General features: G+C 42.0%; 5 protein-coding genes across 9 annotated transcripts; 3 read left to right on the forward strand and 2 right to left on the reverse strand.

Moving 5' to 3' along the window:
• Positions 1 to 22,143: 22,143 nt before the first annotated feature.
• On the reverse strand, positions 22,144 to 32,162 carry CUNH1orf131 (chromosome unknown C1orf131 homolog). Its single transcript, XM_044420864.1, has 7 exons — positions 31,889 to 32,162; positions 29,831 to 30,183; positions 27,183 to 27,239; positions 24,915 to 25,010; positions 23,823 to 23,909; positions 23,494 to 23,546; positions 22,144 to 22,326 (listed from the first exon to the last, which is right to left on the reverse strand). The coding sequence occupies exons 1-7, from the start codon at positions 32,082 to 32,084 to the stop codon at positions 22,200 to 22,202; spliced, it is 969 nt and encodes a 322-aa protein (XP_044276799.1). The 5' UTR covers positions 32,085 to 32,162; the 3' UTR covers positions 22,144 to 22,199.
• Positions 32,163 to 32,205: 43 nt separating this feature from the next.
• On the forward strand, positions 32,206 to 70,428 carry GNPAT (glyceronephosphate O-acyltransferase). 2 transcript variants are annotated; one of them, XM_044420840.1, is made up of 16 exons: positions 32,206 to 32,399; positions 43,721 to 43,912; positions 44,953 to 45,129; positions 50,609 to 50,738; positions 52,285 to 52,412; positions 52,714 to 52,789; positions 52,947 to 53,098; positions 53,797 to 53,927; positions 55,217 to 55,440; positions 58,388 to 58,633; positions 59,686 to 59,765; positions 63,252 to 63,392; positions 65,247 to 65,346; positions 65,437 to 65,530; positions 67,831 to 67,892; positions 69,860 to 70,428. In XM_044420840.1, the coding sequence occupies exons 1-16, from the start codon at positions 32,349 to 32,351 to the stop codon at positions 69,901 to 69,903; spliced, it is 2,028 nt and encodes a 675-aa protein (XP_044276775.1). In that variant the 5' UTR covers positions 32,206 to 32,348; the 3' UTR covers positions 69,904 to 70,428. The 2 variants fall into 2 exon arrangements, with proteins under 2 accessions (XP_044276775.1, XP_044276785.1); XM_044420850.1 differs by having other exon boundaries at positions 43,724 to 43,912.
• Positions 70,429 to 72,445: 2,017 nt separating this feature from the next.
• On the forward strand, positions 72,446 to 79,439 carry PDCD2 (programmed cell death 2). The gene is made up of 6 exons (XM_044420874.1): positions 72,446 to 72,778; positions 73,107 to 73,349; positions 75,271 to 75,423; positions 76,417 to 76,532; positions 77,804 to 77,920; positions 79,068 to 79,439. The coding sequence occupies exons 1-6, from the start codon at positions 72,484 to 72,486 to the stop codon at positions 79,224 to 79,226; spliced, it is 1,083 nt and encodes a 360-aa protein (XP_044276809.1). The 5' UTR covers positions 72,446 to 72,483; the 3' UTR covers positions 79,227 to 79,439.
• A 574-nt stretch (positions 79,440 to 80,013) lies between these two features.
• On the reverse strand, positions 80,014 to 94,818 carry LOC123018613 (TATA-box binding protein). 4 transcript variants are annotated; one of them, XM_044420894.1, is made up of 9 exons: positions 94,745 to 94,803; positions 93,922 to 94,158; positions 86,383 to 86,626; positions 84,979 to 85,307; positions 84,042 to 84,129; positions 82,693 to 82,784; positions 82,367 to 82,534; positions 81,134 to 81,228; positions 80,014 to 80,769 (listed from the first exon to the last, which is right to left on the reverse strand). In XM_044420894.1, exons 3-9 carry the CDS (start codon positions 86,434 to 86,436, stop codon positions 80,690 to 80,692), a joined length of 906 nt encoding a protein of 301 aa, XP_044276829.1. In that variant the 5' UTR covers positions 86,437 to 86,626; positions 93,922 to 94,158; positions 94,745 to 94,803; the 3' UTR covers positions 80,014 to 80,689. The 4 variants fall into 4 exon arrangements, with proteins under 4 accessions (XP_044276829.1, XP_044276835.1, XP_044276844.1 ...); XM_044420900.1 differs by lacking the exon at positions 93,922 to 94,158 and having other exon boundaries at positions 94,745 to 94,818; XM_044420909.1 differs by lacking the exon at positions 94,745 to 94,803 and having other exon boundaries at positions 94,086 to 94,732.
• Positions 94,819 to 95,811: 993 nt separating this feature from the next.
• On the forward strand, positions 95,812 to 101,900 carry PSMB1 (proteasome 20S subunit beta 1). The gene is made up of 6 exons (XM_044420922.1): positions 95,812 to 95,973; positions 97,164 to 97,271; positions 97,841 to 97,922; positions 99,203 to 99,332; positions 100,010 to 100,116; positions 101,620 to 101,900. Exons 1-6 carry the CDS (start codon positions 95,867 to 95,869, stop codon positions 101,803 to 101,805), a joined length of 720 nt encoding a protein of 239 aa, XP_044276857.1. The 5' UTR covers positions 95,812 to 95,866; the 3' UTR covers positions 101,806 to 101,900.
• Positions 101,901 to 143,845: the final 41,945 nt, after the last annotated feature.

A 143,845-nucleotide genomic window follows, 5' to 3' on the forward strand; every position in this document is an offset into this window, starting at 1 on the left:
CTTGGCGATTGCTTTGGGTATCTTGGTGCCTGGAGATGCTCCTTTGAAGATATGTTATATTTACTTTATGCCACTGTATCCATTACAATATTATTCTGCCAGAGGAGGAGGTTTTTTAGGTTTATTTTCTTTACAGAATACAGACTGAATGTTTTATCATTATATATGAGATTTCCACTGCTGCTGATGTTAGTGGTTTATAACATCTCTCAAAACCATCCTTTCTTTTTGGTTGTTCATATCTACAAGAGTATTGCACCATCTAATTAGAAATTGTTAGTCCACATTGTACAGAGCCGGGAGAGTTTTGTTTTCCTCCTCTTGCAGACTGATGCTAAGATTATGCCTTGCCTGTCAGGTTGCAAATCTGTGGCAAAATTCCAGTGACATTAACAAAGTGTAAGTGCCTATGGTCAATGCACATATTGGGTTGCTTTCTGGCTCAGTGCTTTTACATACCATACTGTTGGGCTAGCCCAACTCCCCTGAGGGAAATGTGCATTAATGTCAAATTAGTCTTGCATGTAGCAGTCCGCTGAATCCATAATAATCATTGGATCCTGTCATTTAAACAGCTGTTCCTGTCACTTTAACCTATAAAAGGTGATTAATAGCAGTAATATGCTATAAGCCACTCTCACAACTATTTCATCTAAATACCTGTTCTATATGGCAGCCAGGTCACTTGAAACCACACACACCCTTCCTGCCAGAACAACACAAATAAACCAAGTTACCGTTTTGTTGCATAGAGTTAGAGCTCCCTAAAAGAGCAGCACCATTTATTTACTTACTTACTTACTTACTTACTTACATGTACTTATAAGACGCCTATAATTGCCAAGGTCTTCCTAGGCGGCTTTTCTGCGGCCTTGCCCCTGCCTGCCATTCTAAAAGGTGGAAATTCTTTCCCTAAGGCTTAGTTACTGGCAAAAAAAAAAAAAGTTAACTAAAACAGGCTGACATTTTGGATATTTTGGCCCCACCCCTTCTGCATTTGCCTCCACTGCTGCAGCTCCCAAAGTAGAATTCAGCCCTTGGCTCGAAAGAGGTTCAACACCCCAGTGGTAGACATACCCACTTAGCACTGACCTGAAAATGCTGCCGTGGGTACATTTGTGGCCTGAGCAAATAGAGCAACATTTCCGGAGCTGGTGTGGTGGGTGGTCAGAGGGTTAGACTGGGTATCTGGGAGATGAGGATCTGGTCCCTGCTTGACCATGAAGCTCACCTGGGGCCAGGCACAGACTCTCTGCCCAACTCAGTGCACAGGGGCGGTATTGTGAGGATAAATGGAGACGTAGGAGCCAGCTTGAGTTCTTCACTGGAGGAAAAAGGTGGGATATAAATGCAATGTCACCATAATATTAGATATGAACGTCTTCTGGTGCATGGAAGAAATTCTGGAAATTATCAGGGAGGAAAGCTTACCAGGGCAGGCAGTGGTGGCTTCTCTCCCTTGTCCCTTTAATCCTAACCAGTGGTGTTGTGGAAAATTTAGAAGTGGGGGTCCCTTCATGATAGTCAGAGCCACACCCCAAAGCAAGCTATGATTACACAATAAACATGAACTTGGTCACTGTGTTTGGATTTCTGTTGCATCATGAATGGAAGATGAGGGGATCTCTTTTGGAGGTGAAACAATGACAGCTTCTAGATGTTATTGCCTATCTTATTTATTATGAATGAATGGGTTTTTAAATTACATTCATATCCTGTTCTCCAGCCAAGAAGCTCCCAGAGTGGTTTATGTGGAATTTAATAAGGCAGTTCCTGCCCACAGGGTTATGAAAAATGGCTAAAAACGTGACATTCCCAGCCTGATCATGAGGGAAAGTGTCACAGAAAACACATGTGCATGCCTGGCAGGCCGATCCAGATAAGGAGTTCCCAGAAACTGTTAGGAACTGTGGGAAAAGCATCCCTGTTCTCAACCCGCTAAATTCAGGACTCCAACACAGTGGCAGCTGCCAGCCATGAACCAGCAAAATGAAGTCTTTTGAGAACTGGCAGGGGAGAGAGAGTGACTCCGTCTTCAGGGATCCAGTGACCCCCCTGAGAGCACCCTCCAAAATAAGGGGGAGTGCTCTGACCCCCCCCCAAAGACCCCCTCCACTACACCCCAATCTTAACTGCCTCACAGCTGTGAGCGGTGACAGAACGGTATACCTGCTAAAATCACCACAATACAGAAAGATAAATGCTTTGTTTCTTGCCACAGAAACCTTCTTGTTAAATAATTCCCAGAATGTCTTAGGCAGCATGAAGGGGTCTCTCCCTGCACCAGAGGTGGCCTCATTCTCACCAGCCACTTGGCTTATCTTGGGTTTGCTGGACTTGCCTGACCACATCTTTTCTTTCAGTCCAAAATTATTCTGAAATAACTACCTTGGAATACTGCTTTTCGGCAGAAGCAGACCGAATCTCTTCACAGCTTCTCAACCTGAGACTCTCCAGATGTGTTGGACCAAAGCTGGACTAGACTGTTCACTGACTGGAATGTTCACTGGGGATAATAGGAGCTGTGGTCCACATGTGGGGACCCATTAGGCAAGGATGGTATATGTTTATAAAATTTCAGCAGATTATTTATGCCTTTTTACTTTTAAGGAACTCAAGGCAGCTTACATAATTCTCTCAATCCTTTCACAACAACCCTGTGAGGTAGGTTGGGCTGAGAGTCAGTGACTGGCCCAAAGTCACCCAGTTGGTTCCATGGCTGAACAGGGGCTAGAACATGGATCTTCCAAGTCCCAGCCCAGCACTCTTAAACATTACACTGCACTGGCTCTCAGTATTTTTTAAAATACTTGGTAATATTCAGAATGGTTGAAGAAAATAATCAAATTAGGAGAATGTGAATGGAGGAAATTAAAGCTGAATTAGGAAATTAAATTGAACGAGGAAAATGGGGTTGAAATGTTTCCTCCCATCTGCAAATTAATTTCAGCTTCACACTTTATGGAAAAAAGGCATTTCAGCAGAAATGATGAGGCATATTCAGACAATGTAACATACGCTGCAGCCATGGCTAATGGGGCCTCAACGGCTTGCTCTGCTCTGCTCTGCTCTGCAAAGCACTCATGCGAGGAGGCACTTTGAGGTGAATAAAGAGCAACCAGAAAGAAACTTCTGCCATTGTTTTCCTTTGAAATGACTTCTGCAAGCTGCTTTTACCCCTTCAGGGTGTCAGGACACTGTTTATGATGTGATAAACAGAAATGCTTGTGAGGACTGGAACATGGAAGCAGTTGAGGGGAATTTCTGGTGAAAACAGGTCGCTGGGAGAAGAATTAACCCTTTTCTTCCTTTCTGCTCCTTTTCAGCTTCCAAGAGCCCCCTTTTATGGGCAGTTTAGAAAAGGAAAGGGGGCCACTGTGGTGGCTGCAAGTCATTTGTCTTACATACATTGTTATGATGAAGTGGTTTGTTTCTGGGATGTTTTAATTGCTTTTCAACTGATGATTTCGAAACAGGGTCAAGAGATGATAGAAAATACTTTGGCATGGAATATAATTGACTTATCTCTTTGATGCAATTCTTGTTGAACATGGAGACATCAAATATAGACCATGTTCCCATGACACAATAACCAATCATGGGTTGATGCCTAGAATGGGTTGTCATGTCAGGTGAACCTGTACCAATCCACACAAGGGGTTGTTGTACCAATGGGTTGCCTCTGGACAACTGACCCCATTGTGAGAACTGGGGATTGCTTACAGAGCCACTAAGGATGCCTTCATCTTTGCACATATTCCTGAGATTCTTTAGGAACATGTGAAAGTGCAGCCACCCTATTTATGCAAGTAGTTTCCCTTGACAGCTGTCAAAGATAATGCTCTATCTTTTTAAATAGGATTTAGAAAATATTTTTTTAAATTGCCAAGAAATTATATACCTGTACATTGTCCTTCAAAAAATAAAATAAAATAAAATAAAAATCAGTGGTTTTAAATTTAGAATATCTGCTAAATTTGTAGTGTGGATGAATATTTGTTTCAGGTTCAGTTCTACCAAATGGTAAATATTATAATATTTGCTTGTGGTTTCATAAGAAAACAACCAAATATCACTACTTAACAAAGACATTATTGCCTCTTTGCTTCTTAGGACAGAAGGGGGTGTTTCTAAAGGTGCAACTGTAGGTGTTCTTCTGGACCTCAATAAGCACACCCTGACCTTTTACATAAATGGGCAACAGCAGGGACCTCCCGCATTTGAAAATGTGGAGGGCGTCTTCATGCCTGCACTGAGCCTCAACCGAAATGTGCAGGTAAGATTATTTTCTCATGGAGCTCATGGCCCCTGCATGTATACCAAAGAGATTGCATATGTGGGATTCCATCTGTCTACCGAAACTGAATTGCCATTGCAGAATACTAGAGATTTGTTGTACAGATTCCATAATTCACATAACCTAGGGCATCTCCACAACATTAGGACAGTGAGATAAGCTAGAAGGGTATTTCTATTATTATTGATAAAAGGAAAAACAAAACAAAAAGTAACATGAAAAAGAAAGAAAAAGATACTAAGGAAGCTTACACATTTGCATATAGCACTGTGTGGGAAATTATACAAAAAGTCAATAATTATTCTATGAATTTTATAACTAAAATTTTGACTTAATACTTTGTTATTACAAAAAATTTTTTTAACATGGGTATCAAATAAATAAGAATTCACCTTATAATATATCACAAACCCACCAGCAATTAATAATTATTTTTTCTTTTTTTCCAGGTAAAACAATATCATAATTTAAAAAATTCATAAAGCAATTATATTAATTTGATCATTGTATACATAATACTGAATAGTAACATTCTCAATTGCTAAATAAAGGATATTTAAAAAGCTCTCCATTTAGCGTAAAATTCTTTAATCAGTCTACATAAAGCTGAATGGTAAATGTATCAGCTAGGTCAACCTTACATAAATATGGTGCCTTCCTGTTTAAATTTCCCCTGTTAGTCTCAAAACCATTGAAAATAGAGAAGCCATGCTTTCTTTTCTTTGCCTTTTAGTTTTATCCCAAGCTTAATTCCTCCTTGTTGATCAATCATATCTCCATATGTTATAAAATCATTACTTTTCCTTACATGCTTATCACAGTATACCTCTATTGGAGACATCAGAATAGAAACTGGAGGACTAATTCTTCTTACAGAACGCCAGAATCTTATTAAGCTGTCTCTGATTACATGGTTTTTGTCATGTCTTAAATCTTTTTAATAACTAGAATGGTATTTCTGTTGGTAGATTGCAAAAATAGAGCCACATGACATTGTTGATTTCTTAAAATAGATAAAATTTAAATAAAGAAAGACGTTTTGAATAGAGGAGATAACTAATGCTGGTAATAGGAACAACTCTGCCTGCTTCCAGGCACTAGGGCGTGAGAAAGAATGTCTAGCTCATCCCCTCCCTGTCCTATAAGTTTGGGGAAGTTATAGAACTTCCTTTTGCCCTCCCTCTTTCTGCAACCCAGAAGCAGACAAAATGAGTTTACTTTAGGATGGAAGCAAGCCTCATATTTCATGCTTTTCTTTTGTGTACTTGTACTCACACACTCAGCTTTAGAGGGTACCTGTCGTTAAAGCATGTTAACCTTCTCAAACAATGTGTATGAAAGGGCTAATAAAAGGAAGTTGATTTGAATATCTTTTAAACCAAACTGTCTCTAGCCTGTATTCATAAATGATGTCTGGGTTCGCAACATAAGATATGCCATGGTGGTTTATAAAGTAGGGGTAGCTTATCATGTGTTCTGAACCAAACAGCATAGTTAGTTAAACACTCTGGCTGGACTGAGACAACACAACAAGCCGTCCTGGTTTAACATTTTGTGTGAACAAACTTAGTCACTGTGTTACTAAGTTTCTCTGTTCGAGGCAACTCTTCTGTTAGTTACAGCGGACTGTCCAACAGCTAGAACTGCCGGCCATGCATTATATATCCTGTTTAAGTCTAATCTTTAACTCATGTGATTGCAGGTGGGGGTGGGCAGTGCAGGTGGGGATGGACAGAAGGAAGACGAACACAGACAGGGTACATGAAGGGAGAGTGTCTCACATCTGGAGCATTGGGGACTAGCATGCAGACTGCAATTTCAGACCTACCTGAGGCTGTAGACCTGCTCTGATCAAACCTGCCCAGGAATGATGGGAATGCAGTCCAATGCATCTGGAGGACACCGGGTTGGGAAAGTCTGTTATATGTCTTTTGGACATGTCCCTATAGGAATGTCAAGGTTAGAAAATATCAACTTTTTGCACAGTTTCAAAATATTAACTTTTTGCAAATATTTAGTTTAGCTTTACCCCAAACTAATCTGGTCTCAATTGTGCTCACTGTTGATAGGAATGTTTCCTTTGCAAAGAATGTAATTTCCTTTTCTTCTACCCTATACTGGTGAAAAACACGTCTACTTAAACAAGTTCCTAATACTTCAGAGCTGTTTTCCTGTGTTATGTTTTATTTTTAGTGCTTAATTCTTTTTTCCATTTTTTAGGTGACTCTGCACACAGGAATTGAGGTACCTCAGACTGTAAGACCACCAAAGCTGCCGAGCAATTGAGCTCCTGCTACTTAAAATCTGAGCTGGATTTTATAATCTTTCTAAATAGCTTTTGGCATTTTTAAAAACATCTTTAGTTTAGATTAAAAGTCAGTTTTTAAAGCATTCTTAGTTTAGATTAAAATCAAAATTGGTTATTAGGTACAGGTAACCCAATGGTTTTGTTTTTTAAAGTCTACATGCCTTTTAAATTTTTACATTGTTTCGAGAGTGCTTATATCAGTCACCGAACATCCTGTGAATTTTTGCTGCCATTGTGTGAAACTTGATTGGTCTGCCCATCTAAAAACAATCACATAAGTGAACATCTTTTAAAGAGTGCCTCATTTTTCCTTTTCACAGTTCATTTTCCAACAGCCACCTTTGCACACATGCTAGAGGTTAGCTGTACTTCAGTTCCATTAATTATACAGTGCAAGTTAATCCCCCTTAACCTTCCCTGGGTAATTACTTTGTGGATACAATTTGTTCCATTCTGGTCTCTAGTTGTTATATACTGATATGAATGATAGCAATTCACATTCTGTATGGCAAGGGTAGGCAACTCGGTGCCCTCAACATGTTTTCGACTACAACTCTCGTGAGCCCCAGGGAGCAGATTATCAGTCTGGGATTATGGGAGCTTTAGTCCAAACCATTTAAGGACTCTGCCTGGAGAGTCTCGGTCTCTTGGAAGATCCTGTCTCAGTGCAGGTGTTGGGACTAAGTGACCTCTGGATCATTTTCATTCCACAAATGTGGTTATGATGGAAAGGACTAGAATGAATTATGATCCCATTGAGGTCAATAACATAATCCCCACTGATTCCACTGTGTTCACAGGTTTAATCTTTAAAGCAATAAATGTTGCAGTCCTTAGGCCACTTATTCCAGAGTCGCTCTCATGGGCTGCAGCTTTCGTCCTAGATATCTGCACTGGCATATCTGCTTACAGCACTTGACTAAGCTCATACAACACTGCTGTAACACTTTCTAGTTCCTGACTTTGTGCTAAAATAGTGGTTGATACACCTCATTTTAACCAAAGAACTTGGAGGCAGAATAGGTCTTTCGAAGACACCAGAGATCTAATCACTAAAACATCGGGTGGGAAAATGGAGTGGGTGCCATGTCTACTCAATGATAATAGATCCTTAGCATATTTATGTGAGCTGCCTCCTCTTCTTTTCCCCAGGTTTTGTCCCCTACTCTTTCTGTTTCTATAGTATTGACATCAACTTCTTCCAGTTTGACAAAATGAACTTTGAGAGACTTTTATACTCTTACTATGGGATAGTTTGTCCATGGAATACTTGTAGAGTAGACCTCAGATCAGTTCAGATGTTGAACTTGGCCAGATTTTTTACATACCAGGAATCATCCTGGCATCAACATAAATACTGCAGTGTGTGCAAGTCTATGGAGATCAACAGCAAAAGCATTTGCAACCTCCAGCATACAGTTCTGAGCGTCAGAAATAATGACGGTGGCCACAGTTGAGATCTGTTTGCTCCTGGCTTTGGCACTGCAGACATTCAGATGCTGTTAAGGTAAATAGTGGACAAGCATAACATCTGAACTGAGCCCCTTAGAGTCATGGATACTAGGCATGCCATCAGATGCAAACATTTACTGCCCAGTAAAGTCAAAACCACATGGTAGATGTCCTCCACTCAAATAATCCATATGGTGTTCTTCTCGGCAGTATTCCATGCCTGAACATAGGCACCGGCGCATATTGTGCTGCATAGACATCTGTGGTAAAGCACAGTTGTGTACATTCATTTTGAGAAGGAATCTGAATAAGATGCGCCAGTGAATTTATGATTGCCTTGTTTATACTACCACCGGATTTTGATGTTCAGGTGTCACACAGCTACCATAACTCCCTGAAAACATTTCATGTGGATTGGTCCAAATGTAACCATGTCCTAGAGCATGCCAGTTGCTGAGGAACTCAATGGAGATATGGAGAAAGTGCCATAATAATGAAGAACTATTGAGGAAAGATTTAAAAGGGCAGTGGGCTTGGGAGATTGGGGCAAACCATTTTGAAGAAACAGAAGGGAAAAAACCCCACCCAGTTCACCCCTCCATGCAATTCCTATGATTGCCTTTTCTTCCAACCCCTGTCCCTATCAATCATACTAGAAGCACAGAGAATGGGCTTCTTTTTGTATTGAGATTGGGAAAGAAAGTGGGTTGTATTCAAAGGTTCCCTTTCTCTGACAGAAGAAGCTTCCTCTGACTGAAAGATTCTTTCCAAAGATGGAAGAACTTCCTCCATTAGAGCAGGATTGGACTGCAACTGCCAGCAGTCTAGCCATCATAGCCAATGGTGAGGGATGATGTGAGTTGCAATCCAACAAGTTGCCCATACCTGCATTAGAGAAAGCAACTTCTGCTGGAGGAAGGAAACCGCTTGATGTGACCCAGTGAAAAATACTAATTTTTCCTGTTAAGCTTGCAAGCAAAGGTGCTTTCTTTTAAGATGTAGCAATTTTTCTTATGGTATTTTTATTTTACAATATTTATAGAACTGTGATCCATTCAAAGTGGCAAAGGATGCTATTCTATTCCTTAAGTTTCTTGTTTGAGAATTTGTCATATTTTTGTCCAAACTTTAAACTTTTGCTTAGCAGGGCCTGCTTCACTCCTACCTCACCTAGCCACTGCTTATGAGGAACTGACCTTGTATGAACTTGGTGGTTGTAGTGATAAGATTGATGTTACTTCCCAAATGGCTGAAGAGTCACTTTGCTGTCCCAAAACATTATGGGTATGGGTCACAGACAGTTGGGAAGGTGAGCGTTAGGGTTAGTGAAATGCAAGAAACTAAAGGCACAATCCCATGCATGTTTAGACAGAGAAAAGGCCTCCAAGTCTCAGCATGCCCCAGCCAGCTGTACCAGAGAGATGTAGACCTTTTCACTGTCAAAGATGCATAGAATTGTGCTCTAGGCATGTTCTACTTCTGATTACCGGCTAAAGCCAAAAGGTAGACCCAAGATACATAGTAACCCAATTAGTTTTTGTCTCAGTAAGATGTATGAGAATCATTGATACACGAGAGTGCTGCATTTAGGTTAAATATGAATTGTTACACAAACCCAAAAAGCATTTTACTTTTCTTATTAGGGCTAAGTAGTACTGTTCTAATGCATTAGGAATTAACTAATCTCTAGCAGTTTAGATTCTAGCAGTTCAGTTTTAAAAGGATTTGAAACAAATTTTATATGCCTGTTGGAGAATACTTTGTTTAGGACTTCTTTGTGAATATTCTCTCTCTCTCTCTCTCTCTCTCTCTCTCTCTCTCTCTCTCTCTCTCTCTCTCTCTGTGTGTGTGTGTGTGTGTGTGTGTGTGTGTGTGTGTGAGTTCTTTGATTAGTATGCTTGCATGACGCACCTGCTTTCAAACACCGGTCATATACAGATTTTACATTTTTAGGTGGACACTTTAACCATCTCCATCTTGCACCTAAAATACACAACATGGGAAGAACCCCTAAGAAGAGCTGCTAGAGACCTGTGTTAACACAATTCTCTTCAACTGACTTTCCTTACAGGGCCGTTGTAAGGATTCCAACTAGGTAATGCATGTAAAGCACTTGCTACACAAATCCTAAGCATTACCATAATTATCTTCATATCTCTGCCTCCCCTTTACAATTAAATACTTTAAAAGTTATGAAATCAGAGCTAATCCACGCAGTGAAAGGTGCAGTTCTATCCCAAATTGGATGGGAAAAAGACCTACAGCAGCCAGTGCAGCTAACTGGGAGCCCTGGGTTGCAGGTCTTTTTTCTAGCTGAGCTTGCACAGGATGGTGCTTCAGGGTGCACACAGGCCTCCCCCTCCCCACCACGGCTGTTCCTCACACTGTGCCTTTTATTTGGATGGGTTTTCTCAGCCATCCAGTGCAGGGGAGGGTGAGGGAGGGAGGCTGGGCTGCCCAATTGGCATAGGTTGCCAGCTCCTGCCTCCGCCCCTCCTCACCCCACAGCATACCCCTTTTCCACCTGTCCAGGCCCAGCTGTATCCTTGGAAAGGAAGGCAGGGAGGTTCTTGCTGCACCAGCTATGAGGAGACAGGGCAGGGACTCATCTTGGTGTCCCAGTTCAGTGATCACAGACGTCAGAGCCAGGACTCTGAGTAACTCCGTGCCACCCCCAGCTTCCCCCTCCCCCCGCCCAGCCCAGAGAACATCAAGAGGCTACAGGATTGTGCTTAAGACCCTGAATAGTTTTGCCCCCTAAAGGGAATGGGTGAGCTTCTGAACGGGGCATGGTGAGCGTCACTCCTTCACCCACTGTCACTGCCCACAAGCGAGTGCTCAGCGCTCTTAATGAGTGCTATGTGTGCATGGCTTACCACAGGCACATTCGGTCTGTGTGGAAGAAACAGCAGGCTGCATGGAGGAAAAGCCGACATTGAAAGAGTTGCGTGAAGCAGGGTTTGCTTGATGCGAACGGCAAAAAAGAGCCCAATGCACAGACCTCAGTGGAGATCTTGTTGCCAGACATGCGACCCTGAGTTTTCTCTCTTTGCCTCTTCTATCCTGTGTGCTCCTGTCCTGCTCTGTGTGGAAGCAGGAGCAACAGAGGCCTGTCCCACCCTGATGATCAAATCCAGACAAGCTGCATCAGAAGGACCCCAAGTCAGACATGCACAGCGGCCCAGTTTGTTTCACTGGTGAGGCTTTAGAGGGCTCCAGATAAAATGTGGAGGTTTTACTACTGCTAACAGTATTGCGAACAGTATTAACAGTAGGGATGTTTTCAGTAGAGAATTTTTTAAGGAGCACAATTTACAAAGGTCAGCCATGTTTCCCGTTGAGCCATTTGTCTAATGGTGATAAAGCTTTGTTGGATACACGGGACACATCATGGTACCCACCTTGGCCACAGTGGGTTGCAACCCCCCCCCCTCTGTTTTCCTTTGGAGATCTGAGGGAACACCATGGGATAGATTCCCTTTTCCCTCTCCCTACCACAATCCTGAACCATTTTCAGTAGCAACTCACCACCCCTGCATTTGTGTTTTATTTGTTTTTTGAAGACTGCAAGATGTCTGAACCCTTAAAAACTGTACAAAAAAGCACTTTTTAAAATGGTTAGTTCTTTAGCTGGATGTGCACAACTGCCTTTTGTTCAGGCATGTATAGAAGTACCTACTTTTTCTAGAGAAAGGAGTTTTGAGAAATCCTGTCAAAAAGGGGTTCAGACTGGGCAATAGAGGTTTTTGACTGGGACATATAGAGCCATAAGGGAACCCAGAGTTTTGACAGCTGTCAAAAATGCTTTTTCCTAGGAAAAAGGATGCACTTCACAAAGACCTAGAGGCTCAGGAAAAATGCAAACCATGCACCAGCTTGTGGCCTAGTGTGTGTACATGAAGGAAAGGATCTTGCTACCAAGGGGTTGTTAAATCCCCAAACCCGATTTTAACATGCAAAGATCCTTTGCACCTTTGGTTTCTCCTGACAGCTCATCTTTTGACAGCTGTTAAGAGAAGCCAGTGGAGAATATTTGGAGTCTCTTCTGGGCAATGTCAAGGGTTGGCATGTGCTGCACCTTGGCAACAGCCACCCCCTGGGTATTGTCTCTGCTGATGCTTCAAATCCTTGAACTCGCACAACTTTGGCTTAAAAAATAAAAATGCTTCTTTGTGCAAGTGACTCCATAGCCTGTTCCTCCATACCCATAATGTGATTGGTTACCTAGTTTCAGAAACCACAACAGTCTTGCATGGGGACAACAACCAGAAGAAATCAGTTTGGAGTTGCTACCCACAACACGTTTTCATGGGAATCCAGTCACTTTTTCTGCATTTCTTTGGACCTCCATCTTAGGCATGCCTTTAAACTATTTATTAGATTTATATCCTGCTTTCCCCCAATGAACTAAAAGCAGCTTGAATAATTTTCCTCCTCCAGCTCCCCATCTTATCCTTACAATAACAACCCTGTAAGGGTTGGGCTGAGGGTCTGTGACCGGCCCAAAGCCACCTAGTTGGCTCCATGGCCAAGTGAGGACTAGAACCCAGAGAGCCTGAGTCTCAGTCAGCTGCAGGTAAATTATGTAAGACTTTCAGAGCAAAGAGATGACGTCCCATCAACTGGCTAGGGGATTATGGGTGTTGTAATCTAGCATATTTGGAGGGTGCTAAATTGGGGAAGGCTAGCTTAGATTCTGATTTTCTCCATGCACATGGACAGCATAGAAGTGTTTCAGTACCTATCCCAATGATCTGATGCTTCAGTGTGCCTGCATGGGCCATGCAAATCTGGCAGCCACCCAGCTGTTTGATTTTTATGGACAATGTTCTGACATCTGCCTCAAAGTAAATTATCCCCCCCATACACACATACAGAGTCAGTTGGCAACCCTGCTTTGTGTTGAGAGAGACTCTTATCTGGCTACTTCCTTCTTCACCCCTTTTGAAACAGGTAATCTATTTAATGAATATATCAACATTTAATTTTTGAAGCAGTGGTCCTTAAATTTAAGATGAGGCCCGTCCCCTTTGAAGGCTTCTCCCCATTGTAGAACCCCAGGGCATTTATGACCAGGAGATAATTGCCTCTGAGCAGCATGAGCTTCAGCACTGGCAAACATTTTCCTTAGATCCTTCAAGCCAGCATGCCTGGTGCCTGGCTTTGTTCAACTGATTCTCTGGACAAACCATCACACTGCGTGCTACAGAGCAGGATTAACAGGTGGTTGCCCCTTCCTCCTTCAGGTCAATGGCAGAGAAAAGCTGCCCCTGCACTTTTCTTCTTGAGTGGACCATAATAGGACCTTGCCACACACTTTAGCACTGCACGAAGATTTCAAAAGATTCAGTGCTAAATAGATGAAGAGGCTTTGAAGACCCAGAGTAAATACCTTTTCAATGCTTTCAGAAATGCCTTAGAATCCACATCCTCAGATTATTGGTATTATTAGAATTCTTTAATTTAAGGCATGCTACTGTGCAGTGTAGAGAATTATCCTTATTTTTTTCTTAATTCTCTTCCTGGACAAAGTTGCCCCAGTTTATACTTAACACAACTATTTAAGAAAAATGATACTGTAGAATCCATCTGAGTGGGATGGTGTAATGTGCTGTCCTGCAACAGCAGGGGGTTGGACTCGATGGCCTTCATGGCCCCCTCCAACTCAACTATTCTATGATTCTATGAATATGCCAATGAACTATGCAGCAACATGGAGTCACTCAATGGTTTCTTTTCTGCTAAGTTTCTTAAAAAGCTAGAGTTTTCTTGGCACCATTCTGTCTGGCAACCTGTCATTCATTCTGATTTGCAGGATGGGGCAATTTTCTCTATACGGGGGAATGCTTGACGAAGATTAGGACAGTGGGTTCAGGCAGCTTATCCAACTCATCCAGGTCTGGGTGCAAACTGGATGGTTCAGTCTGAGACAAGACAGGCCAAGGAATGTGTCAGGCTCCACTGTAAAATGAAAGAAGTATACAGAGAAAGGCCACAGTGTAACAGTTAGGCGTACTTTAGGCCATAGATTTCAGTAGGTTTAATTGTGGCTAGCCTTGTTTGGGATTGTGCCCAAAATATATTGGATTGAGCAAAAAATAAAATAAAAATAGAACAACTATATCAGAGTTTAAGAGGAGAAGTATTAATATGTAATGTAATATGTATACATACCAACCCATCTTAGTGTAAATAATGCATTGTAATGTATTGGCGTAGTCTGTTATTGGTCAGTGGTCCAGTTCCATTGTAGTGTTTTAGAGTTTTCAGAATGTGTTCAGAAAAACAAACAAACAAAAAACACCAAACCCACTTGGTTTCTAATTTTCCTAGCTGTTTTAGCACAAGAGGAAATCTGCTGTTATGATTCTTTCTTCCAAAGAAGTGGCACCATTGGAGATTGAAAAGCAGCTTGCTGTTGTCCTAAAGGTAGTTAGTTGCTCCAGCTTCCCTGCAGGCTGCAGCTACTCTTTATGTAGGAAAAACCACAGCATTGACTCCATTCACACAATTAACCTCATGATAAGTTTGGCCCCTTTGACTAGAAGGTACAGTGCAGAAACTTAGCAGGAGTGCCAAGAGGCGATTCTCTTGCCCTTGCATGGCCTGCCGATGCGACGAATGCATGCCGGGAGGGCTGAGCTATGGTGTGGCTTCGTGAAAGCTTATCCTGGGTGTTTACCGCTATTACGACATTCCTGAGCAGAAAATTGCAGTTTTAATGTAGGAAATGTAGTAGATTGTACTAGTAATAAGGTCTCCTCCTAACCTTGACAAGTCTTCTCACGGTTCAAATTTCTTAATCAAGTCAATAAAACAGTATAGGGAAGGTAGCTCCTTATTTTTAATGTTTAATCTCTTTGTCTTTCTCATTTTAATATGCAGTTACCTATTTTTATTGACAATATTTATTTGAGATTCACACAGAACAGCAAAACCAAGCACAAATTTGTATAAAGCAAAATATCCACACTTTTTACTCTTGCACCAGTCCATCCGCACCCTCGTACCACACTGGGAACGACTTTATGCCTTTTTCAACGGAGTTGCGACCTGGGGCTGGGCCGATTTACATAGTTATTTTTTCTAAGACAGCGCTGCCCATGTTCCACACACGCACAGGTGATCAGCACCCTGCCACAAGGGAGGGTGCTAGTCGGGTGAGGAAAGACATACACGGCCATCTCTCCATCCACGTGAAAAGTCCACTTGTGTGCAAAGTGTTTGTTGCAATGCCACATGCCCCCCGTGTGAGTCTTCACACAGAAACAGGCCCCTTCCTCTTGTAAATGGATTTCAAAAATGACACTTTTGTATAGGACATTGCCCTACCGAAGCCACAGTGTGTGTGTGTGTGTGTGTGTGCGCGCGCGCATATGTGCAAGTATAACATTTGAATTGTCTGTTGGCATAGTAAAGAATAGAACCTGGGGCAGACTGTGTCATAATAATTAAAGAATAATTGGAACGGAGCTACCATTGGCTCCATATACTGGACTCCTATAGCTCAGAATAGGATGGCTATTTCCACAACACACAGTAGAAGAATTATGCTCCCACCTGTGGGAAATGTTAAAATGCCTGAAAATCCACCCTCCATTGAAAAAAAAAATGTTGTTTTTTATATATAGAGAGAGGCCAGGTTTTAGATATGACACTCCATATGCTTTATGCCTCTGTAATGTCCTATCTGAACGTTGCCATTTGGATGATGACTTCTATGTCCCTTTTCTAGCACAGGTAAAGGAGAGCCAGAGAAAGGTGGGAGTACAAATAAGTTTCTCCCTGTAGCACCCATGTCTTGCAATCCAGTTTTGGTAGCATTGCATCTTCCTCTGGAAGAGATTCTATGGATAACCACTGCTACAGACAAAGCAGAGCACCATTTTTCAGTGTCACATTTGAAGCTCACAGTCACCTCCATGTAGACATTGTTGGCACAGGGAGTAAGTACCCTCCATGTGTCCGTAGCATTTTAACTTGGAGGGCCTTCCTCTTGCATCATTGCAAGTCATCCAGTGTGATGCCAACCATTCCACTACCAAGTACACACTAAGATGCAAAATGAAATGGCAGATTTTCAAGAACCTTCTTTTTAAAATGGTAGAAGAATATGCATGGTCATCATCCTCCCTTTTCTTTGAGAGTCCTCATTGTCTTAAGTCTAAGGCACCGCCAGCTTGGGCCGGTTCACTTGTTGCTTTCCAGAGTGTAATGGCAAGTGGTACAAGTCAGGCGTCTCTGCTCTTTTCCCTACAGCCCCATCCCCAGTCATCCAGTCTGTTCAGGACAGCATGAGAGGAAGTGACCAGCTGGTCCTCCTGGTTCATTCCTGTTTCAGGAACGACCTGGTTCATTCTGGGCTTTATGTTCCCAGTGAGGGGCAGGGGGAAAGGAGGTGTGCATACACCTCATACAAGGTTGATACATGTCCTTGGAAAATGATAAGTGACCATTCATTACTGTTCCTTTAGCTTTGCCAAGAATTGGTCTTCAAAGGTGATCTTTCACTTGAATAGCTGCATGGCAGATAGTCAGTTGGCATGGATTCTTTATCACTGTAATACTTTGATCAGGGAAGTTGAGTTAGCAGAATTTGTTTTTGCTGTGCAATACTGTTAAGAGATCCAGGATCTCTTTGGGGTTTAACAGGAGTTCATTGTCCTGCATTATATAAATGCTGTCAATAAAAATACCAAGCTGTTAAAAAATAGGGAATGGAAGCACAGCCCAGAGACACGGTTTGATGAAAATGTTATAGAATTAATGCATGAGGTAGAACTGCTGTTTTTTCTCAAGTTGTTATAAAAGCATGAAAAACATTAAATGTTGGCAAAAAATTGGAAAGAAAGTCATATTTTATGTTCATGTCTGGTTAAGTAAAAAAATAACATTGTTTAGCTTGATTTCCTTCCATACTACAACCTTTTTGCTTTTTTCATGTACCATAGTTTATATCCTTAGATCTGGTGGAACATCCATCTCTTAAGTCACCAGGCCAAGAAGGAAACAAACAAAACAGAAACCAACTTTTTCTAAATTTCTACCTGTAGCAAAGTTTGTATTTTTTGAATTGGAAGCAAAATGTCTTTTGTCTTATTGTCTCAATCTCTTGTGTATTATCCTTTTGGAAAACAAAATATGAGTTTTACAGATTTTAAATAAATTCTTATTACACTGCCAACAAATCCAATGACACTGTCTCACTTATTTTCTGCTAAAACATGTGTGCATATAGGTTTAGCCCCTGACAAAGCAGTTATGAATGATTTATTTTAAGGATTATGAGCACAATCTCCTTGCAACTTCTGTGTGGGCCATACCAAAATGAATGGGAATTACTTAATCCTTCTGGGCATTCATAATTCATGTCACTTAGCATATGTCAAGTCGTCTTCAGATACAGAAACTCCCTTTTACACACCTAACAAAAGTAAAACCATTATATTTAAGCTTGGCAACTCAGTCAGCTAGGGGTAGCACCAGTGTGCCAGTAGATACTTCTTTTTGTTGCCCCAAAGACTTTCTGCCTTTTTTTTTTAATTAAAAAAAGATTTTTATTTTTAAGGATTTATAAATAATGACTTTCTTAACAGGGAGCCTGGCATATTTCAAAGCAAAATGCTTCATTCCAGCACCATCTTTATTGGGGTTCAAAAGCCGGTTTGGGTTTGGGAATTCAGAGCATGCTTCTGGCTTAGACTTCGGTTCCTGGGCAAATTACTTGTTACTTAGTCTCACCATTTGTCTCCTGGAGAATGAAAGCTTCATAACTGGCCATATCCTCATTGTGGTAGCCATTTCACTCATAACACTCATCACCATTTTCTGATAGCACCCACAGCATTCCCTCAAAATTTCAAATGTGCATATTGACCCAAAAGGCTTGGATCTGTTCCAGTTTTTCTTAAGTGGGATCTCAGAACACATGCAGAGCCAGTGTGGTATAGTGAGGGTCTGGGACAGAGGCGATCTGGGTTCTAGTCCCCATCCAGCCACGTAGCCAACTGGGTGACTTTAGGCCAGCCACAGACTCACAGCCCAACACCATGGTTGTCATGGGGATAAGACTGAGAGCAGCAGGACAAGAAGGATATAAGCTGCTTTGCATTCTTTAAAAAAGAAAAAGGTGAGATATAGAGCTGATAAATAAAATATGTGGACATGCAGATAGGAGAATCTCATTTAATTTTTAAGAAGAAACATGTTTAGCCCCTAGAGCTGGAAAGATAGGCACGAAAGCATATGGAACCATGCTTGCTGAACTTGCAGTCACCTGGCTGGCTCTTGGCTCCTCCAAATGATGAGCAAAACCAGAGCACAGGAAGGAAAACAGGCTTTTAAAAAAATGAGAAAATGCGTATTTGCAACATGCATACAAGCAGCAGAACTCAACTAGCAAGCAGTTGCTTCTGCCAGGGAAGCATTTAATGCCTGATCCTTCTAATTGACGGTGGGTCTCTGCGTCAGGTAGGATTCTTCCCATTGTTACATGATGGGAATCACGATGGTGTGTTACAAGGGGAGGTGTGCAAAGAAGTGGACAAATCCATCTTTCAGGGCAGTTGGCTTGCCTGTGAAACTCCAAGAAATCACATAATTCCTAGAGATGCTCCTTGAAAACCACTGGTGTTGTGTCTCATTTCCATATCTGTTCTTGTCAGGCTCTCCAATCCACCGGCTTTCTGCTTTTGCTCTTGAATAAAATCAGACCCCTGCAACTGCACTGCTCTGCCCCCAAACCCATTTCTTTCCTGTTCAGCAGATGAGGGACACCTGAGGAGGAGCAAGTCTAAAATGGCACAAAGGGGGAAGGAGTAGGGAGAAAATTAGGTCCTTCTCTGCTTTGACTTGGCAAGGATTCACTGAAAACCAGGCTGCTGTGCAAGCAAACCAGGAAAGTCTGTGTTTTCTTTGAGTGCAGCCGGGGGTCAGACTAGATGGCCCAGGAGATCCCTTCTGACTCACTCAGTTTCTATGTTTCTATTCTTGGGCTGGAGCTGGCCTAAGAATTTCTGCCAGAAGCCCTGGATTAGGCAGGCAAAAATTACAAATACTGTTAGATATTTTGAAGCAGTAGAGTTGACTAAATGGGGAACAGCCTCTTCTGACAGCAAACATGTCTGGAATCATCAGTTCCTTGAAGAATTAAATACAGGCGGTTATTCAACTTCTGAAGTTTTGCTCTGAAGCCCAGCATGGAGCAGGAACCACATTCCTGGCTGTGCCTCAGCTACTGAAGGAACAAACAGTTATATTGCTCATCACCCCACATGCAGTCATTAAGAACAAGCAAACTGACCTGGATTCACACAGCTAGAATAACCTTTAATACAGCAAAGCCTTCAAGCAAACAGCTGTTCGAACTGGGCACATGTGCCTGCCCTGTCAAAATGATGCCATGGTATCACACATCACAGTCACAGCACAGTGCACTTTATAGCCCTGAAGGGAGCAGTCTGTTTGCTTCTCTCGCTTGAGAGAGGCCTGTCCCACAGCAAGGGGCAGGCATAAAACTCCTGTCCCTCAGTCTAGTAATCTTGCTTAGCTTCAGTTGTATGCACTGCTGTTAGACAAGGCTGCCCACAATGGCCAGAAATGTTACTGCAGGCTTCAGCCACACAGCAATGGTTACACTAGCTCTGCAGAGCAACCATATGGCCTGATTCTCAGCCAAAGGCTGAAAAATCTCCAGCCTTGGAGCGGGGAGTTGTGCTCAAATCCTCCTCTCCGCCATGGACAGCATGGAAAGAACCACATTGACTGTGTCTCCAGGGCTGCAGGTGAAGCAGGCTATTCTAGGGTATTGTGTTCTAGTTCCCACTTGACCATGAAGCTTTGCTTGGTGACCTTGGGCCAGTCAGACTCTCATCCTAGGCTGTTGTGAGGATAACATGGAGAGATGGAAGACTCTGTAAGCTGGCCTGGGTGCATCACAAGAGGAAAAAAGGAGCATGTAAACGTAAAAAATACAATACACACACTCTTTTACTATTACGTGAAAACAGGGGGAACCTTTCCTGCAGGGCACCAATACCCTGTACTTTTCAGGCAGACAGCTCTGGTACACCAGCTGTGGTATGCTAATGCCAGTAAGTGGTACTGGATAGAAAGCAGAGCTTGTTAGTAACCTCCATTTCTACCACTTTATAAACAGTGTGGGAAAGATTGTACAACCTGGTTTTATTTTCTGCACAATCAACTTTTAGTGTAGTGAGGGACTATTAAAGCCATTATTAAAGCATTCAGTGAAGGAAGCATTTCTTCTTGCTGTCAATAAGCAACTACTTAAGATGCACATTTCAATAAATGGTACTCAGTTATACAATTTATTTTGTTCGTATTGCAATTTTTAAAGAAGCCCATTGAATCACCATTATAATTTAAAAAAAATAACTTTTGACATAATGTAACAAGTCTCTGCTTGCTATAAGATTAGAAGAAGGCATCGACTTTTTTCTTCTCTGTTCAGTTGGACTCAATGTATAGTCTATTCGTATTCTAGAATAAGAGCATAGTAATTTTCCTGTGACTACCAGCAGGGCCTTCTCAATGGTGGCAGCCTAGCTGTGAGCTCTCCAAAAGGAAGACCTTGTTGTTGTTGTTAGTCGTGAAGTCGTGTCCGACCCATTGCGATCCCATGGACAACATTCCTCCAGGCCTTCCTGTCTTCCACTATCCCCCGGAGTCCACTCAAGCTCACACCAACTGCTTCAGTGACTCCATCTAGCCACCTCATCCTCTGCCGTCCCCTCCTTCTATTCTTCCGAGCATTAGGCTCTTCTCCAGGGACTCCTTCCTTCTCATTAGATGGCCAAAGTATTTGAGTTTCATCTTCAGCATCTGGCCTTCTAAAGAGCAGTCAGGGTTGATCTCCTCTAGGACTGACCGGTTTGATCGCCTTGCGGTCCAAGGGACTCGCAGGAGTCCCCTCCAGCACCACAATTCAAAGGCCTCAATCCTTTGGCGCTCAGCCTTCCTTATGGTCCAGCTTTCACAGCCATACATTGCAACTGGGAAAACCATAGCCTTGACTATACGCACTTTTGTTGGCAGGGTGATGTCTCTGCTTTTTAGTATGCTGTCTAGATTTGCCATAGCTTTCCTCCCCAGGAGCGTCTTTTAATTTCTTGGCTGCAGTCCCCGTATGCAGTGATCTTGGAGCCCAGGAAACTAAAATCTGTCACTAAAAAGGAAGACCTAGCAACTTTGTATTGTTTCTGGCAACAAGCGAAACCTTTTCTTTTCCCAGAATTTTAACAGTTTAACATTAAATTTTGTTTTTATATATTGCATTCCATTCTGTACTGCTGCTATGCTTTTATGCTGATTCAATTGCAATTGCTATTATAGGTTTGTTGTTTTAAGTTTTGTTTGTGTATGTCTTTTAAAAATTCTGGTTTAATTTTAACTTTTGTTAATTGCCCAAAGAAGCTTGGCAATTGGGAAGTATAAAAAGGAAATTAATTCAATAAAAATGTTTTTTACAAGACACTCGAGAAAGCTTTAGCTGGGGATTCCTTTATTAAAGGAACATGCTTCTAACATTTTATAAAGTTCTGAATTTCTGTTAAAGAGGAAGACAGATTTATATCATTTTTCTGGGAGTAATGCTGGAACTGGGGTGTTAGGCAGAGCTTAGCAAACTGGACCCAGGGCACTTTGGGGGAGTGCACAAGCCTAAAGCTCATTACAACAAAACCACATACTGCAGGTAATTCAGCAATGATTTGCTTCTTGATGTGTTTCTGAGTCACCATAAAGCCAGAATTTCCATGCAATATTTTAAAACACTTTTTTAAACAAAACCTAGATAACCTAAAGCCAGTGTGGTGTAGTGGTTAAGAGCATGGAACTGGGACTCGGACGATCTGGGTTCTAGTCCCCGCTCAGCCATGGAGCCAACTGGATGACTTTGGGCCAGTCACAGACTCTCAGCCCAACCTGCCTCACAGGGTTGTTGTTGTGGCGATAAGATGGAGGAGGAGAATGATGTAAGCTGTCTTGAGCCCTTTGTAGGAAAAAGGCAGGATATAAACCGAAAAATAAATAAATAAATAAATAAATAAAGGAAGGCTTTTAAAAATGTTTTTATGACAAAGTTTATTCATCTTATTTTTGGTTCATCATGATGCAGTAATGTCACTTAACCACTTTGGAAGATTTTATTTTCTTTATGTCAGAACTACGAAGAATCAGAGTCCCATTTTTAAACGTTCCAACCTGTCCTGTTGGCAATACTCTCTGCTTTGTTTTCTTCTTGGATTTTCTGTTTAAAAAAAAAACAAATATAATGAGATGCTAAAGACAAAAAAATTACCTTTCATAACTTTTTAGATTTTGCAAAATATATTTTAGATAGATTTATTTTCAATCAGAAGACACAATGAGGCTGGAATTACCTGTTCAAAAAGCAGAAAGGATATGCAGAAAACATGTTCTCACAGTTTCATACTGAAGAGTCTGAAGCAACATGTTCAAAAATTCTGTTCTATTTTGATACTCAGGACTTCAAGACAAACCGAGGTCAGGAGACAATGAACAAAGCAACAGGTCTCAGTACCCATGGAGACTTCATGCTTGTGTTTTGCAAAAAATATTTGTGTATGTAACATGGCAAATCCAGTTCTGAAACTGCATGGACTTTCTAAAGCAGATTGAAGTATGGCTGCCGTTTTGCATGCAGTGATAAGCCACAGTTTAACACTATGTGTAAGAGAAGCAGAAAAACTTCCATTTATACACTCCCTTCCCTCTTTTGCTGCTGTCAAAAGATTCCACTTCCACTTAGGGGCCTCTCCGTTACATCCTGATACATGGAATTCTGGTTTGTCTGAAAAAAATGGCCTGTTAACAAGCCAGGCTCATAAACTTTGGTTTGCTCTTGGCTTGTCCAAACAGAGTTCTCTCAAGCTTAGTTTAAAGCAGAAGTTAAAACTTCTTATCCCTTTCTTACAGGTAGACCTGGGGTGACATGGGATTGGGCAGGGCACAAATCTAAAGCTTATTCCCACCCAAAACTATATCTAAGATTTAGGTGTGAAATAGGTCAACAATGCACAAGGCCCATTTTAACAAACTGTTTACACTTGCAATTATTTCTTTAGCAAATTTATGAAAAAAAAATCCAGTTTGTTACTACTGATTTAGTAACAGTAAATTACTACTGTTTACTGATTTACCACTGGCACCAAGTTTATACTTTTTTTGGCACCAGGCCAAACCCTTTTTATTTAAACAGTATTTTAAACTTAAATAGTTTTTAGGTTTAGTTACTCTGTTTCGTTTATTGTTCTGTTTTTTAATTAAAATTGTTGTTTTAATTGTCCTTTTAAATATTGTAAGCTGTCCTGAGATCTTGTGTAATAGGATGGCATACAAAAGCTTTTAATAAATAAATAAATAAATTTATGTAGATCAGTAAATATTGGCTCACCTCTCTTCATGCCCTTTTTTCTTCCTTCTCTTAAAAGACTCAGATTTCTTTTCCTGTTAATGAAATGCAACAAGAGTAACTCAGTGCCTAGCCATTTCTTTTTTGAGTCAAGCAAGACATGGCTCCCAAATGTAACAGGAATGGATCAGTCATCCAACAAGGTACAAACAAATCATGCAGCCAGGGTTTCTGCACTTGGAAAATTTGCAGAGGTTAGCAAACCTGCTGTTCTGCTGAAGGTTTTCTAGAGTGCCCATCCTCGTGGAAATCTGAAATTTTGCCCAGCAAAAGGTTGCATTTTACTTTAATAGAGAATATTTCATACGAACCATCACATTTTCTTCCTTCTTCACGGCTTTCTTTTCTTTGATCTTCTCCTGAAGAATCTTGTAGTTCAAATATTCCTTTTTGGGGGGCTGCAATGATAGTTTCAAAATAATTTCATTATTTTTTTCAATAACATGGAAATGAATATAAAAGTCAAAAGCAGCCCAAAGAAGAAAGTAGCAACATCCTTGTGTAATGAAGGGGTCTGTGCTTCTTTAAAATATCATTAAAACAATCCATTAGCTGTGTCTTTTTGAAGTGCTCCATGTGTGACTTTGGTTTGCAATTGCCAAACCATTTTGACTTATTTGACTAATGCCTATAAGATTCTTTCGAAAAAATCTGGTTGGGAACCATTCTGTCAGTACTGAGAAAAAAGTTCTCATTTTAGAAACTAAGGTCTTGCTGACTATGAAAATTCCAGCAAGACCAACCCTTTATTTGAACCAGGGATTACATAGGGCAGAACCCAAAAATGTGCTTGAAAACAGTGTATCTGAGCACCTGCAGAGCACCTTTCCTGCACCACCAAAGACTACGAATTAATGCCACTGAAGATGAAGGCCTGCAAGTTCCTGTCAAACAGTCGTGGGGATATGAAGGAGCGGCAGATGCAGAAAGGAGAAGCAAACAAACCTTTTCCTCACTCACCACTACCCACTGCAGCAAAAATGGCTGCGGTGAAAGGCTGACAGAGGGGAGATTTAACACTCACCCTGCCACACATTTCCTCCCTGGAAAATCTCTACAACCATCTCATCACTTTTCTGCTGTTTGGCAGTGGCTTCTGTTCACGGCCACGGGGTCAGGAGTACAGAAAGCTGGCTTGCACTGAGTCAAACCGCAGAGTCCGTATAGGCTGGTCAGCGCTGACGGAGGCTCTCCAGCGTTTCAGGCTGGATTCTTTCCCAACCCGCCTGAGATCCTGGGGATGGAGCTGGGATCTTCTACACACAGAGCAGGTGCTTTGCCACTGAGCTATAGCTTCTCACACTGCCACACCACATTCTCCCCAAGTAATGGCAGAGATTGGAAAAAAAATCCTTATTGGTTCTTTTGCAGATCACTGCTCAACAGAGGAAAATGGACAGTACCTTTGCCCCAAGCATGATAGCACGTTCTTGCTCCAAAATACGCTGTTCTTTTTTCCCAAATCCAGTGATCCCAAGCTGATGCACTTCCAAACGGGACTAAGACATTGTAAAACAGTTAACATAATTAAAAAGCGAACAAAGCAATTTTTTAAGTGGAAACATATGATGGGCATGATGTGATTGTTTCCCCATAGGAAAGGTTGTCAACACTTGAATATAAACATGAAATGGAACCAAACATTTATATCATATGAAGTCCTGATGGGGCTTTCACCTGGACCACTGCAAAACACTATTGGCATTTTTCTTCTTGAGATAAGAAGAAACAGCTTTTTTCCTCTAGCATCTTTTTATTTGGGGTGAAGAAGAAAAACATCTTGCCACCAGAAAGTACTTGATTGCACATATATGCACAAGATCAGGGCTATTATAAGAAACTGCCTTGCACCAGGTCAGGGTTTTGTTCTTCTAGCCCTCAGAAAATGCTGTTTCTAGTCCTCTCTCAGCCATGGAGCTTACTTTGAGTGAGTTTGGGCCAGTGTAACCTAACTCACAGGGATCTTGTGAGTACAAAATGGAAAAGGAGATTTCTGTCAGCCACCTTGGGTTCCTTGCAGGAAAAAGTGGACAATAAATAAAATCAATACATTAATTAATACTGACCAGCAGTGGCTCTCCAGAATTTTAGGCAGGGTAGGTCTTCTCCATCACCTACTACTTGATACTTTCTAACACAGATGCTAAAGTGAATTTAGAACCTTTTGCATGGAAGGCACATGCTCTACTGTGAGAAGGGGAAGAAAGGGATAGGGTCCACATTTGTGCATCTGGAAACATCTATGGGGTTAAATCACACACTGAGTTTCCACCCATTTTAGGCAGAGACCTGTCCTCCCACCACATCAAAATCCAGCTCTAGGGCAAAGGTTGCCTTAGAACACCATCCCAGCTGGTATGAGGCAGGAACAGACAACTGCCAGGGGAAGCATAGAACTTCTCTCACCCAGGCAGTGTGCCCTGATGGGCTGAAGATCCTAAACTAATGCAGTGCATACTGTCTGTGCTTGACTCTCCGTATCTGAGGAAAAGAAAATGCTCTGGACACACTCTTTCTTTCCTTAGGGTCCTTTTCCCAGAGATCCTATCATCTCACAACATACCGTGTGTCTCTTTCCTCTCCTCTTTCTGTTCGGCTGGACCCAGGATAGTGACGTGTATGAGTGTTGCCAGTACATAATTTTCCTTTGGCTACAACCTTCTGCACACTTCCCTTGGAAGAAGGCTATTGAACACAGTAGAGCTTACTCCTAAGCAGCCATGAATAAGATTGTGCTGTATTTCCCTTTCCTTTCTATTTCCAGAGACCTTTTCGTCATGGGTTTCTTTTGCAAGACTCCGACTGTGTGCATCCCATTTCCATAAGTCACATTTGTGTATTTATTTACTTATTAAAACATTTTTATGCCGCCCCATTCGCCAAAGCCTCGGGGCGGTTTACATCACTAAGTTAAAATAATTATAATATAAATTAAAAATATAAACATTAAATTAAACATACAACAATACAGTATAAAATAAGCCGCCCTGGCCAGATAAAATCCAATAACTTTAACAGTTAGAATGCTGCTTGTATCCCACACACATCCCCTGGAAATCAATAGGAAAACAGCAAAATCAATCTGGATGATACAGGGAAATAATGTGGCAAGGGAAGGAGTGCTGGACCTCTTTCAGGCTAAGGTCCAAATTCAATTTTGGAGAAACAAACTGAGGCTATTATTTCAGGGGTAGGCAGGGCTGAATGCAAAAGGGATGTGGCCAAACCCCCAAAATGTCAGCTTAAATCTCTTAAGGCTAGCGACTATGCGTTGAGAGGTGATTTGGAATGAGGAGAATACCAAACAATTGGCAGTTGAAAAAATGGGGAGGGGGGGCATTTGGGGAAGGCCAGATGGGCACTCCAGATGGGATGGCTTTGGCCTACAGCTCTATAGAAGAGAAAGTTTCCAAGTGCATATGCCCTATGTTCCAGTTTGGAAGGATCAATTAATTTTCTTCTTGATGTTCTCTCACTATAAACATTTAACAAAGCAGAACCTTCATAGCCAACCAAGTTTTACCAGAAGCTATCAAAATTCTGCACCTCTTGAAGACAGGCAAGGACAGAATTAGTAGTAGGCACTGAATTCTGGAATGCTCAATCTGCAGTCTCTCTGAGACATCAACAACCCTCACGCCTTTAAAGTTTTAACAAATAAAATAACTTACTTTTTCCAAGTTGAATTGTTGGCCATTCACATGCTTCTTTTGATCAGTATGTTTAGCCTATACACATATTTAAAAAACACAAAGAGTATTTTGTAAAAATGGGTAGTCAAGAGATTTCAGATTTAAAGCCTAAGCAAAAATCCATTTTTATGAGCCACAAGATTTTGAAGGGAAGACAATATTTACAATATTAGGATTTTGCCTGAGGAGACACACACAGAATTGTGCTGCAAACCTAAAATGGGACATACATGAAAACTAATTCCCATTTTTTTAAAATATTTCCTTTTTTTTTTGAATGTCCAGCCCACGGGCTTTTCTTCTCTTTGAAATCAGTAATAGTGAATCTACTTAAAAGTGACAGAACTCTCATATCTTTTGGTATTGTCCAAATATTGTGAACTTGAAGATCATGATCCTATCTTTAGACAAGAAATAGGCCTACAACTCCCAGCATGTCTCAGTGAAGAGCTACAGGATTCTTTCTATCTACATGTGCATAGGATTATGTCCTAAGATCCTATGAAAGGATACTGGAAACATTAATGAACAATCAATGAAATGACAGAATATCATCTGTCTTGTATGGCAAATGATACGTGAAGATGGGGTAATGGCCATTAATTTGCTAAAGGCCACTATAATTACAGTCAGTTTTCACACTGACTGAGTGGATGCAAAAAAGACATTCTGTCTATGAGAGAGTGACAATGAAGATCTGAAACTGGTAATTACATGGAAACTCACAATATTATTAAAATTAGACAAACAGAAAGAAAAGCATTTTTATTTTAAAAATTGGTCTATTTCTGGACTAATAAAAGAACAAGACAAAGCAGAACTTATCTATTGGGAACAGGAAGGGGGAAGCCTATATTTATCTTAATATAATATAATACAAGTATCAGTCATGTAACACAACATAAGTATCAATCATGGCACTGCCTAAAGAAAATTTCAAGCTGGCACAAAGCCTAACCCATCTGATAACAATCCTGATCAGACAGGAAAGCAGAACACTGTAAAAGAATCTGGTAATTACGATAAATAACTCAGCAGAATTAGAAAACAGATACTGGCCTGGTTTGGATGTAGTGATAAGGAATGAATTTGTTGCTTATGAACCTCAGGCTTATGCACTTCTTCTTTAGTTTTCCTCCTCTACTACAGCCAGGAAAAATTTTCTTCCAATTTCACTTGAGCAATTAAGTCTACCATCTTAGGTCTTTGCCCAAACCCAAAGCTGTGATTCATCTTACATATTCTTAGCTGAAAAATACTGGCATTGTTATTTTCTACTGCACTTTGTTGTTTTGCTTGTCATTTCGCCGTATCTTTCTTCTTCTCTCATCTATTCTCATTCTTCAGCATTTCCTAATTTTATTTAGCTCCAACTCCTCTTCTTTTTATCGATATGAGGGAGTTGGTAATCCTTCTTAATTCTGTGAACCGTTAAACTTGGGAGATGCTGTAGTGACTAAGCTGGCTCAAGTTAAAAAAGAAAGACAGAAAGGAACACCACAGCACCCATCAACATGTGTAACATTGTTTTCCTATAGGATTTCAACTGTTATTCCAGTCAAATTCCATTCTATTTTTGAACGTGCTCCTTGCAACATTCACATGTCAACCAGCAGTGCAGGAGCCTAAGTCTTTGTCTACACAACTTGCCTTTACACCACAGGAAGATAGTTTAATCCTAGTAATTACATACATTCTGTTCCTACTTAATTCTTGAGCAAAGCTGGTACCTGGAAATCCAACAGCAGTTATGACATACCACTTCTCCGAACAAGTCCCAACCCAGTTGTCTAATATGTAGGTTCTATGTTTCAAATTGGAGCTAAAAGTGGGTTCTACCACATGAAAGACTGAAAGCCTCAGAAGCATTAGACCAGCTTTTGCCAACTGGATACCTTCCAGATGTGTTGGATGGCAACTCCCATCTTACCTAGCCAGCATGGTCTTCAGTGCATTAGTTACAAATGAAAGGTATGGGTGGAACTAGACTGTCTAACATAGCTTTCCCCAATGTGGTGGCTTCCAGAAATGTTGAACTACAACTTACCATGCCCTGCCAGCATGACCACTGGCTGGGAATGATAAAATTGTGGTCCAACACATACACACATAGCAGACCCTCGGGTGAGGAAGGCTGGTGTAACAGAATCAGTTCTAGCCAAGGATTAGACTCCACATTGACCACAGCAGCTTTGAGGGGGGCCATACAGTTGCTACTCTGAGATAATGCAACACCTAATAACACAGTGAACATAGGAATTAAAATGCCTATTTGGTTTAATTGAATGTAAAATATAACCTGATCAACCATTCAAGGATGTGATTCTGACAGCAAAAGTTAAACCATTTCTTACTGAGTAAACTTGCCCAGGACCACACTGTTGGACAACTTGCAAACAGCCAGCTCACACATCAGTTGAATAAAAATTACCTCCAGGTAGCCAGATAGAGTAGCTTCTGCAAAATAAAAGTGGTGGCACTTGTTTGGCCACCAACATGCCACAGAGGAATATGTGAGCCGGCAGACTAGTAACTCCTTGGAATTTGTTTCCATTTTTTTAAAAGCCACATTACCTACTGCATTATCTGCTTCTGTGCACAGTTTGACTTGAATCCGATCAACTTACCGTGGAGCCACCATCTTCAGCCATTTCAAGTTTCACTTTCTTCTTTCGATGATGACCACAGAATGTGACAACTTCAACCTCTGTTGTGTTTCCCTGCTGAACAAGTTTAGGTGAGGAAACATCAGAGGGGCAAGTTTTTATGACAGACTTTTTCTGATTCATACAGTCATACGTTAGTTCATCTTTCAGGCTGTCAAAGAAGTTGGAGAAATTCTTCCTCTTGGCTGGAATTACAGATTCAGATTCAGAATCCACACCTTTATCTTCTGATAAAGTATTTCTGGCTGACACTGCTAACTTGTCTTTCAGATGTTTCTTTTTGCTCTTTTTCTTTCCATCTGGTAATGATTCACCTATGATTTAAAAACAAACACTTGTTTTTCTCCTCATTTAAGTAAAACCAGAATATTGGATACCATATCATTTTTAAAATTCAGAATGTATGTGACATCTTACTTTCGAAATGTTCAAATAGTGTATCAGCAATGCAGGAAACATAAACAAAATATCTCCCTACTGGTATACATGGATAGGGTTGTGAAGAAATATATAACAATGCTACTCCTGATGCTTTGTTTAAAGTGTAATCTCATGCATTCTAATTTGTTTAAAGTGTGATCCCATTCATGTTAACTTGGGGGAAAAGATCACTGAATTCACAAGGCTTTAGTTCCTATAAGTAGGTAATACTAGATCTGGAATGTCTAATCTTTCAGACAAAGCTGACTGACTCACTGGTGTTCAGGATGGCCTTAAATAGCAATATCTCTTATTTTCATTTCCCCAACTATTCACTGGGAATAATGCTCTTTTTCACAGGGATGTCACAAGGCGCACATGAAATTATAATCCAGTTTTCCCAAAGCAGTGGTTCTTCTGATGTTTCAGCTTTGTGGCACTCTTGAGGAACATGGCTGATGGGGCCTAGCACATGTGGCAAGACCTTTTTATAGCCAGCACCCCCACTAACTGGAACTTTCTTCCAGTATTGATTCAGCCATTCCTTGTGCTGATATTTGGCTGCCAGTTAAATACTATTTTTGCAAACTTTTGAGGTATAGGTAAGTGTTTTATTGTACTGATGGCTCTGTTATATTTTATTGCACATTTGTGATTTTACACTAGTCATTATTTTAGAGCCTTGACTACCATCAATTTCCATTTCCCAGCAGAGAAGACCATTTCAGTGTTGGTCCTGCACCTCTGGAATCTGCTTCCATCAGACGTTCATCTGGCCCCGTCTTTGGAAGTCTTCAGGAAAACTCTGAAAACTTACTTGCTTCCATTATCTGTAGGTTGCAGATTTCAGTGGTATGATTTGATTTAATACTGCTTTATATTGTTTTTTTGCATATTTATTTCTTGCCTATTTGCATATTTTGAGTGTGTTTCTGAACTTGTACTCCACCTTGCCAGGGTGTTAACCCTCAAGGTGGTCTAAAAATTATTTTAAATACAATAGACATAAATATATTATTGTAGTTGATGTGGTCTACAAATAAAGCCAGTGCTTTTCCCAGAAGCAAAAATGACAAATCTGAGGCTGTCATATTTGGACACATCATGAGAAGGGAAGCCACACTGGAGAAGACAATCATGCTAGGGAAAGTCAAAGGCAGAAGAAGAAAAGGAAGATCAAATGTGAAATGGACTGAATCCATAAAGGCAGCTACAGCCTTGAACTTGGAACAGTACTCCAGGACAGTACATTTTGGAGGGTTTTCATTCATAAGGTCGCCATAAGTTGGAGATGACTTGACAGCACATAATAACAACCACCTTAGTTCATATAGCTTGTTAAGCACCCTCGGTTCTTTTCTCTATAAAGGGCAGGATATAAAACGGAAACAAAAATCGCAGCAATGAGACCACACGCAGCAACGACATGGAAACAAATTTTAGCCGGTCGCCACCCGTGAGGAACAACTAGTGCGGGATTTGACGCCAATGAAGGGCTTCCCGGACAGGAATCCTGTAACGTCTGAGAGACCGTGACCTGAAGGAACAGCAGCCAGAAAGAGGGAGGCCGGGGTGGGAGCCAAGAGGGCTTACACGCACCGAAGTCATACAGGGAGCTCAAGACGGTGTCCAGAAGACGGCTTGCGACGGCGGAATTCTCTCTCTCCGCCACACGCCCCAACTCCTCCTCCTCCTCTTCTTTTTCCTCCTCCTCCTCCTCCTCCGGCAAAGGGTCCGCACCCGCGATTTTCACCATGCTATAGTCCTCCTCCGGTTCCTCGCTCGTCCACACCATCCGTCCGAGGGCAGTCGACCGAAGCACTACGCACAGAAGTTTGGCTCCGCGCGACCACCGTCTCCAGCAAGATGGCGGCGCCCACAAGGCACTTCCGCCCCTCCCCCACGACTGTCCTGGCTGACAGACTGCCTCCTTCGGGCTTGGCTTGAAGAGCAGGGAGGCAAAGAGACGGGGAAGCGGGGGCAGGTTAATGGGAGTTGCGCGCCCTCGGCGAGCTAGGGCGGAGTGACTGCAGCCAGGCACAAGTAGAAGTAGCTGGCGATGATGGCAGCGGCAGCGGTGGCCGTCCGGCGAGGCCCCCCCGTCTATTCGGTAGGTGCCTGCTGCCCGTTAGGGGCGGGGTCCGTAGTTCCTCAGGCGGTGCCGGGAACTGCGGACCATGGAAGGAACGTGCCGCAGAAGTCGCCGTTGCTTTGGGTGGGAAACGGTCTGCGCTCTCTCGAAAGCCCCGTAGCACAGATGGCAGCCGGGGGGGGGGGGGGGACGCTTGCCTCTATGGGGTGGAGACAGCGTGTCTCTGTCCCTTGACATCTCTACGAGTACGCGTTGGGAAGCCATCTCTTCTTTATGGGCAGGGAATGCATGTAAAACATGCCTAGCAGGTAGTTATTCAGTAGGCGTAATGCACCTTCTTCTGGCATGGAAACTTGGGGAAGCTGCACCTGCTGTGTTGCAGCCTGTCTGGTAGCTGTCAAAAAGCACAGAGCCAGACTTCATCAGCGGGTGGTTCCCCCAAAGTTGCGGAGTCCAGAGGTAGTATCGAATGTTAATAGGCCCATTGAAATGAACAGGACTTACTATATAGGATTGGATAGAAGCCATGTGCTAAGCATGCTTCTTGGGCATATACATTCATGTGTTTTGATGTGTGCTGGATCTCAAGTATTCAGGTCCTGTTCACTGAACTTATGGATGGTGGTTGGTGTGGCAAGTACACATTTTATCTGGGGAATGCGTGTAACAGTGGTTTTAAAACATTGATAGGTGATAACATGGCAGTTTGAAATTAATGACCTCTATGCATATGTTCTTGACTTCTGGGTGGGGTTCTTGGGATTAAACACCATTGAACTGTGATTTAGCTTTCTTCCCATGATCCAGTGCAAATCCTGTGTTCTTTTTGTCATTTGTTCAAAGGAGTATGTGTAACTTTGGTCCAGTCTTGTGCCTGGTATAAAACTTAAGCTGTAACTGCTTGGTATAGTGCATTAATTCCACAATAATGCTTGTATAATAGCAAATGCCTTTCTGATCATGAAGTCTAGAAGAACTGAATACTACTTGCTTTTAGAGGGTTGTGAAGAATAGTATTTTAGAAAGCAGCAATGTTCTCTTCTTTGTATATTGCTGCAGGAGATAAATAGTTTCTTAGGGTATAGTTGTTTTGCAGCAAGTTCACTTTTCACTCAGTATTGTTTGAGTTTGAGTGGGCTCATTACAACACTGTAAATATTTGGTTTATCAAGAAATTAAAAATGTTTTACTGGAGGAGGAGGAGCTGTGTGTCCACTCTGATGTTTATGATTGGTAGATATCCTAAGCTGTAAGAGAGTACTACCAACCATACCTCAGAAATAATTTAAGATAGGAAAGGATGGGTTTTAACAAGATAGATCTGTGTGATCATAAAAGAATCTGTAGCATCTGAGAAAGTTTAAGCTCTTCACAGCTGTATTTCTTTGAAACTGAATTTTTCAATTATAGATGCCATTTTTAAAGTGTGTGCTAAACATCTCTTACTGCAGTATCAAAAGAAATTCTTAACAAAAATGAAGTTGCAGAGGTGGTGTCCTAGAACAGAGAAATTAATGCCTATGGTTTGAGCAGTAGCAAATGTTGATTTAAAGCAACATTTCTGCACAGCATCAGCTTTGTTCTGCTCTCATATTAATGGGAATATGAGGGTGATTTAACTGACTAGTCAGGCAGCCTCACTTGTGCAAATCTTCCATTCTCTTATAGAGAGCCAGTGGGACATAGTGGTTAGATTATTGGACTGGGACTTCAGAGCTCTAGATTCTAGACTCACCTTGGCTGACTAGGTGAATTTGGACCAGTCTAACCTATCTCACAAGGCTGTCATGAGGATAAAGTGAACGATTATGTAAGTCATTTTGGGTTCCTTGTAGGAACATAGGCAGTAAAAACTATAATAAAATAATTATATAAATAATTATAGTCTTGGCCTGTGTTTTATACTGGAGACTTCTTTCTCTCTCCTTCAGAGAAGCAAAGCAATAGGTCTAAGAGGTTTTACTGTATTTCATTCCAGTGGAAAATTTGTATGTCCTGCAGATCTCTTTGTGGAGAACACCAGTTGTTCAAGCAAGGGCTGAATGCAGTACCACTCCATCCTAACCATTCACCTCCAGTGCTAGCATATAAGTTCACACTGCTGCAAATGACAGGATTACTCTATGTGCTGTATGTGCATCTCCCATCAGAGAAGGCCTTGTGCAGTGAAACTGCTTGGCCAGCTCCATGCCTTCCTCTATAGGGAAGAGCACACAGAAGAGTGAAACTGATACTGCCCCCCTCCCCAAAGAGGCTTAGGCTCTCTCTGTTGGCTCTTCCCCTCTACAAGCACTACCCCCTGCCCCAGAGGCTGGCTTAGTGAGCTGGTAGGCAAAGGCTCAATGCTCAGAGTTAAGGGGATTTTTCTGTACCCCTTGCACCCTCCATTGAGAAAAGGAGCAGCAAACAGGTGAATTATCTTCTTTTCTTCAATCAGAGATTCTCTGTCTGGCTCCTCAGAAAGCTACTTCCTGCAGCCTCCAGGGGAAAGAGTGGGTCTTGTGGAGAGGAGAAGCCCATGGAGAGGGTCTTAACCTCTACAGGCCAAACAAAGGGCAGAGGTGAAACTGATTAGGCCTATGGGTTGGAGGTTGCCCTGCCCTACTGCAAAGCCCTCTTTGATGAAAGCTAAAGGCTCGTGACTTAGTGAGATGATACTGAACATTCTGGCTCATTCTACCAAGGGAACAACTGCCAGGATGTTTGCAGAAGAGATAGAGAATTGAGGAATGAGGGTCTGAAGAAAGCCCATAGTGCTTAAAGTCAGCAAGGCCTTTATGCTATGCTGTGGAGAGAGACACGTATTTTAGAGACTGGTCAAGAGAGAGAGACTGCCTAAAGGACATGGGACAAAGTTGACACTGGGCAGAAAAAGAAACGCTATTGGCAGTGGAGAGATGGAATTGGAGAAGGGAGGGCAAAGGTAAAGCAGGAGGGGTAGGCACTGTTGGCAAGAAGAAAGTGGACAGGCAAGGGAGGATTGAGGGTTGAGAGAGCCAAAGTGGCATGAGATAGTTGCTTGGTGTAGAGTATAGTCAGGTCTTTCTCAACATGGTGACCTCCAAATGTTTTGGACTTGAAACTCTTTTCATTCCCAGCCAGGATGATCAATGGTCAGGAATTCTGGGAGCTGCGGTTAAAAGTATTCGGAAGGTGCCAGCTTACAGAAGTCTGGTGCTCTTTTAAGATTTGAATAGAAGGACAATGTTTTCAAATTGTGCCTTCTATGGTCATGACAGCATTTTGACTTGGTTGTCTTACAGGCAATAAATACCAAGAAACTGGGGGATGAGGAGGGTAACTTAATTTATCATAGTGATTGGAACTATCCAGCCAGTTCCTTGGCTGCTAGCCAGTAAAATGCTGATAAACTTGCAGATGCCAAGGTAGAGTGCTAACAAACTGGCCTGATGATAGGATACCCTCTTTGCAAAGGTTAAAGGGAACAGGTTCATGTTCTAGGAATACCTTGGATCTAAACTGCAAGATTTGCATTGATTTGCAGTTTTAAAATATGCATGTCCTGCCTAAGAGGCTCAATGGAAAGAGCCATACTATAATTTTAAGCAATCATATAAAGAAACGAGCATCACAGCAAAGAAACAGCAGCATTAAAAACCCAGGACACTAGGGATAAAAAATCCTTGGTGGGAACTATTTAAGATCTAACCAAGTTTGAGGTATGCTGAAACAAAACGTATCTATTTATTTAAGGCTTTTATAGGCTGCCCATCTATTAGCGTCTTGGGACAGTTTACAGCAAAGCAACTGTAAAATAGGGCACAGCATCCAATAATTCAATATTATAAAAACCACATTAAAACCAATTAAACATTAAAATAATGGAAAAGTAGAAATGTTTTTGACTGGTGTCCAAATGTCATTTAAGAGAATTGATCTGACCTCCTGGGGCAGAGGGTTACATGGTCATGATGCAACAGTAGAGATGGTCTCAAACCCTGAATGATTTTAAAGCTTATATCTGAGCAGTTTGGGCTCAGAAAAGAACTGTGAGCCAGTGAGTTGCTCTAGCATAGGTTAACCTTCTAGATGTTTGGTACTAGAACTCCCAGCATGCTTGACCAAAATGGCCATGCTTGCTTAGATTGATGGGAGTCCAAGTCCAAAACATTTAGATTGGCATCATGTTGGGGATGGCAGTCAAACTGGCCCTGGTTAACAATGTAGCTGTCATATTTTGAATAAGTGGAAGTTTCGAACACTTTTCAACAATGGTCAGGGGTAGAAGATATTACAGTATGTAATTAAAACAAAAGTGGCCATGCGTCCAGTGCAACCCAGTGACTGTTTTTGTCTGTCTAGATTTAGTGTCAGGGAGGGAAGGGGGTGGGACAATGAGGAATTTGCATACGGTAACAGTCCCACCCTTTTCCTCTCCCTGCCCCCTAGCATGCTCCTTTTTGTTGTCTCCAAGGCTCAGTTGTGTCCTCAAAGAGGGCAGCTGGTGCAGTTCTTTCTGTACTGGCTGTGAGGCGGCAGGGTGGAGGTTAGGCCTTCAGAATCCCAGCTCCAACAGGATCTTGGAGTTGGCATTGTGAGAAACCTGATGCCCACCTACCCCGAGAAAACATCAGGGGGCAATAATATAACATGCATAGTGTATTATGACAAGCTCTCTTTGGATCCACGCTATCTTGTGCCTTCCAGACATGTTTAGACTGCAACACTCAGAATTCCCAGTCAGTGGCCCTGCCGGATGGGAATTCTGGGAGTTGTGGTTGAAATGCGTCTGAAGGCCACCAGGCTGAGCTACGGTAATGAATGGAACTGTGCATTATGACCATATTATTGCTGACATTGTATCTTCCTTATTGGTTCCCGGTTAGTTTCCAGGCCCAATGAGACACACTCATGTTAACTCGCAAAGCTTCTTCACAGCCAGGGATCACAGGATTCAAAGGACTGCCTCTTCATAGTCTTGATATCATAACCTGAGGCTCTGGTTTGAGTGCCCCTGCATGTTGAGATCTGATGAGTATGCTTTTCTGTGGTGGCTTCAAATTGTAGAATGCCTGGCACCTAATTTGTTGAGTTCTTGGCACCAGGCAAAGAATTTCTTTTCTTTCTTTTCTCCCAGGCCTTTTATAAGTATTTTTAATGGCTGTTTGCTTCATTTTTAGTATGTATAACACTGCATTTGAAAATCATTGCTACTTCTAATTATTAATCTTTCTTAAATGTTGAATTTTTGTTGCTTTTTAAAAATATGCTACTTAGAGCATGCTTTATTGTTGGTAGAATTTTTTGCTTTTATTATGTACTTTGCCCTGAGAGCTTCAGGTTCAGGTTGACTCATTAAACTGAATTTATAAAAATAAAATTTATGAAGACATACAAAAATAAATTTATGAAGGAAGCAAGTATTTTTTTTTATTCTGCCCCCAAGAACTTATAAAGGTAAAGGAGTCCCTGCAGATTTTACTCTGCTTAGCCAGCAGCTAATAAGGGATGGTGCTCATCAGGGCTGTCTGAAGAACGGATCACACGGTCATGTGGCCAGCATGACATCATGGGGTGCTGTTACCTTCCCACTGAGCTGGTACCTATTTATCTACTTGCTTTACATGCTTTTGAACTGCTGGGCTGGCTAAGAGCTAGGGGTGCACAATGGGTGATCACGCTTTCTGGCAGAGGCTGGGCTCGAACCGCTGGAGCGCCAACCATTTCTGCCCGACAGTTCCAGCATCATTAAGCCGCTGCACCACTGCTTCCCTCAATCTTATAAAAGCTAGCAGTTATTTTATGTGACTTGTTTGTGTGGGCTGAACTCTTTTTTCAGATTAAAGCAGATGGTGCCTAAGGTGCAATTAAGATGGACACCTAGATCTTTAGCACCTTTGTCTACCCAGATTTCTCATCTTTTTACTGTTTTTAACTTTCAACACCTCTTATCTGTCTGAGGATAAATAGGGTCTCAACTCTTTTTCTCATTCACTCTTCACAGCACATTTTCACCTTAAAGATTACTCTGAGCGCCAAGCTCCCATTTGCAGACATGACACCCAGTTCCTTTAAGGTAGCAAAAGGCACAGATGAAAACCAGGCATAGGGCCAGCCAACCAGCCTGTCTGAAACTATAAGAGTTCTAAGAAGTCTTGTTGTTGCAAGTTTAGAGAAGAATCTGACAGAAACTGACTCATGTAGAATGCACAGCAAATGAAACCATAAAGATAAGCTTGACTCAAGATAAGAAAATTCTCAAACTCACTACCTTCTCTCTAAATCCGCAGCCCAAGGTAGAATTAAACCTGAATTTAATTAAATTAAACCTGTGTTTCTGTAATCTATAGGAATGTGAAGAATGGTGGGATATGATCCTAATTCTTGTGGCCTGGTTTGCTGAGAGATCTGTCTGACATATCTGGACCCTGAACAACCTCATGAGGCTCTGGGGCCCTGCCCCAAATCCTTAGGCTAATCTAGATATGTTATTATCCACTTTGCAAGCTTAGAAAATGATAGCCAAAAACCCTGCAATGATCAGAACTGAAGCATGGATTATCTGGATAGATTTCTTTCTGGGTAAGGCCTGCTTTTGGCATGGAAACAGCCTTGGTTGCACTGTATGATGACCAGTGCCAGGAGAGTGAAAGGGAGAATGCGAGCCTGTTGATACTCCTGGACCTCTCAGCTGCTTTTGATACCATCAGCAAAGGGATCCTTCTGGGGTGACAGTCTGAGCTGGGAGTGAGGGCTACTGCATTACTGCAGTGGTTCTATTCCTACTTTGGAGGGTTGTCTGCGGAAGGTGGTGCTTGGTGAATCTCGTTCAACCCTTTTGGTTCTATATCATGAATGACTGACATCAGTGTTCAGGGAACTGTTTTGTCCCCCATGCTATTTTACATCTACGTGAAACCACTGAGTGGGGTCATCCAGAGTTGTGGAGTGCATTTTCATCAGCATGCTAATGCCAGAACTGCATGCCATTTCTGCCTTTGTCAGCAGGTAAGGCTGTGGACATGGTAAACTGGTGCCTGGCTGCAACAATGGACTTGATGAGAATAAACAAACTGAAGCTCAATCCAGATAAGACTGAGACTGTTGGTGGGTGGGTCCTCTGACCAAATGGAGTATGTTCAACCTCTTTTTTGAGGTTATGCTTCCCTTGAAGGAGCACGATCATACCTTGGGTATTCAACATTGTCACTTGAGGCTCAGGTGATCTTAGTGCCTCGGAGTGCCATCTACCAGCTTTGACTGCTGGCCTGACTATGCCTCCCTATCTGGACAGGAATAACCTGGTTTCAGTAATCTACACCCTGGTCTTCTCTAAATTAAATTACTGGAATATACTCTGTGTGGAGCTGCCCTTTAAGACTGTTCAGAAGCTGCAGCTTGTGCAGAATCAGCACCCAGATTAAGAACTGGAACTCGTAGGTCCAAACAAATACGACAAGTTCTGGCCTACTGGCGTTGGCTGCCTGTATGTTTCTGGGCCCAATTCAGGTTGCTAGTTTTAATCTAGAAAGCCTTGCATACTTTGGCACCACAGTACCTGTTCAGAGTGCCTCTACCAAGTGTGATTTACTCAGACACTGTGTTGAGCTTCTGGGGCTTTGCTCTGAGTGCCATATCTGAGGCAGACTCAACGGGTAGCAACAAGGAAGATGACTTTTTCTGTGATGGCCCCCGATCTATGGAACAGTCTCCCCACTGTGGCCCACCTGATGCCAACCTTGCCTTCTTTTCAGGACCTGTCTTTCAGGTTAAGAGACCTTATACCAAAACTTTAAAAGATTAACTTGGCTACCCAGGGATTTGGGGGAATTACCTATCCTAGGTGTTTTTCTTTTAAAGGGTTATTTTCTACATGACTGTAAATGTTTTAGCTGTTTAAAATTTGCAAAAATTGATTTTGCAGTATTTTATTGTACTTTTTCATCTTGTTTTTATGGATTGTTGTAAACTGCCCAAAGAGCTTTGGATATGGAGCAGTACAGAAATGAAAATAAATAAATAAATACCGTTCTGCAAACAGCATCATCGTTGAACCTTTCAATATTGTGGTGACTATTTTGCATTATGATCTACAGAGCCCTACTGAAGGTACCATTCCATACCAGTGAAAAGCACAGTTTCAGGTTTCTTTCAATGTGCCTTAATCATGGGATGCCTGTACCAGGGAAGGTGAAGAAGTATTTCTTTTTAACTCTCAACTTACCCCTAGCACCCCACTGCCTCCATTGGGATTATTGGAATGGTTATTCCTGGTATGAAAAGTGAATTTTGTTTGTTTCACTCCTTTTCCAATAATGTGAAACTCTGTTCATTGACAGTTCTGACAGAAAGACAAAAAATGGGTTCTAGATCAAATCAAGCCAGAGCTTTCCCTGAAGCAAAAATGACAAAACTGAGGCTCTCATACTTTGGACGGATCATGAGAACTCAAGCCTCACTGGAGAAGGCGATTGCATTAGGGAAATTTGGAGGCAGAAGATGAAAAGGAAGACTAAAAATGAGATGGACTGCATTCATCACAGAAGCCACAGCATTGAACTTGGAGCCGAGCAGTCATGGAGAGGACATTTTGGAGGATTTTCATTCCCATAAATTAGAAATGACTTGATGGCACATAACAAACACACAAACATGGGCACAAATAAAATTGTTCAAATTTCACTCTGGAAACAGATCACAGGTTGCTGTAGGGACAAACCCACAATCAAGCATTTACTTTCTTATTCAATTCACTAACTTAAAAATTGCATCTTTGAATGGTCTGGGCTATATTACTAAATCACACACACTGTTATGGAAAGAAGATCCAATATTAAAATGCTCCAAGAGACCCATCTTGGAGTTCAAAAATTATAATCCACTTGACTCAAGGTGATCGATATTGCATGCACTGGGTTGTCATCAAAAGAACAAGTAGTTGCTGTAATGCTCACTCTGTGACGCATGTGGACGCTTCATTTTTTTGGAACAGTACTCTTGCAGATTGCTATTTGCTAAGTCTCCTTTTCTGCCCAAAAGATTTTTGTTATGATAGACAAGCTTGAGGCCTTGGAACATATTAAAACATGCAATGATGGGTGGAGACATGAATGCTATTCTTAATTGCAAGTTGCATAGAAGTATTAGTGTACCTGACCACTGAAGGCATGTGGTGCCCTGAAAAACTTCCCTGATAAACATGGTTTTGCTGACTCATGGTGATTATTACAAAGGAATTTGTGCTACTTCTTTATAAGGCATTGCACTCATGGATATACCTCCTCTTTGTATAGGCCACTCTTGCCAGGTGTTACTTGTACTGCATAGGTCTAATTAATATCTCTGATCATTGATCTTAAGCACGTTAGCTATAGCAAGCCATTTATATGAAGATGGAACACAAGTCTGCTTACAAAATAGCCCTTCAAAAAGAAAATTGTTGAGGGCATACTAAATGTTTATGCTAACAATTGACTTGCCACAGGCTCCACCAGCCTTCTGTGGGGCACATTGCAGGCTGTTTCATGGTGGCTGTTCCTTTAGGATGATCCAGCTCTAAAAAAAGAGAGAGGTGGGGAGAGAAATGCAAAATGAATTTGATTCTTTTGATGAACACAAAGGAATGAGAAGAAAAAAACACGGTTATGCAAATTTAGTGGCTAAACAAGCATAATTTAAAGCTCTTGGGATTGGCAAGATAAAACTGCTCTAATCTACATATACCATAATTATTATTTGGTAACAAGTGAATAAAGTGACCCTCAAAGGCTATGACCCTCAAACAAAGGCATGCTAGAACAGCAATCAACAAAAATTGGAGCAATAACAATCAATCCCATGGTTATTAGCAAAACCCTAGTGGAATTCTATACCACTCCACACATTGGAACACCCTAATCCAGCAGTTCCCATGGGAAAATTTGGAAATTTAAGAAACTGCTGTGGGCACCACTACAAAATATCTCCCTTGAAGGATGTGGCTAGTCAAATAATAAGAACCAGTCAGTACAGGTTGTTGGCGAAGAAATAATAGTGACTCTAGTGGCTGGGGGAAGGAGGAGAGAAGGGAGAGAGATAGTAGGATGAAGGGGGAGTGAGAGAAAAAGCAAGGTTGGGACTAGGAAGGGAGAAAAAGAGGACGTTTAAGGCTGGAGAAGGGAAACATAGTGGGGAAAGGTTTCAGTGAGAGAAGTAGCAAGGCTAGATGCTGGGAGTGGAGAGAGAGGAGAGATCACAGAAGAAAAGTTTGGGTGGGCCAATGTGAAGGAAAGATTGGGTGGGCCCGGGAAGCAACTTTTTCCTTCTTTTCCCAAACAGCTGATCAGCAGCAGGTTAAAGAATAGGTAGAAGTTGGCACCCTACTGTTTTTGAAGTTCTTTAAAATTAAGAATTCAATATTAAAGGTAGAGCTTTGTGGGTGCAGTTGGAGGTCTTTGCAACTGTTGCACTTGGGACCCATGTCCCTAACAGTAGCTATAGTTCCCTCAGCTATAGATACCTTTATAAATTCCTTAGATATAAAAACAATTGAAGTCAGAGATCAATGCTTAACCAACTTATAAAGGAACAAGAATTCCCAAGCTTTAATAAACACCTGAACCTGGAAATATGCCCCAGCGTTAATGGTTTTACAAGGAAAATTTTTAAAGTTTTGTCATCTCAATCTCATTTTACAATCTTATTTAATGAAAGAAAAACGGGGAGAATGGTTGGCAGCATACCTATTGATTTGAAATACCCAGGCAAATAAAGCAAATAAAGCTAAGCAAATACTTACAAAAGTATTACATGACAGCAGAGATAATGCTAAAAAGCCTAAGAAAGCAGTTTAAGACTAAATTCCTGTACTTCACTTACCTGAGGGTAAATCCTATTGAACTTAATAGGACTTCAATTTGAGTAGGTACGCTTGAGATTGCACTGAGATTGGCCATGTTTGCATGTTATTTTAAGCTCGGATTCTTGACGTAATAAACCACAATGTGCATGTACGATGTGCTGTTACATGCACCCTGTTTCTTATTGCTTCGTTCCTCCCATGTGCACATAAATCAACCAGGCACAGATAGCTTGCTGTTATGTCCCCCCGACCCCATTGTGTCTTATTACAGCCAAACAGGATGATGTTCCAGGACAGCTTTGAACTGGGATTTGTTCTTGGTGTATTACTTCTTTGGTGCAATAAACTATAATCCTGAGTTTGGATATAAACCAAACTATCTCTGCCTGCTCTGTGTATGTGTTGGTGGGAGTGGTAAAGCAGGAGCATGTAACAATAATCTGCTTAAGCACGTTATAGTTGAAAAAGTCAGAATTCCTGGTTTGGAGTGATGTGTTTGTGTAGCCAACAGCTAATGTTTTATTGATGATGTTCCCAGCAGAAAAATCTCACATCAAAGAAGAAAGATGACTTTGAAGATATCTTGGAGGAGAGGCGGCAGTCCAGTGATGTCAGATATGCAATGAAATGCTACACTCCTGTTGTTTATAAAGAACTTTCTCCCTGCAAGCCAAGTGCCATTAAAACTATAGTCCTACAATCTGAGCATGTTCAGTATGTCATCAAACAGGTGAGTGAAACTTTGGTCTGATCTTCCTTCAATAGTTAATATATTTGAAACATCAGCAGGACTCTTGTTTACTGCCTAATGTAAAATAACTCTTTTCCAGTGATTAGGTTTTCCCTTTGTTTCCCCAGGATTTGTATTAGAGGTTCCTCCCATGAAATAATTGTTGATGTTATTTCCTATTCTCTGCTTGGCAGTTCACTAGGGAGGGGCTTTCCAGTTGAGGGAGACCTGTTGGATTTGCCTTTTGCTTGTTTTCTGTAGTTAAAAATTATTATATCATATTTATTTCCCAACTTTTTTCCTCTTGCAAGAAACCCAAGATGGTTTACATCTCCTCCACTCCATTTTTAGCCTCACAGTAAACCTGTGAGGTGGGTTAGGCTGAGATTAAGTGCACTGTACTGGCAGCCAAAGTCACCTAGTGAGTGTTATGGCCAAATGGGGAGTAGAACCTGGATCTCCCAGGTCTTCAATCCAACACTGTAAACACTTGACCTTAGCCAAAAGGCCGAGCAGTGATCCAACACTCTAAACGCTGCACCACACTGGCATAGTGTATTGTATTGTAGATTGTATATGTGGGGTATATATTTACCCCACATGTGTATTGTAGAGCTCAAAAAGTGTAGAAAAGGGTAACCGAAATTACCATGGGCTGGAGTCAGTCCCATATGGGCAAAGTTTACAGTGTTTGGTGGATTTAGTTCAGAAAAGCTGTGAATAAAGAGGGCATATGATAGAGGTGTATGAGGTTATGCAAGGTATGGAGAAAGTATACATAGAAAAGTGTTTTTTTCTCATCATACTAGAACCCTGATCATCTGAAAAAAGTAAATGGCAGCCACTATAATGCTGGTTGCTCGAGAACATGAGTGAAAGGGTGCTGTTTCTCTCATGTCCTACTTGTGAGCATCCCACAGGCCATTGTGTGAGCAAAATGCTGGACTAGATAGCCGTAGGTCTGAATCAGCATGGCTCTTCTGTGTTCTTAAAAAGTCATCAAAATGTTTTTATTCACTACTGCTATTATTCATTTGTAGCTATCAAAAGAGACAGGAGAATCACCTGATGTCATACAAGAAGAAGCAGTAGAAATTCTGGATGAGATGGGACATGGCATGCATATGGGAGCTATAAGGTTTTTTGCTTTCACACTGAGCAAAATATTTAAATGTCTTTTGAGAAGCATCTTTGTGAATGAAGATGGTATGCAGAAAGTAAGTATGCACATGACCATTTGCAGAAACAACTAGGGTTACATGCAAACACAATCGGGGTGAATTTTTGTGAGCATAGTGATTGTAGAAATTGAGTGACAGCCTTTGCAGTTTGAAATGCCAGCTGTTCCCCAACAGATCTTGCTGAGCTCTTGGATTGTGAAGCTACCCACAGTCAGGTAATTGTCCCACTATTGAGGCAATCACTGGGCAGTTGGAGGCTATTGTAGATCTTCATCTCAGGATATTGGCAAAAGTGCCCAGAGAGAAAAGCATCCATGAAGATTCTGACTAGGTTCACGGAACACAGGAACCATCATGGGTTGCCATGTTGTCCAAACCTAGAGTGTTTCTCTCAGGGTAGTTTGTGTTGGGGCAACAAGCCACCCTGAAAACCCATGGCTTGGTCTACCAGGGGTTGTTCAACTCATAGTGGATTGCTATGTCATCTGAACATAGAGGAGCAATTTCAGTGTGATTTATGGAGATCAGCTAGCAAGTCAGTTGGCAAAAACAACAAAACCCCCTTGCAACTCCTTTGCCACTATCTTGCCTGGGCTGCTGCTACTGTCAGCATTTTGAAGTAACTGCTATGTTTTTTTTGGCTCCAGAAAAAGAGATCAGCCATAAGGGACACTAAAATATCGGCTGATATCTTCCTAAGGGGAGAACTTAGTCATTTGTTGGGTGCACCATGGGTTGTTTTACAAGCAACCCACACTGCATAGCACATTAACAGGGTGGGTTGTCATGTTGTGCAAACTCACCTAGAGAGCTACAAATACAAGGAAATGTGGGAAAAACGGTTCTTGTAGTCATTATTTTTATGTACAGATATAAACAGATGTTAATGTGGGATTGGAACAAACTGCAAAATAACTACAAGTTAACAGTTTTAAAGAAAATTTATTCCTGTAGACCGTTGTGCATGTCATCAGATTTATGCAATTCTAAGCTCACTTCCTTGGAAGTGAGTTTCACCAAAATTCATGGGTGCTACTTCTAGGTAAGGCTACAGTCCTATGCCTTTACCACCATTAGCCGTGCTGCCCTTCTAGACAGGCTGGCTGGGTTGGGAGTTGGAGGCACTGCTTTATAGTGGTTCTGCTCTTACATGGCTGACCGTGTCAGAAGTTGATGCTTGTGGGGATAGTTGCTCTGCACCATAGTGTTTATGCCATGGAGTTCCACAGAGCACTATACTATGCCCCATGATTTTTAATAACTATATGAAACCACTGGGAGAGGTCCTCTGGCGTTTTGGGCTGAGACGTCAGCAGCAGATGTCGGCAGGTGAAGCAGTATTTGTTTTGAACAAGTGCCTGAACTCAGTAATGGACTGGATGAAGGCCAATAAACTGAAACTCAATCCAGGAAAGATGGGCGGTCAACCTTTCCTGGATGGAGTCACACCGCCCCCTCCAAAGGAGAGGGTCTGTAGCTTGGGGGTACTCCTGGACCCAGAAGTATCACTTGAGTCTCAGATGGACTCAATAGCAAAGAGTGGCTTCCTTCAGCTACGGCTGATGATACCAACTCCAGCCCTACCTGGAGAGACAGAGCCTGGCCATAGTTACCCATGCTCTGATGACATCCTGATTGGACTACCCTCTACATGGGGCTGCCTTTGATGATGGTCTGAACATGGTTCAGAATAAGATGCACAGTTGCTGCAAAAGCTAGTCTACATGCCCACATCACACCAATCTTATACCATCTGCTTTGACTACCAGTTGAGATCCAGGCCCAATTTAAAGTGCTTGTTTTGACATTTAAAGCCCTAAGCAGCTTGGGACTAGGATACCTGAAGGACTGCCTTTTCCCATATGTATCTGAGTCAGAGGCCCTTCTCAAAGAATCATTCTCCAAAGAGGTGAGAGGGATAGTAAATAGAAGGCAGGCCTTCTCAGTGGTTGCATCTCACCTCTGGAATAGGCTCCCCAAAGAAGTCCACCTGATGTCCACCTTTACTAGAAGTCCCCAAAAAAGTCCACCTTTACTAGCATTTTGGTGCTATTTGAAGACTGTTTTATTTTTCCAGATGTTTTCATAATTGATTTCCATTGTCACTTCTGTTTTGTGAAATTTTAAATTGATGTTTTAAGCTGCTATACTCTGTCCATATTGTTGTATTGTAGTATTTTATGGAATTATTTATGTTATTGTTGGTTTTAAGGAAATGTACACTGCCCAGAGAGCTCTAACAGGGCTGTAGGTGCTGTCTATACATTTAATTGATAAATAAATACTAGAGGGTAAATTCATTTTTGGAATGTACTTCTCTGTAAACATATTTAGGTGCGTCTTTAAACTTGTAAAGGTCTGACTTTCCAGGCCTTGCTTTTGCAACTTGCTGTGTAACACTATCATAAAATGAAAAAGCAACCAAAAAATCAGCTTAACAAATACTTTCAACAGTTGTTGAATTTATACTTGCTTAGGAATTTCAACTTCAATTTCCAAGCAAATAATTGTATTTTCCTCCTAACAAACATTTTGTTGCTATTGTGGTATGCCTTCAAGTCATCTCCAACTTATGACAACCCTATGAATTACCACCCTCCAAAGTTCCTGCCCTTGATAGTCCTCCTCGGTTTTTGTAAACTCAAGGCTATGACTTCCTTTATGGAATTGATTCAACTCATATTTGCTTTTCTTTTGCTATTGCTTTAAACTTTCCCTAGCGTTTTTGTCTTCTTCAGTCAGTCTTGCATTCTCATGAAGTGCTGAAAATATAACAGCTTCAGTTTCATCGTTTTTGCTTCCAGGAAAAGTCCTGACTTGGTTTAATCTAGAATCCACTTGTTCTTGTTTCTGACAGTTAAGGGAATTCACAAAACTCTCCTCTAGTACCATGTTTCAGATGCACCAATTTCCTTTCTGTCTGCTTTCATCACTGCTGTCTGCTTTCACATCCATTAATAATGATTGGGATCCTTATACTTGATGTTCTTTTCTAGTTTGTTCCTTGTTCTCCTTCCAAGTTTCAGTCATCTTTGATTTCTTGGCTGAAGTTTCCCTTTTAACTGATGATTGAGCCAAGGTACGCAATATTTCTCACAAGTTTGAATTCTTCATTGTCAACAATAAAGTTGTGCTGTAGTCATGATTTTTGTTTTCTTCATGTTCTTTGTTTTCTTCATGTTCAGCTGCAGGCCTGCTTTTGTGCTTTCTTCTTCCACTTTCATCAAGGGTTGCTTCATTTCATTGTGACTTTCTGCCAGTAATATGGTATTATCTGCATATCTTAATTTAGTGATGTATCTTCTGTCAGTTTCTACTCCTCCTTCCTCTGATCCTAATCGAGCGTTCCTTTGTCCAGGTGAAACAGATGGGGAGATAAAATACACACATGCCTGATGGCTTTGCCTAAAGGAAACCATTCTGTTTCACCATTTTCTTTCCTAATAGTTTCTTCCTGCCCACAATCCAAGTTATGCACCAGAACAATCAAATGCAGAGGCACACCATTTCTTTCAACATTATCCATAGCTTCGCATGATTCACACAGTTAAAGTCTTTGCTATAGTCAATAAAGCACACTCTGATCTTCTGAAATTCTTTGATGCCCTCCAATACGCAATGTATATTGGTGATATGATCTCAAGGGTCTCTTTCTTTCTGAACCATGCTTGAATGTCAGGCATTTCATCCTCTATATGTGAAATTCTTGGACCAGTTGAGTCTCTATGGCTTGCAATTACTCTGTTGGTACTCTGTCTGCTGTGGATGTTTTATTCCTTCCAAGTGCTTTCAGAGCAGCTTTTATTTCGTTTTCCAATATTGCAGGTTCTTTTTCATAGGATTTCTCTTGGAAGGAGTTGGTCATCTTTTTATCTCTTCTCTTCCCCATATTGTTTCTAACTTCTCTTTATTTTATCCTGGTCAGATAATAATAGTTCATTGTCACTATTTGCTACTGGTCTTGTTTTGATGACATCCATCTGAAGCTACTGGGAGAGGTCATTCAGAGTAATGAGGTGTGAGGCTGTGTCATTAGTACATAGCTCTGTCTCTTGATGTTGTTGAAATCGGGTGGGGCAGTTATCTGAAGTTGTCAGAGTTTTGTATGGGCTGTGTGAGGGCCAATAAATGGAAAGCAACCATAATAAGCGAGGTACTGTGGGTGGCATGTTCCCTAGTTCCGGAAGGGAGGATCCATCTTGTTTTGAATGTGAGTGTACTCTGTTTCAAATATCAGGTTTGCCTTTTGAGAGGGCTCCTTGGTTTAGCCTTGCCCCTTTCAGTTATAATTAAATCAGTACATAATGGTTTAACATTCAATATCATGTTTAAAAGAGATGGGGCAAAGATATGCCTTTAAAGCAAGCAGCAGAGGTGCACTAAAATAAAACTTGCTAATTATTCTTTGTTTCCTCCTCCTCTTGAGTTTTCAACCCATTTTCTCTTTCCCCCAAGTTATTTTACTGACATGAGCAAAAATCTAGGAATGTGGGCAGATATTTCCAGCATATTTGAATCAAACTTCAGCTTGCTTTTCCTTGTGTCACTATGTTGTATTGTGCTTCTGTAGTACCAAGAGAACAGAGGCCTTGCCTGAGGTGTTACCTTGGTCAGTCATTCTACTGCTTCATTGTTTCAACTCAGAGAAAAGATCATAGTGTTAATTATTACTGTTTCTGGAAGAAAAGCTAAGAACAAAGGTGCTTCTGTATGAACTCAGCTTGCACAGCATGACAAGCCTGCCATTGCTTAACTTACTTGTGGGGGTTATCACATTGCACCAAGCACTCTTGAGTAGCACATTTGCATGTTGCCTGGAGGTATCTGCCTTGTTGCCTTGCCTTGCATGTCATTCAGAACCAGACAGCAGAGGTTGTTTGAGGGTCAGACAACTTCCGTATGACCCATGGCTCGCTTCAGGGTTATTGAGTGTTGTCTGACTCTTCAAAAAGCCCTGCTGCCTGGCTTTGCGCAACGTGACAAGCCATGGTAACTTGGGTGCCATGCGAAAATGGGGCCTGCAGAAGCCTGGCATGGTGCAAGCAGCCCTGGTGGTAAATTAAGCCACGGTGGGCTGCCACTTGCTGTGCATCAGGGTCCCAGAGGTCTGTTTCTCCGGACTGGTTGGGCTTCAATTTCACAGCCGCTGAGAGAAATGTGTAAGGCATCCCAGCTCTGAGCTCGAGCCATTTTGGAGGAATCTGATAGTAAAGAAGTAAGTTACACTAAGACTGAGTAGCATACACATAATTTAAATTAGAAAAAGAAAGACAAACGTTGTGATCTAGACTGCCATCATACCTTCAGCCACTGTGCTTTCAACATATGGATTTAAATACAATGAAGCATGAATTTATTTACAAATTTCTGAATATATATTTTCATTTATATTCTGCGGGAGGAAAAAACCTGAAAACTGCAAAGGAGATATTAGTGTATAACTAAAATATTTTTAAGGGAACTCAGAGTCCTCAAATTTTGCAGCTATAAATAGCATTTTGTTCTTTTTTTTTAGTTACAACAGGCAATACAGGAATATCCAGTTGTCCTGCTACCCAGTCATCGAAGCTACATGGATTTTCTCTTGTTATCTTATGTGCTATACACCTATGACTTGGCTTTGCCTGTCATTGCTGCAGGAATCGGTAAAATTACAAAAAAATCTTTTTTTTCAATCTTTTTATTTGTTTTCTGAACCTACAATAGAAAGAAAAAAGGGGTATATAGGAAAAAAATAAGCCAAGGTTCTAAAGATTTAGCAAGCAACTCCTGATTTAAGCACATTTACAATGAACAAAAGTCTCTGTCTACCACTTTCCCATCCAACCCATTCAACTCTCAATCATATATTTATCCAGCCTGTGCAGTTAGTTATAGATCATAAAATTTTAAAACATAAAATTACACAATTCTGACAAGTGTAAGAGTGAATATTATGTTAGTATAAGCTGAGTTAGGGCCTTGGATCAGCCTGTTATAAATAAAATTGAGGCCTTTTTGGTATGTTCATTGTCTTTGTGTGCATGCAACCTGTCATGCGGTTTTGTATAGTGGGGGAGCTGTAAAATGTTTGAACAACATTTCAAGACAACTGAATGGAAGACCCTCTTGAGCTCATTCTATGAGGGGAAAGTTACCCATCTTCAAAAACTACTGGATTGCTTTGTTGGAGCCTGCCAATGATATTGCCCATATGGGGACTGCCCATTCAGATCTTCATGATGGCAGCCTTTTACACAGAGCAGGCTTTAAACATTAATCAGAAGAGTGACCCTGTGGCTCCTAGGCAGCATTGGGAGTGTGGGGCACAGGATACATTGAATCCCCAGTCCAAGGTCACAAAGAGAGCTGCAACCTTAGAGCTGAAAATCTGTGTTTCTCAGTTCCCACTCCCCTTCTCACTGTTGGCTTGGCCAACAGCTTCTTTGTCAAGGTGGGAAAATCAGCCTTGGAGAGTTGGTAAAGAAAACGGGTAGGGGAAGGACCTGGCGCCAGTGGGATACATGGCATCCTGGCCGTGCTCTAGTCTCCTTTGCTCTCCCTCTGAAGTGCCTCAACTAAAGGGCCAAACACAGACTTCACCTCTGCATTGGATATTCAAAAGCTTTTTGGTTTAGAGGCTTCTGAGCAACTACAGATAGGACTGAATCCAAATTCTCTTAAAGGCAGCTTGCCAAAATTAAAATGGAGCATAATTTTAATTAATAGTCTAGCATGACTGGGTTGAGACAACATGCTGCAGCTCATTGTGGTTGTTTAACAAATACTGAGCCAAATGCCTGCAGGTATCATTGTATATGCAGTCCTTGCTTGAGATTTGCCGCATTGCATGTACCCAGTGATTGTGGCTGTTGCACAGGTTAACCGGTCGTTGCAAAACCCTCAAACAGGCTATGAGTTGTTTAACCCTAACTTAATTTCTATTCGCCAGGTTCACATGACATGACAACCCTGGGTAAGGATTACATATTCAAAATGGAGGTACCACACACCTTGCCCATACTGAAGTCTGTCATGTGAACAGCTCGTCTATGTTCAAAATATGGCATCTTGATATAATTTGTTGGTATTCATGGTTAAATATTTTTGGAATTTGCTCCCTAAGTCTGTGCTGGCTTCCAAGCTACTTGCTGAATTAGATCTTATTTTCTAGACATTGATTGACTTTGTTACTCTGCATGATCTTCCTAGATTTCCTTGGAATGAAAATTGTTGGTGAACTGTTACGAAAATCAGGTGCCTTTTTTATGCGACGTACTTTTGGTGGAAACAAACTCTACTGGGCAGTGTTTGCTGAATATGTAAAAACTATGCTAAAGGTAAATAAATTTCAAATTGCCTGGAATTTTATGTTGAATTTCAAGACTGAGTATAGTGGCATTGCAAATTTATGTACACGTGTCTTATCAATTGGAGCCTTATCATTCATGTTTGCATTTGATTAATTTAACAACTTGTTTTGCTTGTCATTGGATTATTTGGTTCTTGCTTTTTGTCTTTTGCAGGTGCTACTTGAAAAGTACAAAATAAACTCAGGTTATTCATTTTAAATGAATGAATGAATAATATAACTCATTTGATTTTGCTGATTGTTAACTCTCAGTATGTTTTGTCCTGAAGGGTGGGTATGCTCCTGTTGAGTTTTATCTTGAAGGGACAAGAAGTCGCACTGCAAAGACTTTGACTCCAAAATTTGGTATGTTGATCAAAAAGTTAGACCCTTTGTAGAATTATGTGATTTATGTGAGGTAGGAAGTGAGCAATATGTATCACAAACTGTAAAAGCAGTTCATTTAATTTTTACATGAAGATTATGCATTAATTTTAAGATACAGATTCTTTTCTTCTTATAGGTCTCCTCAATATTGTGATGGATCCCTTCTTTAAAAGGGAGTTGTTTGACATTTACCTTGTACCAATCAGTATCAGTTATGAAAGGGTACTGGAAGAATCACTTTATGCACATGAACTTCTGGGAGTCCCTAAACCAAAAGAATCTACATCGGTAAGGAAGCAAGCTCGAATTGGCATGACTTGAATGTTGGATATTTCTCTGGGTTCAAAACCCTGCTTTTCCAGAAATTCATTGTAGCCTTGCTCAGGTATAATGCTAAGCCATGATTTTGCATTATGAGAGCAAGCCCAAGTGAGCCTTAGGCTCTGGGTTCCTTCCCCTTCTCCTTCACTGCAGTTGTACAGAAGAAATTGGAAGTTTTTGCTTCCATTTTAAATTAACTAAATTGACATGACATCTAAATCTGCTAAAAACAAGCAAATAAATTACTCATCTGCTTCATAAAATAGTTTATGAAGTTGGCTTTTTTCAACTTACTGTAGTTAAGATTATTCACAGTTATGGGTTTGGGCAATACCCTGAACTGTGATTAATCTAAAATAGAAGCAGAAACTTCTGATCTCTTCCTAGAGGTGCCAGAAAAGAAGATTGGAGAGAGTATGCAAGCTCTAGTCTTGCCACTGCTGATTTTCATAATGGAAAGGCAAATGCAGCCTCCATGTCTGCCTCAGTTTCTCTACTAGAAAATTGAAACAATAGTAACATACTGCATGGGAATGTTGTGAGGATGAATAGATTAAAACTGAGAACTACAGAAGTTATGCTGTAGTAATTAGGATAAAATAATAAATGTTACATATATACATATATCCCCACTGCTCAGTTACTTTTTAACTTTTACTCCATAGGGACTCTTGAAAGCCAGGAAAATTTTGAGTGAAGATTTTGGAAGTGTACATGTGTTCTTTGGACAACCTGTATCACTCAGAACCTTGGCAGCTGGGAGAATCAATATATGTCCATTCAACCTGGTTCCAAGGTATTAAAATGTGTGCCTTTTCTGGCTTATGAGCAAGATTGGCATGATCACAATATGCTGGATGTGGTTTTCCCTTTATATGCCATATCCAGTAATTACTGTCAGAGCAGTCAGACCAATCAATTCATTGGACCCCCTCTCCTGCCTTCAACATTGGCTAGATCTCATTGTTAAAGGGGTGCTTCAGCATAACAAAGCAAAGCAGTGGCTTGTCCGTTGTGGTGGATACAGTCATTTACACTCAAGGAATTACCGTATTTTTCGCTCTATAAGACGCGCCTGACCATAAGGCGCACCTAGTTTTTAGAGGAGGAAAACAAGAAAAAAAAATTCTGAATCAAATGGGCACATAATCACAGGCACATTCCCCATTACTTCCCCATGGGCTGCACATCTGACAGACTTACTGCACACACATATTCGCTCTATAAGACGCACAGACATTTCCCCTTACTTTTGAGGGGGGAAAATGTGCATCTTAAAGAGCAAAAAATACGGTACTTTTTTCCCATCTGTATCCATTTCATATGTGTTCATAAGTCTATTCCCTCTTGTTTCTTCTTCATGATCCACATGAAAATTTGTAAGTATTATGATAAAGCCTTTTACCCCAGAATTGAGAGACATGTGAAATTGGAATGAAGTGTATTTTGATCCACACATTAGTTTAGGAGATATGAATCAGGCTAGCTTGCTTCCAAATGCAAAGAAATCTTCAACTTTCCTAGGATTGCTGCCTAGCTCTCTTTTGTCCTGCTATGGGGAGCCTCTGCTGGAATCTGTTTCCTTCTGCCAACAGAAAGAGCTTTTCATTTCACAGACTGCAAGTCTGGATCCAACCCAAATTTTTCAACTGAAGTTGTCAGGTGTGAATTGGAAATACCTCTCCAGTAAGGGTCATGTTTCAGTATTGGTTTAAAGAGTCAAATTTTGGGCACTTTATCCTACAAGCATTCCCCATATTTCTATTATTTAAAATGTGTGCATGCACATGCATGTGTGTAATCTTTAATATACGCTAACATTTTCACCTGTGAAATATTTGCTCCCAAAATGGAAATGCCACAAAATCCATTTTGAAGTTAGAAGGAGTGCTCTATTTAACCCTTAACTTACTAAACAATGCATAGGACAATTGGCTTGGCTAGCAACTGAGCTGCTCTGGAATGGCAAGAAGTTTCTCTGCCAAAAAAAGGAGAACTCTCAGGTGGGTTCAAGGGAGCAAGCAAAACTGACCAAAATGCCAGATGCTCACTTTTAATGCCACTACTCTGGATGTTTTCTGTTAGACACATTCCCCAAAAGCCATCTGAGGAAATCCAAGAATTTGTCAGCGAGGTAGCTTACAAAATGGAGCTCCTCCAAATAGAAAACATGGTGCTGAGTCCATGGATATTGATTGCTGCTATCCTGCTCCAGAATTTACCAGCCATTGATTTTGAACTTCTGGTGGAAAAGACACTTTGGCTGAAAGGTTTAACTCAGACATTTGGAGGATTCCTTGACTGGCCTGGTATGCTTTGAATATTGTATATCATTCATTTCCTGGGGGCAGTGTAACTTGTCGTTCCTTGCACTTGTTTTAGGACTATAGAGGCTAAAGCTCCTGCTGTACAATTTCCTTTTACAGCCCCCAAACATCTCTGATTCTTCTAAAGTAATGCATGAGCACAGGATGGGATTATATAATTATAGTTCATTGTGGGCATAAGAACACATTCTTACAATCTTTTGTAAGTGACTTGTGGCCTCATTAGGACCCTGTCATTGAGGGAACTTATCCCACCTGAGTTCAGACGTTAATATTATCAGGTAAAGAGATGTAATGGAGGTCTGCTTCTGCCTCTCCTAGCAGCCAAACAGGTGAGGGACTGGAATGAGTCAGTTCCAGGAAAGGCAAATCTGACCTGGAATAATAAATAGAAAACCGAAACCCCTGCAATTTGTCATTCTCATGACCCATTGATTGTTTACTACATAAAGGTTCATAAAGGCTAAAGTAATAAATGTTACAGCAGCCTTTGCTAGTTGAATGCACTCCAGTGACAGGAGTTTTAGCCCAACCATCTGGAGGGCACTACAGTGGGGGATACAGTTACTAAAAATTTAAAATTGACTCACAAGGATACTTGTGTTAACTACTGAGGTCTAAACTAAGCATAGATTTGCACTTGCTTAAGACAGATGGGAATATATTATTCTAACCTTAGAGATTCTTGTATTGTTACAAGATTAGCATAACCCGTCTTCCATTTTCTTCATCCATTTATAATGATCTGTCAACTTTCATCCTCCCTATGCTTTCCTAAACATGTCAAGTTGTGGAAGGAGTAGGAGGGGACAGCAGCCAAGGTCTGCTTCCAGGCTGTTCTAGCATCGCCAGTGTCAGCCCTGAGGAATACAGGGAATACAGGAATAAAAAGTGACAATTCCCAGATTCTTCATTAGCATCAGAGGATCCAAGTATGTTCTGAAGCCTTTATTTTACACAGTTGGAAACTTTAGGGAAAGCATTTGCTAATTCTTGTGGCTGTTGTTTTTCTTCCTCTTCCTGCTCAACAACTGTGTAAGTCTGGGAAAGTGTGGTGAAATGAAAGGGGTTCCTTCTGAGCTTCTTTTTTCTTTTTGAGAATTCACAAGAGAAAGTTTAGCTTTTCATGAGATTTGCCAAATAGGTTTAGAAAGGCATAGCCCATTGTGAATCAGAATGTCAGATTCTGCCCATCAGTATTTGAAACCATTCAACTCTCTTGTGAGATACCTTTACTTGATATTCTCACTGCAAAAAAGGCAAAAAAAAAAAAAAAAACAAAGCTTGAAAATGGAGAGGAGTGGTTGTTGATTTCCAGTGGTGCGATATGAAAAAACATGAATGTCAGGAAGACCCTTGGAATCATTGGATGTTCTATCTCCCTGAAACAAAGATCAAAGATATAACGAATATTACCAATGCTCATACAGTCTACTGATACACAACTCACTTACACACATCCCTTCCTTCTCATATATGTGGAAACTAATGGCACTGCCAGTAGGAGTTGTACGGAAAGTACATCAGACTTGAAAACTTGAGAGAAAAGATTAAGAACATTGGGATCCAGATAGTTTTCTTCTCAATCTTTCCAGTTCATGAAACAGGAAAAGTTTGCCAAAATAATTCCTGGCTATGATGATGGTGCAGCCATGAGAGATTTGGATTCTGGAACCACGGGCTAAACTTCCTGGAAGATAGACTGCTGCCAAGCGGTAGATTATACCTTGCAAGAAAGGAAAGGATGTATTTGAAGAAATCTATCAGGAGGGCTTTATACTGAGTTCTACAGGATAGAATGTTGTACATCTTGGGGCAACATCATCTGACAAAGGATTATTCACTGCAACAGTGAAAGAAATCTAGCTGAGCCTAAAGCGTCTCCCAAAAATGTAGGAAAGAATTCAGGGAATAATGCATGTGGCCATACACTATTGCCCAAAGTGTGGGAAATGAACAACATGAACTTGAACTCTTAATGCACGCGGGTAAATATGACCTGATAGGCATAACTGAAACTTGGTAGAATGGCTCCTATGAATGGAATTCAAAAATTGCAGAATATAACCTGTTGCAGGATATAACCTGAGATCTTATTAAATCTCAAAAAGGAGGTGTAATTGTGCGTTATGCTAAAGAAACGTATCTCTGTGAAGAAATACAGGAAGGGACTAGTAATCCCATCAAGTGTATCTGGATTAATATAAACAGAAAAAGGAATAAAAGGAACATAGTAGTTGGACTTTATTATCATCTCCCCAATCAAAGAGAGGATAAAGATGAAGTTTTCAAAAAAATGCATTGCCAGTATTTCAAGGAGGCATGTTGTCACTATGGGGGACTTCAATTCCCCTGACACCTATTTGGAGTCAAATTCTGCCAAACATGAACCTTCTGAGTGATTCCTAATGTGTTGCTGATAACTTCCTCCAGCAGAAAGAAGAAAAAGAAGTATGGCTTTACTTGTTCTCATTCTAACCAACAGGAAGACATAGTGGACAAAGTATCAACTACAAGAATTCTGGGGGAAAGTGACAATGCCTTACCTGAATTCTCAATAATAAAGGAAGCTAAAACTCTCAGAACTCTCTGTCATCTTTGAGAATTAATGGAGGACACGGGAAGTGGCAGATGACTGGAGAAGGGCTACTGTTTTCCCTATCTATAAGAAAGAAAAAAAGATGAACCTGGGAAACTATAGACCAGTTAGTCTGACATCAATCCCTCAGTGGAAACATTCAGAAAGTGAACAGTCATCTGAATGGGACGGTATAACTTAGGATCCTGCAATGGCAGGGGGTTGGACCTGATGTCCTTCTGGCCCCTTCCAACTTTACTGTTCTTTGATTCTATGAAAAGAGAAAGAAATGTTTGATATATTTTATTTATAGATTTTCTTATTGTTCTTATTTATTTTTCTTTTTACTAGATAATCTCTGTGCCAACAAAGCAGTAAGATCTGCCCTTGCTCTACACTCTAATATTACCAGCTTTGTCAATGGACAAGTGGTTCTCTGTGTCAAAGAAATAGGACCTACTGCTTCAGAGGAGATAGTCTTTAAACAAGCCCTTTCTATACTCCTGTGTGGGTCATACAGGAACCAACTGCTTAATCTCTTTGTGCGACCAGCCCTAGTAGCCCTTGCAGTGGAAAGGACACATTCTTCCAGAAAAGGTAAATTTGCTTTTTTCCTGAATCATTGCACATCTGAAAATTAAACCATATATTCCTTCCCTTGTTCAGCTTTGTTATTTCCTAAGTAGAAATAACATGTGTGGAAACTTTGATTCTGTTCTCTCATTCCTTGGCCTTCAGTTTCTACACATGGTGAGACTGGGAGAAGCCTGGATGAGCTACCAAATGCAAAAGCATATAAAGAGTCATTTGTGCATGCAAATCTATCTATGAGCTGGATTTAGAGTGTATCTCTGGGTTCAGTGGAGCTCATTGTAGGCTCATTTAACAAACCTGTGTTGAGATGAGATGCAGTGTCAATAGGCCTCAGGTGGCATGTTTAAAATGGTGGCCACAGAAATCCTTCATGTGTTGCTGCCTCATCATAGGTGGACTGTCATGTCATGTGAACAGCTGTGTTCTTCCTCCTTTCCTCATCTCCCTAGTTGAACTAGGTTAGAAGGGGACAAGTTATTAAGTTAAAAAGTTCAGTATGCTAATTGAGTATCCTGTTATGCATGCAAACTAGTTTAGGATAAATAAAATAGGATGCTTACATGAACTGGCAGTTCATGATGAAGATGCCAGTAGCCCCTGGTGCTTTAGTAGGTTCCCTTCCTGTGTCCTAACTAATTTAGGCTGCAGACTTGATTACTTCTAATGTTCGTTAGTCCAGCTATGAATCGGATTTCAGACTTCGTTTAGCAAATAGAAATTCTGCAGTAGCTGTTTGTCAAAGAGGAAGGTGCTCATATTGGCTGGTTTTATTGCATAATTCTTCACTGAGGTTAACCACAAACCATCAGCAGCAGTTGTGCTTGTGTGGAACTCCATTTTATTACAGCAGAGTTTATGGATGAAGAGCTTCTGATGAATTGTGCCTGCCATTTTCAAGTGATTCCAGCACTAATGTGTACATGTTCAATTTTTCCATCATCAATTGAAATACATTGATCTTTTAAACAAATAGCATCTTGCAGACTTCATATTTTAAGAGAAAAAGATTTTGAAGAAAGGTCTTGTTAATGAATTATTAAACAATTTTTTTCCAGATGAAGTCTATGGCAATTTTACTTTCTGGCTTGATGTTTTTTCTGATGAGTTTATCATCTTACCTGGAATTCCCCTGAAGGTAAAGTTTTCTGGGTGTTCCTGATCTTTTAATATCTGTAGGAATTGCTAGTAGATTTCATTAGTGTCAAGAGTACCCACTAGAAAGGAGGAATAGGATCTTGGGGACTAATAGCTAATCATGTTTGTTAAGTAACTTAACTGTTCCAATTTACAGTAATGTATTTGGAAATCTTTTTAAAAAGTATATTTTAATGGGTAGAAAATATAAACAAAACCCAAGAACCTTTAACAATTTTTGTGGGGTGAGGGAGCTTCTTGTATTAGAGGTTCTGAGCTAGTTAACACACTGAAACAGAAAGATAATTTGAAGAAGGTGGCATCTTCTCTTCCCACTCCCCCCCCCAAGAAAAAAATTACCCCAAACCTTTCTAAATTTTATTTTTGAAAATGTACAAACATTGCAGCAAAGAATAATACAGCAGTCAGGACTGATAGGCCTTGCTAATAGTGATAAAAATAATGATTTGAGAAATCATCATTTCCAAATAAGGAACTGAAGGCACTGTTAGGTATACCCATGCACAAAGAACCAACAGCCACTACCTGAACTGCAGGGAGATTATAGGTTTTCACACAGAATGGAAAAGTTTTCTTTGGTCAGAGGCTGGACTCAGGATCCGTATAGAAGGTGCACTTGCCTCCTGATTGAATTTATATTCAGCTGGCACTTGGAGGTATCACAGAATAATAAGAAAACGAGTCTTCAAGAGTATTTGGAGTAGTTCATCTTGTGTTTTGATCTCATTGAACTGATAGGTGAGGACATTTCAGTATTGAATAACTTCTCCCACCTGTTCATTTAATTTGTCAATTGAAAGGTATCCCCCTCTAGTTAGCTGGCTAGTTGGTGGCATGTCTATTAGGTTGGCATTTCTGTATCTTCTTTGCTTGCAATGAAACACTCCCTTTAATTAAACTGAGAATTATATGCATCACCTGGCTCTTAATAATGCAACATTCCTGCCAGCTATACAGTCCAGGCCTTCTGGAACAAAATAGATGACAAAGTAATGTCCAATAAATCCTCTTAGGAACAGAGGCAGCATGACTCAAACTCCTATGTGAAAATTCTGTCCCCACTCGATTTTGCTTAGTAGGGCCTTGCTGCTTTTAACTGATGATTGGCAAACTTACCCCAAGCCAGTTTGTTGCTTACTCAGAAAATAATGAAATCAGCCATGTAGTCCTTGTAAGCAGTCTCTTGTATGTGCAGGATATCAGAGTGTAGCTTCAGAGCTTCCTGAAAGCCTGAACCACAGTAGCAGAAGGAAGGCTGAGAGAGGTTGCTAAGGAGATTGTGAGCTGAGTAAGAATTGAAGGCAGGGGAATGCTACTGAGCTGTCTTCCTTCTCTCAGAGCCAGAGCATTAGTAGTGAACACAATCAGATTAGGCAAGGAAAAGGTTAATCCAACCAATGCATTGCATGCAAAGAAATGGTACTTTGCATGCAATGGTTTAGCTACAAATTGACTGGATTCAGAAACATGACAAGCCAAGGTAATTTTTTTTACCATTGTTGGGAGTGTCATTTTGCTCAAAACTGAGTCATGGTATTGCACCATGGTATGTTTGGTCTTTCAAAACCATGATAAGCAACAACAATTATGTTGACAAGACAGTACATTGAGAATAATTTTTTAAATTTATTTGATTGTTTTTGACAATCAGCTCAAACTGGTTGTGATGATGCTTCAGTTAAGTCACATTAAAAAAAAATAATTATAAAAGCCCATGAAATGAATATTTTCAACTACTCTGTCTCTTCAAAGTTCAGGTTCTTCCCAGTAAAATAGCTCAGGCATGCTTGGTCTTGTAATAATTCTGAGTGCTTGGTTCCAAAATGCTTGAGCAGAGTCACTTCTATTGTCAAATCCCTGCCTCCTGATGCAGCTTGCAAAATGTAAAAATCACTCTGCTGCACAACAATAATTTGCAGTTATCTGACAGTACAAATTGAGAGTTGCTTGCTGGGAACAAATATTCCTGTGGAATGATCACTTTGGTTTGAAGGTTCAGGGTATGTATGATGTAGAAGTGGCTTACTTGATGAAAACTCTCAAACAGTGTGGATTCATTTAAATCAAAGTAGATTTAAATCATGTGTGAGATTGGAAACTTTCGTGACCATTTTTGATGAATTACAGGTTCACTAAAGCTCTACTGTGGTTTACATCCAAAACCTAGTGTGGTTAAAAAACCTACTTCATATACAATGGATTAGAATATACAATTCTAGAGTGTCTACCTGAATTACTTGGCAGCTTATAAAAACAAAAAAAATTGAAGTTGACTGGTTTAAAGAAAGTATAGCTGAAGTTAATCATGAAAACTGCCAGTCACCACCTTCTGGATGCTCTGGAGTTGGGTAGGGCTGGAGCATGTGAGTCCAAGCCTTTCTGCAAGTTCTTTATGGTCACAATCAACATTTATCATGAGATTTGAACCTGTATGAATTCCAGACAGTTAGCCATGAAAGTCTGTTGAAACAATGATAATTATTTGGTGGCTCCTTAAGGAGTAAAGCATTGCTTAAGGTTTCATTCACCAAAATCCTATCCACAGAAATAGGTTGTGTCATCCTTGTTTGGCACACACTTGCTTCATTTGGGGACATGCAAACAATTGTATAGGATGCATAGAGGCTGGCAATGGCGAGCTCATTACAGAAGGTTAATTGTTCTTCATTTGGTGTTTATGCATGCATCTTGCTTTGTCAATTCATTACAGTGTAGGGGTTGGTCATGCCCATCCTGATTGGACTGTTCAGTCTTTGGATCGGAATTCTTCACTCTGCATAGTATTATAAGTCACCTGTCCCTTCCATTGCTGGGCCTTTGGCCTCATTCTGCAATACTATACTCTCAGAATGCTTCAGTCATTTCGTGAAGCTTACTCAGGCCCACGGTTTATTTCTTGGTTTTGTATGGTGTTATCAGAATCTTAGTTGCTTTTGTGAATATACAGGATATAACAAGTTTTGGAAAATTTTTCAAATATGAGGTTAGAAATGGAGTCAGGTCAAGCTGGAAATATCTGTGTAGTTCATACCTTTTTATTTCTAATCTAAAATTTGCTTGCATTAACAGTAGTGAAACAGAAACAGAAAAATCAGTATTATCTATAGACTTTGTTGAGTAATAGTACTGCACTAGTGAAGGAGCACTATGTTGAAAAACAGGTTTTGATTTGAAATTGCATAACCAGACTCCATTTCCGCCTTATCAAGTGTGTGTACATTTTAATGGTATTCTAGTGCTTTAACCTACCATAGATTGTTAAAAACAGTCTGTACTTTTCCAGGGTAGTAAATACTACCCCAACTTTTATCCCAGTTACTAAAACAACATTTTAATGGGAAGCTATTTAGATAAAGTTAGTAGTAGAATCATTTTAGTTACATTATGCCTGTTTATGATATTTCATTATGTTGTTGTTTGATTAAATCCATTAAGAAAAAAATAACCAATTTTGTTTAACCCATAGGATTTTGAAGAAGGTTGTTACTTGCTTACAAAATGTGATGCAGTTCAACTCACTCCCCAGCAAATCTTTGTTACAGAGAAAGGAAGCACTGTCATCTCTTTCTTAATAGCAATGTTCAGGCCTTTTGTGGAAGGTTACCAGGTAAAAAAATTAATGGCAAAACTATTTTCACCAGTCTTCGTTCCATTAATTTTGTGGGGAGCAATATTAACAAATGGTCAGTGAGATATGATAGTACTGGGATTGTGTTTAAGATATTTTAAAGAGCGTATTCCTTTTTTATAATTCCAGTAGTTCACTCTTTAAAACAATCTTGAAGTTCAACCTTAAATAAGATTTCAGCCTTTTACTGATAATAAATAAATACTGCAATAAAACCTGAAGCTCAAACACATCCATAGCAGCATCAGATTATATGTTTTATGGCCTGGGAAATGACAGCACCATCACTGGATGCAAGATGCTTAACCTGTGCTGTATAGTATGGTATTCCGGCTGAAGGAACAGGTCTATAGCTTGGGGCTTCTCCTGGAGTCATCGTTGTCACTTGGGGTTCCTGTGACCTGAGTGACATGGAGTGCCTTCTATCTGTTTCAATTGCTGTCCCAGCCTCATTCCTATCTAGACAAGGATATCCTGCCTTCACTAGTCTATGCTCTGGTAACCTTCAAGTCAGATTCCTGCAGTATGCTGTTTGTGGCACTGCCTCTGAAGATGGTTCAGAAGCTGCAGCTTGTGCAAAATGCAACAGAATACTAGCATGGGTCAGAAGGTCTGAACATATACTGCCAATGCTGCACCACTTGCATTGGCTGCCATTATATTTCTGGAACTGTATGTAGCCCAATATAGACAGGCTAGTCTTGTCCTATTGAGCCTTGTTTACCTTGGGACTGCAATTGTCATCAATTGTCATCTGATGCCCTTCTCCAAATTCCTCCAAGGGTGCCCCCCCCCCCCCAATTATGGAATGCTCCTCATAGTGAGATCTGCTTGATGTCAATATTGTCAATGTTTCTGTGGCAGGTTAAGACTACTTATTAAAACAAAAAACAAGACTTCTCAGGCAGCTTATGGTAAAGCTTTTTGACAGGATCTGGGATCTGTATTCTTGAGTCTTTAAAACTGTTTTTATATTTCTGTATGTTAGTGGTTTCATATTAAATTATTAGATTGTATGCTTAGGGTTTTGATATCTGTAAACTTCCCAGGGAACTTTGCCTATTGGGCAGTATAGAAATAAAATGAATGAATGAATCTAGGTGCCCAGATGAACTTCTTCTGTGGGAAGCATTCCAGAGTCTGGGTACCTCTGTGGAAAACATCCTCTACCCAGAGGCACCCAGAGAAGGAAATCCAAATATGAGGTTAGGTAGTTTCATGTGAACAGAGATAATCCTTTAGATATCTGTATCCTAAACTGTTTATGGTTTTGGAGGTTAAACAGAGGAGGTTAAAACATTGCACGGGTAAGCTAACTAGCTTGTGAACAAAAGAAAAACAACGTATCCCCTTTTTTGTGGAGTTCCATCTTCTGATTAAGCTGGTATTTAAAATATAACCAGGAAGTTGCTTTTATTCTTCCTAGTATATAATTTATTCAATGATGTAAAAATGAATTAATAAGCTGAGATTTGTATTACCTGTGGAAAGAAACTCCTGTGTACTGCCTGTGGGCTCCCATATCCTTGTGCCACAAGAAATGCCCCCTGCCCTCAATTCCATATTGCTTTGAAAACTTAGGGGATTTTCAAAAGTGTGCCAGGATATAGTATAGGGAATTTGTCGTTCAAAGAACAAGAAAGAATCCCACTGGCACTGGCTAAACCTGTGAAGTGTCTTCTTAGAACCCAGTTCAAATCTTTAAAATACCGTGAAGTACTTTTCAGCTTAGATGATCTTTTGTGAACTTTCCTTCTCAGTGGATTGCTTATAAAAGAACTCTGAACATTTTGTAACGTCCTTAGTAAAACAAATATTTAATGTTATTCTTAGATAATCTGCAAATACCTTTCCAAAGAAGCAAATGAGGTCTTTACTGAGAAACAGTTTATATTTGGAGTACGAAGCTTTGCTTCTCAGCTTCTTGAAACAGGTGTGTGGTCTTTGAACAGTGCAATTTTTGTGTATTTTAACTCTTGGCTGTGCAGACTACATTTTAATAGCTCCCTTTCCTTTTGTTTAGGAAGTACACAGTGTTATGAGGTCCTGTCTTCAGATATGCAGAAAAATGCTTTGGCAGCTCTTGTGCGACTAGGCGTTGTGGCAAGAATGAAAATGTGAGTACCTCTTTGGAACTCAAAGAAAAAGTGAGAATGATACCCAACTTCCAATGATACCCAACTTATACGAAAAAGTGTATAAGGTCTATTAAAATAATATAAACTTTCAATACAAGATGCCAAGCACAAAACACCTTCATAAACAACAGTGTTAAAGAAGTATCCACTGTAGTTCGCTGTCTCATCTGATGGAAGGCTCTTCCAGTGCTTCTGTCAGTGGACTAGGGAGAGAGATGATCTTCATACATCTCCACTGCTCCTTCCAGCTCCTCACACTACTTCCCTCATCGTTTTGAAGTGTCCCCCAAGCCTCTGGGGCAGCTGTGACTGATATAGCTTTCACTAGATAGACATCAACTGTGGGTATAGCCCAGTAAATTCTTAGAAATAAAACCAATAAAATACCAAATTTAAAAGCAAATGATGCAACATGACATAATAAAATATAATTAGTTTTAGCCAGGTAATTTTCCAATTAATTTGGTCCCATAAGCAAAATCAGTCTGAACCCAATGATCAATGGCTGTGTTGCTGCTAAAACTGACTTTGGCTTTGCACAGTTTCTGTGGAGGCATGTGAGTGACGGGACTACCACTGAGAAGCTTTCTGATTATTGCTGTCTGATATGTATGTGCAGATGGCGAATTGATCTAACTTACGTGATGAGACTGAGCCCAAGATACTTAAGCCTTGGCTGGTCAAAACCAGAACATAGTGGCCACTTGCTTTGCAGGTAGCAAGTGGCCACTGTGGTTCGTTTGTGCAATCAGCGCATTGTAATGTAGTCTGTCTGCCATATAAAGCAGAATGTGGATGTTGCATCAGTTGCAATTTATTTCAATCACTGGCTGCAGCTCCAAAGGCAGCACAGGAATGAATGATGGTTACTGTTTCTACATCTGGGGCTTTGATCCCACATCTGCCTGCCACTAGTGGAATGGTGCAGTAAATCTAATGCTTCTTTTATTTAAACATATGTTTTTGCAATGTCTAATCGATGTTCCTTTTTGGGAGCAAGGTATTGCACAGGAAAAAAATTTGTACTGGAACAGTTTTTAATTTTCACTGATGTACACACTCCTGTTTCATGGAAATTAACAAACGATCAGTATGAATGGCTTTCTGTACCCTCTGACCATGAAAACTCTGGGATTGCAACAGTGAAGAGAAACTCTCACATTTTACAATGCAGTGGACTGAGGACCTTGTAACACTTTCAGATTTGAATGGGTGGCATAGATATCACCTTCAAGTGGTTATCTGGCCCATTTTGTGAAAGACTTTGAATAACTGTTAGAAAGTTGTATGCGTTTATACAAATCTGTATTTCTAGTAAAATGTTTTTAGTTGAGTGGTTTTTTAAAACTCTATGTGCCTGCAGGCTGCATGTTGGGTACCCCTTTGTGGGAACTGCACTGGAGATGCTTGAAAGAATGTGTAACTCACAACATGGGCTGATCTGGTTATTATTTGAGGGATATATATGGATAACATGAAAACTGAAGATCAGGAAGAGCCTTGAAAAATGCATCTGAAAGTAATTCTGTCACTGTATTTGAGACTCACACTAGCAAACTGGATCAGCCCTGTTGAGCAGCAGAGAGAGCAATGTTATCCCAGATCTTTAAAATTAGTAGCAAATATTTCCTGCAGGTAGATTGGGTGAGTAAACCATCTGTAGACAAAACTCTATCTACAGAAAATTGTTTCCCTGATACTCCATTGCTGCTGTCAAGTGCATAGATGAAACCAGTCCTACTCATTTTAAGTAGTTCTGCATTAATCCAATGATTACTGTGATGGTAACCAAGGATAACATCAGCACTTTCTGACCCAAATATACAACAGCAATGAGAGAGACAACACTGTAATATGGTTCTGCATGCTGCCATAAAATTATTAGACAATCATTTTTCTATTTATAGTACGTGGTTTTGAACTGTCTTCTGGATTGCAATCACTAATTGCTTTTGCTATCAATTCTTCCTTTCAAAATGGATAACTAAAAACTGGCATCCCAAACCGTTGGTCAGTAACTTTGGTAAGCTGAAAGAATATTGGCAGCTCTTTTTCATGTCAGCATTTTCAGCGGAATTTTTCAAAGTTTAATTATTTTTCTTAATTATTCCTAAGAAGGAGGACTTCTTGGAATGTCAGCTGAAGTTTAAAACTGATGGCAAAGAAAGAATTGCTGTAGTGTTGTTCACATGCTCAAAATGGTATTGTTTGTTTCATATTTCTTTGGGAATTGAGAATTAGAAGATGATATGGTTTACTTCTTGTTCTTTCTTTCCCAGGGCTGATGGATTCACTTACAGTGTAAGTAAAGAGGCTCTGAGTAATACTGCAGGAATGTTTGGTAAGTGTCCTTGTTAATGGATGGAGTTCTTGAAATCTGATCTTTTCCCAAAGATTCAGGACCTTAGGTAGCATGCTTGCACTTGTCCATCTATACGTTTTGAATGACCACATGTCTCATATGACTCTGAATATTTCTTCAATACATATTTGTTTCTATTTTTAGTAGTTTCCATCTGTCCTTCTATACTTGAGTGAAACTTTGGCACCTTGTGTTGCCACACTGACTGTTTTAATTAGATGGATGCTTTGTTCTTTTTAAAAAGCGAGCAAAATACTTTAAATGTTTCACAAATAAATGCAGAACTAAGATACAGATTACTATGTATTGCATGTGGATTTTTACAAAGCAGTTTTGACTATGCTCTTTACTAATACCAGCCTGATTGCCTTATTTCAGCAATGTGTGCTCTGCCTCCCTCCCTCCCTCCCTCCGTGTGTGTGTGTGTGTGTGTGCGCGCGCGCGCGTGCGTGTTCTGCCTAGTAGGGGACTGCATTAAGTAGCTTCATTTGCACAAAATGATAAACCAGGATTCTGGAATGAGCTGAGTGCTGATGCACACAGCCTGTTTGGCTCTTGTTCCTAGGATGAAAGATGTAACAAACCCGGAGTGGAATCTTGGTTTATTGTTACCAAATAACCTGGTGTTCATAAGTCAAGAACAGCCCCTGACTTAAGACCCTGGCCTATTTGGAAGTGACAAAACAGGCTACCTGCACCAGCAAACAGCTCATTCACAATAAGTCAGTGAATGTATACAAATATGTTAGATCTTTTAATCGCATTATTAACTAATGAGTAGAGTTATTTTGCCCTAATGAAGCTAAAAGGTTCCCATGTGCTCCCCATGGCCTTTCCTAATAGAAAGTATGTGTAAACTAGTCATCACCAGGGTCCCAGGAGCTTTGAATGGATTATCCTTCCAAAAAGAAAGAAATTCACTGGAGCCAGTCAGTGCTGATCCTATGCTATAAAGCTTTCAACCGCCTGGGTTACTTGAAAGATTACATCTTTCCCCATATTCCTACTTGGCCAAACTTCAGCAGATGGCCACCAAAGAAAGGGCCTTTCCAGAGATGGTGACACAATTGTAGAAACCTTCCCAGAGAAGCTTATCTAACAGCTACATTATGGCCCTTTAGCTACAAGGAGAAGACTCTTTTATTTTCCCAGACATTTTAAGATTAAGGCCATTTCAAGATTGCTTTTATGAACCTCAGTCTTCAAGGTGTTGCTGTGGGCATTTTTGTATTGTTCAGGACTGATAAAAAGAAGTACTTATTCACACAGCACATAGTTAAATTATGGAGTTCACTGACAATGGGTGATGGCTGGCAGTCTGAATGGCATCAAAAAGGGATTGGACAGATTCATGAGGTGGGAGGCTATCAGTGACCACTAGCCATGCTGGCTATTTTATTTCTAACCCATTAGCCACATGGATCCCTGGGTGGGTTACAAGAACGAAAACCATAAATACAACTATCTGCTACTTCCAGAGCTGGCATGCCTGCACATACACCAGCTGCTGTGGAGCTTGGGCAGGAGTTCTTGCTCCCGTCTTGCTTGTGGCCAGCTGGTTCACCATTGTGTGTATGTTATTTATCATATTTGTATGCCACCCCACAGCCAGAGGGTATTTGGAGTGCTGGACTAGATGGACCGTTGGTCTGATTTGGCATGACTTTTCTTATGTTGTTACTGGTTCTATTCAGTTGGTATAGTAGTGAGGGTTTTAATGCTAAATGCATTACTTAAATTTTGCAAATTGACTGGAGGACTATGTTGAGTTGGTGGTATCTAAGCGCTGAAAATGAGTTAAATAAGCACTTAAGTTATCTCACAATTTAATTGTGGTGTGTTTCTCTTCACTTAATATTATGTTACTTCTAGAACTGCTTTGCAAAATAATCTGCTTTCTAGTCTCTGTCTCAGAATTATGATGCTCTGCATTCCTGTTTTTCTAGAAACGAGGATACATGTACGGAAACCCTTGGCTGCAAGACTTTAAGCCAAAGCGGCTTGCCTTATGCACACTGCAACTGTGGAGAACAGTTAGAAGGCAGATGATGGAAAGAATGTGACTGCGGATACAGAACGCACTTGAAATGTTACTTCTGCACAATGGTGGAGAAAGAGCTGGAGCTGGAGCCAGAATGTTTTCATCTTCAGTTGACCTTTATCAGCATTGATTCTTTAGCATTATTTCTACACTTACATTCTCTTTAAGAAATATCACTCATCTCCTTCCTTCACCTGCATTTAATATTTGGCAAAATTACACAGTAACATTGAAATGTTTATCATAAGGAAATGGTTACTTTTATACTGTTATTTTGTTGTGAAAAAATAACTGAGAAACTAAGGGTGTAACATTAAAGGTATATTTAATTGAATACATTGATTGCCATTGTATTTATGAAGAGATTATTTATTCTCTTTCTGTCATGGAAGTGATTCCCAAAATTTGTCAATGCTGTAACTGATTTTTTTAAACTGTATATGTAACACTTTAAATATTAAAATAACAAAAGAATCATTTTTGCAGCTTTATTATGCAGACAACTGGTGTAATGTGCATTGTGTGGGATTTGGGGATTTGTTGTTGTTGTTAGTCGCAAAGTTGTGTCTGACCCATCGCGACCCCATGGACAACATTCCTCCAGGCCTTCCTGTCCTCCACCTTCTCCAGGAGTCTATCCAAGCTCATACCAACTGCTTCAGTGACTCCATGTAGCCACCTCATCCTCTGCCGCCCCTTCTTCTTTTGCCATCTATGGTTCCCAGCATTAGATTCTTCTCCAGGGACTCCTTCCTTCTCATTAGGTGGCCAAAGTATTTGAGTTTCATCTTCAGCATCTGGCCTTCTAAAGAGCAGTCAGGGTTGATCTCCTCTAGGACTAACCGGTTTGATCGCCTTGCGGTCCAAGGGGCTCGCAAGAGTCTTCTCCAGCACCACAATTCAAAGGCCTCAATCCTTTGGTGCTCAGCCTTCCTGATGGTCCAGCTTTCACAGCCATACATTGCAACTGGGAAAACCATAGCCTTGACTGTACACACTTTTGTTGGGAGGGTGATGTCTCTGCTTTTTAGTATGCTGTCTAGATTTGCCATAGCTTTCTTCCCCAGGAGCGTCTTTTAATTTCTTGGCTGCAGTTCCCATCTGCGGTGATCTTGGAGCTCAGGAAACTAAAATCTGTCACTACCTCCATTTCTTCCCCATCTATTTGCCAGGAAATGAGAGAACCGGATGCCATGATCTTAGTTTTCTTAATGTTGAGTTTCAAGCCAACTTTTGCGCTCTCCTCCTTCACCCGCATCAAGAGGCTCTTTAGTTCCTCTTCACTTTCTGCCATTCAGTGGTATCATCTGCATATCTGAGGTTTTTGTTATTTCTCCCAGCAATCTTAATTCCATCTGGTGATTCATCTAGCCCTACCTTTCTCATGATGTGCTCTGCATGTAAGTTAAATAGGCAGGGCATGGTGCCATCCTCATTTTTCGGCGCCAGGCGAAGACCTTTTTATTTAAACGTTATTTTGTTAATATTATTTTATTCTTTGGCCAGGGCGACTTAATTTATACTGTTAAATAAATAACATCATATAAAACAATATAATTTATGTATGTGAGCCACCCCGAGGCTTCGGCGAATGGGGCGGCATAGAAGTTCCCTAAATAAATACATAAATAAATAAACTTCTTTCTCAATTTTGAACCAAATCAGTGGTTCCGTGTCCAGTGCTCACTGTTGTTTCTTGACCCGCATATAGGTTTCTCAAGAGACAAATAAGATGGTCTGGTACTCCCATCTCTTCAAGAACTTGCCACAATTTGTTGTGATCCGCACAATCAAGGCTTTAGCATAGTCAATGAAGCAGAAGTAGATGTTTTTCTGGAACTGCCTAGCTTTCTCCATGATCCAGCGTATGTTGGCAATTCTAGTTCCTCTCCCTCTTCGAAATCCTGCCCGTACTTCTGGTACTTCTTGGTCCACATACTGCTGGAGCCTAGGGTTTATAAATACACACTGCCTGTTACATTCACGAATTGTTCGTTCTGTTTTACAAGCAAGTCTCGATTTTTCACTTAAACCACCTAAACCAGCTTCCTTGGCATGAATGCACATGAACGTCAATTTTTGCGGAACATTAGCCTGTGGAAAACGTTTGCCCTTCGAGAACAGCGTGCTTCCTTCTCAACTCATGCTGCAGTGGAATCCTCTAAGAATTCAAAGATCAAGGGCAGGGCTCCTATCCAGCGTTGCGTCTGAAAGCGGGTGGGGAGCGTGATACTGAAAATTGCGCAAGGAGACAGTGCTCGAGATAAGCTTTCCTTGCGTGGCGGGGGGGCCTTCGGAAGCACCCTAATCCTCTCCCGCCGTGGTAAAATAGCCCGATTTGGGAGAGCCCCGCGCGCCCGCCCACACGCAGGCGCGCGCCTGCCTCTCGCAAGGAGGCCAAAGGAGGCGACGGCGCTCCCCGCCCCTCTTGCGCGCCGCCGCGCCGCCAGGGGGCTGACGCCGCCCGCGGGACTCGGAGCTCGGGCGGCCTTCCGGGCCCCGGTCGCGTGGCTCGCCGCCGGGGAGGACATGGGCTCGCAGCGGGTCGAGCTGGGCTTCGTGGAGTCGGCGGCTGCTTGGCGGCTGCGCAGTGAGCAGTTCCCGTGCAAGGTCGGCGGGAGGCCGGCCTGGCTGGGCGAGGCTGCTTTGCCGGGCCCTGAGAAGCTGCGGTGCGGCGTGTGCGGGCGGCCCTGCGCCTTCCTGCTGCAGCTGTACGCGCCGTCGCCGGCCCGGCCCGACGCCTTCCACAGAAGCCTCTTCCTTTTCGGCTGCCGCCAGCCCGCTTGCTACCGCCCCGCCGGTCCCAGTCCCGGCTGCCTGAGGGGTAAGGAGACGCGTGCATCGCTCTGGCAAGTCTGCCTGCGATCGCGGCTCGGGAGCTCAGCGCGCTGCGGCCCTTTTGGACTACAGCTCCCATCAGCCCCAGGCAGCAAGTCAGGGATGAGGCGAACTGGAGGACGTCAGTCTCGTGTTAGAGCTCAAAATTATAATTTATCTTGTTGTATTTTATAGTTTTAATTGTTGCAGGCCAACCGAATAGCTTTAGCTATTGGGCAGTTTAGAAGTATAATAAAGTCACTAACAATAACCTTTTTTGGTCAGATAATGTTTGCTATGGTTAATAATTTACATGTGGGTGTGCTTCTCTCAAGTTTTTAGGAATCAGTTACCTCGGAAGAATGACACTTACTCTTTTGATCCACCTCCCGAAGAGCCACCACTGGAAGAACCGCCTTCCGTGAGTCTGCAGCTAAAATGTGGAGCAAAGCTGTGCAGAGTCTGCGGGTGTTTGGGTCCCAAAACTTGCTCTAAATGTCACAAGGTTCATTATTGTAGCAAAGACCATCAGCTTCTTGATTGGAAAGCAGGACATAAGGCATCATGCATGCAGCCAGGTAAGAGACTAAAATATGCTTGAATATAGAGTAAATAATATTTAAGGGCTGTATTAGACTTGCATGTGCGGGCCACTGAAGTTGTTGCACTTTTATTTTCATTGGCAACCAAATCCTGAAGGAGTTTCCAGCCACTGAAGTAGGCATAAGCAGAAACTGCCTCCTCTGCTGTGGTTAGTGGGGCTAAACCCAAATTGGAATGCTCTACTGTGTTTTGTATAGACACACTATGAAAAACTGGATGTTCACCAGATGTTTCCCGTGTCCTTAAAATTCTTGCCACCATCTGTACTAGAGTTGCGGGCAATGATTCGTGTCAGTCAACACATGGGAAGAAGTCATGTCACTGCAGGCAGGGTTCTGATGTTGTTCCTGCTCCTACAGGCAAGCAGGAGTTTGAAAAAATAAATTAAAATGTGGAGACATAGCAGCTGTGCCTTTAAAATGGAAGACTGCCATGCTCTTATCTCTTGTTGGCACCACATCTCCCAATGGTCTGTCAGTAAGCCAAGCAACTACTTCCTCCTCCTCTTTCGGTCACTGACTATCTTGTACTATCTGAAATTGTTTGATTGGGAAAATAGAGAGCATGTGAGCAAGAGACAGTGGAGACCTTCCTCCTGCTGCTCTTACACTCTTGCCTGTTATTTCAGGCTTTCCTGGTGAATGGAGGTGAAAACACAATAAGCAAAGATGCACAGCATCCTGCACTGAACAGTTCCTGAAGTGAGCAGAAATGCTACTTCTTATAATGGTGCTGCTCAGTGAAGCTTGCAGAAGGGAGCTCTTCTGATTTGTTCTGTGGCAGAAATGAGCTTTTCTGCTCAGCTTTGGCATTCCTCTAGAAAGTTCAAGATCCTGTTGAAGTCACAGTGGTCCATGAGCAATAGAACCAATAGACAGGTAGCAGCCATTAGTGCTCAGCATTGTCGTCGTCTCCTCCTCCTGTTTTAAACTAAGATAGAGAGGCTGGTTGATATTGATGCATGGAGAATTGCTTCCTTCCTTCTCCAGTCCCTCCTCTTAGTAGTTTCACAAAGGATGGAGGAGAAGGAAGAAAACACACATGCAGCTGGAGGGAGTTCAAGGTCCTTGAGCAGCTAGCCTACGGTATACAGTTGCACTTGTATATAAAGTTTCTCATGCATCAAACTAAAGTGACTGCAGTGCCAAAATTATTCTGCTGCTACTAATACTAATGTAAACTTAATACTAACATACATTTATACTTTTGAAAGCATTGGGAGGTAGGAACTGTCACATGTAGTATATAAAACTGATCCAGTATGATAATGGGCACTTTTCTATGTGAAATAAACAATGTAGCTGTGTTTTTACTGTGGCCTGTATTTAGTAATATAGCCCAGTGTATATTTGTTACTGGTTTTAATTTTTTCCCTCCTCCCCCAAGGAGAATATTTAAGAACAAGTTCAAGGTATAGTCAATATGTTTGGAGGTATCCAGTTATTCACTGCAAAACATCTTTGCTTCCCTGTCCTCCCACCCTGCAGAATTTAGATAAGGCTTTTTAGCCCATCTAGTGAGGGCACTTTAGAGTGGGAAGAAACTGGAAGAGGCTCTGGATAAATGTTCCGCTGGGCTCTCCAGTCTCTTCTGCTCCCCATTCAGCAGAATACTTCCAAGGTTACTTTTCTGACCATGGAAAGCAGCTGGTGTTTTTATTTTCTGTGCTGTGAGGTGCTGGGGTTTTGAATCTTAGACTTCTCTTCCAAGGCTGGACCACTGTCTCAGAAGGGGGAGATCTGAACAGTTCTGTGGTCCTTGGAACACTTACCCAGGGATCACAGAATTGCTGTCTTAACACTTGCCCAGTAGTCATAGGATTGCTCTGAATGTACAGGACAAAATGTGAATATGGAAAAAAAAATAACCCAATCATGTTGGGTTCACCTTTTGTAGATAAACCGAATGTTATGATTCCAGATCATAACTTTCTTTTCCCCGAGTATGAAATTGTAAGAGAGCCAGAAGAAGCAGACTCCTCCAGTGTCAGTGAAAGAGAGAATGAAGATCTGGAGAAAAATGAAGAGTCCACATTTGCAGATAATACATGTAAGAATTTTTTTCCATACTCGAAGTATTTTTAAGCTGTATGCCTACCGTTCATAAATAAGAGTAACCTAATGCAAATAGGAGTTGTGATCATGATAAATTTCCCAGTGTTGATACATCATTCTGCTAACCTGTATTCTTGCCCTGAGACATTTAAAATTAGTATGATCTTAGATTTGATTGGTGCAAAGTTGCTGTGAAAATGAAAATCTCCTTCTTAGCATGTTGTTCTGACTTACCTTTTGAATACTTACAGTTCAGGTTAATTGATAACAATGGAATTTACTCCTAGCTAAGTCTGTATCTGATTGCAACATTCAGGCAGCTTTTATGTTGAAGGACAGAAATCATATTATCTGAAAGTGAAGGTATCTTTTTAGACTGTCTTGAGCAAAGAATATGACTTGATGAGCTTTTACGATGCCAGCTAGAATTACAAGCTCTCCAATTATTTTGCATGTCTAAATAATTTTGCCACCTGTTTTCATTCTGGTGATTTTATTAGGCTAATTTGTTTAGGTTAAGATGTTTATTGTAATCCAGCTTGTGAGGGCTTGGCCATAATCAGCAATATGGGCATCCTATAAAAATAAACTCTTCTTAACCTAGTCTCAATACTAATAGAATGAAATATACTTCATACAAAGAAACCACTTATTTCAAAAGGCAGTGATGAAATCTAAGGTGCTGTTTAGACAAAAATGTCCTACAGTTCCCAGCATGCACCATCCTGCTATGCTGGCTGAGGCAAGCTGGAAGTTGTAGGTCTGTTTCTGCCTCAGAATGTATAGGACTGTATCCAGAGAAAGGTGGTTTTAAAGAAGGTGGTTTTGTTTGCGACTGCCATCTTGCAAACTGATTTTATTGTTGATTTAAACTTTTTGTAGCTCATATTTCAGGACAGTAACTTGTTCCAAACAGGCTGGGACACAAAAACCTGATAAAAATAAACTATTATTAATTTAAATATATATTTTTGTTTTTTCCTCCTAGATGAAACTTCTGAATCCCTAGATGAGAATTTCCTAGAAGCAATGGCAAAACATGAAACCCAAGATGACAAGTTTTTTCAAAAATTTAAAGAGAAAATATCTTTGGAACCAGAACAGGTTTTGAGAATGCAATTTTTGCAATCTCCCCTCTCCCTTGTTAATATTAGTGCTGGTGTTGATATAGTTTAGAATTCTGTTGGTGTGAATTCATTTTTGAACCACTAGGGCTTCATAACAGTGAAGTACTTGGGATGAGAGACAGAGGTTTAGTTCAAATGAACTGCTAGCAGAAATAGGAGAGGTTACAGGAATTTCCAAAATTGCAAGAAAAACTATAGTATCACTTTGTATTAAAAACAAAAATCCAAAACACAGTAGCAGAAGTGAGCGGTCTTAAACACGGCATGAAGAACCTTGCCAGGTAAGATAGAAGGCCCAATGAGTCGGGCATCTGGGAAGCAACAAACAACCTCTGCTGTTCTTACCTGGCAACTGGCATTCAGAGGATTGCAACCTCAGACTCTGATCCATATGACTCGTAGCAATTGAAAGCCTTATTCTTCATGTCTATACATGTGCTGTGTGAGGAACAGTATCTAGGAGAACAGTGGGATTTTCATGAATGGCCTAGGCCCCTTCTTTAATTTGGATCAGAAAGCAAGCAAGATTGAGGGCCTGCATGGCAGCTTTTCTCTTGGTATAAAAGAGCTAGAACAAACATGTTTAAAAATTTGTCTAACATCACAAATGGTTTCATTCAAAGCCATGTGTTACTAGAGCATGGATAACAGTGGCCAGACTGTATGTCCATGATGAGTCTTAGTTGGTGACAAGTATAAGTCATTCTGAAAGCAGTAGGATTCAATTTGGTGAAGACAACATTGCACCTGTGGGCTGTGGTAGGTTATTCCCTCTCTCAGCAAGCCAGGATTTTAAGTTTAATCTCTGCTGAATCCTGGCTGCTGCTTCCGTGCTCTGTTTTACTTTTTTACTACATTAAACCATTTTTATTCTTTATATAGATTGTCTTGTTACTCATGTCTTTGTTTTACAAACTAGAGTGGAAACATCGAAGAGAAACATTTATTATTGTTTTATTTCTATACCTCCTGTAGCCAAAGTTCTCTGGGTGGTTTACAACAAAGTATAAAAACAATAAAATACCATATACTATATAACACACTATATATTGCAACAGCATGAGTAAACTTTTGGACCACAGTTCAGAGAAAGTTGTTGGAAGTGTCCCTGAAATCAACAGCATTGAACTTGGTTGCAAATGACAGGTTTCACTTGTGTTAAAAGGACTGGAACACAAGTAACTTTCTCTGACCTTGGGCCTTTCTGTGTAGTTTAATCTCCAGCCTATGATTTCTATTGAATTTCAGGTTATCAGATACTGCAGAGATGGAGAAGGCCCCATCTGGATTTCAGGGGAAAATATTCCTGAGGAGACAGATATCCCCAACTGTTTGTGTGGTGGTAAAAGAGTATTTGAATTCCAGGTACAGAAATTTGGTTAAACTGTGTGCAACAATATTCATAAAAGATAGCAAAACAGAATTTTAAGAGTAGATGTGATGATCTGCTTTTTATAAATTCCAAGGTTAGGGTTGGGCTATCAGGATTGTCCAGAAGACACAGTAGCGAGGAATAATCAATATCCAATATAATCCTTTAAATTAGAAGCTTTTGACTAGGTAGCTTTTAGGCCTGTATTCCCAAGAGAAACCATGTAGTCTGTTCATGGCCTTGACAGATAAATTGGTATGCCTCATGGCCTGTACTGCATTCCTTAGATAAGAAATAGGACAGCTGGGTCATATCCACCTTCGTGTGTTTTCTAGAAAGCAGAGAGGCGGCTATAAAATCTGTAACCTAGTTAGGCAGCATTGGTTTCTGGTTGGGACCAGGAGTGCCCAGATACCCAGGCAACGCAGCACTCCCAGGGTGGACATGCATTGTACAAGGAAGCCCTGTGTGTGGAAGGGCCATATGTGTAAGCCCTGCTTTGCTTGCTCGTAATCTGTATCCTTATTCTGCCATTATATGCAGTCAAAACATTTAGCATCTGTAAAAAAAGTGTTTATGCTTCTTTCTTGATATCTTGAAGCTCAAGTAAGGTACCTTGGCTGGAACAGGCCCCTTAGGGTAAAATGGTGAGGTCTGAAGTCATAAGAAAGTCTCAGTCTGGCAGACCAACTGCATGTAGTCACCTTGAATTCCATGCTGGATAAAAGATAGAAATGTAGTAGATGGCACTAGGAATGCTTTTTAGTTTGCTAGTAAGGTTCTTTGCATCCTGGCTAAGGTCTGTATTATAGCTACCTTGAAGCCTAAATCTATGCATTTTAACTCCAAATGTTAGCTGAGGAAGATAATTGAATATTTACTATTCATTACAGTATAATATTACTGTAATCTTGGCCTTCTGCCCTGGAAAAGGAGTTGTGAATTACTGTGAACCTACAAAAGGATGTAGAAAAGCATTTAAATCTGTTCATATCACTTGCTTTCATTTTGGGTGGAAGCTTTTGAAGGATATAATAATGTAATCAATAAGCTTTCTAAATGGTCAGATAAATTTAATAGTAACTTAGCAGTTCTGATTGATCAACATGGTTGGAAAAAAACCTGTTGGGTATTTCTCAGGTTATGCCACAACTTCTGAATCACCTAAAAGTTGACAGCCTTGGAGAAAGCATTGACTGGGGAACACTGGCTATCTACACGTGTGCTGACAGCTGCAACTTTGGCAGCCAGTACACTGAAGAGTTCATCTGGAAGCAGAATATCTCCAGCTCTGCCTGATTTATACAAAATCTAAACAGCAGGATGCCTTTCTTCACTATGATTAAAAACCTCTTGCAAGCCTAGAACTGTTTATCATTGGAACATCTGCACTGAATGGCTGGACAAAAGAAATGGAACACTGTCATTAGTGACAAGATCAATCTCAGAGTACAAGCATGACTTTTAAAAAACATTTAATAAAACAGTTGCTTAAAGCTGAGATAAGACTAACATAATTACACTGTTGTAATTTGTAACACTCCTGTTTTGTTCACCCTGGCTTCTGGCTGACCAACAGTGACTTTCAGGCTATAACTCAGTCAGGAATCACACTTCTGTACCTTCGCCCTTACACAGAGGGAGGGACATGAAGGTTTTATTTCCATGTATAGAAAATACAAATCAAAGCTACCTACCCTGGTATCAGTAAAGACCAGGCATTATTAGTAGGGGCAGATGGTGGTTAAACCAGGGAATGAGGGTTAGGATTTGCAGAAGGGAAGAAAGCACAACAAAAATATAGAGGCATAGTATAGGTTAAATCAACTCATGAATGTCTAGGAGAATAGCAGCATTCCATTGTTTGTCACTTTCTAGATCAAACATTTTGAAACAATTGTACCCACATGGTGACAGGTAGAATGAATTGTGCATTCCATACCATCAGCAGCTGAAATGAAGCCCCTAGTTGCCTCTTGAAACTGAGGGCACAAACCTGTTCTTCCACCACCACATGGAGAGACTAAGCCTCAGCTGTTTATATACTGAACGTTTTAGAAGGTACTTAACACAATAATCACTGAAATGGCAAAACACATTGCTTTAATACTGGATTGTTAAGAAAAATCTTATAAAAACCAATTGAATACATTTAAGCTACAGGCATGCATTTAGCACATTAGAACAGCAGCAAAAGCAAACCAGAAGGATCACAGGTCTTACTATTCAGATTCAATTACCAAGTTTCATAAACAGCATTAATTATATTTAGAATACAGATTGCTTCTCAAAGTGATTACTATTTACAGCCATCTGTTTTTATTTAGCAAACTTCTGTCCTGCTGAACACTGGAAACAGGGAATGTGAAAAGAAAGTTAGACAGAATTAACATCTCTGGTTATAAAATCCATGGTTGAAACAATACTGTAACTGAAATGGTTTTAAGTGTTGAATAACAGTACAACTTGCCAACATAGGATTTCAATATAAAAAGATTACCCAGTAAAACAGTTTAAAAGCTAAAAAATATAAATAACTCAGTTTCTCCAAGGAGAGCTTGATGAAACAACTCACAGTAGTTCAGTATAGACATAACACAATGAGAGCTTCCCTTCCTATGACGATAAGGGAAATAGGCACTAACTGGAAAGTATTCCAAGTCCTGATGATGCAGTTTTCAAGTCTCTCTCCTTTTACTGCTATGCCATAATCAATACCTTTTAAAATGTGCCCCAACTTCCTGAATAAGCATAGGGAACTGTTACGTTGTTTTTTTAAATCCTTTCAAAATAGGATATATATTTTCAAATGCTTCATAAATTTCAGCTCTGACTTTTGCACCTAGAAGGAAATTTTTAAAAATTAACCATAGTGCTGCATTATAGAGAAGTATTAACCTCACTGATTTGTTATTTTTCTTACTATGTAGCAACATTTCATTTTTCTGGAAAGTGTTCACTCATCAAACCCCTTACAGGCTAGTACTGTAAATTCATAGTTCAGAAACACTAGAGAAAGTTCACTAATTATGACAATAAGTTAATACAACAGGCAAACAGTTAAATGCCAAGTACTATAGCCCACACATCAACCCAAACTAAAAATGCCAAGCTAACACATGAATTATCTAGATTTTTGTTAAAAGGATTTCTCCTTCAGAATTGCAATTTAAGTTTGTTAAGTACAGGAATTTCACACAACTTACCTGTTAAAACTACTTTCCCAGAAACAAATATGAGCAAGACAATTCTTGGCTTGATCATTCTGTATATTAAGCCAGGAAACAACTCTGGCTCATAACTGGAAGAAAGATTAACAGTAAGGTAAATTAAGTGAAACTGAAGCTAATGCAGGTTGATTAAGGGGCTTATTTAAGTGGATCAAGTGGAAACAAGCTTTCTTTTGACACACATTGCTGGTGTGTTATTAATGTTTCTTATTAATACCAAATCCTATTTTTGAGATACCAAAACAGATATTTCAATACAAACTTACATATACAAATGACACAATGTGGCTCAAGCTGCTAAGCTATCTCAAATTTGAACACATGTTTAAAAAAAAATATTTTCACCACCACTACTGGGTAGGGTAAATTACAGAGTTAACTTCTCCTCAGCTAGCAAGATTGGTTTGTCACTTCACTAAAAGATTTAAGCATGACCAGTCTTCCCACCCTCCCTTTGAAATGCAATTTTATATATAAATAATGCAATTTCTTCCACTGCTTGAGTGTTGTAAGTTGCCCAAAACTGTGTGCATTAGTAAAAATATACCTTGCACTGATTCATGTAATGCTCTACCTGCTTCTGTTTCTATTTCTCCTGCATAAGGTACTGTGTAGTTTTATTTTGCTTTTTCCATGATGCAGGGAGACCATGCTGTAAACTGGTAAAACCTCCAAATCGGTTTTTTTTTTACTTTGCCTTACTCTTTCTGGATGGTACACAAAGCATATAGATACAGAATTCCTTGCACTGCCTGATTAAAACAGTCCGTGTCTACATATCTGCACAGATGGGACAGTTCAGAATACAATGGAAAACATTAATTTATCATTAAGCAGCTCAGAAAGCATTCCTCTGGCTCTTAGACATTCTTTGGGGGGCTACAGGATATTGGGGAGGCAGCCCCACAACCAGCACTGAAAGAACTAGATAAGCTGCTTCTCCGAGGTCAGAAAAGTGACCAGGAGACAAGCTCTCCTAAGCCTCTTCCAGCTTGCTTCTCTCCCCATCCAAAGTACAGAAAGTCCCATCATTCCTCCTCCACTGGAATATTAGAAGCCCCCATCCCCAATTCACAGGGCTTCTGATCACTGAAAAAGTAATCAACAAGACCATACCCTCTGGCATGCTAAGTAGATAAACCAAATGACAGTTCCATTATTCACTTTGTTGGAATATTCACCATGTAACAATAGCAACGCTTTACATACCTGCTAAACTGCTGGTGAGTAAGAACCAACCCTTCAAGCCTGATAGGGAATTTTACATCACAGCTGCCCACCATATTCTGAATCTTAAAATCCAAGAATTTGGCTGGAAAGCCCAACTTCTGCACAACTCTAGCATACTTTCTGGCAGCCAGCCTGGACTGTTCCTCACTGAAAAGGTAAAAGAGGCAATTTTAATTTCACCAAGGAAATGCTTAGCAAATGGTGTACAATCAACATGCTTACCTGAAAAGCCCTGTCAAATGAAAATGCCAACTGCACTGAATATGAGGCAGAAGAAAGGAAAGCAAAACTTTGTCCTTACATACCTTTTAGCTCCTGTACACACCATTTTCCCAGAGCTGAATATGAGCGCTGTGGTACGTGGTTCTCTTATTCTCATAATCACAGCAGCAAACCGCTAAAACACACAGAACAAAGGCTATTACAAGAATCCTGAAACATATTAGCAAGCATCCTTTGAAGTTGCATTTATGACTTCCATGCTACAATTCACTCTTCAGTCACTTTACTATTAATGTCTATAGTTAATTATGATATTTTAGGAATTCAGTTATACAGTGTCCTTCCCCTTGCTATAGCAACCTCCTATTATACAACTCCTTTTATCCTTAAGCCAGCAGGGCCAAGGAGGGCACCTGGTTGGGAAAGGCTGGTATAAAATGTTTGCAACAGCCATCATTTCCACTTTAATTCAGAAATATTTTGCAGCCCATTTTCACTCTATCCCAGAAAAAACCATTCAATAACCTTATGGAAAATACTGCAAGGACCATACTTTCACACAAACTGATACATGTTTTATAACAGCAGGTTCTTCTTAAAAACATCTAATTTCCTGTTAGGTAACAGAACTATGACCAGTCTGTGCATAACAGAACAGAAATAGCAAGAATACCTCATCCCAGTGTGCAGGGCGAAGGGTTTTAGAAGCCAAAAACTCTCCTATACTGTTGAAAAACAGGATCATTCACCGTAAATGCTTTAAAACAAATCGGTAAACACTACAAAATGTGCTTCTGCATGGGCTAATGTGTAATGCTTCTTCCCTGTACCCTCATCTTTTTTAAAGTCATAACATAATATATTCTGCCTGCCTGCAACAAGTGCTGCCAGAGGGACAAATAGAAAGGAGTTAAAGGAAATATTCTACATACTGCACACAAGATTATTTTTGTCAAGAAGCGGTAAGAACATGCCTTTCAAAAATACTTTGCACTCACTAAAAGCTCAGCAAGTGACTTCAGTACCCTTTCTACAGGCTTTTCGCTACTAATTAATTTTTCCTATCTTTACTTTTAAAAGGTGGCAACTGTCATTCAACAGTGAACATTTGACCTAGTGGATTTGTCTACCTCCAACTAACAAACCATATTTGCACAGCAAATCTTGACCAGGCTGGATGTCTGTAACACTGCCCTTAAGGCTGCTGCTACAACTTCACAGATATTTTCTTGGAACAGTTCTTTACCAAGCATACAAATACATTTACTTTTCAATGGCAGTTAAGGATACACTGAAAGAGACTTGTTTATTTCCCCATTTTTCTACCAAAAAAAAGGGGGGGGGCATTCAGTGTTGGAGTCAAATGAACCAAAGTACAAAGTAATTAGCACTGACCAGTGGAAGAATCTGTTACCTCTCCATTATCCCTTACCTTGGGATTGTATTCAGCATTTCGAGCACGAAGGGCAATAGTTTTTAAGTCAAGTTTGCAACCAAGATTTACTGTAGACACAATATTCCTGAAGGCAATAAAGATAGGTTAGATAAGATAGGATTCCTCCTTATCTTGTAGTTATTCCCTCTTCAAATGCAGGTGCATTGAAGCAAGCAAGCGGAAGTGTTCAGACTATTTTGACCCATGAACTACTATTATAGGCATCCTACTGATTTTTTTATAGTGATTCTGAACATGTTACGTGAACTAAGCTAAAGGAAACAGAAACCAGAGGGATTCTTGTTCTTTGTTCTATTCATTTTAAAGAATTCTTACACAGTATTGACAATTAAGACAGTACAAGGATTCAGCCTACAATGTAGCCTCTAACACAGAAAGATTAGTTTACTTCTTCTAGTTTAATTATTCTAAGAGTTCCAAGTTGGTGCAATCCTTTATTGGATTCACAATCATAAAACAACAGGAATCTATTCAGCCCCATATGCAAGTACATTAAAAGTTTGTGGCAGCCTATATAGTCTACCTCTTACCTTGGGCTCCCACATTATCTAAGAATGGTCAAGAGCACCTGTGCACTAGTTCAAAACCCAGGCATGCAGAGCATTCTTTGAAGGCCACCTTGAAACTCAGGAGCTCCTTAACCACAAACATCTATTTAAGCCCCAAAGCCTTTTACAAATATGCAAGATACAATCTATTAAGTGGTTTCTGTCTACTAGTGTTTTAGACATTCCTCTTTAGCAGCTTAACTGATTAATTGACTGATCCAACCCAACCCAACCAAGAGACAAATTTGCTGGCCAAGATCAGTAAATAGCTTCCACACTATCTAAATGGCTGATACGAGCACAGGGCTCACATGGAGTAATTACAATGGTATTGAGAGATGGCAAGGGAGAGAATACACACTTACTGTAGCTGTGGTACAATTCCAGAACTTTCAGAAGCAGGTGTTGCTGGAGTTATAGGGGTCATGGGCGTCATAGGAGAAGGGTAGAGAGGTGTGGTTCCTGGTAAAGGAGCTGTGGTAACTGTCTGTGAGTGAAACAACTGTGGTGTTTGGCCAGTTGCCACTTGTGTTGGTTGTGTTGTGGACTGTTGTGCTGCCACCTGCTGCTGTTGCTGCCTTTGCTGCTCTTCCAGAATAGATAAACTGTTGGTGCTTTGAACAGGTTGGGGTGTGAGTCCTGTGCCGTAAGGCATCATGGGACTAAATATAGGGATGCCTGGAGTCATGGCACTCTGCAAAAGGGAAATACAATGAAAGACAACTCTAGATTGCTAACATGTTTTTAATGGTCATGAATAGAACAGCTGATACAGACATTTGCCAAGGAACCTCCAAATAAGCATGCATAGGATGTCGCTCTACTAGAATGAGTATCATCACCATAAGTATTTAGAAAGCCATTTAACACTTTACCTTATTTTGCTCTCTATTTCTATAGTAGGAATGATTTATTTACATTTGCAATCCTAGAATCAAGTTCCCAGTATTAAAGATACAGATCAAAATTAGTCATCCGTAATGCAATGGAATGTTTTTGAGTGTTTCCAAAACCATGGCTAGCCAAGATACCTTCCTCTCAAAATTCAAAGTGCAGATGCTCATCATGCTTGCATCCATAAATGCTGATTTTTAGAGCTGGTAAAAGAACGACTTGCTCTTTGAGAAACCCTTTTCTTCCATTTATTTCACTATCAACTTAGCTGTTTAGATTTACACCACAGTGATATCCCATGAAGGTACCCTGCGTCTCCTTGCATCATACTCTGAACCACTAGGTTCAGAATGTTGGGAAGTGGTTTAGGGAGTGTGGGAGAGAAATCAGGGGAGGAGACAGTGAGTTCAGTGATTTACTCATACCCAAGACCCAGCTAGAAAGAAGGGAAGAAATAGGATCCAGTGATTTTAGCCCCAGTTCTAGCCAAGGATTGAATTCCATATAATTAAATCCCAACATAACTCCTTCATTAGAGGAAGAAGACAAGAAAAACATTTTTACCAATAATTTAAGAAAGCTGTAGAATGCAAACATCACCCTATACATTTCAGTGATTTGTAAGCAGGCGGGAAAAGTTACATCCATCACTTAAGCAGCACTTTACATTTATCAGGATGGAAAGTAAGTTGGGGTACAAAGTAATTTGAAGCAAGAGTGGTAGGAAAGTTTATGCAGAAAAATCATAAATGAGAGGACAAAAGAAGTCAAGAGCCTATAACCCACGTAGTATTTCAGGCCTTTAACTAGGTAAATAATAGGCTTTAAAAGGCATCTCCCCTTCACCACAAACTCCCAAATTCACACGTCTTTACCTGAGGTGATGCTAAGCCCTGGGCATAGGGCGGTAAACTGTTGTTCTGATCCATGGCAGCAGTCACGTCTCTGTCAAATGAGAAGTATTTCTGGATTCCAGTCCACAAGAGCAGTCTCACACCATCTGCCTTAAAGGAGCCTCTTTCCCCAAAGTATTCCAACAACTGGCTATATAGTTACTCCAATCCTTGACATACTTGGAAGAACATCATCTACCAGGTGAGTAAAATTAGGATGCCAACCCTGAAAGCAAGAAACAGTTTCATGATATGCATGTTCTGCAGTAAAACTAGTAACATAAAACACTGCTGCATTGCACAGTCGCCCTTAAACTATTTTGGTATATGCCCCCTTCAGCATTGTATACATAAAACTTAAGGTTATTCACCCAAATAGCTCATCTAGGCCAGCTTACAAAATGCTATTGAGAACTAGTCCTACCAATCTGCACTGATAAATTTGCCTCCAGAACTCCAGCATATCATACTTAACAAAGCACTGCTCTTTGAAGTATGCACAAACTTCAACATTTAATGAGCACGTATTATCTACAGCACAGATAATACACATGATGAGAGTTATCCGGCCTTTCTTTCCAGGGGTCTATGGGAGGGAGAGTCATGCATTAGTGCAGCTTTCCAAACCAAACTACTGAGTTTGGAAGGAAGAGAAGTGCACCCATGTTATGAATTTTGGACTTTGCTGAGTATGAACAATCTATAGTTCTAGTATTTAAAAATAAAAAATACAACAACTCGAGAACTGGTTTGGCTTCTGTATACCTACTTATTGCTGACAGTGTGAAACAAAAGGCACACCAGAATTTATTTTGATTAAAGTTTAACACGTGTTTTTCTATTAACAGTTACTAAGGGAGAAACCTCTGGATCCATGTTCTTTTTCACTGTAAAAAATAGCACCTTCAAGAAAGTGCATAATATCAACTAATTTAAAAAGAAAAAAAATCTAAAGCGCAACATTGCTAAATATTAAGCTGTTAACAGTTTAACAAGAAATATATTTCATAAAAGGCTTGTTCTTTTCAATGTCTTCACAGGAGTAAGAAACCATCATGGGCCCAAGAACAGCATGTGGGGTTGGGTGGAAGGCCAGGGACTGCAGATGGGTGCACATGCACACATGTACACACTGTTCTGCCCCACTTGGATATTTGGGCATTTGTTTTACTTCCCCTAGGTTCTGTATTGATAACCACAATATATTAGCTTGCAAATGATCAGATCTTGTTATTATGCATCTCTTGTTTTTCTGCCTTGCCCACGCATCTCCTTCATTTTGCATTCATCCACATCATCCTTCTACAGTTAAGTATCAAACCTCCCTTGCCTGAAGCATTGCTGTGTCCCAGGCATTGCTGCACCTTACCCAGAGAGCTTCAGCTATTGGGCAGTACAGAAATGAAATAAATTAGCTCTTTACTGTTTATGTTGCATGGGTCTTAGGTTCTAAGACCTGAGTAATATAGAAGTGAACTGGAAGCTGGTTTAACTGTCTAGAGTCTAGACAGACATGCAGCCCCATGTTTGTGAACATGCACACACAACATTTTGCTGGGAAACAAGACATGCAAGGAGAGCAATCTCCACACACCTTGTTTCCCAGTAGCATTGGGCTCTTAGCAAACTCAGTCCTGTAAGTTCTAAAGGCAAAGAAGTCAACTCATTCCATAATTAGGGCATACTCCTGCAGTTTCTCTGTAAATATTACCCTAGGGCTAGTAATGTCTAGTCTCATAAATTAGAACTCACAGACTTAGCTCCTCCAAAACTCTCTTAACATCAAAACATACTAAGAACATTTAATCTTGTACCCTTCAGGCTAGAAGATTCCTTCTGTATTGTAACTCCTCATTCAAAATCCACTAATTAAACAAGTGTATAAATTCTATCAGAGATCTATAAATTAAGGGTTTGATATTTTAAACTCACACAGTATCTCATTCATTGACAAGCAATAACTGCAAGTACACTTTTGACCTTGAATACTACAATCCCACACATCTTCACTGGTCAGACAACGCCAGCAGTACAACCTGCAGTGGATATTATCTAGACCAGCTTGCCAGTTAGTTTTGTCTGTCAGCTACCCAGAATTCAATGTGAACATGCGTTTTTCTTCAATACAATCACTAGCTTTTTACTTATTTACATGTCCAAATAGTTACTGCTTGTTAAGCATTTTCATTTGACATCTTATAACAAGACATGAAATCTTGTTTTCAAGGGAGGTAACAGATTTTGCAATCCTTCAGCCCCTAGACAATGTCTGCGGACCCACAGGAGGTTTTAGATTCCCAGCTCTTTCCCACTCCTCCTCACAGCCAGTGTGGAAAGAGCTGGGACAGCTGCCTCTCAGAAGTCAAGAATGTAACCTTGGAGAGAGATAAAGGGTAGCAATTTGGCAGGCAAGAAGAGGAGGAAGCTGGAGAAGTCAGTATATGATCTATCCTGAGGCTTCTTCATTCACTTTTTCTCCCCCATCAAAAATACTTTTGCTAGACTACCAAAACAGCTCATCTAGTAAAAATGCTGAATATGAAGATGAGGTGGAAAAGAGTGCCTCCACTGCTTTTCTCACTGCACAGGACGCTCATGGGTCTCAGAGTTCAGAGGCTTCTAAGCATCAATGGTACAACCCATAGAACCTCACCCTTAGTTTTTCAAAGCTCTCCTAGCAGTTTCAGTAAAGCTAAGGCAGCCTCTGACCCTACAAACTCTGAGGATTACAGGCATCCTATGCAGGTGAGGAGAGCCATGGTGAAGATTGCTGCCATGCTCCTCTCTCCCTGCAAAGAAGCCAGACAGACATCTTCAGCCCTCTGGATTGCATCGGTTTGGAGGGGAGGGGAGGGGAGGGGAGGGGAGGGTAAAGAGGCTGAGACAAGTCTCCTTCCATTCCCCTCATCAGAAAATCCTCCAAGCCCCTTCCCCAGAGCCACTTTTCTGACCTCTTGGTTCTTTCTATGCCAGATACAAACAAGGGGGAGGTGTACCATGAACAAAACCCAAATTCAGAGGTCTGAGCTGTTTTCCAACCTCAGAGCTGTGAGTGCAAATGGCCCTGCTGACCCCTATTATTACTTAAGCCCCACAGGATCACCACACCTTTCTTTTAAAAACTGCAACACATAAAGATAGCAGACTTTGTTGCATTTCTGGCTCAATAACATGGCAATTTAAAGGATATTCATCTCTAAAAAAATCCAGGTGGCAGCACATAAGGTACATATTTCATATCCCATCCCTTCTTGTCAAGATACTCAAAAAAAAAGCACCATCTGTTAACCATCTTATCTAGGATACATAGAAAGCCAAAGCAAGGCATGCAAAAAGTATCTAATAACTCGCCTGGCAGTAAGTCCCAGGGAACTGGATGGAACTTATTTTTGTATAGACATGTACAGGACCATGCTGTTTACCTCACCCTGCCATGGGTGCTGCTCATAAGAAAGACTCTGTATGGGGATATTTTAAGGATACTGTCTCTAAAGTCAGAAGGGGAAAGCGTGCAGAATATCTGCAGTGAGACAAATTATGTAAATTTTGCATGATACTATAATATAAAAAAATAATCTAGCTACAAATTAACATGATTTAATGGTCACTTTTCCATCATCATTCAAGAAATGCAAAGTTTCAATGGAAAACTTTATATCAACCTTTGTTTCTGATTTACACTGCCTTGCTTTAACTTAATCCACCCCACAATGATCCAGCATGGCTAATGCTCATGCTGGAAAGGGATGGTGTGAAATGTAGTCCAGTGCAGAGTAGCAGGTTGGGGAAAACTTATGTAATATTGTTGCAGAAGAAGACATTAAGAACTAGCAAATTAAATAAACTGGGTTAAATCCAGCTCTGCACAAGCATACTTCTGCTTATCTAATAGGACTTTCACTTGTACCCTACTCTGCTACAGCTCTTCACCTGCCCCCCAAGCCTGGGTTTGGGTGCATGGAGACTCTAGGATGAAAATGAAATTCATTCTGCCAGTGTGCAGTCAGCACTTTATGCAATCTTTTGATTTAAACTACAGTCAAGGCTCAACTTTTGTGGGTTTAACTTGCACAGATTAGATTATTTGTGAGTTTGCCTTCAATAATTAAATTGGATTTTTTTTTAGTTTTGCAGTTTACTGTGGAAAATTTCAGATGACATACACAGACTAGAAAATGGGAAAAAATGGAAAAAGTCACAGTATTTGTCTTGGTACTAGCCAATCTCACTCATGAGTTCTGGATCTCTGTGTGCAGTATAAGTGTTTCTCATAACTTCTTGCATCTTTAATATGGAATAAAATGTTAATTGTAATAATGAGTCTAACCCTAACTTAATTTTTTGCAGAAGGAGAAACGAAATAGAACAAACAGAGTAAAATATTAAATTCTTAGGCCAGCTATTGTCAAATTAGAAGAGAACAATTTGGCCCGAATTACACTCAAGAGTTTTCACAGGAGTTAAATGTGAGACTGCTGATCTACTTAAAAAAATATGAAACTTGCTACTAAAATCAACCCCCTCACTGAAGAAGTAGAAAGCAGTCAAAACAATGTTGATAAAGGATCTGGAGAAGAGCGAAGAAGTTGCTACAAATCTAGTATCTATTCTTGGCAAATTGGTGGAAAGCATTATTTTGGATAGTAACAGTTAGAGATTTTTAGGAACATAATTGAAAATGAGACACCCCAAATTGTTACGAAAATCAACAGAATTACTAACTATAATCACTATGGCCAAAACTGTATGGGTTACACCCTCAACGACCCTAAGCCTCCTCCACACTCGGAGACTGATAAACATGGTTGGCAGGGCAGGGAGAGTGTCCTCCCATCCTGCATCTTTGTAAGATGGGCTTTTTGGGGCCCATCTTGCTGGGGCACAGCAGGGGGAGGGACAGAGGCTGGGGAGGCTTCAGGATAGTTTGTATTCTGGTCTCTCCAGTCTCTGCCCCCTCACTAAAATGGGCTGAATTCCTAAATTCAGACAGCAGCTGGTGCAGTTCCTTCTATGCTGGCTGTGAGGGGAAGAAGGCTGGAGTTTGAATTCTTGTCTCCAAGGCTGGAGCACTGTCTTTGATTAGGGAATCTGGAAAATCCTATATCCTAGGGCAGGGGTCGGCAACCCGTGTCTCCAGAGCCGCATGTGGCTCTTGAATCCCTCTGCTGCGGCTTGGTCGCCCGAGTTACAAAATACCAATAGGTGATGATGAAGCATTCACTCAGGAACGCTGCTAGCAGGTCAAGTAAATTGGACATTGAAGGGAAAGAGTGGAACAAGCTTCCTGCAGGCTCTCATGTTACACTAAAAGCTGCTGAAAAATTCTCTTTGTCCAAATGTAATCTCCTTCCTCTGAATGATAAAAGCTGCCCTTGGGACCTGTCACAAATCACATCACTTCACTATCTGCTAATCGGTCACTAAACACACCTACATCTGCACGTTTAATGACATCTAGGTAGATTCATTTGCTTTTACTGCTGATGAACTTATGGAATTTGCTGTTTAATGCATGCAGCCCTTTAGCACTGACTTTGACTCTGCAGGAAGCTGTTCTCCTATTCAAAATATATGAAAGGAGCCCTACTAGTTTATAATGCAAAATTAAAAATAACAGTTTTTAGTGACTGAACAAGAGCTGCAGCTAAATCATAATGAATATATACATAGCATTAAGGTAAAAAAAAGATATACGCAGTGTTATCTTCATTTTAGAAGTCAAAAGGGTTTTGCGGCTCCTGGTGTTTTGTTTGGGGAACAGGTCCAAATGGCTCTTTGAGTGTTAAAGGTTGCTGACCCCTGTCCTAGGGGAAACAGAAATGCTCCCTCTCTTCTAAAACTATTTTGCAAGACAATTTGGAAGCATTTGTATTGAGAGTAGTATCCCTTAGTAATTATTTGCTTATGTCTAGAAATGCTTTTGCTGCAAAGAGTGCAAAGTCCAATGTTATCTAGATGTAATGAATTGATCAGAATAATGTAACAAATAGTGCAGTAAAACAGAGAGAAGCAGAGAAATTTTAAGTGGTTTTGGTCAGACATCAGATTTGGCAAATCCAATGGGACTTATTCTGATGTGAGTTTGCATAAACCACTTACTGGGGAGTAAGTCCCATTGACCACATGACTTAAATACATAAATGCATAGGAATGCACTTTAAAAGGTGGAAGGCAAAGTACAACAATGTATGTTAGATATTGGAGACCTATCAGGGTGGATAAAAATCAATGATTTTTTTAAAAATTAAGATCAGATTTTTTTCATTCAAATTGGATTTTTAAAGTAAAATGCTTTTCAGGAAAAATCTATCTAACTATAGCTTTCTGTCCTGGACTGTATCTTATAGTCCAAGGGTTATTCGTCATGAAATAAGGATTAGCTTTTAATTATGTAGCATCAGGCTATATATTCATGCAATATTTTATTTTTTGGTAAATGAATTCCATTAATAAATTCACAATGTCATGCTCTTCAGAGCTTTCTATAAGATTACTGGGCAATTTTTATACCTATAAGGTATTATCACAGATGTTCTGCAGAAATCACATGCTGCTTCTTCATAGCAAAAAGGTTATAAAATAAACATATAGAGTTGGGGGAAAGACCTTAATTCCATTGTTCCTTTGCAAATCTATGTCCACAGAATTAACCCTTTATCTCTTAAGTACTAAGTTTCAAAAATGCAATGAATAGAAGTCGCTGGGAGTAGACTAGATCCCCACAAGAAGCTAACTGTGAGGAGAGAAGGGCAAGCAGTAAAAATGAAAATGAAACCTTTTGAGCGGAATACTCCACTAGTCTTTGGATCTCCTTGTATATAGTCTGAGGTTTATCATGTTATTTTTTCTCTGGAGGAGAAAACATATAATGGCAGCAGGCCATAAAAGAGACCCAGTATTTTAATGATGTTCTTCTGTCAACAGTCACAATACACAATTCCCATCATCTCACACTGACTGATTACCAACACAATCCTATATATGTTTAGACTAAAAGGTCCTACAACTCCCAATATTCTTCAGGCAGCATGTAAAATGGTAGGACTTTTTTTTCCAGCTGAAGCTTGCATAGAATTGTACCTTAAACTCTTGTTTCCTCTAGAAATACACACTAAAAGGCACCATCCAAACAGTATTATTTTTATGCCACAGACAAGAACTACACCAAGTGAACATTGTGGTATTACTAATTCAGTACCAAATATTTCAATATCATGCAAAAAAGAACAGAATTCCTGCCACTCTTCTACAGATATTGTGAAATTGTTAAGACAGTAAATGAAAAAGCATTAAAATCTATTTCCAAATTCAAGACGTTAGAATTAAATGCACAAAGTATGTGCATGCTTAGATGTCACATCTCTTTGCAAAATGTCTCCATTATGTACTGATAGTCTTCACCTAACCCAGCAAGCACAAGGAGCACACACTTGGATGCCATGACTCAGTTTCAAGACCAGCTGGCAATGTGGGGCTAGATGGACCAAGGGTTTGACTCAACTTCTTATATTCCCAACTTACATTGATCTTATAGATTTTAAGTTGAATTCATCTATATCTTTTGTGGATTGCGGCAGATCCTCAAATGCTCCTGGGTTCCAGATCTTAAATCTTCTCACGGGCAACTTCCTATTGCTGGGCTGATCCACAGAACGTCAGCTTGAACCAAAATAATGCAGACCCACCTAAGTCAGCAAAATGGTCCACGCCACGCTCCGTCGCTCCTTCTTGGAAAACTGTCTTGAATTTTCACGGGACCTGGGTAGCACCCAAATCGCAGAGAAGCCACTTCAAACTTACGGTGGTCAAGATTCTAGCCTAAGGAAGGACTACGCTCCCCGAATAGGCTTGAGGCGCTAAGTGGCGCAAGCACGCTTCCCTGAGCCCAAGTCTCGTTCAGGACAGCGGGGCTTACTGCCAAGTAAAGCTGCACAGGATCGGGTTCCGAGCGTCCCACATCCAGTGGCGGCGCAGAAACACCGGCGGGTATTTCTCACTGAGGAGGAACCACGTTAGCAAAAGAGAAAAACCCGAGAGGGGGCCGACGACGGAAGGATCTCCATCCTGCCCGCACAGCCAAAGGCAAAGAACCTCCCGCGCTTCCACTTGAGCGCCGGTGGGCGCGGCGAAAAGGGTGCTGGGCCCACCCAGCAGCCAGTGGAGCTACCAATTCCTTACGGGCACAGGTGGGGGAGCGAAAGGGCCCCGCCGCCGTTTCTGGCCGCCTTCGCGTCCTCACCCGCGCTGCAAAACCTGCGCGAAGAGCCCCTCGCTCCTCACAACCTTCCACATGAGAGGAGCGCGCAGCCGGCAAGCGGCGACATTGCCAGGCCCGGCCACTTACCGCTGCACAAGTTCTCCCGACCTAAGCCGAGCCACCGCGCTCGTCTCAGTCACGGGCGCATCCCTAGTGCGTCATCCGGGCGGGCCGCGGCGATTACGGTTGCCTCGGCCGCCAGGTTTCTTGAGGGCGGTAGAACGGAAAGAGAGGAGAGGAGGGGCCACGCAAGCGCGGCCAGCATGACCAGAAGAACGGTTTTCTCCAACCTGGTGCCCTCCCCATGAGTTAGTTTACAATTTTTCTGGGGGATAATAGCAGCGGTAGTCCAACACCATCGGAAAGCTACCGGTTGGAGAAGCCTGCCATGGTGGTGGAATTGTCAGAGTGCTGGAGAGCTACGGATACTAGTTCTCTTCGGCTATGAAACTTCATTAGATAATTTCGGGCGGGTCGCTGTCTACTTCATAGGATTGGTGTGAATACAATGGAGAGGAAAAGAACCATGCAAGCCGCCCTGGGTTCTTGTAGAATGGGAAAAGGGCAGGATATAAATACAATCATGAATAAAATTGAGATTAAAGGAGAGAACAAGCTAGGCTAGAGCGATACTAGCAGGCTGGCAGCTACTGCCGTTGCTCTGCAGAGATGCCGATGGAGCGCGACCGTGTGCGCCTCCGGTGGCTGGCAAATGGAGCCCAGCAGGATATCGCAGAGATAGCAGTCGAAGATAGGACAAATCATGCGCTCTTGATCCGCGCAGGACAGCTTTCAATCTTAGGTCAGCAGCGTGGGGCTTATGCTAGTTTAAGAGTTTCTTCGCTCCCGCCTCCTGGCCGATTCCGGACTTGACTTGTTGCATCGAAGCTCAAGAAAGCGTCACAATCCCTACACACCCACTCCAAGAAGCATGCTTCGCTTTAAAGTATTCACATAGAGGGAACCAAGGCCTGATGGGAATTGCAACAATGGAAAGACCTGACATTGCCCTGCCCTGATTTCAAGTTCCAGACTGCGCTTGAAGGATCTTAGTATCCCTCCCACCTGCTGAGGGCGCTGTGACTCTACTTTAAGAACAGCGGCGGGCATTGAGGTGGCCTGCCTAGAGAGGACATGAGAGCACAGCTCCGTTTCCGGCGGCGCCATTTTGCCGTGAGACAGCAGCAGGAGGAGATCTCTGTAGTTACGATGCTATCGGCTGCCGGCTATGTCGAGCCCGCTCTTGGGCTGGGTTGTGAAGTTAAACGGGGCTCTGCCGTTCAGCACCGCTTCTCTCCTTACACCTTCAATGGCGGGTAAGGGCCGTCTGCGTGCGAGCTGCTTTCTTTCCTGTTCTTTGCAGCTTGAACATTTCTGTTGCTCCTGCTGCCTTCTGCTATCATGGGAGTTTCTGTTTCTCTCTCACTGTGGCGCACACGCAGTAGAAATGAGCATTCTGCTTTTCCTTCGAGGCTTTTATTTAAGATGCTTAAGTTCCTCGAGAACCTACTTGTAATTTTAAAAAGTGAATTAAAGTGGCTGCAGTAGCTCCAAGAACTTACAAAATAATAATAAGAATGATAATAATAGCAGCAGCAATGGGACAGAGCATCAGAACATATCAGTTTAAAATGGGTTATTAAATTGGGTTAATTGCAATATAGAGCTGAACATACTGGCATCCATTTACACCATTTTGGACTACCTGAAGTTCCCAGACTGCTTGAATTTTCCAAAACCAGGTAGCTATACAGTTAATGAGGACTGTTAGATAAAATCACAGAATGCTAGTATTTTGTCAACTGCACTGACTGCCAGATTGTTTCCTGACCCAATACAGCTTGAGGTCAGGTTACCAGAAGATAACCTACTGTATCCATCTACCTGGTCCTTAAGATCATCATCCGTTTTCTCCTGCTGTCCTCACCCAGTGAGGAAAAACAGATGATTACAGGAGAGAGGGCTTTGTCAGTGGCAACCCTCCACAGAACAGTTTCCTGGATTCTACATTATGATTGTTTTTACTTGAGCTGAAGATCTCTTTACTTTCCTTGGCATTTGAGATTGTTATAATGCCTTAAGATCTTGTGCTACTGGTGATTATATCTTACTTTATTTTACTTGCTTTATTGTCATGCTTCCATCGTTACCCCATATGTGTGTGTGTGTGTGTGTGTATGGTTCAGCTCATTTTAAATGCCCTTTGGCTATTAGGCAGCTTTAAAATGTAATAAGGAGCGAAAATATCATAAAATACCTTGCGTTAAACTAAAACATTGTGACCTAAAACATCCAGAGGGCTGCACTGGCTGGGGCTTATGAAGTTGTAATCGAGGAGATCTCAAATGGCTATGCCTACTCTAGCTTTATTAGAGCAATCCACATAATAAAGATAAAACCTGTAATGCATGCTTGCTGGATTTCTAGTCTGGGTTCTAGAGCCAAATTAAATTAATTAATGCTGAACATATTTAGAAATGTTGTCTTTGTTGCTTCTGTTTTTAAGGACTATATTGGCAATTGCTGGTGACGATTTCTGTATTGTTGCCTCAGACACCCGGCTGAGTGAAGACTATGCAGTTCATAGCCGGGACAGTCCAAAATGCTACAAGCTGTAAGTCTGGGAAAAAAGTACAATTGTGCAATCACATTGGTTCTGGTAGTTTATAAGCTTGATTTCTTATCAGCTTAAATGCATCTCTAAATGTATCTCTTTTTTATGAACTGTTAACCAGAATAATGTTAGCTGAACTACAATGCAATAGTAAAGAACTTTGCCTATCCTTGATATCTATATAGACATAATACGAGCTCTGTCTACTTCAGATATGGCAATATTCTTTGCTCATGGGTCTTGGTGTGACTGCTTCTGGTTGAAAACCAGCTTAATTAGCGAGGGTTGGGAGAGTCGTTGTGGCACGATGATTAGATTGTTGGATTGGGGACCCAGGAGATCCAGGTTCTAGTCCCCACTTAACTATGATACCCACTGGGTGTGGTTGGGCCAGCCACTCACTCTCAGACTAATCTACCTCATGACGTTGTTGATGTGAGGATATAATGGAGTGGAAGAGAACCTACTTGGGTTCCTATAGACCACTTGGACAAAAGTTTCTATATAAGAAAGTGCAACATTGTGTTATGTCAAGGTTATGTAATCACCTCAATGTTACATTTGTACAGAACTGACACAACAGTTATTGGCTGCAGTGGATTTCATGGAGACTGTCTTACACTTACTAAAATCCTTGAAGCAAGGTTAAAGGTAGATGATTATTATGTTTGTTTCTAAAAGAAGGTGGACAAATATTAGCAAGATCAGTAAAGAACGCAGTAGCTTAAATCTGTTGGTTGAATCTAGTGCTATCATTCTGCTGTAACAAAGCTTATATCAATTGTGGAAATTTTATTTATTAAAAACTTTTATATGCCATCACCATATGCCTCAGCCATTACCATCCTTGTGCGAAAAGTCATACCCGATATTACGATTCCATTTGTGTTCCCCAAGCACTTTTACATGACATTATGTCCTTACAGTGTGTTGTTTTGTACTGGTTACATTAGTTCTTCCAGTGTTGGCTTGGTTACTAACAGAACCCATAACAACTAGCAGAAGCATACCGCATCTTTTACTTTTTCTGTTAGTGTTACATTGGATGCAGCCAAAGAGCTGGGTTGGCATGCTGACAAAAAGCATAGATTCTCCACACAGTTGCTTTACCATAATACTGGTAGCTTCTAAAGGAAATTAGCTGTGGTGGATTGGGTTGTTTGTTCTGTCCACATACTTCTGGAGTTGTATGGCAACTGGAAATTTATTTTAAAATTGCCTGATAGCAGCTATTTTAAAAGCTTCTGTTAGTTTGTGTATGGGAGCTGAATTTGTAAGCAAAATATGCAGTCTAGTGCCAGCATAACATTGAGCTTGAGGAGCAATGTTTGAATTACTCTTCTAATCTCTTTCCCTCATAAAAATACCATCAGCTAACTACCAAAGCAATACTGTGGTTCCTGGTCTGTTTATAGAAAGCCATAGTACTGTCTGGATTTCTAGTTCCAAGGTTGCACAAGAGTGCCAGCCATGGATCAGAAGGATTTTCACTCAGGTTCATCTTCTCCTCATAGCCAGCATGGAAGGAATGGCAGCAGCTACTTCTCCAAGGTTGGAAAAGTGACCTTGGCAAAGGGGTTGGAGGGAGGGAAGGAAAGAAACACCACCCAGATGCAGTGTACCCTGCTTTTGCCTGAGCTTCCTCCCCTCTGAAGTGCTGCAGACAGCCATAATTGAAAGTGAAAGGAATGCCAAGGTGATTTTTCCTGCTCTGCATAGGATGCCCAGAATCTTCCTAAGTTTGTAGGGATATGAGGAGCCCATTGCATTGCACCCTAAATTAAATTTTCTTGGACTGATGGTATGGCCGGCTCTCTTGTTCCAGCTCTCTTATTCTTGACTGATACAGCACTTGCTGTACAGCTTATTTCAGTGATGCATTTGGCATGACTTTTTTCCTTGCTTCTATAACAACTCTTGTTTGGTTCCAGATGTACAAGCATTCCAATAACAAGACAATGAGTTCAGGTGCCATTGCAGCCATGCTTTCTACAATCTTATATTCACGTCGCTTCTTCCCTTACTATGTTTACAACATAATTGGTGGACTGGACGAAGAAGGTAAAGACCAATGTATACTCATGCCTGAGGAAAACAACTCCTTTGTTGGGGGTGGATGGTAGCTTTTGGCTGGGAAAGAAAACACTTCATCCAAAGGAGGTCCCATAGCTTAGTGGTGGAGGACATGCTTTACATGCAGACAGTTCCCACTATCTGTAGGTAGGGCTAGGAAAGAATCTTGCCTGTAACCTGAGATAGCTGCTGTCAGTCAGTGTAGGCAGCTACACAGAGTAATGGTCTCATTATAAGGCAGCATCCTATGTTCCTGAACATGGCAACCTTATATTAAATGGCTGCTATATGGCATTGACTATCTCCCAGTACTTGTATGGGAAATATATTATTAAACTACTGGTAAGTTGTCCATTTAAAACAGTCTAGCTGACTGTTTAGAAGATACAGGAATCTTCATAATTACATGAAGTAGTTGGATGTTTTTAATTCATTCTTTTGGAATGTGTTGATTCTCATCCACTTTTAATGTACTAGGGTGATTCTAGTTACCCCTTTTTATTTGTCTATTTCACCATTTTCCTTAACCCCAGCTAAGACCTAGTCTTCTTGTGCTTCAAGGAAGAATAAGCGCATGTAAAGTGACCGCACTGTTAGAACTTGTCTGAGCTTAGCTTTCCTGTTGCAGTAGAGGACCCAAATGTCTGCTTTTTTCACTCCTCAAGGGAAGGGTGCTGTCTACAGCTTTGATCCAGTAGGCTCCTACCAGAGAGACACTTTCAAAGCTGGTGGATCAGCCAGTGCCATGCTCCAGCCTCTGCTGGACAACCAGGTGAGAGTTCTGCTATGACTGTGTGGTTAGTGGCACATCAGTGTATAATCATTTGTTCCTGAAATGCCTGAAGAAAATTTTGTTTTATTTATTTACAAAACTTAGAACCTTAAATCTAAAAAAGATTGCCAAGTAGTGAACAAGCATCAAAATACAGAAGAATAAAAATATTTTAAACCAACTTATATCAATACCACAGTAATTATTGTACCATATAATACAATCATTCAGGAAGAGCTGGTTATTTATCAAATAGATGTAGACATAAATGTACCTCAGGTCCATGTGACACCAGCACACGTGTCTCATCCAGTGGCATCAGTGACCAGCAGGCTGATAAGGCTGAAGGTATTCCCGTATTTTGTATGCTATGCTTGGCCTCTGTGTTTGGCATTCAGCTGCTTTTTCTTAATACAAATATTAAGAGTGGAAAACAAACATTTAGCAACTCACTTTCTGAATTGAGTATACCCAGAAGAATGGACTTGTAAGTGGTCACTTGATTGGTTGCCTGTGGCGATGAAGAATTAATTGGCTGGAGAAGCTCAGATATGGTAGCTTTATATTAGTTGGTTCCTTTTGCTTCTTAGCCCGCTGATGACTAATCGAGGAATTGCGTGAACTGCTAGGCTGGCAAACACTTTTGTGGACTTGCTTGCTAAGGTGTGTGACTTCCCAAAGGGGTTCTGATTCTACTGCAGAGAGTTCTGCAGTAGAACAAGCATGTTCACCCACTGGAAGGCATCCAAGTCAGAGTGCCTTGCTACTTTTAAGTAGAAGCCACAGTTCATTGGCTGTTCTTGTGTTCTCCTCTCCCGTCCCTGCCTAGTCAGAGTCAAGGCTCTTGGCTCCCCACAGCTTCCTCCAGTAGCCCAGATCTTAACAACCAGATCACCACTAAAGCAAAGAACAAGGCAAAGCTAGAGAGATTCTGCATAGAATGAGCAGTTATTGCAAAGGGAGAGAGGGAGGCAAAAAGCAGCATGTGAGGGGATTGGGGGCTGCTAATGGCTTTTGCTATGAAGAAGACTATTCTGAGTTCCATTCCTGCTTATGCTCCCTGTTAGAATTTTGTTAATTCAAAGTTAGGTACAACTTGTCGGCCTTTGAAAGTGTTTCCAAGTGGCATTCAACTTATGGCTACATTTATCACTTGTTTTACTTGAACATGTAAAGTGCTACAATCTCATCATCACTTGTCATTAATCGTTGCAATTCATTTCCTGCGATCAAAATTTAGTATGTTATTCAGCAGTGGAAGCCAAATTGGGTATATTAATGGTACCTGTGCTTTTCTTCTCACGTCCAGCATCCAGATTAATGTAGTGATAGCACACCAATGAGAGTCAAGGTCTCTTTTTTGTATGTTTTGGATTTGAGGGGCACAACCCAGCCAGATACCTGCTTAATTTATACAAGCATGAAAACATAGTTCCAGTAGTTTTTATTCTAACAAATGAAGTGACAAGCTGAAAGTTGATTAATATGTCTTTCTTTCTGAAGGTTGGTCTCAAGAACCTGCAAAATGTGGGACAAGTATCTTTGACCTTGGAAAAGTCTTTGCAGCTAGTAAAGGATGTCTTTATTTCTGCTGCAGAAAGGGATGTATACACTGGGGATGCACTAAAAATCTGTGTTATCACAAAAGATGGAATTAAAGAAGAATCTGTTCCCTTGCGGAGAGACTAAATCGGTACACTGTTCAGTTAAAGATCTTCAGTGTTTCACTGTAATTTTTATGTTTACTACATGATAACATTTGATATATTAAAATAAGTACCAGAGTTGCTTGGTTCATCATTAATATTGTACTGCTTGTGACATCAGTGAGATTTGAGTTGTATGGAAAAAGTTCAGTGGCAAGATGTCATGTATTAAATGGCACAATATCTAATGGAATATCTTAAAAATCATAATACTGGCTCAGCCTACACTACAAATTAAGCCACTGCTGTCTTAATACTTTGGGCAATATCCAGTGTGACACTGTGCTAGTATAAACTGTCTCCATCACAAAACATACAGCGCTTGCTGGTGCAGGGGGTTTTCCAGTGGACCAGTAATGCCTCCCCTTTGTATTTACAAAGTGACAAACAATATCACTAATTGCTTAAGAACCTGGCATCTATGGAGTGAATAGTCATGAACATTTACTGCACAGGGACGTAAGATTGGGAAGCTGATTAGTGGTACTTCACAGTCTCCTCTGTTTTCCGGAATGGTAGTTGAGAGGCCAACCTGAGCATGACATTAAAGGTGCAGTCCTTTTCATGCTTACACAGAAATATGTCTTTGCATATTTAATAGATTTTCACACACATGCAAAAAGTATGAAATGGAGAATATGCAATTCTTGGCATGTGGGGGCCCCCTCTCAAATGCAAGTTGTTATTAGGTGCCGTTGTCTCTGACTTATGGTGACTTACTGAATGAAAGCTCTTCAAAAATGTCCTGACCATGATGGCCCTGCTCAGCTTTTCTAATCTCAAGCCTGTGGATTCCTTTATGGAATCAGTCCAGCTCATATTGCTCTTCCTTTTCTTCTGCTGCCTTTGACTTTCCCTAGTATGATTGTCTTCTCCAGTGAGTCTTGCGTGCTCATGGTGTATCAAAAGTATGACTGCCTCAGATTTGCCATTTTTGCTTTGAGGGAAAGCACTGGCTTGATTCGATCTGGGACCCACTTGTTTGTCTTTCTGTTGGGCCAGGGTATTTGATGATATTATTTATTCAACTTATATTCTGCTATAACTAGTCCAAAGACTGTAAGCAGATGTCAACAATATTACATAAAATAACATCAAATTTTAAAACACATAACAGCAACATACAATAAAACAGAATACACAGCCAATGGGTCAGGTATCAATAAGTTAAAATATATTAAGGCTAAAATAACATCCTAATATAAATCCAATTGTTAAAATGCCTGGAGGATGACTGTTTGGAAGGACTTTACAAGAGATTTTAAAGATGGCAGCAGGCAAACTACTTTAAGAAGGCCATTCCATAAATGGAGCGCAGCCACCGAGAAGGCCCCTCTTCTATTCACCATCCACTTCCTTAAAGGATGGTTCCCTCAGAAGGGCCTCCTCACCAGATCTTAGGGACCAGGTAGGTATCTATGGGAGCAGGTGGTCCTTCAGGTAGCCTGGTCCCAAGCTATTTAGGGCTTTATATGTTAGCACAAGCACCTTAAATTGGGCTTGGAGCTCAACTGGTAACCAGTATAAGCCATATAATATTGGGGTGCTATGGGCACATGAACTTGCTTGTACCAGCAGTCGCCTTCCCTATTCTTTACCTCATATAGCACCATGTTTTCATTCTTCCTTATCCTAATTCAGCTTTCCTCATACAAATGCAAGTAGCACCTGCAAAGGGAGGGATTTTCCCCAGGATTGCATTAGGAAATGAAAAATTGAAATTCCTACAACTAATGCATTTTTTAAATGGCCAGGTTAAATGCAAAGGCATTTTCGATAGCTAGTTTGACCCTTGGGCAGTATCCGATACGACCACTGTGCCTCCTTAGTTCAATTGTATCTGAGGGACTCACTGCTAGACCAAGAATCAGCATTTCCTACTACAACCCAAGAAATGTGCAGAAATCAGCATTTCTTTTCCTGGTTCTGGAACTGCTGGATTCCTTTTGGATAGTACTCAGCCCTGCTTGTGCACACAAAAGGGCAGTTTCTAATATATCTTTAAGATCTCTATGTATTTAGTATCCATATAATGTCCTTAAAGAGGCTGGCTCCCTATATGTTTTCATGATGGTCTGGAACTTGAAGTTGGGAAGGTAAACTGAAATTTGGAGCAACCATTTTGGGTGTTGGTCAAACCTTAGTTCCTAATTGCACAGAACAAATATTTAAGTGGTAAGATAGTAGCTTTCAGAAGCAATGTTCTTGCTTTATAACAAAAAATGTATTGACAAGATCCATTTTTGGTAAACTCTGGTCAAACATGCATATAAAGATTTTGGTGGAATTCATTTTCCATTGAATGCTACAAGTGAACAAAATAGGCGTGCCTGCTTTTATAGCCCAAAGGGGGATAGAATAATTTATTTTGTAGCAGGTGAAAAGGGGGGCAATGGCTGCCCCTGCTTCAAAGGGGTGATTCTGTCATAGTAAGGGAAACCAGAAACAAAGCCCAATGTAAGATACTTAAATTGAAGCTTAGTAGTACTAGGAGTTTTTTTAAGGCTGTATATAAATTCCTAGCTGCTATTTCACTTTTGTCTGGAATGGCTAAAGTGTGCCTATTTCTCAGGACAAGTGTCAGGACCAAATTAGTGCGAACGTTACTGTGCAGTAGCCTGTCTGATGTCCATTTTGTAAGAGACTGCAGATTCTTGTGGACACAATTTGTGATTGAGAAGACAGTAGGCTGTCCATAGCTTCTTGAATATTGATAAATTACAAATACCTTTCGCAGTCCCATTTTTATAGAATTTATCTGTACTGAAGGACTCTTGTTAATGACAAGACCTTTAACAACAGCGGAGTCTACAAAAGCTCTGGTCTTGTTGGCCACCAGGTGGCATTATTGGTCCTTTGCAATGATAAAGTCCTTTTCCAGTCAAGGATCTGTGGTTAAGAGAAACAGATCTATCCTATTGGACAGCTGTTTGGAAAGGGAATAAAACCCCCAGGTAGAAGAAATACTAGTTCAGAAAAGATTTCAACTCCTAACATTCCACTGAGAAAGACTTCATTTACATTTATTTATTTTATTTAATATTTAAAGAAATTTACATTTATTTTATTTGTCTATACCATCATTATATTCAAGACAGTTTACAGAAAGGTTAAAATGTCAAAACAATTAAAAAACCAAAGTCCCAGTACTTGATATTAAAATATAACAATTAAAATGTATTACCTAACAACTGGGTAAATAAAAAGTTTTGGACCTGGTGCTGGAATGAATAAAGTGTTGGCACCAGGCAAACTTAGCTGAGGAACAAGTTCCATAATCAGGGCTCTATAGCAGAAAAGGTCCTTCTCATGATAGCCCTCCTTGTCTCTTTCAAGGAGAGCTCTTGGAGAAGAACCTCCACAGATAACCTTAAGGTCCAGGCAAGCCTGTAAGGAAGAAGACGTTCCTTTAGATATCCAGCTCCTAAATCATGTAGGGCTTTATATGTCATCATCAGCACTTTAAATTGGACCTGGACTTTAACTGGTAGCCAATGTGACTGGTTTAAGACTGGTGTAATATGTTCTCATCTACCAGTCCCAGGCACCAGTTGCAGTGTCTGGACCATGAAATGTATAAAGAATGAAATGTAAATGGAGACTTGACATTCTTTACTGAATCTTAAACTGCCTATCAAAGCCTAGTCTACCAGGGAAGCCAACTCAGCCCAAGCTGGGAAATCTGCCTGTTTGCTCAGGGCCTCTCCAACTCATTGCCTGCATTTCTAAAGGAGAATCCTTGCGTCTGCAGAAGGCTGATGTGTAGAAATATTGGAGCAGGGTGGGGAATGGGACAGGATAAAGCAATGCTGGATTAATCAGTTTGGCAGTAGAAATGTATAGAGAAGATTTAGTGCTAGGGATTTAAAGCCTGAGGAATAATCCTGTACTTTCACCTTCTAGAATCATTATGTGGTTGTTTCACTGCATAACCAGCTTGTTCAGCCTTCAAGGCACAAAGGTACTGGAAATTGAGTAACAACATGGTAAATGTGGATGGAGCTGTGACTATGATGGAGCAATCCCTTGGCAGTTTCGCTATATAGCAACCTGTGCACTAGCCTACCTTCTCCATGGGCAATCGTAGTGGAAATGGTCCTTTCTGGTAATCTGCTGGAATGTTCAGAGCCCATCAGCTAGAAAGGCATAACTGATCTACTGATGTGATGGACGGCTTTAGGAATCAGGGGCTTATGACTCATTGGTTTATCTGCTCTGATGCCCTGTAAGGCTATGACTTGGCCTAGAATACTGACAGCCCTCGTGTGAAGTCTGAGGCGGGCTACATATGGCCTTCTAGACTTTTTGGTGACAATTCCCATCAGTCCCAACCAGCACAGCTTGTGGTGGGAATTGTAGGCCAAAACATCTGGAGGGCCACAAGCAGCTTTCCCCAGTGCTGAGTGAGTCTTGGGAGACATTGAGACAGTGTGGTTCAGTGGCTAGTCTATACTAGTCTGTACAACTGAGACCAGGGAGATCCAGTTTCAGTTCCCCGTGTAGCCACTAGACTTGCATTGGGCCAGATTATCTCTCCTTATTTACCTTACAGGATTGCTTTGAGGCTAAGATGAAGAGGTATGAATAATGTCTAACACAGTGAACTTCTTGGAAGTAAAACAGAAGAAGGTAATAAGAATAAACTTTAGTTCAATTGTATAAATACTGCCCAGACAGCAAGAATTTGTGGCCAATATGCACCACTAATTTACAATGCAAAAAGAGACACATTACTTACTGTCTTACAGCATACATGAGAATTACATATTTCTTCCAGCATTCCACTTCTGCAATTTACAAAAAAAATGGCTAAAGCAAACAGCTTCTTAAATAAATTAAAGTAATAATGTAGCAGTTGTGCCAATTTGGTTTTACCAATTTAATATTCTATGTGTCTACATATCATACTATATAGCAAGAAGATTATAACCATAACAATTTGCTGCTGTCATAAAGCTTTAAATAGGACTAGCTCTATCACCTGGTAACTCATTTCCTCAAACACTCCTAGGTTACTGTGGCTGTCAAACAGAGCTAATAGCATCTGAATGCTGTAAACCTAAGCAGTTAGCCCTTTCTGCCATGGCAAACTCATCACAATTATGAAACAAGGGGCTAAGAAATCCTGATAATGAGTTTATTTTGAGTTAATGGATCATCTTCCTAAGTAGGCCATTTGGCGCAGCAACCATGCTGTTCTTTTCCTCGTTCATCTCTAATGTAGAGCCTTTTAGCACCCCTTTAACATTCCGTGTGCAAATTCAGGGTACAGTTTATCATGCTGTGGTCCCTCTGAAAAATATGTGTTTAACAACATCCTGACTGTGGACAGTAGGGTGGATCCAGGATTAGTTATACTTGGAGTTGACCCATTAAAATCAAGAGGGCTCAAATTAGTTATGGGTAACTTAAACGTCCTGGACTTCAGTGGGTCTCTGCTAGACTTGAGTGAATCTAGACCCAGTCGGTTGTCTTTATTGGACCTCTTGGCCAATGTTGTGCTCCTGTTGGTTCTGCTATGCCTCTAGCAGTGCTGGATCCTTCCCTTTGTGTTCAGTGACAACTGTGGCTGCTCAGTTGTGGACTACCCAGAATTAACATGATCCTAAGCTCCTGTGTCCAGGGCTGGAGTGCTCTGTGGCAGGCATCAGGGTGCCTTCCTGGAGCCAGGCTGCTACTGGAACTAAATCATGAGACTGTTGTCCCCAGAGCGGCCTCTGTTGAGACATCTGTCAGCCCTGCTCTTCACAGGGAGAAGGGGAACATGAATCCTCTCACTGATCCTCCTTTGGAAGACCACAGTGGCTGCAAGAGTATGTGCTGGCGTTGGGGGTATGACTATCGGTAGGGACCACTTTGGATTTTCTCTGAAAATAATCCAGGAGCATTAATCCCCCCCCCCCCATTTTTGCATGCTTCATAGTTCTGCTCAGGGTTTTGTTGTTGAGCTTGGTCTTGGGGATTCTGTGTATCCCAGCATGATTTTTGAATTCATCCAATGGCCAGAAGGTGGCACCATCCTCTCTCAACTTGGCCCAGGCAAAGTTGCGTGAGCGACTGAGCCCAGTGGTTCTTTAATCATGCCACAATGTGGTGATGCTAGTGAACAGCACAGCTGGGAACGAAAGGAGGCTATGACCGCTGTCAGTGACTTTACCCAACTTTCTTGGAAGTATAGTGGTGGAAGTCCAAGCAATTCTTATCTGGCCTCTCCTAAGGGCAGGGAAGAAACCTGATGCACCATGAATGTGTGTAGATGTTTTCCAGGGTTTCAAAAAGTCCATTTCCCTCTCAAAAGCAAGTGAAATTGTATAACTAACAAATGTATTTATATTTATTTTATTAGATCCAGGTGCTACCCAAGTGGCAGATGCCTTTGGGGCTGTCTAGAATTTTAAGGAACAAAATAAAATCTCAAACAGTCAAATAACAAGCAATATGATAAATGTGACAATGAAGATATAGAAATATCAAATATTAAACTTCTTAAAGATCCATTTTAATAAGCAGAGCACAGATGAAAAATCACATGCCTGCTAGAAGAAGACACTAAATGTACAGTCAAGGTGTATCTTCTTGGGAAAAGCATTCCACAGATGGGGAAGAGGCTACTCCAGAAAAGGCTCTTTCCCTGGTACCCACTTGTTGGAGCATTAGACAAACTATTTGCATTATGGGAAGTGTCATATGCCTTGAATAGGACTCATGGCATCACCCAGTAATGTTGCTCTTCAAACAGTCCTAGCTTATTTTGTTGTCCAGCAGAGCTAATAGCACCCAAATGACTTCAAGGAAGCACCAAACCCATTCCGTGTAAACACCAAGGCAATCTCCTCACAGCCATATTACAAGAAAAAGGCACCACATTTCTATCACCATGGCTTCTCCCTACCTCCCTGCCTGGAAAGGGACCATAATGTGGTCACTTCCCACATCTCCAGGTAAGGGTGTTGAGGAAGACTCTGGCTGATGCCCTGGAGCAATGTTGCTGGGCAGGGTTGACCACACGGAGCTAGATGGGCCATGCATGGACTCAACAGGAGGCAGCTTCCTGTATTTCCAAACATGGCAACCCCAGACCAAATGGCTGTGCCGGAGCCCACTCTAAGTGGCTTCCCATAGTGGCTGTTTCCACACGCTGAAAAGAAATGGCAACCTGTGACACAAAGCAGCAATTCACCAGCTTGTGCTATGCGGGACTTTCTGCAACACCTCCGGGAACCTGTGGGAGTGAGGAAAGATGGTTTACAAGGAGTGGGGAAAAGCATTCCAGGCTGCACAGTCGCTTGCCCCACCCCGGCGAAGGCAGCTGCCACAGCGAGCCACTGGCAGCAAGAGTGCCTTCCAGTCAGTGAGTCATCCGCCTTGTCTCCTGCACGTCCGCACACACAGACCTGACCAAAAGACCTGCGGGGAGCAGGCAGCCATGCCAGGGAGTGCTCCAGAGATCACGTCTACCTTGGTCTGCTTGTTCAAGCAAAACAGCTGCTTTTTCTGACCAGAAAGTGCGAGTTGAGCCTGATTTATTTATTATATTTATATCTCACTTTTTCCTGCTGCAAACCCATGGCAGTTTACAAAATCCAGTTTACAGGACACCAAAAACCATTGTGACATGACTTGGCTACACTTGCATAATCCTCCCCTCCATTTATGTTCACAACAACAATCCTGTGAGGTAGGTTAGGTTGAGGGTTGGTGATTGGCTCAAAGTCACCCAAGGGGTTCTGTGGCCATGTGGGACTGGAGCCCAGGACTTTGGAGTCCCAGCCAAACACCCCAACCACTACGCCACAGTGGCTCTTCATACGGGAGCCTAATGGGGCAGGGCAAAAATCTAATTAAATAAATGGCTTGAGCTCTTCAGGTGATAGCAAGCTGAGTGACGCACCGTCCTTGACAAAGAGTTGCCACCAAAGACCATTTCCGAGAAGCGCTCTTGCTCTCCTTGCCACTTACAACATGGCTCGACTGCATTACATAACAGAGCTGGGCCTCTTTCAGCCCAAAAGCCCCATTTAATTCGGGAGAAGTTCTCAGGGTCAAGAGACCGGGGTGGAGGGGAGAGCTGAAACTGAAAGTAGGGAGGCAAACACTCGAAATACCTGCCTAGATGAGCTTATATTTCTTACTGCCAGTAACCAGGAGTTGCACTGTAACCTCTTGGAAAGCAGGGGTCAGGGGGACAGTAGTGGAAGTGACTCCAGTGCCAGGGAGGCAGTGTATTCACTCCGGGGTTCAGTCTAAGCCTTGAAGGACTAAAACCTGGAGAGGATGCAGTGCCTCACTGGCATTGGAGTCCTCAGTCTACACAGGGGGCTGGGGCAGAGGCTGGGAACAGCCAAAGGAAGGGCGGCCAGAGGACAGGGGTGGGATCAGGGAAGGGAATGAAGCCACCAGGGAAATCCTGGAGGGCTGGGTTTGTGCTCATGGGCCTGCTGCTCACCAGCATGATGCTCTCTTGGGGTCGTGCTGGGAAATTACCAAGGAAGCTAGTTTCAGCTGCCTGGTGCTGTAGGTCTGCATGTTGCTTTATGGGAACCCAGGGCAGAAGTCAGCTGTATGCTTGGCCAGCACCCCAGCACACCAGTGGCTTCCCAGAATCTGATGCTGGCCCTGTATAATATCTGTAAGGCAGAGTTCAAGCTGCCGCCTCCTTTGGAAACGGCATGAGCCCCTCCTCTTCTGGGTTGCTCCTGCACTTCATGACTGAGAGCTGTGGGCCCCTTTCTGCTCTGGCTCTGTTCACACAAGTTTTGAGAAATGATCAGTGATCCATTGATTTGCTACTGTAGCTTTACAGACTTGAAAGCTAATGAGCACAGAGGCAGGGGGAGGAGGTTTGTGGCTCCAGGGGCAGTGTGGTTGTGTATCCACTCTGGGATGTAGTCAGAATTTCTTTCTAAGGAGCTCTCTACAGTGCTGGTCTTGGTCTGGCAACAGGGAGAGGGTAGCTCCTTTAAAGTTCAGGCTAAAGTTCCACCTCCTGGCTCTGTGTGCACATGTGAGGGGTGTGTGTGTGTGTGTGTGTCTTTTTTAAGTATAAAAAACCTCATGGATAAAATGCCAGTTGCAATGTGTCCAAGTGGCCACATTGGCTCTGCTATGCTTGTTGCTCATCTAGCTGCACAGTCCTCTTGCAACACCATCCACAGACATTTCAGATCGCCTTAGCCATGAAGTTCCTCCATGGCATCTGTTCATCCATCCATCTGTGCATCCTCAGGTACTCAGAAATCAAGTGACGGAGTGATATATGTGGACTGCTGAACCAGCTCTTTGTTTTCTCCCAACACTCAGTCCAAAGAGACTCATTTGTCTGTGACACCCCAGAGAGGACTTTGAGCATTTCTTCTTAATCTTTTTCTTATCACCACACCTGTTCCTGCCTTAATGGAAGCACATTAAATGAGCTTGCCAACACATAAAGCTAAGTGGGTGATTCATTTTAAAGCCAGCCCAAAGGAATTATTCTCAACTCATTGGCTTGGATTAGTTCTGAAGCAGTAAGAGATAGCAAATACACAGTGGAAGCTGTCCTGGTGTAGCCACAGCGGGCTTTAAACGGAACTCTGAAGGAACCATCCATGATGCTGAACCCGATCCCTAAATAGGCTTACCATCATGGATGGCCCCTTCCCTGTTCAGTTTGAAACCCAGAGGGAACGTACCAGCCCCTTGACACTGGAGACACTAGGCATTGCTGCGAATGTGGATGGGGGATCCCCTGGCTGGAGATCTGCCAGCAAATATTGCCTCATGCAATGTTGAGGTTCCCTGGCCAGGCAGTCAGCCATGGTCTGGCTTACCAAAAGCTGGTCCACCGTAACCTGCTCTTCCTTTTCTGTGTGCAAGGCAGGACAGCACCTCAAATTAGATTAGATTATTGCTCTGCCTAGGCCTACTCTGATGGAGAGGGGCTCCCTGGGGTGCCATGCAGGGGTCCTTCCCATCGCTCGCCACTCGCGCCTTCTGGCTGGCTGAGCCTGGGACCCGCTACAGGCGCAGCGTCTGCCCTCACAGCTGAGCCATGCTCCCTCCCTGAAAGCTGCAGTGGCACATGCATGCCTTGGGGCGGGGGACACTCTCCGGCCAGGTGATGCACCAGGGAAGTCCGAGGTGTCCAGCCACTGGCCCATCATGAGCTGAGGGTGTTTTAGGGCGCAGTGCCATAAAAAGACAAGAAGGGCTATGCTGGAGCAGGCCAAACGTTTGTCCAGTGCATGCCCCTGTGGCCCACGGGAAGCCCATCAGGAGGGTGGGAGTGCAACAGCACCCTTGGCTTGTTTTCCCCACCCAAGGCTGTGCACAGGTGTATTTCCTCCAATGCTGGAGGTAAGCTATAGTCAGCTAGCGGCCACTGAGAGCCTTAATTTTCATGGATTCTTTAATCTCCTCTTAAAGCCACCCAAGCAACTGACCATTGGTGTATCCTCTGAAACTAGTGAATCCAGGGGGGTTCATCTCCTTCCCCCCTCCCTTTATTCTCTCCTATTCTCCTCACTCTCCTCTTTCATGATTGCAGCTTCCAGGAAGGTAGCTGTGTTGGATCCTGGCCACTTTTGATCTCTATCTCCATCATCTCTGAGAACAGGCTTGTCTTTCCATTCAGACGAGGTCAGCGTAACTTGATACCACTCATATGTCAATAACAAAAGCTATTATCATACCTTTCATGCATGGGGTATTTCTGCTCCTCTTAGATTACAGGGAAGCCCACCCTTCTCACCGATCTGGCAGTGGTTTTCCCCCTCACTCTCTCACGTTTTGCCGGAGGTATCTTTTAACTGCAACATAATGAAGTGTGACATTAAGCAGACAGCTAATCCCATCCCTTAAGCAGATGTGGCAACAAACATGTCAGCACTGAAGGTGTTTATTTGCTAGCTGTGGAGCTGACTCACAATCTCGTTAGTGCTACATTTACTACTTCAGCCAAATGGACATAGAGGCTGTTTTGACAGTTTTAACAGCTGCTCTGGACAGAAAGAGGTCCCATGCCTCTCCCTCTGCAGTGTCCTCAGAGGCTCTTTGACTTCACTGGAATTAGGTGTGAATGTATCTTTAAAGGGATCTCTGGCAGGCTTGTGGCCCTTCCCATCAAAACGGTCATGATGACAACCTGTTTTACACCAAAGTGCAACATGAAAAAAATGCGATTTGTTCTTCTGTACAGCTCATGAAATCTGATTGGAAAGAACATATTTTTGGAAGCAACTTGGTTTCCCTTCTGTTCTCCACCATATTTTTTTGTACTAGCAAAACACTGAATATTAATTTGGAAAAAAATATTTGTTTTAGAGAAGGAAATATCTGGGATTTTCACAAAAACTTTATTGGTTTTAATAGATTGGCTAGGTTTGCACCTAATGCTAACTTCTCATATAAGTTGTTAAAAACTGGCTTCTTATGCTGTTAGAACTCGGCAATGGCAACAAACCAAAGAAAGAACCCATGGATGGTTGTGAGCTCTTGGTTGTTTAAACCATGGATTGTTGTTATGGCCTGATTCACTAAAAGCAAACGAACAATAGTTCTTAGCCATCAGTTGTTTGTTGTTCAGTTAACTCTGGGTTATTTATGCCTAAACAATCTAGGATTTCTGGGTTCACACATCACGGAAAATACTTAATTGGAAATAAAAGTGGAAGTAACAAGCTGGGTGGTGGCAGTAAATGTGCATGTTCCCATGAACCTTGGCAAATCTTGGGTTAAACTGTCCAGGAACTGGCCATGAACTGTAACCAAGTCTAAGTGGGCCAAATCAAACATTCCTTTAATCACACATTGCTGAAATAAATGTGATTGTCTCTCCTATACTCCTGAAAGAGGTATGGAACAAATTTGGATCAGTAACATGGCACTTCAGGGGAGAAAAAAATAAGCTTCTTCCTCCTATTTTCATCTTGTAATTCCATCCCCCAAGGTAAGTTAAAACAATAAAAGCCTTAATTGACTCCAATGGAGATTTTTTCTTTTCTTTTCTTTTAACCCACTTTCTGAAGTACCGCAATCCTGATCCATACCGGGGCCAAGCACACGTGCATGAGAATAGACGGGACAATCACACATAACTCAGCTATGCCTGATTAAAGAAATGTTTAGTTTGGCCCTGTGTGAACCCAGAATTGTAAGTTATTCATGGGCTGTTTTGCTAGGCTACAGAAGTGACAGGCAACAGTGGCAAAACCCCTAGCCATTCCACACGCCAGGAGCACAACACCACAAAGCCATTTTGGCTACAAGGAGGAAGAACGCAGTCAACCAACCAACCAACCAACCAACCAAGAGGTTGCAAAATTAAGCCATGGTTTGTTTGATCAACTGCCAGAAAAACTCTGGGTAGGCCAACAAATCATGGCTTAACCATGAGTTAAACTGAACATGACCAGTGTTATGTGTGAGTCAAGATCTCTTTGAGGTTGTCAACAAAATTCATAGCGGTCCCAAACCACGCATCTACACAGCGCTGCTTAGTGCGAAAGGGCATCCCCGCAACCTGCTGCATTGCAAAGGCTGGGACTGGTTTTTTGAGAAGTCTGAACCTGGACACTTAAGAAAGCTCCCCATATTGTGCACTGAATGAAAGTTACCCACAGCATTCTACTCCTAGAAATGATTGGTAAAAACCAATAAAAGGATTCAGGAATGGACACGATTGCTTGGAATTAACCGCTTGCAGCATCCTTCTCCATGGGAGTATTTTCCCCATTCATCCCATTGTTAGTTTTGCTTCATCCCACCCACACAGCCACCTCCCTCCCTTCCTCACTGCTCCTGTGGTCATGTCCCCCCTTGTGCAGGATTCACACATGCAGCCAGGGCCTGACTAACCCGGCCACATGGAGAGCAGGTCGTGCCAGGGGCCCCTGCTGGAAAGACTTTCCCATGGAAAGACTTTCCCATATTTGGGAACAACTGCCAGGGAAAGTTTTCTGGTTGCGTTTGTCCCTTTGCCCTGCTGCAATTGTGGGTGGCGAGACAGCAGAGTTTGTTCCCTCAGGAATCCCAGGGACAAGGTAGGGGTGGCAGCCAGGATGGAAGAAAGGGCGGGAGACCTGGGCTTCGAAGGACAATCGCCCTGAAGGAGATGCCCGCACTCAGCCTGCACACTGCTCTTGTGTAGAGCCGTCTCCCCAAGAGGAGAGCGCTGGCTGCCCGCGCAGAACACACAGGCAGCCAGCAAAGTGCAGGGACCAGATCGGAGTGCCAAGCATGGCTGCCTGGACAGTTGCAGCTGCTGGAGGCAGCGTGGCATGATGTCCTGCTGCCACTGATTTCCCAGAGCTGTGCCTGGGCACTGGGAAGGAAGCAAGCAGAGAGAGGTAAAGAGCATTTTGAAGCAGCCAATCAGAGTGCGGTTGAAGCAGCCTGGGCAGTTACTAGGCAGAACAGGGCAGCAAAACATGGGGGCTGGAATGCCTGCTGCAGCCGCAGCCACTCTAGCTACCAAACTCAATGGCAGGACTATGGACTCTGCATGACGACATTGCACCTGGGGTCACAATTACAGCAAGCCGAGGTGAAGTGTGGAAACCTTGCAACAAACCATTGTTTATCCATGTGGTTTCCCAGCAGTTCCCTCCATGGCTTGTTTTTACATGTGAATGTAGCCACTGTCTAGTTGTTCATACCACTGCTCTCTTTATGTCTCTTTTTCAAATCATGTGCGATATGTGCTCTGTATCACAAGTGACTGAACAACCTCCTCTAAACGAGAGATGCACAGAAGAAAGCCCTCCAGATGTGTAGCCCTGCCAGCATGGCCAGGAATGTTGGTAGTTGAAAGCCTGAAGCATCTGGAGGTCTGCTTTCTGCCCACCCATATTCAGCAAGATTTGTGGACTATTACCCTGCCAAGACCAGAGTATGAAAACTGTTGGTCACAGAGCCCATTCTATCAAATGCTGAGGTCTGGTTCACACCACATATGTTCATCACCATACTTTCAGGAGAGGGCTCACATGCACGAATGAGCACGCCATTCAGAGAGTCGGAAAGCCCTGCTGAATGGATAGAACCGTATTGTGGGAGAGGGTCCCAAAAACTGGGGAGAGGAACCTGATGTAGGCAGAACCCTTCCTCTTGCAGAAGGCCCCTTCTCTTCCTAGAAGGCAAATCCATTATAATTCCCCCCCGAAACTGGCAGGTGGGCTATTACATGTTAACAGGAAAACCAGATGGTGAAACCTAATTGTACTTTTAGAGAAACTGAGGCAATTTCTTCCATCAGTAGTGATCAGATTAAAATTAAGCCGTTTTATTAGTCATCTTAATTTTAAAGATCTGTTAGTCAGGATGGCTGTATCTTATTTGTCGTATCAGAGTACATTTGTCCATGCCAGCTGCTGAGGAACATGCACATGTGCGTGTAGGTAGCGGGGTGCCGTTGTGGTTTTCTAGTTGTGAACTTCCCAAGGGTGTCTGGTCAGCTCCTCTGGCTGGAGAATACTGGATCGGCTAGTCCTCTGCTCCGATCCAGCATGGCTCTTCTTATGTCCACATTCCCAGGATAACAGGCTTGTGAACTGAGAGCAGCAAAAAATGACACTGTTTAAGCAAGTAAATGAGTTAAATAAGGATATAAGTAAATGGGTCACAGATACAAATAAATGGGATGCAATGTTAGCCAGCCTAGTATCTTTGTGTGTGTGTGTGGGGGGGGGGGGGCTTGTTGCGCCACCGCATTCCGAATGACACCTTTGATCCATCCGTGCATCCATTATTCCGATCAAGCAAAGGAAAGCTTAGAGAAACCACGAGGCCCCTCGTGGCCCCAGAGCTTTCCATCCCATTTGAAATGACATGTCACTACACATCAATACACATCATCACATCTGCCCGTTTGACAGAGTTTCTTCCCCTGCCCCCATCATCCTCACCCCCACCTCCTGCTGCCAACAGGCCCCAGAAAGGGGAGACCCGCTTTCCTCTGGAGCTTCACCACAGGAGGTCTGCCAAACTGTGTGTCAGTCTGTGTGGGTCATGGGGAGTGGGGAGCAGTGAGAGGCAGCCCCAGAAATTTCGCCTGCATGGAGTGGTGGCAACAAGCAGCATGGGGATATTCTGAAATCAATAAGCCGACTGATCACAAGGCCTGGCGACTCCTCGGAGGAGCCGTTCCATGCGCACGCACAGCGGCCGAACATCTGTCAGGCAAACAAAAAGCAAACCAAGCAGAACAAAGGAGAGGATTATTTTCACTCAAGTTCTTCTTCAGTCTCAGCAGGCAATGTTCAAGCCGTTCTAGCATTCAAACTCTGAGGCCTTATGGAGTCCGGGCTGTCCGGGAAATGCCAAATGCTGTTACCAAAAGACAAAAGAGGGAAGTGTGTATGTAGCGGGGAGAGCATGGCCTGAAAATTCAGATCTCTGAGACACAACGGTGGTACATAAAGATCAAAATCAGAAGAGGTGAACTCTGGGCACAGTCAGAAATAGGTGCTTCTTACTGATATATGACAATATCTGATGATGTATCTGAAAGCAAAGCATGCTATATATTTTGCCTAAAGAAGAAAACAGAAAACATAATATTTTGAAATTTGAGTTGGTCCGCAACAAGCATTCTTCTTTCCAATTTTGGAAAATCGTCAAAGGACTTAAATTTGCATCTAGGAAATGCATAATTTCCTTTAAAAAAATGAGGTGATGGCTTTATTCATTTTTAGAAAAAGTGTTTTAACCATTTTTCATCCATGTCAACTGGGTGTTTCCCATATGATGACTTAAATCCAGTGGTGCCTTAACAGGAATCACCTCTTCCCAGTTCCCCCTGGACTGCCTCAGTTGGCTTCAATGCCATATTCCAAAAAACTAGAGGTGATTTTCATTCCACAGTCCCAAATGTTCACCAGGGGCCTCAGGTAACTTACTTGCAGTTGAGGCAAATGGAAACAAGATTCTTTTAACAAGGCTCCAGTTAATAAATCTCAACATTTTATTTATTTATTTAAACCATTTTTATGCCGCCCCATTCGCAAAAAGCCTTGGGGCGTCTTACAACAATAATAAATAAACATAAATAAACAGCTTATACAATTAGAGTTAAAAAACCGGAAACATCTTGGCATGTATATAAAAACCCCATAAATACAATTAATAAATTAACAATTAAAATAACTTTTAAATAAAAAGGTCTTGGCCTGGCGCTGAAAAACAAATAACGACGGCACCAGGCGGACCTCTCTGGGGAGCACATTCCATAGATTGGGCGCCACCGCAGAGAAGTCCCTCCTCCAGGTGAATACCCTCCTAATGTCCTTCATGGAGGGCTCCCGGAGAAGGGCCTCCTCTGCCGATCTCAGGGGGCGGGAGGGCATATAGGGACGCAAGTGCTCCTTTAGATAACCAGGTCCCAAGCCGTTGAGGGCTTTATAGGTGATAACCAACACCTTGAATTGGGCCCGGACTTCAATGGGGAGCCAGTGGAGCTGATGGAGGACTGGGGTTATATGAGAACAATGCCCAGTCTCCGTCAGCAACCTGGCAGCTCTGTTTTGCACCAATTGAAGTATCCAGACCATCTTCAAGGGTAGCCCCACGTAGAGTGCATTACAGAAGTCTAATCGGGAAGTTACCAGTGCATGTGTCACTGTCGCCAGGCAATCATTCTCCAGGTAGGGATGCAGCTGATGGATCAGCCGAAGCTGAAGGAAAGCACTCCTCACCACCACCATCACCTGAGCTTCTAATGACAGCTCAGGGTCGAGGAGCACTCCCAAGCTGTGGACCTTGTCCTTCAGAGGGAGTGCAACCCCATTCAGGACAAGGTCCAGGTCCCCTACCCTGAATGAAGCCCGATCCGCCTACCAACAGGACCTCCGTCTTGTCTGGATTGAGCTTCAGTTTATTGGCTCTCATCCAGCCCATTATCTCGGCCAGGCACCGGTTCAGCACAGCCACTGCCTCACCTGGATTGGTGGAGAACGAGAGGTAGAGCTGGGTATCATCAGCGTACTGGTGATTCTGCAGCCCACACCTCCTAATGACCTCTCCCAGTGGTTTCATGGAGATGTTGAATAGCAAGGGGGACAAAATGGACCCCTGCGGAACACCATGGCATAGCTGCCATGGCGCAGAGCCATAGTCCCCCAGCACCACCTTCTGGAATCGGCCATTGAGATAGGAGCAGAACCACCGCAGAGCAGTGCCTCCAACTCCCAATCCCGCTAGCCTATCCAGAAGGGTACCATGGTCGATGGTATCGAAAACTGCTAAGAGGTCCAGGAGGACCAACAGGGATGCACTCCCCCTGTCTCTCTCCCTCCACAGGTCATCATACAGGGCGACCAAGGCAGATTCAGTACCATACCCGGGTCTGAAGCCAGACTGAAATGGGTCCAGATAATCAGTTTCATCCAAGAGTGCTTGGAATTGTCCCGCCACCACCCGCTCCAACATGTTGCCCAGAAACAGGATGTTGGCCACCGGTCTATAATTGGTGGCTATCTCTGGATCCAGGGATACCTTCTTTAGGACTGGCTGGACTACCGCCTCCTTTAAAGGGGCAGGTACCCGGCCGTCCCTTAGAGAGGCGTTGACAACCTCCGGGATCCAGTCCCTATCCCGTCCTTGTCTATCTTGAGTAGTCAAGATGGGTAAGGGTCCAGTAAGCAGGTGGTAGGATGTACTTGTCCAAGCACCTTGTCCACATCATCAGGCCACAGCAACTGAAATTCATCCATCAATTGTGGACATTTGAGGCCTTGAGCATGAAACAAGGCACCGATTATGACAGCAGGGCCAACATCTAAGTTGGCATGATGAGGCAGCTGCCAAGGGTCCACTGAAAAGTGTCCCCTGGACTTGTTCCTCACTACCTCAGCCTGCTTGTTCTCCTGCCTCTTCCACTGACACAGACATCAGTGGTGTTCAGCAAGAAGACCAAGAGATGTCCCTCCAACTTGTCTACTTGTTCTCTGCCTGTCAAGCAAGCAAGTGGTAGCGACAGTGAGAAAGAGGAGGAGAAGCCACAGCAGCTGGTGACAACGGTGGGAAGAAGGTAGACTTATTGAGGGAGCTGGGACACTCAGATCTCTTGCCAAGTCCCTCAAAAACCTGGCACTGGCACTGCCTTATTGCCCTCTTTTCAATTCAATTCATTTGCCTCCCCTGATAAGAATATGAGAAGAATCAAGGTCCATCTAGTCCAGCATTCTCTTAACACAGATGGCCAACCAGCTGCCCACAGGACACCCACAAACAGGTCATGAATGCAACGGCACTGGGTGAGAAAGAAAAATGACCTCTTCACCACTTTCTCCCCACCATGCATCCTTCCGTACACCTCTACAATATCTCCCCTTACTCCCCTGTTTTTCTAAGCTAAGTATTCCTAGTTGTTGCAGCTGTTCCTCCCAGGGAACATTACTTTACGTGCGCATTTCTGCATTTTCCCAGCTTTACAATATCCTTTTTGAGGTGGACCCAATCTTCTGGTACACTATATAATTGGCAGTTTTATTTGCAGTTCCATCCCTACTTATGACCAACATGAGATCTGCCTTTTTCATTTGCTGCATGGTGGGCTGACGTTTTCATCAAGTGGTCCGCCCAACTTCAAGATCTCTTTCTTGATCAGTCCCTGCTAGCTCAGATCCCATAAGCTTATACTCGGGCTTGGGAATTTTTGCCCCAAAATGCATTTCTTTACACTTGCTTGCAATGAACGGTGTTTGCCATTCTGATGTCCATCCCCCTGCTTGGAGCAGTGGTGTGTGAGGAATCTGGTTTGGGGGCAGGATCCCATTGGATTTCCTCAGCTCGGCTCCCTGGATCCCAACTCGCTTTCTCTCTGCTCTAAGTCTGCCTCATGCCAAATGCCTGCTTGGGAATCTGGCAGGAGGGAAGTCCAAGTGAGTCCATGCACGTGCTGCCTAATAGCCTGCTGCTTCTGTACACGTGGCTCATGGGCTTTGTGTACTTTCATTCCCAGGCATTCATGGGCTTGATCTCAGCTTGGTTTGCTTTCCGGCCAGGGCCAAGTGAGGGAAAGAATCAGGTGAATTCAAGAGATTTCAGCCAAATCTTGCACACATACTTTGGAGAGATCCTTTTGGAGCATCTCATAAGTCTCTTTTCCTTTAAATAGCAATAATTCAATAATTGCATCATCATTATTATTATTAGCCACTTCACTAGATACTCTAAATTCCAGAGCATTCATGAATGAATTAAAGATATTGTTTCTAATAAAGAGCCCTTAGGGACCCTGCTATTCACATCCCTCCACTGGGCAAACCTGCCATTTATTCTTACTCTCTGCTTTCTGTTCTTTAACCAGTTTCCCCTCCATAAGAGTACCTCTTCCTTTAGTCCATGACTCCTAAATTTGCTAAAGGGCCTTTACTGAGGAAGTCTCTCAAAAGTTATTTGAAGGTACAAGTAAATGTCTACTGTCTACATCTTTATTGCCACTCTCAAATAACTCTAAAAGGTTAGTGATACAGGACTTATTCTGGGAAAATCGCTTTGTTCCTTCTCAGAAGGTTCTGTCCATTTATATGCTTAATATTTTATCTTTAATAATGCTTTCAGTTAATTTACCCAGAACAGACACTAAGCTAACCAGCCTACAATTTCTTGGCCCCCTGCTGGAGCCCTTTTTCAAAAAATCTAAAAAAAAAATTGTGGTACATTGGCCATTCTCCTGCTACATAGTTTTAGAAGACCAGCATTTCATATTTGACTATTTTAAGAACTCTAGGATGAATAGCATCTGGGCCTGGTGATTTATCAACTTTCAATTTATTTAGAAGCTTGAGATCTTCATCTTTGTCACCACTGTTTGCTTCATTTCCTCAGACTCCCTGCCTAAAACATCCATTCAGGCACAGGTATCTGTCCTATAACTTCTGCTGTGAAGCCAGATGAAAGAATTCATTCTTCTGTTCAGCTTCATTCTCCTTTCACACTGTTTTAAAGCTTTTATCATTCAAGAGTCCAACTGCCTCCCTAGCTGGTTTCCTGCTGCTGATATATTCAAAAAACTCTCATTAATGGCATTGATACTGTTAGCAATATGGTTTTCCAAATGCCTCTTTGCATCTCTTCTTGTCTGCATGCATCTCATTGTGCAAGCTCATGCTCCCTTTTGTTCTTTTCATTTGGGCATGACTTCCATTTTCGGAAGGGCATCTTCTCCTCTCTAATACCTTCCTTGAATTTTCTGACAACCTCTTGGACTTGGTGCTACATTTCCTAACCTAGGGACGAGTGAGGGATCCAGTTTGGTGGTGGAAATCTGTCCGATTCCCTGGGCTGAGCTCCCTGGGCTTCAGTCAGCTTCATAGTGGCCCTGAATCCAAGTTCTGTGCTCATTGGTGACTCTTCCAAATTGAGCCCTCAAGCTGTGCAAGAAGCACCTCTCTTTTGTAACACCTGTAGCAGCCATTGTTAGACCGCTGCATGTGATGGGGAAGAAGCTTGCCAGTTGTGCAGTCTTTGTTCCAACTCTCAGCTTGGCTCATTTTTCAAGCCCAAAAAGAGAGAATAAATCTGCACATGCCTGAGGAACAGATTCTGCTAGGTTTTGTCTAGGGTATATTGATTTAAACCAATTTAAATCACTAGTCAGTAAGACTAGATTTAAATCACATTTTCTGCATAATTTGGATGCATGCCTGCCTTCCCTGTAGGTAGAGGAACTTCATTAAAATATTCCCAAACTGGGTTTCTTTTATGGCCTGCTACCATTATAGGTTTTCTCCTCCATGGAAAGAATAATATGATAAACCTAAGCTATGCACAAAAAGATCCAAAGATTTGTGGCATATTCTGCTGAAAAGGTTTCACTGTCATTTTTTACTGCTTGCCTCTCCACCTCCTCACACTTTGCTTCTTGTGGAGATCTATTTCACTCCCAACAGCCTTTTTTAGTCACTGACTTTTTTTGAAACTTAACACTTAAGACATACAGGGTTAATTTTGTGTACATGAGTTCTGTTGCAAAGGACCATGGGGACTAAGGCCTTTTTCTCAACTCTGTGTGTTTATTTTATAACCTTTCTGCTGTGAAGAAGAGGCATTGCCCAATGATCGTACAGAAAGCTCTGGAGGAGTATGACATTGTGAATTTATTAATGGAATTCATTTACAAAAATATTTATGCATTACATGAATAAGCAGCCTAATGCTACATAATTTAATTAAATACTAATCCTTGTTTTATGATGAATAACCTTTGGACTATAATCTAAAAATAGTTTTCAATTTGAGATTTTTCCTCAAAAAGCATTTTATTTAAAAAATCTAATTCAAAATTTAAAAAATCCAGTTTTATTTTTAAAATCATTGATTTTTATCCACACTCTTTTTCTGTCACCCCTACCTATGGTGTATATTCCAGTGGAACTTCTGTTCCTGTAGTTTGAGTCACCTCAGAGGCAGCCAGGAAGTCTGTAAGACCAGAAACTCAAACACTCAGGAATTTTATATAGAAACAACCCTTCACTGTGTGCAAAAACTGGGTGAGAGAATGAGGAAATATCTATCTCCAATCCACGATTTCCTGGCTACACGCAATGGAAGAGCTCAAGGGCAGTTGCACACGAAACTCTACACAGTTCCGCTGCACAACAGGGCAAGGGCTGATCTGTCTAAAGTACATGCAGCCAAACACAGGAGCCTGCTCTTTGTGGGAACCCAAAGCATCCTCTCTGGAAGGGGAAACCAAGCCCCCGGGTTGGCCTCAGTGGTGCAAGAAGTTGCACATGCAGATGTGCGCACGAGACAAGTAGGCCGCCTGTCTTCTCTCCTCTCACCTGCATCTGTTGTACACTTTTTATTTTCTGCATTTGGATGGTGAAGGCCATTTTCTTCCCACATGGCATGCAGTTTAATTCTTCATTCACCCAATTTGTTGTCACTGAAGTATTTCAGGTTTCTAAAGTATCAGATGCATGATTATTTCCAGCTGAGATTTCTGTGTGCTGTATAGATGACTAAAATGGAAATATTCTCCTCTTCTGGAAGATGCAGTGACTTAGAAAGATTCTTTTGCTTGCCTTCTTCTTTCCACTCATCTGCAATGTCAAGGTGCTGAACTCCCAAGTTTTTCCTTGCCACTCGTCTACACATGTTGCTTCAGGTGAATGACACCATGCATAAACCACATGTAACCAAGGGGAGGGTGTTCAAACCCCTCTTGGTTACTGAGTAGCATTTTTCAGTAGAGCAGGGTAGCCCTGTTGATGCCAGCCTGAACCTTTTGGAAAAAAGGTAGAGCTGAAATAAGGGAGTGGCACACTTACTTATTTTGCCATCTTTGTTTTGGGGGAGCCTGATGGATTTTTGCCGTTTTTAACAGTAACTCCTGCACCGTATGACAAATTGCTTTAGAAAGCCTTCTGACTCTAGTGACTGAGGTCACAGACTGTGATAAGCCACAGCTGAGTATGAATCCACACTGAACCGTGCATTGCCATGTTCTGTGAATTCAGCCGTGCTAACAAGCCATGGTTTGTTAACCATGAAGCATGAACAGTCCAGAGCTCACATCCCAACAACAGACCATCGGCTCACTTCATGGGTGGGTTGTGGTCAACAAACCATAGTTTCTTAGCATGGCTGGGTTCACACAACAGAATAACCCATGATTGAACAACAACCCATACTCAACCCATACTCGGGGTTGTTGCGTAGTGTGAAGTGGGTCAATCTGGAAAGAGGTTTTTCATGGGTATGGATGGGGCCAGCCCAAGATATTTTGCTGCCCCCATCAGCTGATCAGACGACAACCTCCACTGCACTTGAGGACAGTGGGCTAATACTGGGGGAGCCAGGCAGCCTGTGTGGCACTCACGACTCTGCCCTCCCACACCCTGCCGCTGCTCCATGCCCACCAGCACTCACTACCCAAGCTGCCTAATGGTAGGGCCAGCACAGAGGCACAGTTCAAGCTGCCCCAGCAGGAACTGCCCTTGCACAGTGGAACTAGCTACCTGGGTCCCGGCTATGTTGTGCTTTCCGTGCTGCAAGTTGCAGGTCAGAGCAGAAAGGAGAGGTACCGGTTGAGTGGCCAGTCCCACACCCCCCAAATTGAAGATGAAAGAGGAAAACAATTTGCATAACATTTGTATATGCTAATCTATATGTACCTATGTCTTCCTATGGCATGCTTCCTCAGTCTGCTTTCCTGGGGCCAAGTCTTGATGGGCGACTTCAAGAGCTCTTACTGCTCTCCATTCTTTGACCTTAAACCAGCCTGAGACTGGGGAACCCATCAGACAGGGGATGCCTGCAAAGAGGCCTGTCCTCTGTAAAGCAGGACACCCGACTGCCCTAAAAGCCAGCCGAATTTCAGGATACCCCTCTACCTCCCTAGCTTTTGCCTTTATACTGCTGAGATGAGGTGGCTGGTTTGAGTTACCTGTTCTGTTCCACATGACTTTGCTTTGGGACTGGGTGACTGAGACCAAGGAAAGCACTTGCTGAGCGCAGTTCCAGCTGGAGCCCCATCTGATTGCCCTGAGGCAACAAGCACCAAACCAGGAGGGGGCAGGGGGAGAAGGGAATGCTGAAAAAACACTAGCACAAAACAGAGCGGGACAGAACTGGTCTTATGAATTGGTGGGAGAGCCTTTTTCCAGAAAACTCCAATGTTTCCTTTGCGGGTAAGGTCAGCTCAGCAGCAAGAGACGGGGAAGAGAACAAATAGTCCCAGACTGTGAGAAACATTCAAGAGATCAATCTAAATCAATTAGAAGACGACAGACTGGCAAAGCGGAATTGTGCTCTGGTAGCAAATATAATAACCAGAGCTGCAAGTTGAAAAGTGGCTTTTGGGCCAGGCACCTCTGGAAGAGAAAACGGTTGGGCCTGTGTGTGTGTGTGTGTTTTAATTATTATTATTATTAAATCAGCTCAGTGGGCAGAGACTCAGCGAGGCCTGCTGAAGTGGAAGCAATTGGCCTTAAGTGTGTTTCATGGGAGCGTGGTGCTGAAAGACAGGAGGGTGAAGGAATTCTGAACAGCTGGTAGATGGCGACCCTGTGCCAGCAAAGGGGGGAAATGCATGTCTGCGAGGAGGAGGAGGCTGGTAGGAAAGAGAAGTGGTAAAAATGGATGACTCCTAACTTAATCACTTTACTACTAACAAAAAAAGAAGCAGCTTTGGGGCACCGTTGGCAGACACCAGCTTCCCAGGGGTCTGCACAGCAAGAGGAGTCATTGTCCTCTGCCGGGGGTGGGAGCATGTATGAAAATGACCGGCTGAGCTGTGAATGTAAATGCCACGCTCTCTCACTCCCTCTCTTCCTCAACTAAAGCAGATATATGGCGCGTTGCAGAGAACGTCTCTCTTCCCAGCAATCTTGCAGGCCTCCAGTGACCATTGGTTCATCTAGACATTGGGTTCTTGGAGCATCCATTTTCTTTGAGGTGGTTCCTGCAAAACATACTCCCTCAGCTTTTGGCATCCTAGCTTGGGCCTCTTCACCTTTTAATTTCCTTCCTTTGAGTCATCTTCTCCTTAGTTCGACAGAATGTTCTTAGTATTCAAACATGGTCATTTCATAAAACGTGGTAGTGTCTCTTGATTTCAGATTTCCTAGCTGCTTTACTTTGCCATTACAGGGCTCATGTCCTGGAGCATGGCTCTGCTTCTAACCTACCTTGTTTTCTTCCAAAAGCACTGCTTTTTTGTGGGGGCTGCCATCAACCACTGGAGGGTAAAATTTTGTGGAAGCAGAAATACCCCCCCCACAAAAAAAACAGCCACAGGACTGTATGCAGCCCAAGAAGTGCCTACTGTCCATTTCTGTTATATATCTGTTACTTGAAATAGGCCCCATTTAACTCAAGAGGACTGAATGGATGCACAAGACTGCCATGTTAATGTTGAAAAATTGGTTCAGCAACTCAGGATTGCTTCTCCCCTCACACACAATTAATTAAACCATAAAAATGTCTACCTTCAACTTCCTTACAAGCCAGAACAGACACACAGGAATGTCAGGTGTGTGATTTCAACCTGTGATACTGAAAAGAAAAAACATTGTTATCATTTATGCAAGAGCCAATGTTCCTAAGTAGGTGCCCCTGAATAATTTCTTGCATTCAGTTCACTGTGCAGTGAAAAATAGATGCATGATAGAACAATCAAATTAAAAAATGCTGCACTGGCAATTGTAATGTGATTTGAATTTGTTGAATACGCAAGACCAGTATTATGTCAACATGAACTGATGCTTTCTTGAGTCTTGAAGACAACATTAGGGCTGCTATCTTAAGAGTACTTCTGAAAAAGTCTGTTTGCTATATACTATTACAGCATAATAAAGCATTTTTTTCTTTCTCAGTGATCCCTCCCAACTTCATTGCATACGGAATTCCTAAAAACATCCTCACCTATTCTCCCAAAAACAATGAACAGAGAAGGAAGGCCAGAATTTTTGCAAACATTTTGTTGGGCCTTGCAGAGGGAAGTTTGCCAATCCATATCTCTGCAGATAAGTTTGCACTGAGAGCTTGTGGTTTCACTGATGAGCCAAGATCACAAACAGAAGTGAATGAATGCACCTTCCACTCAAAAACAATGTCCCAGGCGATTTATCAGGTGGAAGTCACGTTCTCCTCTGGCTTCTGATCAAATTGTGAGTGATACTAAAGGCCCAAGTGGAAAGAAACCCCACACCATTTAATCGTACCTTCAGGTAATTCAGCTCCAGGACCATATCCATATCCCACATGGGTGCTAAATCCCACCAGAGGTTGAGTCAAAGAAGTATGAGGGGTGGGGGTGGGCAGGGGGAAGCCGATCGATCTTTTGATCTCCAAAGACTCTTTCATGGGTTATTTGACAGGTGATGATGGGAGAAGGTGAAGATTCCCAGTTTGTCATCAGGAAGGTGTCGATGGCCTTCATACAATCTGGGGACATAATAGAGGGAAAATATTTACGAAACAAAGGCCAGCGTAGCATTAACATTGCTAATGGGCTCTAGGAAGGGTGGATGAGTAAATAATATGCAAAGTCTTATGCGGGGGGGGGGGGGGCTCCTCTGTGTTCCTTCATGGGCAGAAGAATGGCAGGACTTGCTTCTTCAGCCTACAAGCCTGTGATACACTCAGCAGATTTTAATATTAAGCAAAATATTTCAAGCAGAATAATCCTTGGAGATTGTTACCCTTTTTATTACATGTATACCCCACTTTTTCTTTTATCTTGCATGGAACCCAAGGTGTCTTGTATAGTTCTCCTCCTCTCCATTTTATCCTCACAACAACCCTGTAAGGTAGGTTAGTCTGAGAGTCAGTGACTGGCCCAGTCACCCAGTAAGCTTTAAGGCTTAGCAGGGACTAGAACCTTGGCCACCTGAGCCCCATTTCAACCCTCACACTGCTATTATAAAAATGCATCACTAATAGCGCCTTATACATGTCTGCCCATAATAAGTCACACCTGGTCAGTTTGCATGCAGTGCACTGTGCCCGACGCATTTAAGCCTCCATCTGCTGCATGCCGCTGGCTATTCTGAATATTCAAGCTATGGCAGGAGATCACTGCAGCGCATTCTGACAGCCATACCTGGCGAGAATGGGTGGCCAGTGTTCTTAACAGACCACCCACAACTCTAAAAGAGGCCATGGATTATGGGTGGTTTGTTGATCATGCTACCAATTCACCCTCACAGGGTTCAGACATCGCAACAAGCCATGGGTCGAACAATTCCAGTGGCTTCTGCCATGCAGCAGGAGCCACTGTGGCTTAAATAAGCCTTGGTGAGCTGTGAGGATCCTGTGAGCCAGTCTAGTGAGTGCAGCGGGGCTTCCTTCCAGGTAAGTGGGCAAAGGATTGCAATCCTGAAGGAGTTCAGTTCTTATGCCCTCTTATTCACTTCAGTGGGACTGTGTAGGAGGAATGCGCCAGTGGATCATGCCCCAAGGAATCTATTATAATAGTTAAAACAGGCTGCGCATCTAAGAACCAGGACTACAAGGCCAAACACAACTAGAAGTCATTATAACAGATATTTGAAAAGGAGAGAAAACGTGTTACACTGCCGTGCCGTTATTCCTCCCTAGCCCATGGATGAACTGATAAAATGCTTCAGAAGTCCAAAGCCCTGCTTTGACTGGACATGCTTGGAGTTGTAGGCCTTTTCATGTCTAAACATGCATAGGATTGTGTTTAACTAGAGTGTGTGAGTTTTAAGCATGCCCACGCTGTGCAATTGTAGACAGTCCCAAGGACAGACTGGAGGGTACTTGCTAGGGATTGACTTTGCTATCACCATCGTCTAAGCTGTTCGGCAATAGATCACGTTGTGGAAACTGGTGACATTAAAAACCAAGCTTTCTTCCCACAGCCTATAGTGACTTATGTGCATATTTAGGTATGATAGGCAGATGGGCTGTTTTCTTTTAGTGTTGCTGTGAGTCATATCCAGTGAGTTGGTTTTGTTTGCAAAACCATTCCTCATTCACTTTAAACATTACTCAAAATATTTTCACATGTGAAAAAGCTGTGTCATGGCGTCACTCAAAAATAAACCCTGGCAAAGAAATTGGGTTCAGGAACGCATTCCATGGGAGAGGGAGAAATATCATTTCTAATAAGGCAGGCTAGTCTGTGGGTGAATTCTCCAAAGTCACAGCAACCAAGCGGAACTGAGGCACGGTTTTGTCGGAAAGGCCGGTTCACAAGTTCAGCGTGGAGCTGGTCCTGGCGGAGCGTCATTCTGTGATCCAGCACCTGCCTCCACAACTCAGCAATATCGTGCCACTCCAAATTCCCTTGAAGTGCAGTGGGTGGTAACACCATGATGCATGAAAATTAATTAGTGGAAGAAATGAGCCCAGAGATTCTCTTGGCTCATGTTTTTCAAGACGGTGAGCATGTTTTGTGTGCCTGGCGATGAGCTTGCGGAAAATCCATGCCATCTCCACTTAAAAGGACTGAGTGGTAGGTAATGTAAGAGCAATCTTTCCGCTTGTGACCTCAAAGAGCTGCTCACAGACTGAACTTTGGACTGGATGGACAAATAGCCTAAGGCAAGTGCCTATATTCTAACACAAAATTGCATGTAACCCCCTCCCATTGCCAATTCATATTTTACTAATTCAGGTTCTCCTCCACTTCTACCAGCCAAGGCTGTCTCTCGGTCTAGAGAAAACACAGGGAAAGCCCATGTCAATGGGTCTGGCAAATTGGATCATAATTAGGATTCTGTCCCAAAATAAGCACGAGATTCTTTGGGTTAGATCCATCAAAGGCCTCCTGTAGCTGGAAGAACTCCTTCCATCAGTAGAAGACTTTGATCCAACAGTGCCTTTTTGCTGACTGAAGGGGTTGGGGGGAACGTGAACTTTGCCAACTCTGCCTCCCTCTGCAATCCTCTGTGTCCTGACCAAATTCTCTGGAGAGTTCAGGAATTCTCTAGATCAGCAGAGGACATGGGGCACAGGAGCACAAACGGAGGGACAATGAGTGAAGGGGGCCCTCCCTCTCCACTCTTTTCCTGTGGAAATATTTAGAATATGAAACCACACGGGATGCTGTTGTCAGCAGAATAAAGCCTGGATCTTTGTCTCTAAAAATGAGCAACTAAGTTTCAGGTGGTTCCTGGATCCTGGCTATGGCAGGGAGATGGAGATGGAGCCAGGCTTCTGCTTACTCTGATATTTGGGGCCCTTTCCTCAGCTCAGCAACAAAATCACTCCAAATGGAAGCACACATGGCTACATGTTCACTGAAGCGCACATTGGGGTACAGTTTTTAGCACCTTCTATTCGATTTGTGGCAAAAAAGAACAAGAAAAAAGGAGGCCTACTTGCCATTTCTCTGCTCTCTAAACATCAATGAAACTGTGACTTAGGCAGCAGAACTGAGCACACCTCTCCATGCGTAAGTCCCACTGAATGCCATGGTGCTTACATCACAGCATCCATGGCTGGGATCTTGCTATCAATTCCCCCAGTTCTAGTTTTCTGGATTTCTCTAGGATCATCATGTATAGACCCAAGGTGTAAACAGATAACTCTGAACTGCTTTGGCCGGTCCATGCAGGTGACTGCATGATGCACGCAGTTCCTGCTGCACGGCTGCTACATACTTCTTCCCTAACTGCACCAGGGGTTGAAGCTGCTTGTCCAGCACCCATCTGGCCTGGCAGAATGTGGCACCCTCCAACCTGAAGGGTCCCCGACAGGGCTAAGTCAGAAATCAAACCTTGATGGGATCAGTGATATACTTCCGACCTTCAGCAAAACCATCATGTTTTTTAAAAAATCATTCTCATCCACTCCCAGAAAATGTTCCTTCTGCTCCTCTTAGTAATCTGCTCTATTGTCATAACAGGCCTTTCTTAGAGGTGCTTTGAAAACTTTTCACATCCTTGTTAAATGCTCCAGGCCCCAAAGCCTGTGATGAGTTCCCTTGATCATGTCATTGCTATGGTGTAAAATTGAATTACTTTTACAATGCAAGCTGTACCCTGGCAAAATGAGGTTTTTCCCACACTTAACAGAGGAGAAGGAAGGCATGAGAAATAGATCCATAAGGGTGAAGGGAATGGGGCGTTCAATCGAAAGAAAAAATAGCCCATAAAAATTAGCTTGAAAATACAGATCACCAGAAATAGAAAACCATACAATCTTGAACAATGCCACACTGGAAAAATCTCACTTGACTTCCATGTAGAAGCAGCTTCATTTCCTGGAGAATGTTAAGGAGGAACAGACTAAGCCACTTCTGTGTTTTACTGCTTAATGAGCAATCACTACAAATATAGATATAACTTTAGATAGAAGACTTTAACACGCAGGACTTGGAGTGTGCCAGCAAAGAGATAGTTTTAATGATACTGTGTACTGGCCTTCCTAGCTTCCCATAAGAGGCAGCGGCCTGTTCTCAGTCCTCAAGGCACTGTGCTTTCAGTTTCCTGTTCTCGGTTCAGTGTGACCCATCCTCAGGAATCGTCCATCATCCCAGCTGGTTTTGCATCCTCAGTGAGGTCTTCTCTCCATGGACCACTTTGCTGGTGATGAGGATGAAAAGCCTCTGGTCCAGCAAGGCTAGGAGGTCGAACCTCCATCAGCTTGAGGGGGCAACGTTCCAGTGGGAGATGGAGCCAAAGGCAAAAGGGAGAGGGTCAAAATGCCAGAAATATCTGGATATATAAATACCTTACTCTTCTTTGCACAAGGCATTTGTTATGCACTTGTGATTCCTCACTTGTAATTTGTGTGTGTTTTACAGGGTGTCTTCCTCCAAGAGCTTTTTTCCTTTTAGATCAAGAACAGTATAGATTTATTTATTTATTAGTTTTTACAAACTGTTCTATCAGCACATGCTTTCAGAATGGTTTCCAATCATTTAAAACACCTAAAACATATAATCCATATAAAATTCATGTCCAAATAATTATGAAATTACAGGGGGAACAAGTGACAGTAAATAAAGTGACAAGAGACAACAAAACAAGAGCACCAATCAATACCTTGATAAAAACCAACATAAAATCATAACATCTATTTAACAATTAAAATGATGAGAGAATAAAAAGGTTTTGACCTGGTGCCAAAATGTATATAGTGTCAGCACCAGGTGCACCTCTCTGGTTCCATAAAAGAGGTGCCACTACTGACACGGCCCTTCCCTTTGTAGCCACCTTCCTTGCTTCCTTTAAAGGTGGCTATCGAAGAAGGACCTCTGTTGATGATCTCAGGATCCAGGTAGGTGGTATGCAAAAGAGGCATTTCTTGAGATATCCAGGCTCTAAGCTGTTTAGAACTTTATACATTAATGTGAGTAGGTCCAGACTTCAGTTGGTTGCTAGTGCAGATGATAAATAGTAGGGCTTATATGCTCATATTGGCCCATCCTAATATGACAGATGGGCTTCCCTGTTCTGTATCAACTGAAGTTTCTGTACTATTTTCAAGGACAGCCCCACATAAAGCATTGCAGTAATCTAGATGTGAGGTAACGATTACTATTGCTAGGTGCTGCCTGTTCAAATAGGAGTATCAGCCATAGTTGATAAAAGGTACTCCTGTCCACAGATGCCACCTGGTATTCCAAGGACAACTCTGGATCCAGAAGCAAACTCTGGATCCAAGCTCCACTGTCTTTCAGGGGGAGTGCAATCCTGTCCAGAACAGGGAGGGCGTTCATCTGGAATGGCAGAACTAACCCGATTTTTTGCAATTCTGCTATTCTGCAATGCCCTCTTGTGGTTGAGTAATGGAGCATACAGAAGACAAAGAACACCCCCCCCCATGCCCCACGGGGGCAACATGCATGAAGGAGCTGGTTTTAATTCCGTAAAAAAAACCTGGAAGCAGAAGCCTTGGCAAAGTGGCAGGTTAAAAGCCTCCAGCCACAAGTTTTAGGCGAGACATTGCAGTCTTTCAGAAGTATGAGAGAACAGAACAAAAGATGAGAAACCAGAAGTTGATGAGCACTTGGAGAAAATCGGGGCCATCTGGGGATCTCCAGGAGCTAGAAATCTGGCCCCCATGCCTGAAATCCTGCCCTCCTGCACCAGAGTGGGTAGGAGAACACAGTCCTACAAAAGATGGGTGAGCTCACAGAGTACAGTTGCATTCCCCATGGCCATCTTTCCATGACGTTCTCCCCTCTCCCAGCCTCCCCCTCCCCCTCCCCCTGGGGTGCCTGAAGTGGTTGAAAAAGTTGTCGACTGAAAGCAGAAATGCACCTAATTGCATTCCAGTCAGCCAAACTGGGACTGTGGTGCAAGGTCTACAAGAAGCCACTGGGATAGTACTGCTTTCCCAGATCTATGCCTTTTTTGCCTGGGTGAACTAGTTGTGGGGGAACATGGGCGGGAGGGATATTGGGCTATTGCACTCATGTCCTACTTGTGGTTTCCCTTGGGCAGCTGGTTGTCCCTTGTGTGAAGAGAAGGCTTATCTAAGTGAACCCTCATGTGTTCTTAGGCTTCCATCTCTCTTGTTTTCCAGCTTTTGCAGATATGCTAAGAACACGGTCATTGTTTAAGGGTGTTGAGCTTGAGCAAGGTACACTGTCTTTCTGAAACACCAGAAGTTCTTGAGACCATGACTTCAACTGGAGTTATGATAGATACTTAGAGTCAGTAATTTAAGACAAATTTAAGATATATGACAACAGGATGCATGAGCTCAGGAGACAATGGCTGGCCCAAGACCCACTTTATGAATCTGTGGCTAGAAGATGGGATTAGAACTCAGGACTTGCCAGTTTCTATTCTTCACTGCCCCAGTACACACCAGCTCTCACCCATCTTTATGACTAGAGGCTAATGGGTAGCAAGAGATCTGAGGACTCAGATGTGTGAAGTTGCTTTGTGTCCTTTCAAACATTGTCTTCACCTTCCTTTCATGAAGAATGGAAGAACAGCAGAAGCTTTCAACTTGCATCTTTGGCAGTATTCTTTTCTCTCCCCATGTGTTCCCTGCCAACATTCCCCTTTGGTTTTTCCAAGGAGAGCTGTGAATAGCGAAGTGCCGCCAGTTTCTCACCTTGAAGCTTTGCAGGTGATGGGGTGTTGCTTGTTCACACTGTGGTGAGAACAGCCCCCCAGCAGGGAGCCGAGCCTCTTTAGAAAGTCATGATAAAGTTATAATACCTCGGCACCTCTCTGTTTGCATGGCTCCCTCTAATTTTACCCAAAGAAGAAGGAATCGACCTGTGTCAGCTTCATTATATGTGCAGAGGAATAAAGCTTCTCTTCAAATGCCAGCAGGAGGCTGCTCTTTACTAAAGTTTGCTTCACTGTGTTTCTCCCTCCCCTCTCCAGTGGCACTGCATTAGAAAGTGTTTAAGGGCAATAGCCTGTCAGCAGCTTCTTTTATATTAGCTCCTGGTGTGGAATGAGGAGACAGGTAATATAAGAGGTAAAAAACCCCCCTTGGCTATTGATCTGAGATACTGCTGGTGTACAGGCTCTTGCTCACTCTCCACGGGTGGCTGTGAAAGGGCTTCATGCCCCAAATGTCTGCGTGCCATTTAAAACAATACATTTAAAACAGCCCAAAGTAGGTCTGGGTGGGTGGCCATCATTTGTTTTAATTGAGTTCTACCCAATGTTGGTGTTGTTTAGGGGTGACACATTGAAATGAATGGGGTTTATAAACGAGCAACATTGGATGCAATCCGTTATGATTTCAGATAAATACAGAAACAGTCAACTGAAATCTGAATGCCACTCATAATATAGTTTCAGTTTATCTCATTGCATGACAGTTACAAGCTCTGTAAGATGGAGCTGACCAGGAGAAATTGCCCTGGCAACAGTATGGCTCAGTTGGATCACTACAGATAACATATATCACTGCAGAGGAAAGATGGAGCTGAGCTGCTAACAAGTAAAGAGAAAGGAACGGGGTACCATGTAATAAAAGAGATTTAAAAGGACATGGTTTTGATCTTTTGCTTCAAGTCTGAAGACGTCTAAAGGACTGCAGTAGGACACTGTTTTAGATGTATGTATGTTTGTGTGTAAATATTTCCATAGGGAGTGGCACAATTTCCAACCAAGTTCAAAGGCTTCTTTTGTATATCTTCATGATACATTGGGGTACAGTGAATATTGCACTAGCAGAAAAATCACAAAAGCTGGCATTGTTTTGCCAGCAGTTACACAACTGCAAGCAGAACAAGGAGCAGCACTGGAACAAGCAGTCCTTGAACTAGCCCAAGGAAGCCGTAGCGAGCAGCAGCAAGCCGTGTGGGCTGCCTTGGGCAGCTCTTTGTGCGATGGCACCTTCTCAGGCACCTCGTGCAATGCTTTGTGCCATGGCTCTACGAGCAGAATCCAGGTATGGGATATGACATTTAGGCAAGGATGAACATGTGGTTTCTCTGAGCAATTATTTGTGTTAGCAGAATGACAGCACTAGAGATGACCTCCTGGCAAAATGGAATAAAATTGAAATGATGGATTGAATCCGGAGAAATGGAGGGAGGAATCTGTAGAATTGGAGTGCGTGTGTGTGCACGCATGACATAAATGGAAGTGCCTTCTGTGTGTGCAAGGAATCTTCTAGTTCCCTGTCAGTATATCTTAAGAGCATTTATTGTTGTTACATATTTTTCAGCCTCTTGAGTACCTCTTGATAACAATGCCGACATATGCAATTACAGCCATGACTGACAAAGAACTTTTATACTCCATCAAGATGTAATACTTCAGACTCCTGTTCCTCATTAGATACTATTTTAGATAACAATGATTTCTTTAGGGGACACTGGACAAACTGCTTTATGTTTGGATGATCTGGGGATGCAGCATTCTCTGCTTAACTTACCCTGTCCCCATGACCATGGTTACCAGACTGGGCTTTTCTACACAAGACATTTATCACACAATTATCAAATTCACTGCATTTACAGGGGTGGGGAGGGGTCAAATACATGGTGACCATCCAGTTTTGCTTCTGTGTCTAACAAACTGTCTTTGGACATTTTTTGGTTTTTTGAGAAGATTCTGTACTTAATTGTGGAGGCAAATGTGGTATCTCCTTGTCGGTTTACATTATTTTGCTACACCAAGTGCCATAGGACAACAAAAAAGGAAATTGCTCTCCCGGTTTTCCCCTGGGTGGCTCTATGCCATTATGGAATAGCATAGTTAAACAAGTAAGAAAAGACATTTTCCTTTGGTTTCAGAGGCAATGCTCCTTTTTCTCTGCTTTCAAAAACTGGGAAATTGTGAAGAGAAACCGGATCATAACATCATTTGAAGAACCCACAAACAACCACAAGTTCACAAGTTGCTTAACTGTAACAGGTGCACAATAAATGGCTCGCATAGAACAGCTCCTCTACTCATTGAGGTCCTCTATCAGGTGGCGAAGGAGGATGGGAGTGGTCAGTCTGGAAAGCCCAACATTTCACATGTGCACACAATTTAAAAGGATGCCAGAAAGAGGAAAGTACAGTTATGCAACCTGTCCACTGATAGAGGCATTGAACCTACCAAAAAATAATAATAAAAAAAGAAGTCACAGGGGAATTTGTGTATCTTGTTGCACAGCTTTTTGGAACATGGGGGAAAAGGATGTGTCTCTCTATACATTTGAAAAACACACGTGTCATTGGAAGAAGTGCACCAGTTCCCACTCCGCAGTTCACACAGGGAGAACCTGAGCTTCTTTCTTCTTTTGTCCTTTTTGTGACATTCAAATATACCCAATGACAGGAAGATCTGCAATAGGTTTGCATTCCATATAAACAGATTTAGATTAAAGCCCAGGGGATTAGTTTTTATTTTAACTTAAAATATTAATTTATTTTAAACAAATCAGAGCTGCTCAGAAGGAAAAAATAAAGGAATTTTTAAAATACAGAATTTAAAACTTAACCCATAGCCACATTCAAAATTCACCTTAATAACTACGTAACAGTAACAATGGAAACAAAAGCAGACACTAACGGAGCAGCAGGACCCACAAGCAACTGAGACACAACAGTCTTCTAGAAGAACCCATTCTAAATTTGCAGTCCAAAGGGCCAAAGTCTCAGGGCCTAACAGGCCTGCCTAGGACAATGTTCCATAAAGCAGATGGTGCAACTTAAAAGGCCCTTTTCCTAGCAGAGACCTGCCAAGCTGTGGCTGGCAGTGGGACATACAGTAAGGCCTTGGATGATAAACAGAGTACAGGTGGGGTACACATCTGGGGTGAGGCAGTCTTTAAGGGACTCAGCTTCCCTATTCAATTAAAAGGGGAGAACCAGTATTTTACATTCTTGTCTCAACCTATTAGAACTCTTTGAGAGTGAGAGTCAATAAGCAAATGGACAGGAGCAAGCCACACTGGACTTCCAAAGGCTTTGAAAAAGTCCCTCTGCTGGCTCTTGAGCAAAGTTAGCAATCCTGGAATAAAAGGCTGCGACTGGGGTGGGTGGGTTGGTCCTCATACAGATCAGTAACTGGTTAAAGAATGAAAAGCAGAAAGTGGGAATAAATGGTGATTTCTCCTGATGGAGGGATGTAACCAGCGAGGTTCCACAGGGTTCTGTATTTGGATCAATGCTTTTCAAAATGATCTGGAATCAGGAGTAAACAGTGAAGGGGCAAGTTTGCTGATGAAACCAAACTATTTAGGGTGGCTAAAACCAAAAAGGGATCTGAAAAGCTTGGGGAATGGGCATCAAGATGGCATATGCAGTTCAAGTTAAGCAAGAGTAAAGTAATACAAGTTGGGGCAAAAAATCCCGACTTCATGTATAGGCTGGTAAGATCTGAGCTAGCAGTGACTGAGCAAGAGAGGGATCTTGGGGTAGTAATGGACAGCTCAATGAAAATGTCAGACCAGTATGTAGCTGCTGTGAAAGAACACAAATTCCATGCTAGGCCTAATAAGGAACAGAATGGAAATATAATAATTATTATCATGCCTTCTTTCCTTTGAAGGAACACGAAGCAGCTTACTAATTCTCCTCCTCTTCTCAATCTTATCCTCACAACAACAACAACCCTGTGAGGTAGAGTTGGTCAAGAGTCTGTGACTGGCCCAAAATCACCCATTTAGCTCTATGGCTATCTGGGGACTAGAATCCAGATCATCTGAGTCCCAGTTACACACTCTTAACCACGCTGGCTCTGCCAAGATTGAACTCCCCTTAGTTAAATCTTTGGTGCATCCACATTTAGAATATTGTGTACAGTTCTTACCTGAAAAAGGACATTCCTGAGCTCGAAAAAGTTCAGAGAATGGCAGCAAAAATGATCAAGGGGCTGGAGTAACTTCCCTGTGAAGAGCAGCTACAACAACTGGGACTGTTTAGTTTAGAAACAAGACAAGTAAGGAGAGACATGGTGTCTAAAATACCATGTTTAAATACCCGAGGTGTTTAAAATACTGCAGGTGTGGAGAAAGTGGGAAAAGAGACATTTTTCTTCATCTCCCATAACACTAGAGCCTGGGTCTTCCCATGGAGCTGATTGGTGGGAGATAGAGCACAATTAAAAGGAAGCACTTCTTCACACAGCGCATGGAAATCACTGCCACAGAAGATCGTGACGGCCACCAACGTGGGTGTCTTTAAAAGGAGACTGGAGGAGGAAGAGGCTATCAGTGGCTACTAGCCTTGCTGTCTATGTGCATGCCTATATGCACCAGATGCTGAGGAGCTTGGGCAGGTAGAAATCTTGAACCCATTCTGCTCAAGGGATCTTGTGGACAACTGGTTTGACATGGTGTGAACATAGTGCTGGACTGGCTGGACTTTTCTTATCTTCTTACATTCTTGAACTGAGCCTGGAAACAGAAATGTGTACCAGCTGAGGTTTTGAATACTTTCCAGGAAAGGTTATACTTCCTCATAGGAAGAACATTTATTAGTAGACCAGGCTGGAGCATTTTTCTGTATCTTTTCATAAACATTTAAACAGCGTAGCTCTGCTGCGGGTGCCTAGCCTGCCTTGGGACAGTAGGGGACTGGGCCAGAGACGGAGGAATCTCTTGGTTTGCTTCCCTTTCAGTTATTCTCTCCCACTTGCCATATTTTCAGCCTAGCTGGCTGACTTTTATATTCCTTGGAGGTGTGACATTCAGGCCTCTGCTGCTAACTTCATATTCATTCTTTCCACTTGCAATAATCTAGTTGCCATCTGTGTGACAGGAGGAGAGCAAAGGAGCATTTCAAAGCCCTGGAAGTCCCTGTCTCCATTGACGGGATCCCGAAGGAGAGAAAGAAGTCATCAGCACAAGAATGTTACCCTAACACCTTCCAGCAATCGAGGTCAGCACTACAAACTTGAGTCACAGACCAAGGAGAGGACCGCCTTGTTGTGAGTTTCATTTGAACTCCACAAAGTGTGAAAGGTGGGAAGAGAATGGCATTTACACCTGGAATTCACCTCCGGATTTTGCACTCACAAAGGGTCCCCAAAAGTTGCGGAAGAAGACAAATGATATTATGTTGTGGTAGGGAACATTTTTAGAGCAACCTCTCCTGATCTGGTGCCCTCCAGATGTTTCAGATGACAACTCTCACCAGAATGGACCAAGGCCATATTGGCTGGAAATATGAGATCCAACTTGGAGGGCACCAGGTTGGGGGAGACTGTTTTAGAGATCGGGGTGCCACTTCACTTATTCCAGGCTCTACACTGACAGCATTTGTAGTCCGTTTTCCCTCAAAAGAGCTCACAATGGGCATTCAGCCCTATATTTTCTCAGGTTTAGCTAACTTGCCTCGGCCCACCCACAATACGTTCTTAACTGGGCATTGTGGGGATTTGAGCCTTGCCCTCCCACATCTGCAGCTAGCAATCCAGGAGCTGTATCCTACTGGGCTTCTGTAGTCCAGACATGCTTGATGGAAACAGAATTCAGACATGATCTTCCACTTTTATCCGAAGTAAGACTGTCCAGAGTAGGCTGTCCTAGGTTGTCCCATACTTAGTGGAACTTAAGACCTTCAGTAGGGATTGGCAACTCGGTGCCTTCTAGCAGTCTTGGACTGTACCTTCCACCATCTCTGATCATTGGCTGGAGTTGATGGGACTTCTACTTCAAGATATCTGGGGGGCATCAAGTTGCCTAGCCCTGGCCTAGAACAACTCCAGCCCTAGGCACCAAAGGCATTATTTCATTGCTTTGGATCCCTGCTATCCAGATGTGTGAGATGTTTCAGCCTGGGCAGATCCTCAGAATGGGCAAAGTGTTGGCAGAGTGTTGCTCCTAAAGCTTGCATGACTGCTTTCTTGCAGTCGGTGCACTTTTGTCTGCCAGAGGAAAAGCTACAGCACATTTTGTGGGACACTTCCAGGGCTTCCGTAAGACCCAGACTGGAAGATAGGGAATTGCCAACCTATCTATAGATCTCACAACATGACGTGGATCATTGTGGTTATTTAACCCATGATGAACCACAGTGCCCACAGGCATCACTCTCACATAACCCAGATCCATCAGGTTTGTATGACACAACAGCTCCCAAGAGGGGATTAAATATGCCACAGCCACTGCATGAGTTAAATAAGCCAGGCTGTCATCTCAGGTGGACTCTCCCACTGTCTGTATATGGCATTACTAATGCATTAGTGTACTTCATGGCTCTCTGACCTGCGTGTAAGCTACACAGTGTGAGCTGTTCCTGAAAGAACTCACAGTGCATCCCCCACCCCAGCTGCCACCTCTTCAAAGTGGCCAAGTATGACTGTCACAGGTTTGGCACTCCTTTAAAAAAAGTGCAAGACATTTGCACAATTTTTGTACAGTCTAAAATTATTCCTATTTTAGTCAGACTCGTGCAAGTGCCCAGGTGTGCACTAAGATGTGTTGGAAATGGTAGGTCTTGCCTGGGAGCAGGTACCCACCGTGGGCATTGATCTTGAGAGGCTGCAAAGGGCCTCAGCTGCCACTCAGCTGTCCTTTTTCACTCAGCTGTCAAAAGGCAAGCTATCAAGAGAAACCAAGGCCACATGGGCTCTTGGCTTGTGAAAAGTCAAGCATATCGCCCCTCACACAGAAATATCCTTGGGGAGTGGTGATCTTATCAAGTTCCTTGCATTCCCTCCACCCCTTTCTTGAGCCTCTAGGTACTAGGAAAATGAGGAATTGTAAGAGTATGAAAGTTTGACAACCAGTTGTCAAAATCTTGTTCCTTTCAAAGGGGAGTTTAGACAGGGCTGGCCAATATTTGTTTTTCTGCAGGGACTTATGCATTCTTCCTCAGTTCTGCTGTTGCTCTGGGCCAGAGTATGAGACACATGAGCCAGGCAAAGAGGAAGAGCATCTCCAGGGCTCCAGTCAGTGCTCTTCCACTGGGGTATGGGCCCTCAGGACGAGCAAAATCATACCTACACTTGATGCCAGCCCCAGCTTCCCCCGCATGAATTTCCACTCCATCCATCTACTCATCCCTCTTATAAAATCAATCTTTTCAGTCCTATTTCAAGCACAATCTTTTTTAGAGATGCAGTTGCCATCTATGAGAAACAGGGCATTCCTTGTCAAAATTATGGATTCTACCCCCTGAGAGATCCATTTGTTCCTCTCTCTTGTTTCATTCTGGAACACTCTTATTTTGCCAAAATTACAAGAAATGAATTTCAATCTCTCTTCACCCACACCCATTCCTGGTTCCTGGTCCTTGTTTTTAGCTCTTAGTGTTTTAAGCTGTCTTTAAAATGTTTGATGATGTTTTACACATTTTGTTCTGTAAACTGCATTGAATTTACCCAATGTCTGTGGAAAGATGATTTACAAAAGATGCTAATAAATATGACAAAGTGTCTGCTTCATATACCTGTTTTGAGGCATTCCTGTGGCTGTCTGCTGGAACTGTATTACCTATTCATGAAGAGGCACTGGATTTCCATTTAAAATATGGCTTCCCAGTTGTGCATTCTATTAAAAATAACAGTATGGGGTGAAGTTGAAAGGAAGGCACATGTGATGCTTTCAGAAAAAAATGACCTTACCAAAGCCAACTTGGTAGACAGTTCACTCAGCTGTCTGCTTGTCCATCTGAAGAACTCTGCAATTACATTTTCTAATGCCATGTAAATGAGGCCGTCATGTTGTGATACATCAATTAAGCTCTTTGAATAAATTAATCAGAAAATTCTATGAGGATGTTTCTTGACTTTGGGATTAGGATGGAAATAAAAACACACCAAAACAAAGCCAAACAACCCCTACCCAACCTCTTTATTTGGGGGAAGGTCTATTTTGTGGATTTGTTTTCCTCCAGAGCTAATTCATGGGTTGAAAATCTTCCATGAATCTATATTGTCACATGTAAATAAGGCCTCAAAAGCTTCCCCATTTGGTTTGAAAGGCCTCAAAACACTTCTCATAATTTAACTTAATAGACTTCAGCAATGTGCCAGCTAAACAAAGTGCCATGTGTATACTGAGACCAAGGAGCACTTTGCAGCTGACTGATGAGCACGTCCTTATTATTTCTGCTGATTACATATTCATCCTGCCTAGCAGAGCCACTTTGCCACCCATTGCAGTGAAAGCTATTTGCACCGTGCCAAGGGGAACAGCTCTTCTGCTGTTTTCAAATCCCGATTTTAAGCATGAATGTAGGACCATACTGGGACTCAGAATGAGAATGTGCCCTCCTCAACGTCCCAAAGTGTACAGGAGCTAAATTGGCTTAACACATGTTGGGTTATGAGATTAATTCAGTACAAGATGGGCAGATCTAGGCGGTGCGCCTTTAACAATGAATATCCAAAATGAGGCTGAGCAAAGCTGCGGGGACAATTCCTGTTATGGCCTTCCCCAGCCAAAAACCCTTTGCTTTGATGGAACCCCCTTTCTTGCAAAGCTCACGGCATGCTATGCCTCCTGAAAGGTACCCAAGCAATGTGCTCAGTGGCTGTCACTGCTTGCCAATAAGCTCGGTGGCTACTGGCGTGGCTACCAGTCATGATTGCTTTATGCTACTTCAAGGAGGTATCGGCAAGTCTGGGAAAACCTCAAGGTCTTAGAGAAATTGGAATGCAAAGGGAGGGAAGCTCAGAGTAGCCCAGTAGTGACTGAATCGGCTCACTGGCTGCAGAATGATGGGTGATGGTTTGGGCTTGGAGGTGGGCATCGAATGGAGTACTATGAGGAAAGACATGGCTGACCAGCTGGCGGGCTGGACAGGAACCTTCCAGACAACAATATTTCCTTGAGAGCGCTGCTTATTTACCAAATGTGCATGTATATGCACCAAGCGTACCTCTGAGTAGGCATGCATAAAACTGAGCTATGCTTTCCATGCACGGCGGGAAAATATCCAAACTGGCAAGAATTACATTTGTGTGGGAGCTTATGTTTTGCATGCACGCATGTGCTGCACCCAACCCCCTCACCCAACATCCTGCGATGTCGCCCTTGTGCACCCCTGATATAAACTAATGCACGATCAATAAGACAGGGAAAAGAATGAAAGAAGGAATGGCTCCATTACAGCTGCTACCTTTGCCATTAATGTAGGCATGCACATTTACTTGAGAGGAAGCCCCACTGGACTCAGTACCAGTTGGCGTAGATGGATGGTATGACTTGGCCCAAGGCTTCTTTCTGTCCGGAAATTTCTATACTGCATTTAAAAAATG

This window comes from Varanus komodoensis, unplaced genomic scaffold (genome assembly GCF_004798865.1).
Source record: "Varanus komodoensis strain SLA01 unplaced genomic scaffold, ASM479886v1 scaffold1, whole genome shotgun sequence".
NCBI lineage: Eukaryota > Metazoa > Chordata > Lepidosauria > Squamata > Varanidae > Varanus > Varanus komodoensis.

Coding starts and splice junctions, on each gene's coding strand:
- CUNH1orf131 (XM_044420864.1), bottom strand. CDS start 32,084: ATGGTGTGGACGAGCGAGGAACCGGAGGAGGACTATAGCATGGTGAAA. Junction 27,240..29,830: donor CTGAAGATGGTGGCTCCACG/GTAAGTTGATCG, acceptor ATATGTGTATAG/GCTAAACATACTGATCAAAA. Junction 25,011..27,182: donor AACAATTCAACTTGGAAAAA/GTAAGTTATTTT, acceptor ACAATGTCTTAG/TCCCGTTTGGAAGTGCATCA.
- GNPAT (XM_044420840.1), top strand. CDS start 32,349: ATGATGGCAGCGGCAGCGGTGGCCGTCCGGCGAGGCCCCCCCGTCTAT. Junction 53,928..55,216: donor CCATTCAACCTGGTTCCAAG/GTATTAAAATGT, acceptor GTTTTCTGTTAG/ACACATTCCCCAAAAGCCAT. Junction 59,766..63,251: donor TACCTGGAATTCCCCTGAAG/GTAAAGTTTTCT, acceptor TTTAACCCATAG/GATTTTGAAGAAGGTTGTTA.
- PDCD2 (XM_044420874.1), top strand. CDS start 72,484: ATGGGCTCGCAGCGGGTCGAGCTGGGCTTCGTGGAGTCGGCGGCTGCT. Junction 75,424..76,416: donor CACATTTGCAGATAATACAT/GTAAGAATTTTT, acceptor TTTTCCTCCTAG/ATGAAACTTCTGAATCCCTA. Junction 76,533..77,803: donor TATCTTTGGAACCAGAACAG/GTTTTGAGAATG, acceptor ATTGAATTTCAG/GTTATCAGATACTGCAGAGA.
- LOC123018613 (XM_044420900.1), bottom strand. CDS start 86,436: ATGGATCAGAACAACAGTTTACCGCCCTATGCCCAGGGCTTAGCATCA. Junction 85,308..86,382: donor AGGGCTTAGCATCACCTCAG/GTAAAGACGTGT, acceptor TCCCTTTTGCAG/AGTGCCATGACTCCAGGCAT. Junction 81,229..82,366: donor ACTCACCAGCAGTTTAGCAG/GTATGTAAAGCG, acceptor TCTTTCTTCCAG/TTATGAGCCAGAGTTGTTTC.
- PSMB1 (XM_044420922.1), top strand. CDS start 95,867: ATGCTATCGGCTGCCGGCTATGTCGAGCCCGCTCTTGGGCTGGGTTGT. Junction 97,272..97,840: donor AGTCCAAAATGCTACAAGCT/GTAAGTCTGGGA, acceptor ACATTTGTACAG/AACTGACACAACAGTTATTG. Junction 97,923..99,202: donor TCCTTGAAGCAAGGTTAAAG/GTAGATGATTAT, acceptor GTTTGGTTCCAG/ATGTACAAGCATTCCAATAA.